The 144,179-nt window shown below is 34.6% G+C and overlaps 1 protein-coding gene across 1 annotated transcript; it reads right to left on the minus strand.

Moving 5' to 3' along the window:
* Positions 1 to 20,366: 20,366 nt before the first annotated feature.
* Positions 20,367 to 108,054, minus strand: LOC149926178 (calcitonin gene-related peptide type 1 receptor-like). Its single transcript, XM_090160748.1, has 17 exons — positions 107,962 to 108,054; positions 65,518 to 65,708; positions 64,892 to 65,014; positions 64,066 to 64,160; positions 58,627 to 58,877; positions 57,366 to 57,553; positions 53,701 to 53,829; positions 52,165 to 52,262; positions 50,196 to 50,287; positions 49,227 to 49,374; positions 46,661 to 46,811; positions 43,447 to 43,507; positions 34,715 to 34,781; positions 32,822 to 32,907; positions 29,919 to 30,057; positions 27,761 to 27,802; positions 20,367 to 21,006 (listed from the first exon to the last, which is right to left on the minus strand). The coding sequence occupies exons 2-17, from the start codon at positions 65,633 to 65,635 to the stop codon at positions 20,818 to 20,820; spliced, it is 1,977 nt and encodes a 658-aa protein (XP_090016874.1). The 5' UTR covers positions 65,636 to 65,708; positions 107,962 to 108,054; the 3' UTR covers positions 20,367 to 20,817.
* Between the last annotated feature and the right edge of the window lie 36,125 nt (positions 108,055 to 144,179).

Raw genomic sequence — 144,179 nt, forward strand, 5'->3', positions numbered from 1 at the left:
GTCAGACGAGCACTCTAGTAATTATCTCTGTTTAGATCAAGTTAATAAATTACAAGCTGGGCGTGAAAAGGCATATGCGTCATATTATCCAGACTTAATATTTGATATTAAATAAATGCTATGATTCGCTTACTTGATAATTTCTTCCAAGGGAGATTTGATTAGAAATTCAGCTCTAATCTATTAGCGGTTGGTTGGTTTCCTTATAAATAAAATAAAGATATCCTTGAGTTTATTTAACCCAAACCAGGTATGCACTCTAAATATCAGGAGTGTGTCGGTTTAGTGAAGGTGTTATTTTCTAACACACCATACTAACAACTTTTGAAATCTAGAGTGAGTATTTCTGTAGTGTTTAATACACCTATTTCAATTTTAGGTTACCATTAAGGGTGTTCAAAAATAGTGAAAACGTACTCGAAAATAAGGTTGCAAATGTTCTTTGGTACACATTTTTAGGGACGATGCATATAAAATCATTTTAAATTTACATATTTCAAAATCAATTTTTAGTACGGATTTGAAATTTTCAGGTGCAGGGGAACATTTGAAACAGAAAATTTCAGTGGCTTTGAACATTGTCTTCCAGGTCATTCAAAAATTATTTCAAGAACCGTTGAGTTTAGAAACTTGGTTACAATTAGAAATGGGTTTGACCTCATGCATGCGGTAATAGACATTTGACTATAATATACCATGGCGCACACGTTTCTAATTGGAAGCAAGTCTTTAAAGGGAATATAACCTCAGGTATTTGGTGTGGAACACCAACGTTTGCAGCTCTGGCCGCTCTTGCCTTTGACTTAAGAAATGTTTGGCGCCACTGTACAGGGAAATTTTAAAAATTGAAGGGGTCTTCCATAAAGATTGCTTTGCGGGTTATATTCCCTTTAAACTCAACGGTTCTCGATATAGTTTTTGAATGACCTTGAAGACATTGTTCAAGGTCATAGAATTTTTTTTGTCTACACGAGCTACGTTTTCTAATAATTTCAAATTCATACCTAAAATAGATTTTGACTAATTAACATGGGATCGGTTTTTTTTGTTTACACCCTGCATAGGCAAAGAGGGTGAAACCTGCCTACTGTTGGGAGTTCTTGATAAATTTCATCATTTTTATTTCGATTACTACTCGAAGGACTATTTGGTCCTAGTTTCATGTTTTAATTTTATGCTCGAGGGCCTTTTGGTCCGAGTTTCGTTTACGTTTTGTAATTTTTCGAAATGTATATATTTGTTACCTTATTTGCCCCGTTTTTTGATGGACTTATCGACTTTTTCCCTTTTTTTAAATTAATATATATCAAATGGAAAACTTTGACATATATGTTTAAAAGTAAGTGGGAAATAAACTACCCTTTGGGAACTCCAAAAAAACTTACTTGCTTGTGAGAATTTATCGTTAACTTTAGATAGACATTGCCTGTTAGCTAGGAAACTACTTAACAAATTTAGCTCTAAGCCTCTAATTCCTAACAGCTCAAGTTTCTGTAGGAGTCGGCTGAAATTTTTTCCGAAGTCAATGAATAAATCCAAGCAGTAAGCGGATTTATTTAAAGCGTTAATTATAGTTTTGTACTGCAGATTGTTAATTCCGTACCACTACCAGCCCTGAAACCTAACTAATTTTCTGAAAGTAGTTTAGAAAAAGGATTTGTCGTAAATCCTAGCGAAGATAGAGAGAACCGAAATCGGTCTATAACTGTTTGGAATATTTGAATCGCCTTTTTTTGAGAATTGGGGTGATCGAAGCTTTTTTTTTTATTCGGTCTGGCTAAATGACAGTCACGAAGGATACATTTATCAAAAACCGTAGTTATGTTAAAATGTAATAGACTATAAATTTGATTGGTTAAGAGTGGAATGGATCAATTCCTGGTTGATTGTGAAATTGTATTTATTATATTGTTAATTTCTGATTCAGTAACATCAAAGAGGGCGCAAGTTGGGTTTTTTTTTGATTTAATATAAATCATCGGAGAATCTAGTCTTCGGTTTGAATTAATTGTTGTCGTGAAGTGTTAATGCACAGGATATATATTTTTACTTCTACCAGCAACGTTGTTTATTATTTTCCATTTTACTTTATAAGAATGCACGTTTAAATTTTTTTAACAAGGAAATAATTCTAACATTTCTGATTTGGATACCAGAGTAGTTTCTGTATTTTGCGTATATTGAGTGATTTTCCGCCGTGAAGTTACGTTTGAATTTTTTGTACAGCTTAGTACAAGGCTGTATCTACAAAGACTCTTTTGTAATAATAATTTCCCTTATCGGTTTTATTTTTATTTTATGCTTCTGAAATAGAAACTTCAAAGTAATTACATGTATGATTGTTTGTAGTTGTAGAATCGATATTAACAGTCATTTATGTGATATTAGAAGCCAAGTTCTTCATCGCGGATTGTTGGTATCATGTACCCTTTCACTTGTATATATGTCATCATCTCCATTTCATCTTCATTGTATATTTCTGAAAATGAAATACGTTTTAGATGAAAAATCCATAGCTGAAGACCAAAAGTTTTAAGAACCATTTTCTCATCGATCCCTATCAGTGGGGTGGCGGAGTGGTTAGCACTTTCGCCTCGCAGCAAGAGGAGCCGGGATCGATCGCAACTTGTGCCACTGGGTGAAAACTCGGAACTACTCCTTCTGCGTTGAGTTTGCAAGTTCCGTCCCCACTGGTTTAAGGGGTTATCCCCCGCGCTCTTCGGTTTCCCCTTCCATAAAAACCTGTTGAGGTTAACGGTACTAGTGAGTGTAGGGAGCTGTTGGCTCGCGTGGCATAAAGGTCTTGCCACCACCCTCCTACGCATTGTAACCCGGCCACCTGAATTAATGGCTTTTAAAGTCGCTTGATGACTTAGGCCTAAGGTGGTGCCTTGGGAATTAGCCTAGCTGATTATTATTATTAGGATATAAGGCTGGTATCTTGGAAGATTGTTGGAGATTTGGCTGAGCATTCACTCACCGTGAATAGTATAAAATCCTTCATCTGATCAGGGGTAAACAGCAAAGAAATTTTCTTAATAATTTTCTTTGTGATTTAAAAAATTATTATTTGGTGTATATTACGATTAAACATTATTTTACAAGTTAAATCGCGATTTTGGCCAATAGGTTGATCTGACTTAAGCAACGTGGTCTGTTTAAATCTTATTATATTTTGGGATTAATTTGAGTAGAAAATAAAAAATTAATTGAGACACCAACCGCGTCTTTTTCCGAAGTTGATATCTCACATTTATGCTGAAGTTAATCCGCAAAGAATTTTAGAAAGTTATGTTTTCTTATCCATCACAAAATACTCCTTTCTCAGGGGAAACTAATCACAAAATTAAAAATCTATTTCAAGATTTATTTCCGATTTAAATGAGTGACTATAAAATAAAATAAAATAAAATAAAACTCTCTAAATTTTCTGATGGTTTTAATGCATATATGAAAAAATTCAACAAAGAAAACATGGTTTATTGTGCATCAAAACAAAACATTGGTATCAGGAATTGATACACGTAATTCAAGTATTTCAGCGATTGCACAAGTTTAGAATTTAAAGAAAATATACACATAATGTTTGCAAAAATCTAGATAAAATTATTAAGTATAAGCATTACTATTATTAACATATAGTTAATAATAATTTGCAGTTAAATATATCAATCAATTTGCTTAAAATATTGTAAGTTTTTTGTATCCCATCACCTTTTTTCTGGTGTTATAGTTTGGCATACATTTATTGTTTTCGAAAGAAAATTCAAAGATGGCAAGAATTTTTTTAAATATTTCAAACAATAATATGAGTTCTAATTTATCTCGTGATTTAGAAAGACTAGTTAAACCAATATCTCGAGAATACTTTGGTAATTATAACGACGATTTTGTTTAAGAAAATAATAGTATAGGTGATAAAAACCTTTTCACTGTATATTTTCAGTTTTGTATTCGCTACAAGCACCGCATGAGACCGCAACTGCTTCTGTTCCCGCGCAGTTCATGTCGAAATTTATGCAAAAGTTAAACCATAAATAACCTTATTTATGCTGCACAAAACACCTGTTTTTCAGTGGGAACCTTATCCCAGACTGAACAATCTATTTTTAGTGGATATAAAACATTAACTCGGAAAAGTTTATCTTACAAAGGAGACTACGTGAAGTGGCTATCACCAATTTTGTTGAAACTTTTCGTACTACCTTAAGGTCTACCTAACACCCGAGTTTCAATAAAATCGGTGATAACCACTCGGGTAGTTAGCACCATGTTGCAGTATAATGAGTTCAGTTACTCACCTAACGCAGGCATAAACGCAATAAATGTATCATATTAATTCCTGTATAAATATTATCAAAAGTAAATAGGGGGAGAAAGTCTGACACTTGGGTCCAACCGCACGACGTCTTATTTGAGGGGTAAAATTTTTGGGCTTCGGAAATGACTTCCCCCTCGCCTCTTTACAGGGACACAAAGGTATCGGTTGTACTCCGCCACGATGAAAAATAGTTCTCTATAAAATACGTGAATATTAAACTTTTGCTTTCGATAATTTGGTTAATTTAGTTCCTAAATAAAGTAGATATATGATAGAAACTAAAATGCGACATTTTAAAAATAATAACGCGACTTTTGAAAAGTAATAAACCGTAACTAGAATAACGCTCACTTAAATCGTGGAGAGCGTGGCGCCATCTAAGAAAGGAGATCGGGACTTATTTGATAAACCTACAATGTTAAGGCCTAACAATTTGCAAGTTTAACTGAAATAATAGCTATAGCTACGAGCTTTTTTTGTTTATTTTACAATTGATATAGTAATTATTAATTAAAATCAACGGTTATCGAAGGAAATAATGGTCAGCATTTGACAGAGAGACTTTTTGAAATCGCGAGGCGGTGACATGGTTGCCAGGGAATAAAATTCAAAATTTTCATCTTGAGCGCGGACCGGAATACCACAAATGCACTACTTCGCGCGTAATGCGCTATCCTTATTGGTTAGAAATATCTCGTGATCACTAGCTCTTCAAAAAGGGTGTAAACCATGGTGGAAGGTAAAATCTGAAGGCAGTGATAGACTTTCTCCCCCTATTTACTTTTGATATTATTGAAGTGATAAATTATTAATACTTTCTCAAGAAGTTTGCATTGACTCCCACCATATTGACAATTTTACCAATTTTACCTGCACCAAAAAAAGTTTTATATTAAATATCTAGAAAGGCTTGAGTTCAAGTGTTTTCAGGGTGTTTCTATTCCTACGAGAACAAAATAAAATATCGACAGCTTAGTGATTTTGTGGTCCTCTTTAGTTCATTTGCTAAAATACTTTAAAGCTTTTGTACGTTTCAATACACCTCAAAAATTGGTTTTAATAATGACACATTTTCGTTCTTCCACAAATGGTACTGGTGCAAATAAATTCACAAATAACATTCCCATTCAGTTTGATAAACTAGGTTTTTCTTTAATCATTACGGGTTTAGTACCTTATGCACTTCGTTTGTTTGACTACCGTGTTTTGTTAAAACATACTGGGAAATAGGAGACGATTGAGAAAGTGGGCCATTGAAATCTAATCTTCTTCTAACGTGTGCTTCCGAGTGACTCCAGGCAGGTTCTTTTCCTATCGCCCCTTGTCGGTCAAAACCTCTTATCCGTAAAAATACTCGAACGGTGATAGCCAATATGAAGGAGATTCTTAAAAGCTGTTTTGGGTTTTAATCTCTTTCTGACAGGAGGCGCGCCTGTTTCCAGTTCCAATTCCTTCCGGCCACCGTCTCAGTATTAGATACTTGAAGCGCGCGATCAAAATCAATACCTGTCCTTCTAGATTGAGTCCGAGTTGATCCGACAGGTGGCGCTATTCCACCGCGGTGCCGAGCTCGTATCGCCTGCTTTCAATAAAGGTGTCGAACGGAGAATGCTTAAACTAGGAACGAAAGACCTTTTTAAATTGCTGGCCAGATCCAGAATCGGGAATAATACTATGAAACATAAAATAAACTGAGCTTTTATTGACCAATTTTATTGTATATTTTGAATAACGTACGTACTATTTCGGATACATTTTACGAGTCTTAAAACACTTGGAGTAACGATAACATATTTTCTTTAACATATGGCGACCCCCCCCCCCCCCCGTGATTACATAATACCAAAAGTACATAATATATCTCTTATGAGTGAAGTATTCATCTCTCTATAGGGTGTATTCTCGTGACGTCATCGTCGCTGTAGTGGAGGGCTAGTGTCATCCCCCTTTCCCTATCTACCTTAGAGCAATGGCCGCCATCTTTTCGTGAATACCCCCTATTCTGCTTATGTTATTCGCTTGAAACAGTTATACTGAGAGAAAAAAATGTTGTTTTTACGGGAGTCATAAGAGTTAAATTTCTGGTAATAATTAATTAACAGGATTTCCCCGTGGTATTTACAACCTTCTTTTATTTAATTTTAACACGTGTAACAGTATATTTAAGTTTACGATTTGCAACTGTAATTTTTAGATTTTTAGAAAATAATTGGTAGTTTTTGCAGAATATATCTAGTTTCTTTTACAAGAGTGTTGTTTTTACGTAAATACTTCATAAGGCCTTTAAAAATTTCAGTTTAATATTTATTTTACATGAATTTTCTAAAGATAAATTTAGGGAACAATCTGGTAAGTTCTGCAGACGGATGCACTTTTTTAAATGAGACCATCAGTAACTCCTAAATAACGTTTTAAAACTGTATTTTAACTGTATACCCCTGTGGTATCTACAACCTCATTTTACTTATTTAACACGTGAAACAGTAAATTTAAGTTTACGATTCGCAAATGTAATTTTAAGAAAATAGTTCGTAGTTTTTGCATAATATATGTAAAATTAAAAGTTGTTTAAAATATAAGTTTTCTGAAGCATGTTATGTTTTAAACGAAAGCCGCAAAGTAATTTATTGCTTATTGCTTATAATTTGAAGATAGAAATCGTATTACGACAAAGGTAAAATTAAAATTGGGATAAAATATAAAATTTTAAAGCGTTGTTCTAAAATTCAATGATAATTGACGACAAAGCCAAAACTGAAAACACATTTTCCTTTCTCTTCATGAAAACTCTCTACTCGCACTATAAAAATTACCCTTTAAATCTCGTTCCAATAAATATTTATAAATTTATAGATCAGCTAAGTGTTTCCAGTAGCGGCGCTAAGGTTTTTTCACAGGTGGGCTAATTATTTGTGGCCCCTAAGAATAAATGTCCCTTATAATGGATACATATTTCAAAATTAGAAAATTTAACTCGAAGTATAAATTGCTCTTTTCTCTTTTTTTTAAGAACCAACAAAGGATTTAGTACGAGTAAAAGAGGGTAGCTCAGCGGCCACATTCGTCCCAACTTGCAATGTGGTCTACAAATTCCATTTTGGTTCCTACTTTGAGGATCCGATGAGTCCACAGCGATGTGGCGTGGACAACATAGTTTGAGGGAGTAGGCAAAGGGGTCAAAAGCGACCGTAGCCCCGAAATTTGCGTTCAAAGAATTGGATTGGGTTGTTCCCGATGGTAAATATCACGCTGAGTCGAATGCAACCATCCACAGGTCCATCTGACGAACCGTTGTCGAGTTATGACTGATTTTGTACTGAATGACGTGTTTTTTAGATTCACGTACACACTCAGAAGTTACTGTTGAAAAAACAGCAAATACGGTTTATAATTTACAGCAATGTGCAGTTGAAGTGGGTTAACAGCAGTTTGTCGTAAAATTTACAGCTTTCTGCTGTATTTTGAAGAAAACAGTAGCGACTGTAAAAATTTATATTCGTACTGTTTTTAAAATGACAGTTATATTAAATTTAACAATATGAAACCGTGGTTGACGTTTTACTTCAAAAATTCGCAAAATTTACCACACGTTGCTGTTTTTTCTGTTATAAACGGCAAGCGCTAGTATATAAAACAACTAATTATTATTTAGTTGTCAAGACATTTTTTAAAATCGCACAAGTTTCATTTTAGTTTTAAATATAATAATATCCGATAAAAATATTTTTATATACTCTTTTGTAGAATCCCACGCAAAATGCTATATTAATTACAACCCTTGTTCATCGTGTGCTTAATAATTTGAAACCAAGTTAATAGTTTACTTTAATTTGGTTTTCCCTATAACTCTAAAGTACAAAGGTCAAAAGCTCGAGTTAATCATGATCGACTTCAGTTGTAGTTAATTAAGTTATTTTCGATAAAAATTTTCTATTGGATTATGAAAATATTTTGTCAAAGTTTTTGTTATAATAATTGATGAAGTTTTGTTATATATTTCTATCATGAATAGATAAATATAATATTTGAAATTTTTTAATTCAACCAATATGATAATGGTTTGATCCGTAAAATTTTTGATGAAATTTTAAGGTTGTGAATTGGTTCTGTACTAAATACGTTTGATAACTAAAACTACGGCAAACACTGGAATTTTACAAACATTGGATTTTACTGTAAAAACTGCATGCATTTACCGTATAAAATACGTATGGAATGAAGGTTAAATAAACAGCCATACTCTGTAAATATAATTTTATTTTGCTGTATTTTTAAACAGCAGAGTGTCCAGTAAATTTAACAGGAAGCATGACAATAAAAAAACAGAGTTGGTTGTGAAATTAACAGCATTCTGCTGGCATCTATGCTGACCCCAGCTTACTGCAAAATGTACAATAATATCTTTCTGTGTGTACAGTGTAGTCGATGCCGCCGTGTCTCGCGTATCTCTTCAACAGTTAGGGCTAGAAAAGTCAATGATATCTTTTTCGAATGAACATACTTCGGCATCGATAGCCTTTCATAAAGTTTTGAAATTGGAGCCCTAGAAGTTGGGCATTTGCCCAATTTACTATTTTCGGTGGTTTCGCTTAATGTGGTAGATATTTTATTTAAAATTAAGTCCGATAACGTTAAAAGAATATTATTGGATAGGTTAGAATTCAGCGGACCTACACCTTCGGTTATATCAGTAAATAATAATTTTAAGTATAGTTTTCAGGGTAATTTACGGGACCCCAATTTTTGTGGTTTTATATTTTCGCCTAAAAATCTACATACAGTTCCTTAATTTAAGTCCGATTTTCATGAAAGTTATAATTTTGAATAGCTGTGGTTGCAAATACGTTCCTTAATTTTAATTCTAAGTAAGGTTTTTTGGGCAGCGTAGACGGACCCCCGCAATTTCAAACATTTTAAATCCGCGTGTTTATAGTGGTCTACGTGCCCGTTTCCCTCTAGCATTTTTCAAGGCCGTTCAGAGTGCGCCGCGCTTTCAACGTATGCCCAGAAGTAACAATTAAGTATGACACTGATAGACCTAGTCTTCGGCGTATGACCAGAAGAAATAAGTGTGACACTCAACGTAGCAAATAAGTGTGATCAGATGTAACAATTAGGTGTGATCAGAAGTAACAATTAAGTATTAACTGATCGAACTGGTCTTTCGGATGATAAAATTAGCGAATAAGTAGATTAGTCCATTATGAAAAGGGATACTAAAGCTAAACCCTAAACAAATTTGATGAAATTTAAATACTTAATAATAGCTCGTACCGATGGGTCTTCGAGCAAACAAAAAGACACGAAACTCGGACCAAATAGACGAGTGAAAAATTAAATAAAATAAAATAGCCAGAAATTCCAACGGTAGACCGGTTTCGTCCTACTTGGGACGCGTAAGTACCGTGCGGGAAATCTGGCTTGCGACTATAAAACCGAAAAGAGATACTAAGCCTATCTCCACCACTCTCCCCCTATTCGGCTTTCCGTTGCTATGCAACTCATTTTGAAATTTTTATTATTTAGGCTTAGTTTCTTTATTCGTTGGGTTGTCGTCATGAGCCCACGCAGTTTTTATTAGTGCTTGCACTTATATAGTTTTGGTTTTTGCTTTAACTTTTGATTTCCATATAAATTTGATTGTTTAAGACCTATAATACAATGGGTTGGTTTTTGTCTAGAAAATAGTTTATCGCACGTAAATATTTTACGTTTCGTGAGCGGTCTATTAATTTTAAATTTGATATTTTCTATTTATCATTTTGTTGCTATGTTAATTTAAACGCTTTGGGTCTAAAGTTGTTTTTTGTTCTATTGATATTGGAAATTTGTTTAATTATATTCTACTGGTTGGGATAGAACGAGGATTGGGTTTTTTTGGAGGATGCTTTGATTAAGGCGAAATATCGTTGAGTGCCGTGTCCAGTAGTTAATACGCCCAAGGGCCAATTCTTCCGAGGAGAGGTATATTTTGGCAAGCTTGCCAGCTTGTTTGAAAATACAAACAAGCGTGTAAAATTTCATAAAGATCGTCCGACCCCTGGTGGCATGCCTCGGTGAATCCATATGGAATAGCCCTTCTAGACTTTCTTATATTATTCGGACGACATAGCTGCTTTTCAATTTAAAACTACGTTTCTATTTAGGTAAGGTGAATATTAACAATTAAATTTGCTGAAACAACGTTACTCTATACTTCATTCAATGCGAATATTACGGTCAAATTAATATTTTTGAACCCGTGTTGTATTTTAGTCATTGGACTTAAGCGGAAACGGGCAGTTGTTTATGAAAGACGGACCCAGAGATAAACTTATGAGTCACTCCATAAATCAGCCCTTTTAAAATACATGTATATCCAGTGGTTAAAAGGACCGTTATTTAAGTTTCTAGAATTATTTATGAACAAACTAGCTTTAATACCCGGCTTCGCCTGGGGTCTTAGTTTTAATGAATTAGATCTGATTTGTACGTAAGAAAGGTAAACGCTGTAGCAAAAACGTAACACGCGTAGCAAAAACGTAACACACGTAACACGCGTAGCAAAAACGTTACACACGTAACACGCGTAGCAAAAACGTAACACACGTAACACGCGTAGCAAAAACGTAACACACGTAACACGCGTAGCAAAAACGTAACACACGTAACACGCGTAGCAAAAACGTAACACACGTAACACGCGTAGCAAAAAGTAACACACGTAACACGCGTAGCAAAAACGTAACACACGTAACACGCGTAGCAAAAACGTAACACACGTAACACGCGTAGCAAAAACGTAACACACGTAACACGCGTAGCAAAAACGTAACACACGTAACACGCGTAGCAAAAACGTAACACACGTAACACGCGTAGCAAAAACGTAACACACGTAACACGCGTAGCAAAAACGTAACACACGTAACACGCGTAGCAAAAACGTAACACACGTAACACGCGTAGCAAAAACGTAACACACGTAACACGCGTAGCAAAAACGTAACACACGTAACACGCGTAGCAAAAACGTAACACACGTAACACGCGTAGCAAAAACGTAACACACGTAACACGCGTAGCAAAAACGTAACACACGTAACACGCGTAGCAAAAACGTAACACACGTAACACGCGTAGCAAAAACGTAACACACGTAACACGCGTAGCAAAAACGTAACACACGTAACACGCGTAGCAAAAACGTAACACACGTAACACGCGTAGCAAAAACGTAACACACGTAACACGCGTAGCAAAAAAGTCCTGAACTACTTAAAAATTCCAGCTAAACCTCCCCTTCTACACGGTCCCTTTCTACGAATTTCACGCTAACCCGTTAAAAAAATTTAAAGGTCGAGACGGGCGCAAAAGGACCTCAATTTCGGAGATAAGGGAAGCAAAGGATAAAAAATTGAAAGCCGAGACCAGCCGGAAAATAGATAAGGGAAGCAAGGAGGCGAAAGTGCAAAGTCGAGTAAAATAAAATTGAATTATGAGTAAAATTGAATTAGATTAATAACCATGTCAGGTATTTGGAATTTGGCGCGTTTAATTGGAAATCAGGCCCTGAACATTGAGTTAAAATTTTAAAGCTCTAGAGCTAACCGTTCTCGAGTTTTAAGGAGCATGACATACAAATAAATAAAAGGACAAACTTTAAGACTTATAGTTATAGATATATGCGCTAAAGTAGGCCTCACGATTAAGGATGCATTATTGTAGACTAGACTAAACCGAATTACTATAAAATGAATATGGCTCATATATAACGTTTAAGTTTTGCCAATCATTTATCTTGTAACGATTTTTCTATGAGCTTAGTCCACGGCCGAACGAATTGCTCGCCGTCTATGGTAGTCACCGTTGACATTATTCTACCACTACTACCAGATGTTATGAAATGCTTGAAATGGGGAATTAATTTTAATTATTTAATTATTGTTATTTGTGGAAAATATCGGATTCGCTGTTCCAAGCGCTGCTATTTAAATTAAGGTTAAAGGGATAGAAATAAACTATCGGAGCTACCATGCCAAGGATCATCTTTATTGGAATGATAACAGTGGGCTAATAAATTAAAAAACTACTAAAATCAAAGTCAAACAATCAAATATACTAAAACTATAAATAACAACTACAAATTATTTAACTAATCGCAATTACGCAGTTAATTCAAAAACAACAATGGTAATAAAAGTTCTCCGAAACTACAAATTATCAACCAACCCTATAAAGCAAGTCAATTGGGGCTCTGCGTTCGGATAAGGAATTTTCCATTCATTTCTTTCATATCCATATCCGAAAATTATCCGAATAAAAACTAATTTGTTGCATATTAAATCGTATAATAGTCGCGAATAGTATCCATACATAAACAGTTAATCGAATTTTATGTTTTATTGAAATTTTGGGGGTTAATTTATCCGTTTCCCCGAGCTATAAAATCAATTTAACCCTACAAGTTATAATAAAATCAACCCCCAACAAAAACCAAACAATAAAAATTACCATTACAATCATCCCCCCCCCCCCCACCTTTTATATTACACTACAACCCTACATTTTATATTTGAGAAGATGAGAAGATGCCAACTATACTATACTATTCTAAACTGTTTTTCACATTAAGTGTCTACGCAATGACTAGCTATAAAGTATACCATCTACGGTTGCATCATGTTAATTCGGTCTTGGCGCGCGCAAGATTAACCACACGAAATTATATGCACGTTTTTTAATACCATGGACTACGAGATTCCGTATAACACGACATAGCGGAAACCGAACCAGCGTCACCCCCAGAAGATGCGTTAAGTGCTTGAGACGACAAGTCTACTATCGTTCTCTCCTCTTCCTCCATCCTGACACCGAGTTTTTAACACGACGACAACGTGGCCCCAACATCTTGGTCACTATCTTTTTTTTAAAGAATTGCCTGTTTATAATGGGTATCAGCCAATCAAATGCTAGCAGGTCCTTAGCGCTACAACCTGATAAGCTACTGCCTGGGTAGCTAGACGTGGGCAGCTACACCCAAACAGCTAGAGAGTAATTAACTGCTACTGGCTCAAACTGCTGCAAGCGCGGATAGTTGCGGCAAAAATAAGCATGAACGCCTTTCAACCTTAAATCAACTTTATTAATTTATTATTATTAATTAATTATTAGTTTGCAAATGGCGTTAACACATTCTATTCTAAATATGAAACGAAATGTTTAAGGCAATACCAGTCAAATAGTCCATTCATTCGTTTTTTGTTAAACTGTAGCTGTTCTGGTGCAGCTATTCAGGCTGTAGCGCTTAGAACATGGAAGGTAATCAAATACCATACAACAACTGACAATTTCAAGAATGTTCAAGGTTACTATCGGCAGTTGATAAACTAACAAGTAGACTAGACTACCCGAGGTGGTTATCTCCGATTTGGTTCAAACTCGGGTGGTGAGTAGACCTTCATGTAGCTTGAAAATCCCTAAAAGGGTGGACATGAATGGGCTTTCGTTTTGCCATGGCAACCAAAAATGTTTTTCACAACTTAAAAACTGATTACTCGTATTTACCCAATATATGTTTATTTACTCATATTTACCAAAATTGACGTATATTGGTCCAAATGTACCAGATTTAGCCATGATCTGAATTATGTATCTAATTGATGAACCTTTTTTAATTTTTTGAAAAATATTGGTAGGGGGACCCTTAAAATCTTCGATTTTCCCATGTTAATTTTCATAGAGAAAATCAGTTTTTAAGTTGCGAAAAACATTTTTGATTGCCATGGTAAAATTGAAAGCCCATTCTTGTCCACCCTTTTATTGATTTTCAAGCTACAAGAAGTTCTACTTACCACCCGAGTTTGAACCAAATCGGAGATAAACACCTCCGGTAGTCTCCTTGTAATTAAGTGGTCTACGTGACCCATAGTTAGTTTACACAATAAATTAAATGTATGACCACTATGGTCGGCACCTTCTAAAATATAACATCTTACTCTTGATGGCATCTCTCCTCTCCCTCCAATGAGAATGGTTGGGGTGGTGACTTAACCAAAATAATTTGACCTTAAAGGCCGACTACATAAAGCTTCGGTTTACTCTGTCTTGCACAGGAAGTAGGCTTACTGCAATACACGAGTGCCATGACGTCAGCCTACTTCCAGTGAAAGACAGAGTAAACCGAAGATTTATGTAGTCGGCCTTTAAAGAGTAAGCTGCAAATAGATTTTTGGAATAGAAACTAAACTACTTTATATTTTTCTTGTTCATTTGATGATGGGCTTTCCGAAAATGTAACTTACTTGGAGAACTAAAGTCGTTAAGTTTATTTAATATAAAAATGAAATTTACGCGCAGCACCCCACGGCGGATTTTATTTTGATCGATAATTTTATCGTGCCTAGTTTGTAACGTCATTGACTACGATTTTCTCTGAATTTTTCCCACTGCATCCAGTAGATAATATAGTTTCCACTATCCTACCAAGATTATACTGTAATATCCTTGGTAGATATGGCAATGTCAATTTAGCAAGCGCTAGTAGTTAAAACCATGTAACTCTATGTTGGGGATAGCGAACAATGAGAAATAACGTGTAGTCATTGATGTCAATCACCTCGCTAAAAGTCAAATTGGTTTGGCATCCTACTAACTATTTATAATTAACTACGAAACGGGAAACAACGAAAATTTATATTTGGGTATTTTAAACGTAAGCGCTTCGTTTAAAAACCAAATTAAGGCGGTAATGAATAATTTGCAACTTACTCTTTAAAAAAGAAACCCTATGTGAATTGGTGGGAAAAGACTGAAATTTAAACACAGTTGTGGTTCTATAAGCTTTATATGCGTTTAAAATGAGCATTTGAGCCTTTTGAAGATTTCAACAGACCAAAAAGTTGGAGGGGGCAATAACATTAGTTGCCCCTCCCAGAAAAATTCTAGGGAGGGGCATTGCCCCCCCCCCTGCCCCCCCTGGTTCCTACGCCCCTGGTGCCTTTAGTACCAACACTGGACGGGTGAAAAAGAAGAAATCAGGCGATAGTATCGGCACCTGGTAGAGATAAATTGAAGCTTCTTCCTCCCCCCTTTCTCTCTCTACGTACTTCTCTCTTACCAAAGCAGCTGGCATCATGCATTGCGGGACGCGTTACTTTTCTCTTTTCCGCCACCGGGTGGATTTAGCGCCGTACTTCCGCCAGTCGTTTGCTTGAACCAACACTGCCTTTCGATTCAAACTTAGGGGTGATTGACTTATGATAGAACTATTATCCCTTAGGCGTATAGCACTTCGTGAGAAAGATGCTTGACTACAACAATTGATATATTTATAATCATACTGGGTTTTTTTAAAGTTAACCAAAAAAAACGTTGCAATCCATGTGAGTCACCGATGCTTTTTTCTATGCAGCGCTATTGCGTGCATCATATTTTAAAGTGCTGTTTACTGTTCTTCAAATATAACCTACGATAATAAAAAAACAACGATTGAAATCTGGATATTTAAAATTAAATTAGAAATATCTAAGTACAATAAAATTAAAAAGTTAAGGTTTAAAGTTTTCATACAAAAATTAGCGAAGTAGCACACGATAAATAGCGGGAATATATCCGCAAAGCTGCCAGATCATATTTTGAAGGGCGTGACTAACGCCATCTAGCGAGCGAGGCATTTATTATCCGAAATTGTGACTATGTCACTTTGCTCCTGTAAAGTAAGTTTTCCCCGCAAAATAAATTTATTTCATTTTCTACAGTCATACTACGTATGCTAAATACTTATTCACTAAAAGGTTTCCAAATTTTATTTTTTCACCTTTATCGAATATTTTTCATATCATTGGTAAATAATAGAATTTTGGAGAATAATGATAAAAAGCGGTAAATATTAAGAAAAATTTTATCTATCACCTAGTGGTGAAAAAAGAAAAAAAAAATTATTAAGCCTTTTTCTTAACGAATTGATGAAAGCTACAAATTTAATTTATCCCTACATTTTAAGAACACACCAGATATCATTTCTTACATACATATCGTACTGCACCCTTTATAACCACAGTATCTACGTGAGGTGTACGCAAGCAATTAATTACATTCAGAGACGCATTTAATCGTTTACTCCACGGAAGGTTTTACGGTTACGCAGTCTAAACAGTGAAGAAAACTATTTGATTTTCTAAAGAAAAGTGTAAAAACTATTGATTATCGTTTATAGAGGTAATAAATATTAATATTTTAAATTATTTCTGAAGAAGAATTAAATCATCATTATTAAAATCATTTAAATATTCAAAATAATTAAATTTCGTGAAATATAATTTTGACCTAAGCATTGGTCGATAGCCAAGTATCAAACGCTTACAGCCAAAAAATCTGTTGGAGATTCGATAAAAACGAAAACCAACTTAAAGGGATTATGAATTTCCATCTTTATGGTGGATCAACATATGGAATATTTCTGCTCGTTTCTTTAAAACTTAGTCACAAACGATATTTCTTATTCCTTTTAAGACACTTCCGGTGTGACCATCTGAAACGAATTAAATACAAGAGAGTCCTATTTCCCAAGGAAATTCAATTGTCCAATAAGAAAGGAATTGAATATCTGTTGAAATAAAGAAGTTTATAAGTCCAAAACTGTTACCTTCGATTTTTGAGAATGCAAATGGAATTTTCGCTGCCAACTACAATTTTTGCTACAGAAGAAAACCAATGGCTATTTTTTTCGCTTCTGACCAGCATAATTTTGCTATTTTTTAAGAATTTTGATAAATTTCTTGGCCTTAATGTACCCACGGTTGGATTTAATAGAACTTTACTAGTTGGGGGTGACGGAGTGGTTAGAACATTCTCCTCGTATCAAGAGGAGCCGGTTTCGATCCCAGCTGGGGCACTGAGTGAAAACTCGAAGCTGCGTTGAGGTTGCAAGCTATCTCATGAAGGAACCCGACCTCCTTAATTAATGACTTTAAAATTAGCTAGATGGCTTGGGCCTAAGATGGTATCTTTCGTCTTGGCGTAGCTGATTATTATTAATAGTTCGACAACGTGTATAGGGAAGTCGTCAAATTGGAATTGGCTTATTCAAATGATGAGAATTGTCATGATGAACAATATTTTATGGAAAATTGGCAGGAAGGATACAGACATTTTTTTTAAACTTTTTCATTAACACGTTTTAATTATAACATTGACATTTAGTCATAGTCTTATGAATTACCGCTCCTAGTCAAACCGCACAAATCAAAGAATCTTTGAACCAACCTTTCTCGAAAATTACAAACTTATTAAATTTTCAATTCGGAATTTTCTCATCGGATAATTAATTTATCCCTGAAGTTATTGTCATACATAACATTTATTCCGTAATTTAAAATCCGAGGCTAAGGTTTTTCATCAGGTTAGCCGATTTAAATCAAGTTATTTTTTTAAATATTATTTATCCAAATCACATTATGAACTAAAATGGAAGAATAAAAATAATATTAATTAATTCCCACACATTTCCAGTAAAAAAAAAACTGAGCCAATTAAAATTTTAAATATTAATTAAATATAATACAGATTTTGTTGAGTTTTAGGTTATATAAACTATCAATCAAATAGACTGAAAGAAAAGAATTATTTTTCAAAATATTATATATTCAATTCAAAAAATCAACACTGGTTTTTAAAAAAAACGTAAATTAGGAGCAAAAAACACGAAAACGATTTGGGGGAAAATGTACATTATTAGAGAAAACAAAGTCTATGGTCTAATAAAACAAGGACCAGGAATATAAGGGGACCCACTGTTCCCAGTTCAATTCACAAGGTAAGCGTGGCCTAAATCGTAAAGCTTGGTGCTGTATGTTCTCCTCTTCATCTCAAATCAAGAAGCGTTTTGAAAATTGCTTTGACTGCAATTAGGGCTCGGTTTTCAGATAAAAAATTTTCCTTTCATTTCTTTTATATCCATATCCGAAAATTATCTGAATAAAAACTTATTTGTTGCATATTAAATCGTATACTTGTTGCAAATAATATCCATAAATAAACAGTTAATCGAATTTTATGATTAATGGACGCTTCAATAAAAGAAGCCAAAAAGTCATATTTAAGCGTCTCAATTGGAGACGCGTTTTTGCCCTCATGAGAATTTTGCGTCAGATAAGAAACGCGTCGGCTCACGTTTATAAGGAACATGTTAAGGCTTAGCAAAGAACCGATGTTATGTTCGAGAAAAGTTTCCAGCTTTCTAATATTTCAACAAGCACTATATAAATAGTAACTTATGAGTCCTGGCTATCGGAAATATTACTTCTTGGCAATTTCTGGGAAGATGTTTTATTTAAGCGCCTATTGAAACTTTAGCGATTAAATCATCCGTTTCCCCGAGCTCTAGTTGCAATTTCCCAAATACCAATTCCTCTTTAGAGCAGTGAGAGCCATTAGATTCTTCATTTCAAGAATAAGCATGTAACTAAGATTTATTTTTTAATGATTTTACCACGATGACTCATTATTCTGATAGTTATACAGGTTATATATCTGTTTGCTTGATCAGGGCATTTCTCGTGTAAACTATGAAACATAGCATGGTATTAAATCTACACTTGAAATAAATGCTTTATGTTAGCACTACCAAAGGCAGGGATTTTTCAGCTTCAAGGAAATAATAGGATATATTTACGACTTAAAAGAATGTCATTTTAAAGGTCCAGATTGCTATTAACTGGAAATGGCGAAAAAAATTAAAAGGCGAGTAGCATCGATAAGCCCTTTTTGTGGAGAAGCTATAGCACCCAAATACAAAATAACTGATTGTTTACTTCCTGCAAAATGTATATCATAACCAAAAGTAACTTTCATACTTTGAAGAATAAGAACTGAAAACTGCAATATAAATCGAACATAAAATGGTTTAAAGGAAACGCGATCTAGAGCGGGTGATTTATCGATTTAGCTTATATTTTCTTTAATAACAATAGTCAAATCTTCACTCACTTGAACAAAAGGGAAAACTATTATATTAGCACCCTTATTCAAATCCCAGCGACTCCACTGCGAAAGGCTGGTAAATAAATTTATTACCTGAATAAATATATTTTCGAATTGGAATTTCAATAAAATAATTTTGTAACCCAAGATTATTGGTTTGTCATATAACGTATTTTTTTTCTAGGTTAATTTTTAAAAATATTTTTTTCTTTAAAACGTTTACTAAATAAGCTGTTTCTTTATATCGGTAGCTTTCCGTTAACTATGAAGTGGCAGTTCTTTTCAAATTATTAATTTTTCTTTGATGTGCTTGGGGGATAATTAGCAGGCTGTGAGTTCTTGGACAAAAACAATTGGGCTGGAATTTTGTTCAGGCTTTTGCTGAAAATTCTACCCATTTTTAATAATAATAAATAATAATAATCAGCTAGGCTAATACCCAAGGCTCACCTTAGGCCTAAGTCATCAAGTGACTTTTGAAGCCATTAATTCAGGTGGCCGGGTTACAATGCGTAGGAGGGTGATGATAAGCCCGGCATGCCACGCGATCGAGCCAACAGCTCCCTACACTAACTATTACCGTTAACCTCAACACGTTTTTATGGAAGGGGAAACCGAAGAGCTCGGGCGAGAACCCCTTAAACCAGTGGGGAGATAACTTGCAAACTCCCATTGAATGCTTTTTCTATTTTTAATATAAAAGTCCAAAGGTTTTTTCAAGAACCCTCACTCATTTATTTTTAAGCGTTTCAAAGAAATTATTGCACGAAATGACTGAACGATATCTCAATGCTTTGTTTATATTCTTTTTATAATATTTTCATATTTTCAGAAATATACTTTACACAAAATATCGACCCGCTAACCGGTGAGTTTAAAATACCAAAATAAATGGTACCTTTCTTACAATTTCGTCTATACCGCATACTTATAAACAACCATGATATCAATTTTGCCGGACATGGTGTGAACAAACCATTTTTAAATACAAAAATTGACCTGGCTAGTAATATAGCAATTAACAAAATAAAGAAAACAATGGTAATTTTCGTGCTGCAACTAGATGCGAAGGAAAAAACAGCCTACTAACAAAAAAGTTGAGCACAGTCATGGGTTGTTCAAAATGGCGGCGCCCACATTTTGGCTCAAAAATGCTCACAATGAATCAAAAACACTGATACGACTTACGCCCTCTATTGACCAGTTAATGGATAAAATTAGATTACATTAATTTCGAGTGTAGCGACGAAACCAGCCTTTTCAAATAATTTTACTATGAAACTTTGCCCATCACTTTTGATATTATCTAGTTCATCATTAAATGCCCGGATCCAGTTAACAATGACACCCGCTATATACGTACAGTAATGAGCTAATAACGAATTTACGTCTCGTGTTTCGAAAAGATCTAGGAAGACGATACAAATACAAATACCAATGTTAATATGTGTGAATTCATTTTTCGAGGTATGTCGACACGTGTACCGAGCGTAACGGAACTTGTGGCGTAACGATAATTTTGGTTCGGAGTTAATTTATACTTGTCCGGTGTGTTTGATAGAGTGCTGTCTGTGCTGGGTCGGAAACGTCCTTAATTCGGTGACTGAGGACATGTGCGTGTTGGACATGGACATTTGTCCCGTGGCCATGCTGTTGCTGAAGTTTCTCCCGAAGCTTCGACGTAACCTGAAACGTTGGTACGATCTACGAACCAAGTACAGAACCTGAAAAGAAAATGGGACATTCGAGATTATGGTTTTTCTAAATGAAAAGTAATAGGTTAATCGCGACCGAAGCTTACTTATCACCGATTTGATTTTGAAATTGGCATTACTTTGGTAAGCTAAGTAAAAATTGTAAGACTTCAATTAAATTTTGAACGTAAGGAGAGCTATCTCTGTACTAGGTAGGTTGTGACGGAGCCAGAATATTAAAATTAAATCTACGATCTAAGGTAATTGAGGTTAACTTTCAACTAGTAACGTTAATGCGAACTTACATGATTTACATCCATGTGAAATATATTTTAGTTATAAATCGATCTCAATGAAATTTGGATCGAAACAAAAGCTCTTCGTAAAATCTTAGTTTTTAAATCAATGACCAGCTATATTTAAGGTCAAAGTTCATCATGTCTTTGGGAATGTATACGTTGATCTAAAAAATAATAATATTTTACCAAAGATCTCTTACCAAATTAATTTTGCCTATGCGCAATTTCCAGTTCTTTTAGGACGAACTTTATTTAATGTCATCCCAACCATGAAAATGGTGAACTCGACTTTCATTATTAACACTATTCAATTAATTGGGCCACTTAACTGTATCAAAGAAATTTGTATAATGTGAACAGAAAAAGTGGGGACAAATGTTACAATTTTTCTGTTCACACTAGTATACAATTTTCTTATTCCTTTTTTGGGGGTTGACAGGACATATTGAACTCTTTATAAGTTTTTTCAGGGTATACGAAAATTGGTTGCAAACTTTTTCAATGTACGAAAAATAGTTGTAGTATTTTGGGTGCACGATTTTCCGTTGTATTGATCATTTGACCGCACGACAAATAGTTGTATGCGTTAAATGACTGTACGCGTCTTTTCAATTTACGAAACTTCGATGTACGTTAATTAGGTGTATGCGATATTTGGCCGAACGACTTATGGGTGTCTGCGTAAAATTGGTGTACGCGTCTTTCCGTTGTACGAAAATTTGTTGTACGTAAATTTAAAGTACGCTTCAATTGGTTGAACGATTTTTGGGGGTATACGTTAAAGGGGTGTACGCGTGTTTCCGGTGTAAGAAAATTAGGTGTACGACGATAAGGGGTTCGCGAAAATTAGTCGAACGACTTCCAGATGTAAGCGGAAAATGGTTGTACGCGTCTTCTCAGTATACGAAAAATAGGTTTACGCCAATTCAGGGTGTATACGCTAATTACGGAAAGCGACAAACCGGTGTACGGTTTTTCGAAGAACCAACGACATTTTTGGTGTCGCCAAAAACTTGGGTCTTTTCTTGGTTACGATGCTTAATTAAAATAATATTTTTAACCCTGTTAATGTTCTGTTTTGTTTATCAAAACATGTTTCGAAATGAAACCGTTATTTGAAATATGTTTAGAAATACATAATTATATGTATTGAAAACAAGGCAATTGTTTTAATTTGCACGGGAAATAAGTCTAAATAGATACGTTGACTTTTCTTCATAAAAATAGCAGAATACTCGTATTGTATATAAACAAAAACATTGCAAATGACAAACAGATTACGATAAGTTATGGGCAATACCTCTTAAATAAATTATAGGGGCGTTATTTGCAAATTGCCTCACGATATTTTTAATACGGTCGTCTATATCCTGATATTTTTTTCTTTTGCGCAAGTTCTTGGCCAGCCAGTAGTTGTTGAACTCTTCTTGTGAAATACGCTTCTTCATTTACCAAGTTCTTAATTAGGTTCCATATAGTTGGGTGGTCGCGGGACACGCAAGAATTGAATCGTCGATGCCAGCCTTCTACCGAGCTGTTCGATCTAGGCAGGTTGTTTGATACTCTATCGTAGTTATTCCACATTTCAATGGGGAACGTAGCTTGCCTTCGCCCTTGTCTGTTGTTGCGCCCTCGAACGTAGTTGTCTTCAAAATAATTAGCAACAAGGATGGCTTCCGGTGAAAGAATCTCTACTAGCGCATCGAAATATTCCTGGACCCGATTCGGCGGCACGAATGACAACGCGGGAAGCATTTGAATTTGTAAAGCGAATTCGGCGTCATTCGCGTAACGCTGTTGGTGGCCTTCAGTTTGGACTCTGCGATAAACATTTGAAATAGGTGGAAGAAACAACCATGAACTGATATCTGGGGGAAACATTGACGAAAGGCATTATTAGCGGCAAGTTCAAAGTCACACAAGACGCTGTCAGGTTGGAAATTATGAAACCCCTTGATTATATTAATTAGTCTTACATATGTTTCTTGGCGCTTGTTCGGAAGCATCGCGTATACCAGCGGAATGCATTGCCCCCTTACAAAGGAGTGTATTGTGTAGAGTTGGTAAGACAGCCTTGGCACGACTCTGAATGTTTCGTCGGCGAACCAATTCGGGGAATTTTGTAGTAGTTGGATGTTTTCGTTCGTCGTGAAGACTAGAATTCGGTCATCACCAGGTCCGGTGTCATGTTTCAGGAACTCTTCGCCCCCTTTTGTTCTTTTCAATTCATTGGGAATCTCGAGTAGAGTAAGGTCAGCTGGCTGCGGGGGAGCGTTTCCTTGGCGATACTTCTGAATTACTCTCTTTAAGTTCGATACTTGTGGTAATCGAGGTGCGGCGGCGGCACTGACGTTGCTGACGACATTATTCACTATAGCTAGGGTAGATTCTTGCGTAGTCATTGCCAGAACTTTGGTTTGATTTACGGCGTTGAGCACTTCTCTCCTCGTCGCATCTGGTAGATGGCACGTATGTTCCGATTTCACATCAACTCTGACTCCTGGCTGCGGGTTGATGACTGAGTGCGCTCTTGTCTTGCAGGTAGCTCTATTCTCACATACCCAGTAAGTTTTTTCTGACGAGTCACGTTCGCGAATATAGCCGAAACCCTCGAAAACTAATTTTCGTTTCCCTTGTTGGGAATAGTAAAACTGTGCCATCTTATTAACGCGTATTTACGTTTTTAAATCAAATCAAACCTTCAAATAAACTTATCTTCGAATCAAGACGCTATATTTATATGAACATGTCTGTCCTTAAAAAACAATTTTGGCTGCAAATTCATTATTCAGAATACTACTCCCCCACCCGAGATAAAGTTGTAAAGAATAAAATAGGCTAGGCTTTACGCAGAAAACCCTCCGCGTGGTCGCTGGGAAAATATGGTAGGGTAGGGTCAAAAGGCGGGGATTTACATTTCGGCCAAATGGCAACGAATGGTTTTAAAGTCGCGAATGCAACGTCAAATCGGCATAAACTGAATTAAAAATGTAGTTTTTTAAATAACTATCACAGAAAACATGAATTTATGCTTATCGTTCCCAAAAATGTCGTTTGTTCTTCGAAAAACCGTACACCCGTTTGTCGCGTTCCCTAATTAGCGTATACACCATGAATTGGCGTAAACCTATTTTTTGTATATTGAGAAGACGCGTACAACCATTTTCCGCTGACATCCGGAAGTCGTTCGACTAATTTTCGCGAACCCCTTATCGACGTACACCTAATTTTCTTACACCGGAAACACGCGTACACCCCTTTAACGTATACCCCCAAAAATCGTTCAACCAATTGAAGCGTACTTTAAATTTACGTACAACAAATTTTCGTACAACGGAAAGACGCCTACACCAATTTTACGCAGACACCCATAAGTCGTTCGGCCAAATATCGCATACACCTAATTAACGTACATCGAAGTTTCGTACATTGAAAAGACGCGTACAGTCATTTAACGCATACAACTATTTGTCGTGCGGTCAAATGATCAATACAACGGAAAATCGTGCACCCAAAATACTACAACTATTTTTCGTACATTGAAAAAGTTTGCAACCAATTTTCGTATACCCGTTTTTTCAGTATCAGAGCTACAATTTCTGCCCCTTCACTGGATGATATCATAGCTACAATTTTGGCCCCGTCACTGCATGATGTCCTAGGTACAATTGCTGCCCTGTTACTGGATGATGTCACAGCTACAATCTCTGCCCATTCTCTGGATGATGTCATAGCTACCATATTTGCCCCCTCACTGGATGATATCATAGCTACAATTTGTACCCTGTCACTGGATGATGTCATAGTTACAATTTTTGTCCCGTCATTGGATGATATCAGAGCTACAATATCTGTCCCGTCATTGGATGATATCAGAGCTACAATATCTTTCCCGTCATTGGATGATATCAGAGCTACAATATCTGCCCATTTACTAGATGATATCAGAGCTACAATATCTGCCCCGCCACTGGATGATATTGATTGATTGATTGATTGAATTAATTTATTGATGCTTTTATAATATACATTGATAACATTTTATAAGGTGCATCGTCCCGATTCCACATAAGCAATATTGCTTGTGTGTGGGCGGTACCTCTTAAATTGTATATTATAGGTACAATTTCTGCCCCGTCACTTGACGATGGCATATGTATAATTGTTGCCCATTCACTGGATGATATCATAGCTACAATTTTGGCCCCGTCACTGGATGATGTCATAGCTACAATTTTGGCCCCGTCACTGGATGATGTCATAGGTACAATTTCTGCCCTGCTACTGGATGATATCATAGCTACAATTTTGTCCCGCCACTGTATGATATCATAGGTACAATTTCTGCCCCGTCACTGGATGATGTCACAGCTACAATCTCAGCCCCGTCACTTGATGATGTCATAGCTACAATTTCTGCCCCACCCCATGCTGACGTCATCCCCGAAGGACTGTGTTTTGGTGGTAGACACACGCAGGGTATATTAAAATACGTAGCTAAGATGGTGGCGTACATTTGAAGAAGGTGGTAAAGCTTCGAGAAGTGGACAGTAACTGTGGCCTTAGACTTTTTTCATGATAATCTCAATGCGAGTGGAACGCCGCCTTTCGGTGGAAACCGCCGCTAAAGATTGTTGCAAATGATACTTCTCGACGGAACGCATTAGCAGCTTTTGAATCTGTTCGAAGAAAATTAGCAACTTTATGAGTTCCAATCGAGTCACCGACTCTTTCCTTCATCCTTCAGGAATCCTAAACTGTAAAAGGTGCCTTCTTTTTCTCGGTCGAGCCAGTTTCTCAAAGACCGTAAAATTTAAATTTCTGTACAATTTCGCATTATAACCTAAGGAGAATTAACCAAATCAGCTTCAGGGGAATGTAACATATTTTGTAAATATATTTATGGCGAGGGTCACTTAAATATTTCTTATCAAATTATAATTTAAAACCAATAACTAAATTATGAACTATTCTAAAGTAAAATCGCAATGAAATATTTTTATCATTTATAATAAAACTATTAGCTTAATTAGAAGTTTCATTTAAATCAAGGAATACCTCTGCGTATTGTTCCATACCAGAGTGACTGAGAAAAATCATATCACCTCGGGTAGGAATCGATCCTACGACCTTTGGGTTACCGTCCCAACGCCACAACCATTGGACTACCGAGGCCACGAATGATCAGGCCTCGGACATCCAATTTAATTAGCTTGTTTGGGAGAACAGACTTCAGGTTTTGTCTAACTCAACGGAAGCAACGTAAGAGTAAGAGAAACCAGAAGGCAGTACGCACTTTAAGTTTTTCGTCGACTTACGGAATCTTTTAAAATTTGAAAATTACATTCTAGGCGTCTACAGTTTTTGAGAAACTTGCCCCGATTGAGTTTATTTAATTGATATACCCTTGTAAGTGCCCAGAAACAAATCGTTTCTTTTTCAACATAGAAAATTATCTTTGTCGTTAGAAAATATTAGCTTGATGCGATGACAAGTAAACTTAACTGGATAGAATAACCACGGTTAGTATAGCTCATTTTCACTTGAAGTTACCTTTCAAAATGAACCGAGCAATTGATATGTTTTTTACAATGTAGACCAAGAAATCATTAGGGAGACTAGCTCATGGTACATATTTCGTTCAACGTGGAGGCGCTACAGTAGCGTTACTCCATTTTTATCAAAATGCACAGTGACCTACTGCCTGCCACGTTTCTAATATAATATGAGTAGTTTGTTCCTTCATAGAAAATTCGAGGAACATAAATAATACGTAAGACTCGTCGTTTGAAATATAATTAACCGGACGTTTCTTACTCAAATGCAACGGCTTTCAAACGTTGAGATAGTTTTAACCCCTCTTGGAAGTTACAGATTCTATTCCAGTTCTATATTTTATTTATTTTCTGTAAAGAATTCTTGGCCCATGTTTATTTTCAAAAGAAATCACTTTGCAAGAAAAACTTTTAAAAATGAGAATTAATAGACTTCGCTTCACGCCAAAACGTGCTGGCCGCCATTTATTGAAACATTCTTCGGCAATTCTACCGATGTTTGGTGATTAGGTTGATTTATAGAATTTACTACATGACGTAAGTATATTCCCAAATTAATATTTTAATTGGAATATTTACTCTGTCCTTCATATTTCGAAATTTATTTGTTATGCTTAGGTTTATTTAAAAACAATTCACATAAAAATTCAGAAATAATTACAAAAATAAATATACAAATTTATAATGATAGTCGAGATAATACGAGATGTATTTCTTTCGCATAACTAGGCGCAAATTAAATACACTGCTTAATTACAAACTATCCTGATAAAGTGTTGCCGCAGTGTTTGGTTTAATATGGTGGGGTCCACGTTTTGGCTAGTTTTTCAGTTCGAAATTTAAATAATCGACTTGTTTTTTCACAATGAGCTCCGACTCGCTTATGAAACTAGCAAAGTGATTCCTCGTTTAAAAGATAAATGCACCTACCTCTCCGTTCAAATAGCAGAAGGCCAAAGATACGAAAAATCCCTAAACAAAATAAAAAATTAGTTAAAGCAACAATTTTTTGATAATGATATAAGAAAAATATAACAATCATAATTACAATAATAGGGTTTATTATTTATTACGAAGGGTCGGACATTAACCAAAAATGTATGCGGGATTTTGAAGTCCGGGATTTCACGCTGGATTTCAAGATTTCTGAACTTTTGTCCCGGGCTTTGGGATTTCTCATCGCATTTCTCCAGTGCCGAATTTAGGATTAGGCCTACTAGGCACAGGCCTATAAGCCGCCACCAAATGAAGGCCCCCCACCAAAGGCTAAAAATATTTGTTTACTGAAAAATCAGTGGACCTTTACTGTTTCACTGGTTTGGCAGTTAAAATTTCACTCACTGATGAAATCAATGGATTTTTCACTGATTCGGTTTAAGAGTAAAACATATCAGGCTTGTTGCTTTATTATTTGAAAAATCATTATTCTGGTGACATAAGCTCAGCTTCGGGACTTGGGAGATTTGCGTTTTCATGCTTTCCTTACATAGACCCCCACCAACTTAGGGCCTCGAGCCCCACCTTCAGTAAATGCGGCACTGAAATTCTCGATTTCTCGCTGGATTTCAAGATTTCGCGTGAGATTTTGGGATTTCTTTCCGGATTTCAAGATTTCGTGTAAGATTTCTGGATTTCTTCAAAATCCAGGCTGGATTTCGGATTTTTAGAAAGTGTACGGGATTTCTTTGTATGTCCAACCCCTCAATTTTATATTCCACCATTTCTACACAGTGAGGGCTGAATAGTGCTATCGATCTTTTGTTTATCATTGGAGAAAAAGGCTTATTTAACAATTGTGCATGAAAATTCAATAGTTCGTGATTGCAAATCCATGCAGCCAGCTCGAAAATTTACATATCCCAGTATATTAATAGACTGTTAAAGAGGTTTTCCATCGAGCATTTCAATTACCCCTTTTAATAATAGGTTTTTGAAATATTTTAAAAGTTAGTGTAATGAAGCCAATGGTTATCTGTGGCTGGAACCATCACAGCCCCAAACAGTTTAAATTGCCCTATTTTTTTGTTGAAATAGTGTCATTTCTGTGCCAAAGCCGCTTATAAAATTCCACTTTTATATTACTACATTTTTGATTAAAATCGGCCTTCTAAATTTGTAATCACAATCTGACTTGGAAATATTAGTTCAAAAATAAATAAATTAATATAAACACTAATGTATTTAAGTTAATTAAATTGAATTAATTAATTTAAATACTAATATATTTAATTAAATACATTAATTAATTAATTTAATGAGATTAAATTATAAAAAAGGCTTCGAGCCTGGAAATAAAGCGCCATCTGCCTTAATATCCGTCAACTAAATATGTGAAGAAATGGCAGACGACTCTTGAATTTCTATGTTTTTCGGTTTATCTTTCAGCTGTTGTGCAGAGATAATATGGAACGAGCAGACAGCTTTCATAAATTCAATTTAAAATTTGGTCGGTAGGCGGCGATACTTATGCCAATTTTAATTTATTTAATATATTAAATTCAATTTCAAAATATTCAAAATTGAAAAATATTGTCTAACATGATCAAAGATGTAAAATTGATCATTACTATTTTGCCATACGCCCCATACCTTGACTAATATTATTGATCAAACGTTAAACAAAATAATAATAATAATCAGCTAGGTTAATACCCAAGGCATTGAGCGACTTTTAATACCTTAAACAAGTGGCCGGGTTACAATGTGTAGGAGGGTGGTGGCATGGTAAAAATGCTGAGGAACAATTTTGCTTCTTCGATCATATATATATTTTTTAATTTAAAAGCAATTTCAATTTGAAAAGAATATATTTCAATTTGAAAACACTATATTTCAATTTGAAAACACTATATTTCAATTTGAAAATACTATATTTCAATTTGAAAAGAATATATTTCTATTTGAAAACCATATTTTTCTATTTGAAACCATATTTTTCAATTTGAAAACAATCTGACGAAAGCCGCATTTCACGTAGATAAAGTGCGATTGTTCTTTAATCAAAGAAATAAATTAATATAGGTAATATATTTGACTGGACGATTAAATTGCATTATTGCAGTGGATCCCCTAATATCCAAATATTCACCTGCAGTCCATCCAGCATGTGAGCAAAGTAGACGTAGCCCTCGATCAACCCGCACGAGCCCGAACGAGGCCGGTAGATGACGAGCAGGAAATGAAGTCCAAACAATGGCACTAATACTACCGTGGCTCGAACAGCTTTCCTGCAAAAAAGACAGCCAAAATCCAAGTCAAATCTGACATTTTTACTTTTCATTTTAATAGCCTTTTGAGTTTTTTGGGGGTATTTTCAATCATCATCGCTATATCGCAAGGCCCTTGTCCACAACTCTTTGAGCCGTTATGCCCTGACTTAGAGCCGTGTCCTACATATTTCCTACCTTTCTCACGAATACCAAATATTTGTATAGCGGGTGTTAAAAAATATTTGGGGTAGTAGATAAAGTTCCATAAAATACAATCAGTATAACAGGTTCCAATGTCCTAATGCGATTTTTTATGGTAGTCTGTTACGCCAATGAAAATAAATAATAATGGTGATTAAAAACTTAAAAATTTCCGTGGGTTGTTAAATATCTTTCAACCAAATTGATCTTCTAGTTAAAATCGACATTTTATTTATTTTCGAAGACCTTATGGTCCGAGTTATCCGGAAGTTTTCTAATTTCTTTAAATTATTTTAGGGTTTAGCTTATTTTGCCCCCTTACATAATGGACATTTCTACATTTTCGCGTATTTTACTATTCTTTGCATTGTAGTTCATAGGTGGCTCTTATTGACTTAACTTTTTTTTATTCTCCACCACTATCAGGGTTGTTCAAAATGCATTTTGAGTTAGAAAAAGTATTTTGCATTTTACATTTTGCGTTTCTAGGAAACTATTTTGCATTTTGTGGGTTTGATATGTCAGCGCCCCCACTCAAATCTTTATATTATTATATTTAAAAAATATAGGACATTATAGGATTATTTTTCAAATTATAGGATTTTATAGGACTAAATATTCTATTTCATTTACTATCTTTATGCATTTAAAAAACAAAATCTATATTTAGTGAAATAAATCTTTGATTTTTAGTAGAAAAATAGAAACTATTGAACCATTTCATCACAAAAATATACTAGTAGCTAACCATGTTAACAATAACAAAAGTTTTGACTAGAGTGACTTTGTATAGGAATTTATCCTATAGTTAAATCTAGCAATTTAAGAGAGTGGCGGGATTTGAAATCGGCCAAACATAAAAAATATAGGATTTTATAGGACTTTTTAGGGATTTTGCTAAAAACATATTATGTTATAGGACATTTTTGAAAATATAGGAATTATAGGACCTCTGGGAGCCCTGATATGTGGAAAAACATTTTCAAAACGCTTTTTTGAAAGGTTTTTACTCTGGTACCATAATCGGAACTCTTGTAGAGAAAGTTCGTCTGCTATTTACTCCCAAATAATCATAGATGGCGATACTCAGTTACTCACTTACTCCGACCCCGAATAGGGCGAATCCGGTATTTCGTTGCAAATTCTGGCTATTTTAATTCCATTTAAATTTGTTTTTGACTAGAATACCTATTTGGTCCAAGTTTCTCAATCAAATTTATATGGAAAACAAAAGTTAAAGCGAAAACCAAAACTATAAGTGCAAGCACTAATAAAAACGAATAGAGAAACTAAGGCTAAATAATAAAAAGCCGAATAGGGGGATAGTGGTGGAGATAGGCTTAGTTTCTCTATTCGGTTTTATAGTCGCAAGAAAGATTTCCCACACGGTACTTACGCGTCCCAAATAGAACGAAACCGGTCTACCGTTTTAATTTCTGGCTATTTTATTTTATTTAATTTTTCACTCGAAGATCTATTTATTCCGAGTTTCGCGTCTTTTTGTTTGCTCGAAGACCTATCGGTACGAGCTATTAGTAAGTTTTTTTATTTCTTCAAATTTTATTAAGGTTTAGCTTTTTTTGCCGCCTTTTCATTATTGAATTTTCTACCTTTTCGCGTGTTTTACCATTCTACCTATCGGTTTACAATGAATTCAAATACGTTTCGCCTTTAAGGTATCTGTTTTGGATTTTCACCAAAATCAACTGGTCTGATAATATGTGAACGTTAATGCAGATAATGTGTTATCTAATTTCTCAAATCTTTTGGTTGGGTCAGATAAAGTATATGAGAATCGATTGGCCGTAGATATTACGAGTTTCCTGTTCCAAACCTTCCATACTTGTATTATTATGTTGTTTGTGGTAATAGCCCTTAATTAAAGTGATTTAACATAGATCAATTAATTGGTATTCAAAATTGATTAGTGATCTATTTATGTACGTTTTTCTCCCCTTAAGCTCTTTTTCAAATAGTAACGTACCTGGGTCACATTAACTATATGATATACTAGCTGGGAAGCCCGTCCTTCGGCCGGGCCCCAGCTAGAACTAAAATCTCGTGAAGACTGAGTCATAAACAAAACCCTATCCCCCCCCCCGCGCAGCAACTAAATTGACTGAGGCAGAAAAATATTGGTTGTATAGGTGTATGTAGGTTGCAGGATTCAAGGCACCTTTCCAGGGGCAAAAATATATAGATTTCGACTCGCTTTTTAACATTATTTAATTAATTAACTTAACCCAAATTGGAAATCGATGAAAATAGCGCGACTCGCTGCCTTTGAGCCATAAGAATAGCTGTGATAAATTTGGCGGTCCTAGGTTTAACGGCTCGGCAGCCTATAGAGAAACAGACGTAAGACAGACAGACAGAAGACACTTAGGAATATAGTATAAAGATATAAATATTTTATGGTCGCAAAAAGCAGAAAGGAAGGCAGGTTTTAAAGAAAAAGTAATAAAGTTAAGCAATACCTGATGTCTTGTCATATTGACAAACTCAAAAGACCAAAGGCAATCGACTAGCAAAAACTTTAAAACTATTACCTTCGTATTTACTAATTAAACGTAAAACGTACCTAAATTGGTTTGGTTCGTTGGCGTTTGTCGCTCTAAGTTTCGTTAAAAGTACTCTGATGATGTTTAATAGAAAAACGAGGTTTGACTGAAAAAATAAACATATTGAAATTTTTATTTTTAATAATTTTATTTTTCACTTAAACTGAAACAAATGTTTACGTTAATGATATAATTGACGTTTCAGAACTTGATAGAGACACACAAATCGTGTTAGTAAAAAGATTTCACTGTATTCTCGAACCAGTTCAGAAATGTAAATTTAAATTTAAACATAATTTTGAAAAACACGTGATTTTAATTAAACTGCCAACTTTGTATCGCAAAGAGGGTCCCCCACAATGTACCAAATAATCTGATCCTACCCTGTCATGGCAACCAGCGAGTGCTAGCCTTAGATTAATTGCTAAGCTTTAAAATATCAAAGCTTGAGGGGTTCTGTGAAATGTGAACTACGAAATGGTTGTTTAGCATTGGCGATACTGTAATTACAAAATTTCGTTGCTATAACAAGAATTTATAGCTCTTTTTTTCTAGCCTAGACAAAGGGATAAAATCAAATAAGCTTATTAAATTTAATGAAAATTTAATTTTTACCATGGGGTTCTATGGGGCGCCAAACCGGAAAAAGGGGTCATAACCGCTAACATAGAGTATATACATAAAAGTAGGATATCGCATGGCGGAGTGGTTAGCACTTTCGCCTCGAAGCAAGAGGAGCCGGGTTCGATCCCAGCTTGAGTTTTTAAGTTATCTCCCCACTGGTTAAAGGGGTGTATCCGCGAGATCTTCAGTTTAACCTTCCATAAAAATTTGTTGAGGTTAAAGGTAATAGTTAGTGAAGGGAGCTGTTGGCTCGCGTGGCGTGAAGGGCTTGCCACCACCCTCCTACGCATTGTATCCCGGCCACCTGAATTAATGGCTTTAAAATCGCTCGATGACTTAAGCCTAAAGTGGTACCTTGGGTATTAGCCTAGTTGATTATTATTATTATTATTAGGTTATGAACTTTCAATAATATGAAAACTTCACTTAAATAGACTCTGGAAACTTCACTCATATAGACTATGAAAACTTCACTCATATAGACTATGAAAACTTCACTCATATAGACTATGAAAACTTCACTCATATAGACTATGAAAACTTCACTCATATAGACTATGAAAACTTCACTCATATAGACTATGAAAACTTCACTCGAATAGACTATGAAAACTTCACTCATATAGACTATGGAAACTTCACTCATATAGACTATGAAAACTTCACTCATATAGACTATGAAAACTTCACTCATATAGACTCTGGAAACTTCACTCATATAGACTATGGAAACTTCACTCATATAGACTATGAAAACTTCACTCATATAGACTATGAAAACTTCACTCATATAGACTATGAAAACTTCACTCATATAGACTATGAAACCTTCACTCGAATAGACTATGAAAACCTCACTCATATAGACTATGAAAATTTCACTTATATAGACTATTAAAACTTCGCTTATTTAGACTATTAAAACTTCACTTATATAGACTTTTAAAACTACACTTATATATACTATGAATAGACTGTCGATTTTCAAAAATACAAACTATTTATGAGTTAATTAGTGCATTATATCACTTCGAGCGCACTTTAAGGTTGTCATTTGTTTTACAGCGTAGTCTACATTATTGAAAAATCATAGATTCCATATTCTTCCTTTTTCCGGTTTATTAATAATAATAATAATAATTATAATCAGCCAGGCTTATACCCAAGGCACCACCTTAGACCTAAGTCACCAAGCGACTTCTAAAGCCATTAATTCAGGTAGCCCATACTCTGTTTTTTGTTGTTTATTTTCCGAAAAATATCTTAGAAGATAAAACTGTAAAACTTACAATTAGACTGAGTAAGCTGGGTCCGTTGAGAATCCATTCGAATTCATCCGCCGGCATGACCCAGCATCTAAAATGATGAAGATTTAATGAGATTAAGAACAATGAACTAATCAAGCCACAAAAATGTACCTCCAAAATTAATCAAACCACTAATAATTAATTTGGCCGTCACGAACTAAGTAATTAAGCCTCGGGGTTATCATTAAACTACGCCAGAAAATAAATAGGATCAAATTAAGCGGGAAAAAGCAAACTTTTTTAGAGTAAACGCGGTACTTCAGCCGATAACCCATTTAGAAGAAACAAACACCAATTGCTTTCACCTCAAAGGCCTATCGCCCGAAGTATGTGATAAAGTTTAATGGTTTCTCACCCGAAGTGGATCTTTTTCATTTATTTCTCTTATTAATCTCTTCTGGTAGACGTACAAACCGTTTGTTTTTACTCTGGTATATTTGGAAACGCCGCGCCGTTCACTAAACTGCCGAATGCCAAAACGAGAAATTTGAGAATTTAAAGTTATTACACCAATGACGCTTTATCTCTCAAACGTGTTGTCAGAATGTTAGGATTCTAAAATATGTTTATTATGTATATATAAATAGTACTTGTATAATCCGCGTGATGGCGCTATAAACACAAATTGTTCAAGACTTAGCTACAAGCGTGGGGAACAAGCACTTCTCCTGAGTGGTTTATGTTGGACAGATATAGTTTTGGTTAAACAATATTAAAGCATTATTATAGTAAAACATGAGTAATTAATTATCAAGTATATGGAACCCAAAGTTGGTAAGAACAAACCCCAACAACTGGCGACGGAGATGATTTTTTTTTTCCACCACAATCAAGAAATTTAAAGTATACTAGTAACAGCCATTAAGCCTCAGGAGATAGTCAAAACACGTCCTAACCAAAACTAAAACAAAGATGCCGTTATTCAAACAGCAAAGGCACAAGACGAACAATGAAAGGCAACAAAAGAAACAAGGTTAAACAAAGGCCAGAAAAATTTCTCAAGAAAAGCTCAAGTCAAGTAAGACATTTAAACTTTATCAAGAATATCAAGTTATCAAGCACATCAAGTTATATAAAAAGAAAGAAATAGCAAGTTATCAAGAATATCAAGTTAAATGAAACTACTCAAGGATATTACGTTATTAAATATATCAAGTCATTAAAGAATCAAACAAGACTTTCAAGTAACAAAACTAAACATCAACATTAACACTGCCATGGCTACAACATTTTTTGGAAATTTTCCACCATTTGATTTGGAAAATGACAAATGGGTTATATACATTGAACGATTAAATCAATATTTCATTGCCGCAGATATTATTGAACCTCCAGTTACAGTATCTAATGATCCCACAGTTATTGCCCGAAATCAAGCAGCTATTAATGCAATTCGAGTGAAGAAAAGAGCTCAATTATTAACATTTATGGGAACACCCATGTACACCTTATTACGAAGTTTAGTTGCACCTGATAAACCTGAAGACAAAACGTATCAAGAAATAGTTGACATTCTTAATTCCCATTTGGAACCTGAACCTCATGAAGTCGTGGAGCGTGACAAGTTTTATAAAAGAAATAGAGAACAAGGTGAATCTATTGCATCGTATGTGGCAACACTAAGAAAACTCGCTGAATTTTGCAATTTCGGAAATACCTTGGATACAATGTTACGGGACCGCCTATTAAGTGGAGTTAACAATGACGCAATAAAAAGAAAGTTATTGGCTGAAAGACAATTGGATTTTCAGAAAGCTTTGGACATTGCAATTTCAGTAGAGCAAATTGCTAAAGAATCTCGTGACATTAATAATAGCAAAACAGATGATCAGCATATTAACAAGATCTCTCTCTACAAACGTAACCAACAACGACAAAACTCAACACCGAAAAATGTTAACACTTATCAGCCCAGAGGTCATAGAGGACAAGGAAGATTTCAACCAAATGGTCATACATCAAGATATCACACCTTATCAAGGGGAACTTTTCAAAATCAATATTTTACTCCCAAACACACTCAAGATCATTTTTCCAACATTTCATGTATTCGCTGCGATTCTAATCAACACCCAGAATGGGAATGTTTTTACAAAGAGGCAACATGTTTTTTTTGTAACACCAAAGGACATATTGCTAAAGCATGTCGTAAAAAAAGAAACAATCACGGACGAAATGGATATTCAAATAGTCAATCTCGAGGACATTCCAGAGGACAAATGCAATTTACTCGGGGACGGAATAAATATAACAATAACAATTCAACGAACTATGTAGATCTCACTGACAAACAATTATCAACTGATGATGACAATCAAGAATATGATCTATATCATATTGAAGACTCAAATGAATCAATACTCTCCATTGAAGAAAATGATCACGATCATACATTATCTCATATTAATGATTCACATGAAATAATACCTCCAATTAAACTTGCATGTGAAGTAAATGGAAATCGGATAATATTTGAAATGGACACCGGATCTGCCTACACTTTAATATCAGATGTTCAACGACAAAGTATCAACCTACAAGAACAACTACATCCTAGTTCCTTAAGACTAAAATCTTTTTCCGGTCATAATGTAATACTTAAAGGAATAATGTCTGTCAACGTCAAATACAATAACAAAACATTAGAGTTACCACTTTTGGTATATGAAGGCTCTGGAAGGAATTTAATAGGCAGAAACTGGATCTTTTCCCAATTCAACATTTTACAGAGGCCTGATAGTCAAGTTTTGTACCTCCAGTCATCACAAGATCGTTTGAATGGAATTCTTGAAAGACACAAAGCAGTATTCCAACCAGCAAAAGGACATATTAAAGGAGTTACAGTTAAACTTCATATTCGCAAGGATGCTCCTACTCCAAAATTTTGGAAAGCTCGATCGCTACCCTATCATCTTAAAGCAAAAGTAGAAAATACATTACAGCAAATGCAAAATGATAATATTATTTCTCCAGTTCCATTTGCTGATTATGCAGCCCCAATAGTTCCGGTTCTCAAACCAGATGGCACTGTACGTGTATGTGGAGATTTTAAGGTGACAACAAACCAAATTTTAGACACTGAAAAGTATCCTTTACCCAAGGTGGACGATATATTTTCAAAACTTCATGGATGCACAGTATTTAGTAGACTTGATTTAAAAAATGCATACAATCAGCTTGCGTTAGATGAGGAGTCGCGAAAGCACGTTATTATTAATACTACTAAAGGATTATTTGAACATACAAGTCTACCATTTGGCATTGCTTCAGCCGCAGCTATATTTCAACGATATATTGAATCTTTATTGACGAATCACAATACTGCCTCCCCTTTCCAAGACGATATTATTATCGGTGGAAAGTCTATTAATGATCATTTGGATAAATTGGAATCCTTATTCAAAGAATTGGATGACCATAATGTAAAGTTAAATAGGGCGAAATGTGAATTTTTAAAGGATTCTATAGAATTTTTGGGTTATCGTTTAGATAAAGATGGTATTCATCCACAGTTATCCAAAGTTCAAGCTATTCAAGACGCACCAATACCACAGAATGTTGAACAATTGAGATCATTTTTAGGGCTTATTAATTATTACTCTAGATTCATTCCAAATTCTTCAACCTTATTGGCACCTTTTAATAATCTTCTTCATTCTAATGTAAAATATATTTGGACACCTCAACATCAAGAACTTTTTGACAGAGCAAAGCAAATGATCCAATCTTCACGAATTTTAATTCATTTTGATCCCGCAAAAGATGTAATTTTAGCCTGTGATGCCTCACCAATAGGTGTAGGTGCGGTTATTTCGCACAAAATAAATGGTCAAGAACGACCAATAGCTTTTGCTTCTCGTACGCTAACTCCTACTGAACAAAAATATCCTCAAATCGAAAAAGAGGCCCTTTCCATCATATTTGGTGTTCAACGTTTTAGAGATTACCTTTTAGGAAAACGATTTACGTTAATAACTGATCATAAACCTTTACTTGTCATTTTTGGACATCACAAACCAATACCATCTACAACAGCTTCAAGACTTCAACGATGGCAACTTATTTTATCGGGTTTTGATTACAACATTGTTTATAGGACTGGTATTGAAAATGCAAATGCAGATGCTATGAGCCGTCTTCCTTTACAAACACCAAGTTTTAAAGTTCCTGTACCACCAGAACTTGTTTTATTACTCAGCCCACTTTCTGATTTTTCGATCAATGTACCCTTAATGGCTGAGGCTACAGATCACGACCCTGTGTTATCTCAAGTCAAGAAATTCACACTGGAAGGTTGGCCGTTGAAAAGTAATAAAATTTCACCCGAACTAAAATTGTATCATCAACGTTCAACTGATATTACCTTAATAGACAACGTTTTGATCATCGCCAACAAAGTTATCGTTCCTAAATCCTTACAAGAAAGTATATTATCTGAACTTCATAGCACACATCAAGGTGTTCGCTCAATGAAAGAGTTGGCAAGGTCAAAAGTGTGGTGGCCAACACTTAATACAGAAATCGAAAGAACATCTCAAGACTGCCAAATTTGTAGAGCACTCGCTCCTATGCCACACAAACAATTTTCAAATTGGCAACCTGAAAATGCTCCATGGAAAAGGGTCCACGTGGATTTTGCTGGCCCTATTAACAATCAATATTTATTAATCACTGTAGATTCTTTTTCCAAATGGATGGAAATTGATATAACAAAATCTACTACTACATCTGAAGTAATTCAATGCTTACATTCCCACATGGCAAGATTTGGCATAATACCAAGTTTAGTTACGGATAATGCAACTTGTTTCACAAGTATGGAATTTAAGAATTTTACAGCTCAAAATGGGATAAAACACGTCACCATAGCGCCTTACAATCCAGCTTCCAATGGACAGGCTGAGCGTTCGGTTCGCACTGTTAAGACAACTCTCAAAAAGCTAAATGGTGAAACCACTCCTGAAATTGACTTCATACATACTGGATTCAACAAATTCAAAACAGGTTCTCTTCAGCAACGCATCAACCGAATTTTGATTAACTATCGTCGAACTCCTGTGAATAATGGACTTTCACCAGCTGAGAAAATGCTAAATAGACCTATTTTGACTCGTTTAGATCTTTTTAATCCTACCGCTAATCCCAAGCGATTTTGCAACGCTTCTTACTCAAATAAAGAGTTACCAACCATATCTTCAAAAGTGTACATTCGAGATTATAGTACCAATGCCAACAGAACTGTTATTAAATGGATACCTGGCACCATCATACGCCAGATAGGCAACATCATGTATGAAATACAGACTTCAAATGGACTACAACGTCGACATAGGAACCAAATACGATTTCATCGGGACTATCCATCCAAGCTTCATTCAACTGATCGTAATCGCCACTCAGTTTCAGTTCATAAGCCATATCAACAACCTCAATCCCAACATTCAGTCATATTTTTTAGACCGCAACAAGTTCCTCCTCCTGCTTGTTCATCTCCTTTACAACAATCTCCCTCACGATTCAATTCCAACAGACCTCCACATTCCACTATTCAACATCGCATGGACTTTTTACCACAATCACCACCTACTCCGAGACGATTTCTCCAACCACACAACACTGCAAACAATGCTGTACCACCACGACGTTCTACCAGACTCAAGAAACCCCGTACCCTAATGGACATTTAACTACAAACATCCTTCCTTTAAAAAAAAAAAGAAAGGTGATGTTAGGATTCTAAAATATGTTTATTATGTATATATAAATAGTACTTGTATAATCCGCGTGATGGCGCTATAAACACAAATTGTTCAAGACTTAGCTACAAGCGTGGGGAACAAGCACTTCTCCTGAGTGGTTTATGTTGGACAGATATAGTTTTGGTTAAACAATATTAAAGCATTATTATAGTAAAACATGAGTAATTAATTATCAAGTATATGGAACCCAAAGTTGGTAAGAACAAATTCCAACACAGAATTTCCGGTTTCAGGTATCATTTGATTTAATAAATTAAAAATATAATTGTGATAAATGGTCCATATCTGCCACTAGAAGCACTTTGATAGCTTTTAAATTAATTTTCTGCCGTTTTACAAATAATATACGTTTGTGATACCTCGTTTAAAAGCGATCTTTTGACCTTTACAATAGTGACTTGGCAAAATGACGTTGATAATACGTCACCCATTCTTTTTCTAATTAGAAAAAAGACCATACCATAATAGTAGCCATAGCCAAATATTTATCCTTAAACATTGTAAAGTACCAATATTTGCCAATGAGGTTGTCTATGATAATCTTTAACTAAATAGAGATAGTTTTTACAAACAAAATTGTTTTACCTCTGTATGTAGAATATCAATAAAGTTATTTAAACTTTATTTATCAAATGCCTAGAAATAAAACATGATGAAATATTTATTCTTCTTCGTCTATTGTTTTCGAAAATGCTGGCAACGCTGAATATAATTACCATGTCTATTATCGGCGCCATCACATTTGCAAACGACGTACATAATATCCTAACGAATCTTTTCATACTGGCCAGATGAAAAGCCCAACACGAAAGAAATGGTAGCTTAGAGAAATCCAAAGTATTGATCTAATTCACGAGTGAGATTTTAGGGGTTTTAAGAAGATCCAGTAGCGAATTCCAGTTAAGTCTTACAAAAAAGGAGGCCATGAGAATAACTGTACCTCAAACCAAGATGAGCTCGCAATTGAGACTAGAATATAAGAGACAGCACCGTATTTGGTTTGTGTTCGATCGAATTTATATGCAGGGTGGAAGCGTCAGCCGTGGTCCAGCCTCGGTACTTCTCCTAGTACACCAGAGTGCTGCGGGTGGAACACTTCTACAGGCGCTGCTTCGGCCATTTAATCCATTATTTAATTATCGGTTAACTAATTTCTACAAATTCTAGCTGGATTTGCATTTTTGGTTTTAAATCGTCGTCTGCTATCGCGGAAATCAAGTTCGTAACTTTGTTCTTACCAAAATTAGTTAACCGATAATTAAATAACGGATTTAATGGCCGAAGCAGTGCCTGTAGGAGTGTTCCACCCGCAGCACTCGGGTGTACTAGGAGAATAACCGAGGCTGAACCACGGCTGAGGCTTCCACCCTGTATTTCTAACTTTGAAGTACTCGAGTGTTTAAAGCCTAGAGCTCTGTTAGCCTGAAAAACAACTCTCGAGATATAAACCTTCAAAGAAAGTGGACCAGTTACAGTATCATAAAAGTTGTTGAGCCCTGGTGAACACCTGAGGTGACCGTGTACCAATTGGACTCCGAATCTGGCAGAGCCACGTGGCTTTTCAGATAGGAGTATATCCAGAACTGACAATTGTGAATAGTACTACATGTACGTACACCGGACCTTCGTAGCTTAGCCAGGAAAAGTTGATGAGGTACTGTGTCGAACGTCTTTCTAAAATCTAGGAAGATAGTGTCATTTTTCTGAGCCCTCTCCAGATCAGCGGGCCAAGCGTTGACACTAGAAATAAACTGGGTTTCCATGCTTAAGCCAAATCAGAAAGCATGTTGAGTCAGAGCTAGAGCGTTGTGACGCTCTCAAGGATATGAAAGTGCTTGACCTGGCTACTTATTGTACCGAGGGGTCGGACACTTGCCATTATTTTGTACTGGATTTCGGTATTTTGTAGAGATTTTGGCGATTTTATCATTATTTTTTGAAGTGATTTTGTGATTTCAATGTTAATTTGCCATAGCGAAAGTTAAAAGATTTTGCGATTTTAGAAAAAGTGTACGAGATTTTGGTAAATGTCCGACCCCTCGGATTGTACGGTAAAAGGAGCGTTTATTGTCTTCGAAGTTGAAGCTATATCGCGCTCTTTCGTACATGAAAAAGAAGGCATTACGTTTTTGAATATTTAAAACTGGTCACAAGTTTTAATTTTCGTTTTTAAAGTTAAAATGATACTATGAAATGATAAAATACTAAATTGAATTAAAAAAATTCTTGAGAAAAAAACACTACGTCAAAACAAGATGAAAACCAATCGGCAAAGAGCCTATGTAGATATGAATTTAAACTTTTAACAGTGCACCCTAGGGACCGGTATTGTGAACTTATTAAATGTGTAGTATTTTATAAAGATAAATATCATGAAATTCTTTTTAACAAAATATTACAATTCAAAAGTTCATAAAAACCACAGATGAATATTTGGACTTCATGTTATCACAGCGCTCGCGAATACCAAATAAGACGTGTTTAGTATTCGTCATCACCTGCAATATTAATTTACAGCTATGCGTTTGAGAAATACACTGTTATTAGTGTTAGGATACTGGCGGCCATCTTGATGACGTCATAACTTTAAATTATAAAATTTATTGATCTGCATGGCATTGGTAGATTCATGTTCAACGGCCGAAAATGCGTCAAAATGGTCCTCAATCTTGGCTTTAATCATAAGTAACATGATAAAAATAATTATAAATATGCCAATTAACGAAAATTAACATCGAATTGATTTTAAGAATTATTGCGCCCCCTAGGGTCCAAAAACGACATATACTACTGCCAAGGAGTTCGTTTGCAAGCCCAAGACAGAGCTAGGCGTGAGTGTCAGTGTTAAGAAAATGGTCGATAAGAAAATTAGTCTTAAAACAATAGGCACTGCCATATTTATCGTTATTAGGTTACTTACACTTTGACCCTTACACTACAGAAACATCAACTTACTTTTCATTGTAATGCAAAATCCTGAATATTAAATAGATGATTACGGGTATTAATGGAAAACCTTAAAAATAATTATACGTATTAGCATAAGTATCATGACAGTCTCTACCCATAAAATTGAAACAAGTACAATAGCAGGCTAGAGACAGTTTTCAAAGGGCGGAAAACTACCGCGCATTACGTCTAAAAATTTACCGTGTCTATTTCAAAGCCTGACGTTGTAAAATATCAAAATTACATAGCCAATGGATATTTAATAATACATAAACTAGATTGTATATATGGTATAAAATGTATATATATATATATATATATATATATATACACGTCTCAATATAATCATTATCCCTAAGCATAAATAAATACATTCTATAAGTCACGTATTTTAAAAATTAAAAAAATTAAAACATTTTCCGCAGTCAAACGCGTCTTCAAAAAAACAATCTTAGAAAATAAATAAGATAACTTAAATACGGATAAGAGTTCTAACATGAGTTTTTATTCTTTGGTTAATTCTTTAATTCTAACTTTGTTAACTTTTTTATGTTATTATCATAAAGGGTTTAAATTGTATTAATTGTTAAAAGCGGGCTATAAGAAGACTTGGCCCTCTGTAATTTTCAATGTAAACCTAGAGCTCGAGGAAACGGATAAATTAACGGCCAAAATTTCAAATAGCCATATAAAATTCGATTGCGATTTAATATGCAACAAATAAGTTTTTATTCGTATAATTTTCGGATATGGATATAAAAGAAATTTACGGAAAATTTCTTCTCCGAACGTCGAGCCCTATGTAAACCCAACGAAATAAGCAATCTTTTTGAATTAGGAATTTGATTTGATAATTTCGCTTAGCAATTTTTTTTGCAAAACGTTGTTTGAAACAGCAACTGGAACCCTTGAAAGTACGTTTTAACCGAATAATAATAATAATAATCAGCTAGGCTAATACCCAAGGCACCACCCAAGTCATCTAGCGACTTATAATGCCTCTAAACAGGTCGCCGGGTTACAACGCGTAGGAGAGTGGTGGCGAGCCCTTCATGCCACGCGAGCCAACAGCTCCCTTCACTTACTATTACCGTTAACCTCGACAAGTGTTTATGGGAAGGGGAAACCTAAGAACTTGGGGGAAAACGCCTTTAACCAGTGGGGAGAGAACTTGCAAACTCAACGCAGAAGGAGTAGTTCTGAGTTTACACCCGGTGCCACAAATTTGGATTTAACCCGGCTCCTTTAGCTGAAAAGCGAAAGCGCTAACCAATCCACCACGCCAAGCAGTATGTAGAGGAGTCAAAAAATTATTTTTTTTATTCTGATATTAGCCAGTATACAGGGTGTTACGGATAAGAGTACCGAAACTTTCTATATGCATTCTATGGGTCTCTATGAGTAAAAAATGTCAAATAAACATGGGTCCTAAAGTGCTTCGTTTCAGAGATATCGGCTCCCAAAAAACTACCCCAAAAAACCGGACACAGCCTTAATTCTGGCAAACAATATTCTTCCTTGAACGAAATTGTTTTCATTAAACTATCAATTGTTTTTTATCCGTGAGGCGAGACCCTTTAATAACAAGTGGCAAAAGTTCTTTAATGTCCTTTTAGAAGTAAAATGAGTTTGAAGACAAAGCCATTTTAATTTTATTGCCACGGTTCCAAATAAAATAAAAACATTTTGTCGTTACGAACGATTTTAATTATCAAAATTAAAGATAAAATGTCATAAGATTTCTAAAAGAATGCTTTTAAGTTTGTCTAATTCGTTCTGTGGTTAATATGGCCCGTCCGAGAACGCTTATTGGGTTAGAAGTTCAAAGATTCAATAGGTCGTCTATTTGGAAAAACCAGTCGAAATATTATTATTATTACCTCTCTCCAGGTTACATGCCAATCACAAAAAAACAATGTTTAAACTTTGTGTCGATCTGACACCAGTCTTTTAGGAATCTACTGCTGGTTGAATCTTTGAGCTTCTAACCCATTTTTCTTGAGCCCGTCCGTGCAATAAGCGTTCCTAGACCAATGTGCCATATTAGCTACAAAACGAATTAGACAATTTTAAAACCATTCCTCTAGAATTTTTATGACATTTGTATCTTTAAATTTAATAATTAAAATCGTATCACTAAATTAAAATGGCTTTGTCTTCAAACTCATTTTACTTCTAAAAGGACATTAATGAACTTTTGCCACTTGTTATTAAAGTTTCTCGCCTCACGGATAAAAAACAATTGATAGTTTAATGAAAACAATTTGGTTCAAGGAAGAATATTGTTTGCCAGATTTAAGGCTGCGACCGGTTTTTGGGGTAGTTTTTTGGGAGCCCATATCTCTGAAACGAAGCACTTTAGGACCCATGTTTATTAGACATTTTTTACTCATAGAGACCCATAGAATGCATATAGAAAGTTTCGGTTCTCTTATCCGTAACACCCTATATACCTTGTAAACAAAAATAATCGAACGCAACAACTGGTTTTTCCTCAACTATTTGAACTATATATGAATAAAGCTATAACGATCTGGCATTTTATGAACTTTGCTTTTAAGCTTGCAAAGAAAAATAAACCAAATAAATCGTTTTCCATCAAACAGATTATGGCATTTTTTACATTAAAAATAACGTTAGTTTAGATAGTTAATGTCACCTTGTTACTTTAAATTTCAATAGTGGGCATAGAGAGCGGTAATGGCGACCGACGCCCACGTTTGCGAGATGGTTTTTGTCGTACCACCATCTATTGGCAATAAACATAATTATTATGACGTTACTTCTCAAAACAAAGTGGAAGCCTAAGGTATGAGTTTAAAGTAACCTCCTCATTTACTTTTTCAGTTAAGTTAAAATGCTCCAAACATTATTGCAAGCTTGAAAGTCTGAATTGTTTTGCTACTGCAATAGTATGTCGGGGATGCTATAGCTGACGACATATTATTTAATAGACGCTTAAATAAAACCTGTTCAGCGATTTTCCTAGAAGAAGTAATACAGAGCCAGGACATACTTGTAAAAGCGTTATATTTTATTATAGAAGGGCTCGTTCAATTTCACACTCTATCAACTTTTCGTTAATAATAATAATAAACATCAGCTAGGCTAATATCCAAGGCCTAACCTTGAGAGTCCTGTCCGACCACACAGACGTTCCATTTGAAACTTCTACGCTACTGAACTTAACCTATATCTCAAATAATAATGATGTACTTACCCCATCCAATGGAGTAATACAAAAGGAGGGATTTTTGTTCGGCGAAGGCGGCAGCGATTAGTTTGTGCAGGTAGAAGCCCTCGGAGAACATCCACATGTAATTGCTCATTCGAAAATATTTGGTCAGCATGAACAGGAATCTGCACCACAACTATAATAAGAATTAAGATTTCACACTGTCAATTATTACATTTTGAGTTTTTCATTACGAAACAATTCGGAATGTATGGATACAGGGTGCCAAATTGGATTGATTGGGAAATCTTTCTGAAAAACTGTAAAGGTGGATTTTTTTTAATTTCTTGGAAAATGGAAGATAAATGTTTAATTTAAAAATTCAGCCAATATTGGGAAAAATAATCAAATTTTAAAAAAAAAAATATTCTTTTGCCGCTAAAACAAATCGTAATTTTTATTACCGTTTCCTCAAAAACACAATCGGAAAATAGATACTTCACTTAGTGTCGAAAAAATGCTATGAAATTATTATTGATCCTAATTTAAATGCCTCGATCGAGAACAATTTGGACACCCTGTATAAATCTAAATTACCCTTGTATTTATTATAATTGTAAACTATTAGCTAAAATAAAAGTTTTTATCTCTCAAAGTTTAGTTTCTAAGTTGATTTAGTCTTTATTTTCTTCAAGCTACCCAAATTCTTGGTAGCTTACTTTTAGAAAGCTGGTTCTCATTTCGCCAAAATTGCACCGATGGCGAGGTTCAACTTAAAATACTCCGTTGGGTTCAATGAAGCATTTTGTAGTTGATCCATTTTTTCCCAAGTGGAAACCGGACATTAATTAAGACTTTAATTAAATACGGGAAAGATAGGAGCCTTGAACGAGACGTTAGTTGGTCGAGGAAGTTACCAGAGGTCTGGGAATATCCGGGACTTACTTTGCCTTCTTGTTTCGACGATGTGAATGAACAAGTCGGCCAAGGCCGTAATAATAGTTCCACATCAAGCATGTAGATATTAGGGCAAATTGAAATTAAACATACCGTTGTAAAAATGAAACGGAATTTAAAAGTCAATCGGTTCCAAAATTATAAGACTGCGTAGTTTTTAAAAAAGTGTTTAAACGGGGTCGGATGAAAGGGGCTGACAAATCGCCGCTAAATACTTTTAATCAGCGGACCTTACTTTAGCGGGTAGAGGAAACCCTAATTAATATATCTTAAAAAAATGGTCTTGATATGTTTACTGGATAAAAAGATATGGAAAGTGTTGCAAATGTGGACGCCAACAACGCCAACAACGCCAACAACAACACTTCACAACTATCTGACGAAAACAATAGATCCACTCTATATATATATATGTGGGACTAAAAATGGAGATAAAACAGTGTGTCACGCAGCTGGTAAATAAGGGACATTTTCCCTCAGACTATGCTGAAGATGGAGCTATATAAGGCTGAAGGGATTTAGTAATCGGAATAAATTATTTTCTCAAAAAATTACCCGCTGTTATTTAGCTACTCTTTTTGTGATATTTTGTCCTTGCTGTCACAAAGCGAAATTAACACTTTGGCACAACGTGGCGTTTTCTGTCTTATTGTTCTCCTATCTTCACATATTATTTAAAGACAGTGTCGCCATGCAATTTTAATCGTGGGCCAATGACCACGGTCTTATTAGATACTGTACACTTGGTTTCCTTATATTGGCAATCTGTTGCCGAAAAATTATAGTCTTCGGTAAATCTAACTGGCAATATTGCTTTCGAGCACAGAGATCTAATAACTTCGGTTCCTTCCATGGAGAGAGATTTATTTGGAGAAGCAGACATTATTTTATATTTAACAAAGACAATAATTTATTAAATTTATCAATAGAAATTTATTATATTAATTATATAGAAAAATTAATTGTTTTGGGTTCTAATTTTAGCTAATTTCATGGTTTTTCGTAAGATATTATTGCAAAACAAGCCTTGGTTTCCATACATATTTGATAAATAATTTAAACAAAAAATTACTTTTAAAAACCTTATGAAAATGACTAGTCCCATGTCCACATTTGCATAAAATTGGCATAAAGACCATAATTTGCTAATGCCTTGCGTTTCGATAAATATTGATGGTGGACTCCCTATCAAAAGAATAAATCATATGCTGATATACGGTCACTAACGGTGCTACACCCAAGGGCCAGGCGATTGTTAATTTCCACAGGCAGTGGATAGGAAACTGCGCGACCATTATTTATGTTAGGACGTCGAAACGGCCGTAGCTGCTTTTAACTAAATAAAACGCTTTTAAATTGTACAATAGTTCTTATTTTAATTTAGTTTTAAATACTTTACGTCGAAGTTATAATAGTAAGTAAGTATTGATTTATTTTAATCTGAGTCCAGCCAACCTTTAATTTCGGCTAATTTCGCTTGGTTAATTAATATTTTGAACATGGGTGAATGTTTTTATTGCAACTAAATATTCCAAATATATTTAAATCTAAGCAGCGAGACATCGACACCGAAACCACGTTACCCCTATTCACTAATAAACGTAGTTCATATTCTTAATAAATTAAAAAAAAAACTTTTGACCAAAAAACTCACATTGTTTTGCTCCAAGATGGTTTTTCCTGGGGGTCCATCCAGCTCGTCCAACATGACCGTGCTTTTGAGGATGATTGAGCAAATGCCGTTGAGAATTAATGAGCTGAAGAAATTCTTGTGCATCGAAATACGATACACCTGAAGTTGTCTGACATAAAACAGGAAGATCAAATACACTGTACATTTGCCATGATTTAAAGTAACTTTTAAGTTATTGTTTTTCGTCTCGTGGTAACAAAAGAACCGTTTTATTCTGGTATAGGAGTTACGTATAACATTACTTTAATTAAATAATAGATGGCTTTTAAAATTTATTTTGCGCGTGAAAATACATGTACATGTTATGGTCAAAAAAGCAAGTAAAAAAGGCTGTTTGCCCAAGACATGTAGTGGCACTGTCGCGCGCAAAAACGTAATTTCAAATTCGGTCAATTATTTGAGAAATAACCATTTGGTGTTGCGCAATATGCCTTCACTAGATGAACTTGAAAGTTAACTTGGTGCCTTACCTAAACATTTTACCAATTAAATATTCGCAAGAGCGCAACATTTTTGCCAAACAATTGTTGCCAACACCGTCACCGAGTCTTTTAACAAACGAATGACGGACCCCAGGGTTCAAAACCAAGGTTGGGCTAAAATGTTGGCTCTTGTGAAGAGGCCTTAAAGTCAAGGCAGTTTTTAAGGTTTTCCTGATATTGCGTTGACAAAGAAAATAACTCTTATTATTATATATAAAAATTGTAATACTATAAATTTAATAAATTAATTATTTATATAAAGTAATTCCTTTTGTTTCATTAAGCATGGAATTTTCTGACTTAAACATTTCGACCTATTCAGATAGCTATGGTTACACTGTAATGGTTTGGATCTGTACTAAATATCTAAAGAGCTACTTTTGAACTGATTGGTTTTTCTATAAGTTTGGGACAACGCGCTGTATAGTTGGCCAAAAATGGGACTCACTTGTAAATGAAGAAAATGACTAGTGCTGGAATGAGAAACACAACGGAGATTGTGTACATTGCCAAGTGAAATATTAACTTCTGACGTAGGTCCTGCCAAAATTAAAGAATAACGTGATTACATTGCATTTCATCGAAGCATATACGTAATGCTTTCGAGTCACGAATTAACACAGAAAAGGTTTACACTACCGTGGAACCATCTCATTGCCAAGCGTTATATTCAATGAACTCATTTATCCACTACAGATTTTACAACAACATTATGTTATCTTTATAAATATTTTCTATTATGGCCATGGTTGACTTAATTAATAATTATTAAAACAAAAGATCTGCTACTTCTTGGTTTATTTTAATTAAAATCACTCGGGAGCTTTCGGATCAATTGTAAGACGCGGCTGAAGAAGGACCTCGGTCCGAAAGCTCCCGAGTGATTTTAATTAAAATAAACCATGAAGTAGCGGATCTTTTGTTTTTAATAATTATTAATTATGTTATCTTATTAGTAAGTAACTAAAATATTTTGGGAAAGGTTTCTATTTTAGGTTAAATGAAGCTTTCAAGAATAACATTTATTCACATAAAAGGTTTTAAAACGTTCATTTTCTGTTCTGAAAATTGTGATACGACACATATTAACTTTTATTTTTATCTGTACATATATGAATAAAAAAAGGTTGATTTTGATAAGTTGAAAATGTTTTAGTGTTATCAGACCATATAACATATAAAATATCTCGATTATAAGCACTACTCCGGTTAACAGATATGAATCCATAACAATAACCTCTGTTTTTATGATTCCTTACACGGACAGATAGATAATGAATAACTGAAATACTTTATGAAGTACATACTGCCTGTCTTAATAAGGTTGTATTAAACGCACAGTCTACCAATCAGTCGTCAAAAGACATCGTTATCTTTTGTATCTGTTTTCTGTTCTCTAATCTTTTACATAAATTTCATAAAAAGTACTTAAATCTAAAATCTTAAATATAGATTTCTTAAAGATAGTTCTCGAGTACTTCCCCTAGCTTGACCCGGAGAAAGGGAAAATATTACACCTTGGATAAATAATATGAGCTTCGCTTACTGGATATCGAACTCCTTTTTTTGGTGGTTTTCAAATTGCTGATAAGCATTTAGCGCCATCTACCGGTTTTAGCGATTTGGTGGGACAAACATTTACACGTGAGAAGCGCGAGATAGCGTGTTTACGTTCTTTTTACAAATTAAGGCTGATAAAAATTTCTTATTTTGGAGAAAGTAAGTACCAACGTATGTAAATATTTATTACTACATTATTATTATTCATATATTTCCCCCAATAAAATGTTTAGAGCATAAATACGATTCTTTGGTAAAATTAGGTCTTACCTCCCGCAACCATTTTAACAACTTATAAGTCGGAAAAGTTTCATTCCATGATTAGTCTAATATATTGTTTGCAAATTTAAATAAAATGACATTTTCGCCAAATGTTTTCGAATCTTAAAGTAAAACTGAACCTCTAGACTAGTTTAAACTGATAAATAATATAACACTATTAATGTTTTGTAGTGTGTTTACTGATATTAGACATTTTATATCGATAAAAAGTTAAAAACATTAAAAAACCCTTAAAAAGTAATTTATGTTTTATTTTTCTGATTTGCGGAAAATTTAACGGAACAAGTTCTGGTAATTTTTCCGCACAAACCGTTATTATTTTGAAGACTAGTATCGGCTCCCAACCTCTGCTGCTACGCTGCGCTCACAACTAAAAAAAAGCTTGTCCCACCATTCTCCAAAAAAGGTCACCCCGCCCGCTAAGTTGCCCCCGACTTTTCAGCATTTTGTGTGCCGATTTGTAATGCATTGGAGTGCGGTATCCAGTAATCCAGAAACCACGAGGTGAGCAAGGCGCTGCCCACAAATGATTGCACTTGCATGATAAAATGATAGGAAAGATATTTGTAACTGACGTTTAGTCTTCCACACGAAGCGTAGGATGTCCACTCTTTTCTCCTTCTTTTGTCGAAATACCAATGACCAGAATCCGTACAGAGCTTCTCAGCATATTCTGAAATTGGATGAGACGCTCGTTTTTACATGACCTAGCGTAAAATTTATTTCATTTTCGACTATATTCTTCACTGAAAATAATTTTCTATTCGCTACCGGTGAAAAAAAAAATTAACAAAATTTAAAAAATATACATATTAAAACGTATCCGCTACCTAATACGTACGCCCTGAAAATTTCACTATTCTAGGTTAAATTATTTTTAAGAAAAATGAATGTCAGTGTAATTAAAGACACCCTTTTAAAATAAGTAAGGTGAGCCGCAAAATAAGTCCAGAAATATACTAAATGTTGGACAGTAGTGACTTTAGGAATTTTTAATGGTAAGCTACAAATTGTATACCCCGCACACTCTGTAATAATCTCATTCGTCTTTCATATTAGATTTCATATTTGAATTAATTTTACGGAAGTTATAGGTGGGGAAATGGGTCCTATTTATCTTATTTCCAGAGCTATGAATACACTTATAAATCTATGAAGATTTTCCCTTTTAGATTAAGTGTGAATTTTGCCCACTCTATTGCCCACGTCGTGAGTTAATCTTAAATCAACTGTCAGCTCTATCATTGCCACCTGCATTATGATATGACCCTTGTTATTAGAAATGGCAATGAATCTATCCGACTTTACTGGAGGGCGTGGTGCCATCTATTATTGGCATAGGAAGCTAACATACAAAATAACGAATCAGTATCCTCGTCAGAGAACCATGTATAATAATTATAATTAGACCACTTATACTCTACTTAATTGTTAGTGGACTTTAACCTAAATTATATATCACATAAATATATTGTTAAAAATTAATATAATTTAAGTTATTGCCATATTTACAAACGAGCCAATCAACGGTAGGGGTACTTTTATGTCCCGCTTTTTGGGTCAAAATGTAACTTAAGTATCTTGTTTTGATTTCGACGTTAGCGACATCTGTTGAAAAAAGAGTTACTTCACGTCAAGCCGACACTTACTATAAATGCTAATTTTCTGATGGTATGTTCATCGAGTGTACACTATTATGTGAAATTAAATTTGGGGAACCCATTGAAATTTCAAGAAAATTGTGGGTCTTTGGAATTTCTAGGTAGGCTTTATTCTGCTTCAACTTAATCTTAAATTTGTTAGTTATTGCATCGGGCAACTTTAGTTTCGTTCTATTTCTTGGTAGTGTGAAGAGGGTTGTATAAAAGATCATGCTGTTATAGAGATATGCAACTCCCAATACCCTCAGCAACCCTCAATTTTTGCCGACGTTGGCTCCCCTCGACGTCTGGAAGAAAGCTAATGAGATGCCATAAACGAAACATGGGTTTTCCCCGGTCGAGCGGCGGCACTGATGCTTGAATTTTTCTTGACGCGTTTTCGTGAGAGTTTCCTATCTCTATAAGCGCAGCGACTAGCAAGATCTCTGGTTGTATAGACTTTGTGCTTACTTTGGCAGGATGGCTTTTCGGTTTTAAAGTAAACGTGGTCGGCGCATGGCACTCTGGACAAAGATCCACTCGGCGTTTCCGGGAAGCACTGCCATCCGTCCCACGTTCCAGGACAGAAGTCGCTCGTCTCTGCGAAATAACACAACCGTGAAAGCTGGCAATCTTGGTTGCATTTGACCCCTATTACGTAATTGTAGAAGTTGATGATCTCTCTCTTAAGCCACGGTCACACTAGAGAGCTGAAAACCCAGCTTAGGTCAGTTTGGACAACCGACGATAACTCCTGGTTCACACGTGCGAAATTGCTTCACCCCGGTTCGCTTTGAGCCCAGGTGCAGTGGCGTAGCCAGAAATTCGTCAAAGGGGGGGGGTGTCAAAGTATGTGAATGTTAAGAGGGGGTCGAGAAGGGGGGAAATTTAGTACAGTCAAATTTAGGCCCAAGGGGGAGTGTCTGGACCCGGAAACCCCCTCTTGTCTACGCCACTGCCAATGCGGTCATTTCCAATTATGACCAGAATTTTGAAAATACTAAATCGTATCCAAAACAAATAGTTAATCATGTTTACTATACATAAAGTAATATTATTTGTCATTTGACATTATTTAGAATTTTATTCCCATTATTTTTGAAAATACGAGCAATTTTACCTCCCCAGTCCCACCATGTCGTTTTGAAAGCGATTCTAAACGAACCGACTTGGACGAGTTGCTTCCCAAACCAACACGAAGCGATTTCTCACTCTGGTTTGGAAAACTAGTTATCTAAAATGAAGCAATTTTAGGGGTAAATGTGAACCTGGCTTTAGAAGAAAGTGTCCTTCTAAAGCCTGATTCCCACTTAGCGCGAAATTTAGTTTTCGTGAGACTAATTGATGGTCACGAATAAAATTTTCTATAGAGCAAAGCTACGGCGAAAATTAAATTCGTCGCGAAAATATCGAAAAGTCGTTAAGTGGGAACTAGGCTTTAAGCAGGAAAGACCGATACCACCGTTCGACTGGAGAGATAACTATATGAAAATGCGACGACGTAAAAAAAACAACTTTTGGGGTGAAACTAATCTTTATTAGAGAATAAATCTTGATTCCCCCTGAAACGATGTTTTTTATATCGTCGCATTTACGTGAAAGAATTACCGCGTTTTTTCCCCCAAAAAGTCGCTCCTTTTTTATTCGTCTCATTTCTATGTCAACTAATCATTCTTAGTTTCCCAAAAACGTTGATAATCTTACGTCGTCGCGTTTTTATATAGTTCATCTAACTTAAGGAAGGGCTCCTTTTTATCAATAAATCTTATTTTACCCAGAATCTTTTTTTTACTTCGTTGCGTTTTTATGGAAACTAATCTTTTTTTAGGGAACGGCTCCTTTTTATCACTAAATCCTATTTTACCCAGAAATGTTTTTTACTTCGTCTCGTTTTAAGATAATTTATCTTCTTACACTGCTTGACCGTCGTATTAAAGTCATTTAAAATCGCTAGATGGCTTGGGCTTAAGGTGGTGCCTTGGGTGTTATCCTAGCTGATTATGATATGTTTTGTATTTATCTTTAGAAGCTCCCGTTGATATTTCAAAAATTGTTTTAAAAACTGGCGTCTAAAAACCACAGTGTCACTGTATACAATGCGTACTGCTTATTGGCTGACAGTGAACGTTTGATATATTCAATTTCCTTTTCCGTGACAAAGATCATGGGCCAAATAATGATAAATCCAGGACATGACTCTATGCGAAAAACCCGTCCAACAGCGCTAACACCCGAAGCACTATTGCCTCCTATAGAGAAGTTTCAGTTCGTAGCTTTGGCTATGGCCGCCATTTTGTGCGGGATTTTTTCTCTATGGGAAAAAGCATAGGTGACGTCATGTCACGTGATACTGAAATCCCTGTATTGGGAAAAATGCGATATCGCGGACTTACGTCATTTTGGGGCAAATTTTTTAGGGACAGTTTTTAAAACTCATACTCGTAGTCGCCGTAGTAAATATCCTGGAATATATACTCACATTTATCACATATAGTGTGGTTAGTAAGTACTTATTTTTATACGTAGTTAGTTCATAATTAGTATAATATATATAATTAAATAATATTAAACATATAATTTCCTAGAATCTTTAACATTAATTTAAAAATTAGGGGCCGAATAAGGCAGGATTTTAGAATTACAACCGCCACGTATTTCCGAATTCCGACTTAGTCAACAAAAGATGGCGTTCGGGAAACCGGAAATTTTTGCTTGATTTTGCTCCCAATTTTTTCATTTGCTCCTTTTCCCCCATCTACTGAAATGGCCGCCTGTATCTTTTGGTAGGCCTCCGGTGGTATGGTCTCTGTTACTATAGGTACACCGGGCTATAAATTCTGACACACTGTATCTTTTGGTGGACGACCAATATAGTACGTGTGAAGGTACCAGAGTCATGTCCTGGATTTATCATTATTTGGCCCATGCATAGAGTAAGTTGTAAATTATTCGTTACCGCCTCAATTTTGTTATTAAGCGAAGCTCGTACGTTTAAAATACTCAAATATTAAGTTTCGTTGCTTTCCGTTTCGTAGTTAATTAGAAGTAATTAGTAGAACAGCCAAACAATTTGAATTTTAGCGTGGTGATTGACGTCATTGACTACACGTTATTTCTCATTGGCCGCTATCCTCAACAAAATGTAGATGCTAATGATTCCGTGGCCGAACTAAAAAAATCTACTATAGAACCATGAGATTCTACTACGCGAGTGCTTAATTCTATTTTTAAAAACCCGCACGTGCTAAATTGACATCGGTATATCGACCAAGGATATTGAAAGAATGATCTTGGTTGGATAGTGTAATTTACCAGATTCAATGGAAAATATTCTGAAAAAAAAAAGCCGAAGGTAATGTTGTCACCATAGACGAAATACTGAAGGACACTACTCGGGCTGCCTTCTACCACGCTATCTCCAAAGTTTGACTTCTGTATCCTGGCAGATTTATGTCACTGGGGAAGACACGTGTTCGAGGGGTAAAAACCGACTTTTCAGGGTCAAGAGAAGTGATCACTCGCGAAACACTATTGCCCTCTATTGGTGAATTTCGGAACTATTATAAATGAAATACTGTCTGATCTCTCAAGAAATATTCAAACATTGTATTTTACGTTTTTAATAAAGGCATAAAGTGTTTTTTTAATTACTTACCGATGGTTAAATCACCAATAGACCTTTAAATAATCGCACGCTGGCTTGATTTAAATACACGTGGAGATTCGGTGGTCACCTGACGTTTTATTTGACCCTGAAGTCGAAGCCAGCGCGCCTTTATGAGAGAATCGCGAATTAACTCCATCTATAGTTGTTACGGAACGTAAGCGGGAAATGAAAAGCAGCCCGAGATGTGTCCTTCAGAAATTCGTCCATGACGTCACAAACTAGACGCTATATAATTATCGTTCAAAATAAAAGCCACATCTGGGCGCTACACGTAAATTTCATTTTAATATTAAACTTAACGACGGTATTCCATGAACTGAGATAATATGACTTATACACCGAATAATATCCTCAGGAAGTGGATTATTTTCTTCGGAATAATACTAGCTAATAATAATAATAATACTTTAGCCGTTTTAGGTATCTCACTGATATACGTGTAATAATTTTATTAGTTTGGTACTCGTACCCGTGTAAACTGAAGACGCCACGCCTTTGACGCAGCATTCGAGAGCTTCTTCGCAACAGGATGTCCATTTGACGATGGCCGTCACCGACGAGAAGGTGGCGTGGATCGGATGACTCAGATTGGTCCATATCGCGGGGTACGATTCGTTCGTCAAAGGGTTGACCAATGACGCCCTTCGCCTGTCGTATCTGCAATTAAAGTTATAAAAGAAAAAAATGTCACAACGCGTTTTTGGAGTGCGTTTCTAGGTGGAAGCACCGGACGGGAATCCTAATAAAAAAGGGACTCGTCAGTAAAGTAAGTGGAAAAGTTTTATATTTCACAAAAAAAGGTCAAATGTCAATGTAATGTTACGTTAATATCACATTTACAAAAAGCCAATCATCAACGCTAGCACAGTAGCAATTGTAGCTTGGTCAAATTTGTTCCAAACTTGTTTGTGGCAAAAAGGCTTTAAGAGATAATAAGCTATTTCTAAGATCAAATGGTTTTTTCTTTTACGAACAGCGACTGAGTTTAAGACGTTGATTCCGAATGTTACCATGACAACAGCAGTTCGAGCTCGCACACATTCCTACAGGCCTCTAACGTATGCTGTAGTATCTTGCAATCATCGTAACGCGTCTTATCAAAGACGTTGTTATACTATCATAACAACAACTTTGCAACCTGTTTTGATTTCCTGTTAGGTTAAGAACGATTATCTACCGCATTTTATAGATTGACTTTTAAACATGTTAGGTTAGTTAAATATATTCATGTTTTATTGCGCAGGAATTAATACATTTAAAGAAGTTTTTTTTATTCCAGGAATACTTCTGCGCATGTTTTCATACGTTCATTTCTGAGAAAAATCATATCACCTCGAGCAGAATTCGAACCTACAACCTTTTGGTTATGACTACAGGGTACAGGCAATCAAAGACCTGTTACAATTAGTTGACTTTGAAATGCTACGGCAAGGTTAACAACGGGTCATTCATAAATTGGATGTCTGCGTCTTGTTTACTCGTGATCTCGGTATTTCAATGGTAGTGGCGTTGGGATGGTAACCCAAAGATTGTAGGTTCGATTCGTGCCCGAGGTGATATGATTTTTCACAGTCACTTTGGTATGGAAACATACCCGGAAGAATTCCTCGATTAAAAAGAAACTTCTATAAATAAGTTAAATATGTTTCAAATTTGCATTTTAAAATGCGCAGTTGAAAACGGAAAAATAAAAATTAAAAATAGATAGAATCCAAGATGAAGTAACTCACAAAAATCTTCTGTCAGTGAAGAGACCCTTTGGCATGTAATTGTAACACCGAGCGCATGTGTCGAGCAAGTAGATTTCGAAGGGCAGCGTGACCCTGCGCTCCGTCCTGCAACACAAGGCTTTCGTGTTCGCGATCAAGGCTCCTTCCCAGCTAGTATCATTATTTTTTCCCGGCGAAAAGCTATATCTTTCGCTTATCGATTGGAGAAACACTTTCAAGCCTTCTCCTTTTTGGCTCCAGTATTTTTCAATCTAAACAAAAATAATAATGTCGGTAATAGAAAACAGACCAGATGTTACGCTGTTGTTTTCCAACGATTGGAAGAAATATTGAATCGACCTCGTGCAAATACAGGGTGTAGGAATGTCTGATCTACATAAATTGGATTTAAATCCCATATTCAAATCAAATGATTTTATAAACTTTTTGATTTAAATCCTATATTCAAATCAAATGATTTTATAAACTTTTTTATTTAAATCCCATATTCAAATCAATTGATTTTATAAACTTTTTGGTTTAAATCCTATATCCAAATTAAATGATTTTATAAACTTTTTTGATTTAAATCCCATATTCAAATCAAATGATTTTATTAACTTTTTTATTTAAATCCCATGTTCAAATCCAATGATTTTATTAACTTTTTTATTTAAATCCCATGTTCAAATCCAATGATTTTATAAACTTTTTTTATTCAAATCCCATGTTCAAATCCAATGATTTTATAATATTTTTTGATATTACAATGCATTTATGAATAAATTTGCCAAAGGAAATAGGTTTAAAATGTTTAAAACTCTATTTCAATAGAAAAAAATCAATACAAAATTTGATTTCAATCAATTAAATCAGATTTAAACAAAAAACAACAATTCCAACAAGGTAAATTTAATTTTTTTTATGTTACATTAAGAATGAAGGTTAGAATTTAATTATTGTGTTAGACAGTTTTTATTTTCTATTTCTATTTATTTATGTGTAGATGAAAAAAAGTTATTTAACTCAAGTAGGTGCCGGAATCACATTCTTATAAACGGAAAAAGTCGATAAATATCGTTTCCGTTGAGAAAATAGCCAAAGCTAGAGACCGTAGAGCGGTGCTTAGATAGCTACAAACTAGCTCAAAGGGGATAGCGAGATTTAATATGTTTGTTCAAGGAATATGTAATTAGAATTAAAATCAAATTAATAATTTAGATAATAATATATTATATTATATTAAATTAAAATAAAATAAATTAATATTAATACTTATTGAATTGAAATAAAATAAATTAATAATAATAATTTACATAATAATATATATAATTAAAATAAATTAATATTAATTAAAGGGGGCGTCGGGGCACTGGACATTGGACTAACTATCTTTGGTTCCGGAGTGCGACCTAGTGGGGCGAATCTTTTCTATTCTCTCATTTACAGAAATATACTTAGTAGCCATGCCTTGCAACAATTGGTAAATTTATATATATAAATATATATATATATATATATATATATATATATATATATATATCATAAGTGGATAATAATCATAAGTGGGACAGTATATAACGTACCATAGAAAATGCTCAATGAATGCTTTGTTTCAATACAGAGCACACAAAAACGGATATTCCCGAATTGTATTCTTAGTTGATGGTTGCTATTAATACTTGTAATTACGATGCTCTTTCTATTAGTTCACGTGACTTCTAGCAATGGTATTGTCCCTTATGAAAGTAGTATTGAAAATAATTTTTTTTGTTATTGTGGCGACTGACTAAATCGGCGGAATTTATCGTATTGAATTTAAAAAATGATTAGTTTACTAAAATAATAAAAGCAAATCAAAGACGGCTTTAAAATCGATTCCGAGGAATTTAAAAATGAAGCTTCCAAATAAATGTGCGCGCGTAGAAATATGAAAAAGTAGCCCGGTTCCAGAGTGACGAATATCCGTTTCCGGTTTGGGATTGCGAAATTGCTCTGCGACAAGCTTTCATTGAGGAATTCTCCCAATATCCAACCATGGATTAAACACTAAAGGATGTTCCACGAGCTAAGATTTCAATGCCGAGTTCGCGTTGGCTCGGTCGTAACGTGTTTCCTCCCCCCGCGCTTAACTCCCCTAGGGGCACCGGATATGATTTTATAGCGCCATCTCGTATTTTCTTTAAATAATTTCGCGGGTTTTTGGAATTAAGTGATTTTCGTCTGCTCTTTTAGTTGATGATTATAAGCACATGGATCAAAACACGCTTCTTTTATCAATCTTCAATTTCGTTTAAAATAACAAATAGTAAATAGTGAAAAGGTTGAATGTGCAAAGCTTCAAATCCTAAAATAAAGATCTTTGGTATGTATGTAAACGAAGTATCATTGTTTCCTTAATGTCCATTTAACATGGAATTGCACGCCCGTTTGTTTGCCCCTGGATAGAAAACAATTTCCGGTTTCTGGGCTCGTGCCGCTAGGTGGCAAGGTTACAGAGAATTGTTTCATTTTATCCACTTATGACATTATTAATAATAAAAGAGTATTTTACAGTTTGACTCTCGTACATGGTTTAAACATAAGCCAACCATTTCCATAATAAAACTCTCAGGACTTTCTCGAGTCGCCCTTTTTAAGCCTGACACGTTGAAGTCGTTCTGTCATCCCAGCTACAAATGTTCCGTCTTCGTCTTTCTCACGCCTGGCAATTTTTGTCAGCTTATATTATCGGAAATTTCTGACCAGAAGCACTCTAACGTCCCACCTCCGAAAAATCCATCTTCGCCTTTCGACCCCTCGCAAAAAGTTTGACACATTATACGGTCAGAGTTGGTTGACCAGAGTCACCAGATTTTGCATTCTATCTATCTCTCACGAAAATGGAATTACCCTTTCCAACCCTCGAAATTTCCCTTTTTGGACTAAAATTTTCCTAGTTTTCCAAAACACTTAAAACCATGATATTTGGCTTTATTTGCGTAAAACAATTACTTAGGACGTTGAAGAACCAAATAACAAATGTCCTGAAGAAAATAATACTTTTATTTTCATCTCACAATCAATAAAAACTAGGAACAATTTTGACTGTTTAAAAATCACAGTTTGTACTAGCTAGGAGCAACAAACACAGCACCCCACAGAAGGAGAACGCAACCCGTCAAAAGTCGTGCATTTTCTTGGGTACATTTTTCATTGGTTAGACGCTTTAGCTCCTGCTGCCGTCGGAAGGAGAAAATTCGGAAATTGTCTTCCCCTCACCCGAAAATCGTTCAGCGAAAAGGCTCGTCCAATGAAATTTGTACACAACACGGCGTTCTCCTTGTGTTTGTTGCTCCTAGGTACTAGGGTTAGAGCGGGCTCGTTCCTGTAGGCCAGTTATTTAGCAGACGACTTATCAAATGCAGGGGTGCCGGCTAAAGCGAATCCTACAAAATTCTTATGTTTCTATTAATAGACTCTTTCATTATAAGTCAATTTATTTATATGTTAGCTTTTCAATAAAATAATTTCCCCCCTCGTATTTCCTTAGATATAGCTAATTTTTGTTCGAATTTCCCGTTTTACCGTTTTTAGAGGTCGAATTTTCCCTAGATGTGGGAAATTTCCCTCAATCTGGCATCACTGATAACCACTCGCATCGCCAAAGGTTCCTTCTCTATCGTTATAATAGCAGCCCAAAATTATCACGCTATATTGACTAAAGTTTTTATTATCTCCCGGTTGGCGCGATCCGGTCTCCAAGTTCGCGGTGTTAACTATATTGAGGGGATTATATCTACTCTCCGCTTTGAGCACCCTCTGTGGTGTGTTCCCTATTCAAAGGTAATCTCGGGCTAACACTGAAACTAAAACCACTTTTATTACTGTTGCGAAAACTAGATAATAGTCACTTAGAATTCAGTCGAAGAAATTTAGGAAAAGAACGATTAAGATGGGGACGACCACAGAAAATATGGCTGAGATTTGCATTTGGAGAGTCATGACGATTTCAAGTCGAGTGGGTTGCTGGTGGAGGCTTTCAGTGCTTGAAACGCGTGTTGCTATGATTTTGAACTAACAAAATCGAAGCAATGATATACCGTTGCCGTTAAAACAAATCCACATCAAAATTTACATATTTAGATTCTACACACCAATTTACGTAACATTAAAACATTAATAGGTTGCAATTGGATTTATTTTTTTAAATCGAGAAAACATTTAAACGTACCTTTGATATTCACAACTTATTTCGCGCAAAAGTACGTATCTTGCTTATTTTTAGCTCCTATCTCACTTCATGACGAAAAACCACGTAACTCTAAAAATTCCCCTTTAGCAAAAAACATTTTAAAATTAAAATCCTCAAAGAGTCAATATTGAAACGAAATTATTTAATTATAAAATTAACTCGCGTGTAAAAACCTAACACGCGATTTCACAAGTCGCTGCAAAATTAAAAAATCAATTTTTCTCAAAAAGGCCACCGAAAAGATACGTGGTTTTGTTTTAACGGCGACGATACTTGATTTAGCTAACAAGGCCTATATTTGCCAACAATTTAAAACTAAATTTGACAGCTCTATAACTCTTCAGGTGGAGAGGGTCATTGTGTGGGGAGGGGTTCCTTTGCACTCCTGCACTCCAAAACTAAAAGGAATGATTTGCTACATTTTACTAACTATGTCTTAATTTTAGCACTCTATTAAATCTCACCGGTAAGTATCGTCTGCTTTAGGTACCTGGCATTTTCCGGAGTGACGTTAGCTACGTAACTAAAAGTGAATATTTTCGAATCTGTGGCATAAATTTCCCTATCGTTTTTACATCGTTCTTCTCATTTCATTTTCAATCACATTTAATTTACAAAGAAAGTTCATAAAATTTTTAAGATTTTGTTACACTAATTATAACCACTAGCTGGGGCCGGGCTTCCAAGCTTTTTTAATATATAATTGCGATAGTTTGCTTGTTTGTCAGTCGGTCTCTCTCGCTATAGGCTCCCGCACACCTCGTGTTAGAGCGACCAATTTTTCCACATTTACTCTCATGGCGAAAAGTCAGCGAATGGCGCTATTTGCACAACTCAAACTTTGGATCTGCGGCCAACTAAGTTTTGAAAGTTTTCTATATTATTGATCTTTGTGTTTCAAACATCTTTTTCGCGTTTTTTTGGGGAAAGGCTGTTATTGATTTCAGAACTGAATGTTTAAGTGATGGGCCACTGTACGTTTCTGTCTCGAGGTAGGATGTGGTAAACATTTATTAGTTCTAAATGAATGTGGAATAACTACAAACATTGTGTATTCTCAAGTTTTAGCAAATTATGCCTATAATTTAATGTGTGTGTCCAAACTAAATTTATAATAAACACATTTTTGGATTTTAACCAATTCATATCTGCATGCCATAAATCCTAAATCAACTTTCTGAATTGTACTAATACTATATAACATTGTTATGGCCAAGAGCTCTCACCTCAAGTGACTTACAGGCTGAATGGTCGGTCTCCGTAGTCAGATACGAAGGAGATTCGATCCCTGTTGTTCTCGGACAGAACCGTTTAGAATAGCCTGTTTACGAACAACATAAATTACATTAATAATTAAGCCTCGAGAACATAGACAGTCTGATTTAAATCGTAATATTAATCAAATTATTTTTAAATGATAATCTATTTATTTATGAGAATGTGTAGAAGTAGGTTATGGTGCAATACCAATTCAGAGGAAACTAATTTGAAATAAGAAGAAAATAGGCTTTAATTGTTTAAAAATCCATAAAATGAAAATAAACATTATCAAATAAATAATGTTTTTGGTTTTGTTTTTAAACAACTTCTCCAGGTCGAGGTTGGCAATTTCACCTCGCAGCAAAACGGACTTGTTTCGATACCTGCTTGTGGCACTGGGTTGAAAATTATCTCCCCGTAGGTTAAAGGGGTTTACCACGAGTTGCCTGGTTTCTCGTTGAAATTAAAACTTGTTGTAAGAGTGGCATGAAGGGCTTGCCACCACCCTCCTACGCATTGTAACCCGGTCACCTGAATAAAATGCAATAAAAGTCACTTAATGTCTTGGGCCTAAGGTGGTGCCTTGAGTCTAATTGATTGATTATTATATTGCTATAGGTGAAACAGTGAGCTTGCCACTGTGGCAGTTTATAACTGGTTGCATTTTGTCTTGAACTGATCTTACGATGTTAGTAGTGCTTTGAGCTTTTCCATGAATCTTTGTTGTTGTATAGTTTGCGATGTGCAAAAAATATTCATCTACTTAATATTGAGCAATATATTTTAATTTACCTGGGCAAGATGGATAGTGGTCTTCCATATACGTAAATGTAGGGCATAGCAGCGTCGAACTGGTCCCTGGTTTTATTCTGGGCCAACATTGAACACCGTCCCATTCTGCTGGGCATGATCCATCTTTTATAACAAAAATAGGGAATCAACTTATATTTACCCTAGGAGTACGAAATGCATATCACGCTTCAGTATCGCTTTCTGACTGCAACAATCTTAATAAGAAAAAATTTTGATTGAATCATGCCAATATGCTGAGTAAAGTGGAGGATTATTTGTTGTTAAGTAAAGTATTTTACTCGCTAGACGCGCTATTAGCGGGGGCCCCAACGGGAGTCTAGTTTGTGCAGAAAAAAAATGGATGATTAAAGGTTAAAGGGAGAAACTGAAAATGAAGACACCCAGCAATATGTCGCGTAAAACAGTTCATTTCGGGCACTCCTTTAAGCCGAAGAGGCTAAATTGCTTTTATTTAAGTGCCTTATGGTCAGGATGAGTAAAACACAACATAATATTTGTACATACATACCGACTCACTTTCTTCCTATGTGTTTTAGTGTACGTGCTTAGGCAATTTATTTAGAAAGCCTTCAGCAAAAATAAAATAATCTGAAAAGTATATTTACCCTCGCTGTAGCTAGCCAGTCCAGTCAATTCCAAGGAGTTGTTGCAACACGAACGCGCCGCCGAACAGCAACTGATCCATTTGTGGTACGATTTATCGGAGTGAAACGTCTCGGTCATTGCTTTGATATTCCAATGCTCGTACGTTGCCCTAGTTAAAGGGTCGTTTATGGCAACCAAAGTTTGATTCAAACTGCCAAAGATTCAAAATTCGGATGTAATTTAGAGACTGGCATATGCGGATAGTGTTCAAGTTAAAAATTATGGTGTTGTCAACTATGTTATTTGACAATAGATGAAAATTAATCCTTGGATATGGTGCCCACTGCTAAAGCAGTAGCCATGACGTCACGCGATTTAAGCATAAGCGTATAAAAGATAAAAAGTTCACTGTATGGTGAAAACTGTGTTCATAACATATTAAACGGTTCTTTTAATGTATTTTTAAGCTACTTAAAACTTTCTTGCACATTTATAATTGAGGGTAATGACTATATATTAAGACGATTTTAAGCATAGCTTCTAATCGCCCACTAAACAAATAAAGCCAGCCCGATAATCAATAGGCGCTATCATAAATTATTTATGCCTCGTTCAACTTGTTAAAAAGTTAGACGCGCTCCTTAATATTTTAGCGTAAAAAGCTTGCGCATTTGTTTTTATTTTATGGAGTACGCACGGAATCACTCGAGCCCGTTTATTCTAAAATATCAAGACGCGCGTGAAATTTTAAACAAGTTGAACGAGACGTAAATATAATTTATGCTATCATAACAATGGTTCCCTAAAACGCTTTCCCAAGCGAATGAAACACACGCCTTCCCACCACTCGTTTCAACATTTTCCCTAAGTATAAATAAATACATTAAAGAGATAGTGTCAGCTAAGGAAAAAAATTAATTTTTTAATTTAGTGTTCTTCAGAAGATAGCGTTTTAGGTCCTGATTCCGAAAATATATATGTTATAGGACTTTAAAAAATTATTTAAGTATGCAAATTTAATTTAAATAAATAAATGTTATGTTGGCTTCCTTGAAACTCTACGCAGTCTCTACGTCATACTTTCACGAGAATTTAAGCCGGCTAAAGGGTCCTACTCGCGCGTGAGCTGAGAAAAAAGATTTCAAAACCCATTTGTGACGTCAGAGAAAGCCTACCCATCCATTTAAGAAATGATATATAATAGTGAATGCGTAATGTTTAATTAAAATCGTTATTTCCACAATTATTATTAACGCATATTCATATATTTTATGTAAAAATTAAATATGGGCAAAAAATTATGTCACTTTCTCTTTAAATAGTCTCGACTGTAGCCATGACGACTCGGAATCCGCGATTAGTCGCTCGTGCTAGCGTCTGTCTGTCAGGCCTGCGAATGCGTTCGCATTTTCGGGGCAAAGCGTAATCACTGCGTACCCAGTTTCTTAGAATCAGGGAAAAGGTTTTTCCAAAAGCGCCCTCTTTTTGTCATTGGGTGTAGTATAATTTTTTAATCGGCCGGGATTCGAACCCGAGCCCTCTTGAACGACAGGTGAGCGTTCTACCGCAGAAACACGGATACAGTTACGCTTCACCGAAAATTAAAAACTCTTTTGAGGAGAGGTATATTTTGGCTTGCCAACTTTTTATGCTTCTTTTTACACTGTATTAATGATAAATGTTACACAAATCAAACTTTATATTTTTATGCTTCTATGAAAGTGAACTTCGAAAGGACTATGATTATTGCCAATCGATTTATATACTTCGAGCGATTGACGCGCAGCGCCTCTAGGGGCGAGCAAGCATAACTTGGTTTAAAATAAACTATAATTCCCGTTGACGCTAATGTAAATGTAGCGACGATTTAAAGTAAATTAATAAAGCGTTTTTTACAAAAAGTGTTTGATTAACATTTTTCTTTATTAAATTAGTTTCAAAGAAACCCAAAAAAAGCTTTTAAGATATATTTTATCGTTTTATTTTTGAAATAGGCGAGCTCAAAGTTCCTGCGTATGCCTAGATAGACATCTAGGGGGAAAGCTTTGATTCGAAATACTTCTATCTTGTACAACCTAGAGTAATTTTTTATAGAAATTATATGACCATTAACTAAAATTATTGACATTCATTGTAATATCGTAGATCTTTTTAGTCACCCAAGAATCTCGTATGCATTGCCCTTGAACTACTGAGCTGTCTTCGTTAACTGTTTCCCTAAGTAGATGATTGCCTACCAAAAGTGCTTGACATTTTCTATACGTAGATTCTCTAAACTACGTTCTAAGTCCATTTAACGCCAAAAATCCCACTTCTTTCTAAAATTTCATTTGCATTCTAATACGCGCGTTGACAACGCAAACTTTACCTAGACGAGCAGCTGTTCGATTACCTACATGGCGCGGGAATAATTGTTTTTTTAATGTTATAAAGCGATAAACGATTTTTCAAGACGATTTTATACTATATTTAAATTCATATAAACGGGAAAATTGTCAGTGGAATATTTCTTATATAATTTGAATGGGGTGGAAAAAAACGTTTAAACCAAATTACGCGCGTCATTTTCGTTTGAAACCGAAAAAGCCTATTTAAAAAGTTAATGAAAAAACAGACAAGTGACTAGTCTGAACTACGCCTGCCATCTATTGGTGAAAATGGCAACCAAAATACGGAATATCATAATTACCACGGTTCCAGAAAACCGTTGACAAGTATAATTATTAGACAAACTATACCAAGATGCATTTAGGAAAGAGAGAAAAACCATGCCCCTCAACCTTCGTGTAATAATTCCCCTTTTATCCCGGTAGGAGGAGATGACGCTCTCCAAGAATCAATCAAACAGAGGCTTTATTATCTGCTAAACTGAATACGTTATTGACTACACTAAGAAGGAGACGACCCGTGGTGTAACGCACCGATTTAGTTCAAAATCGGGGGTTTGGTAGAACTTGATGTAACTTGAAAAACTCTAAAGGGAAATGTCTCCGTAGGCAACCGTTTGGCCATGGCAACCAAAAATGTTTTGACAACACCAAATGGAAATTTTCCCATTGAATATAACATGGGAATCTGACCAATTTTAATCAATTTCATTATTTTTTATTTATATTTGGTATTCGATATCAGTAGAAATTAGAGCTTGAGTAGCTTTTATCCAAGTCTGCTATAGCATTTCGGATGCGAGCGACACTTACTTTGAAACATTAGACCTCCAACTGCAAATGGAAAAGACGATATGATTTATCAGGAAGCTATTAAATTATTCAATAACTTTGTCTCTTTGAGAAATATTTTACTGAGAGCTTTTTACAAATAGACATCATTAAAGATTGAAAATTTATTTCTATATGAACAGCTCTCATTTAAAATATTGCATGTGAAAAATAGTCGGAATACTAACTTGCAGCGCCACCACTTGAAAATAATTTCGTTGTGTCGCTAGATCGCGACTTATAGTATGCGACTTGTCAATTGGATTTTAATATTATATTATACTTATTATGAAACAAATTATATAATATAATTACTATAAAATAATTATATGATAATTATGAAACATATTTCACGTTCCGTTGATTAGTTGGTGGTTTAGACAAAAAATCCAGATGGAGCTTTATAACAGCGTAACACTACGTCATAAGCTTAAGTGTCAAGTTCTTCTTTGCGTAATTTAGTTCTTGACCTAACTATGTCAAGTAAACATAAACGCAAAATTTAACCATGGTTAATTTAAACTAGTAAATAGTAAGTAATATACTATAGAGACAGATACTTAATGGTTTAAAATAAACTTTTATTAAAAAGAATATTGGGGAAGCTTTTCGAGCCCACTCGCTCTTTTTCAACCCAGATATAAATGGCGAAAAATCCAAATACAAACAGATAGCAAAATCAGCGTACAGTTATTTTTGTTGAACGAGCTCTTCCGTTTTTATGGCCTAATTGGGGCAGTTTTAAAAGGTTTTTAGGCCATAAAAACGGAAGAGCGCGTTCAACAAAAATAACTGTACGCTGATTTTGCTATCTGTTTGTATTTGGATTTTTCGCCATTTCTATCTGGGTTGAAAAGGAGCGAGTGGGCTCGAAAAGCTTCCCCAATATTCTTTTTAATAAAAGTTTATTTTAAACCATTAAGTATCTGTCTCTATAGTATATTACTTACTATTTACTAATGTCAAGTAAAGTTAAAATGTGCGGGTCATTCTAGAAATGGAAGATTGATAATTGACACCCTTATGGCAAACGTATTTATAAACTTATCTCGATAACTCCGTCTAACAAAAATTTTTTTCCCAAATTAAAGAAAAAATATTTCTGGTCTACGAAATAATTTATGCATTATAATATTAGTAGTTCGTCGACATTCAATTAAAGTTTTCTCCAAGTTTTACGAATTTATCTATTAAGGCTAAAATTTAACGTTGCTAACTGCCTACGTAGCCATTTTCCCTTCGAAGCTCCAAAGAACGTTTTAGCCAAATTGCTTTTGCTTTACAAAGAATTCTTCCTGACAAATATAAATGTAAATTTTCTATTGTGTGGTTCTTTTTATTTGAACACTCGCTGTTCCCTCCTTCAGACCTGAGATCGTGTACAGGGTGTCTATGTTTGCTTGATCAGAGCCAAGAATTTCATGGTGTATTTAAAGTGAAAACGAAAATTGAATTTTTAAAGTTCAACAATTTAATAAAAACAACTCTTGGCTCTATTGCGAAAAGCAGAATTTTATTAGCAAGCTAACTTTCTAATTTTCTCATTTAACATGGGAAAAGTTTTAATGTTTAAAATGATTTTAAAAATATCAACATTAAGAAAACAAATATTTGATTATATAAAATAAAAAGTGGTCTTGCCCAACTTGTTAAAATGTTGCTCTTACGTCACAAGACGCCGCTTTATTAGTGTATTCTTCGCACGAGCGATTTGCACGCGCGCTAGAAAAACCTATATTCCTCGCGACTGTAGACTTGTAAAAGTATGAGAGTGGTACACAAGAGCAACATTTAAACAATAAGGCCACAATTGAAATTTCAGAAACATTTTGAGTAACCATGGCAAATCTAAATATTGCGGTATTTTCTTAGCCCTATTCCCAGAGCTCGCTTGGGAAACTCGTAAAATTCTTGCGCAATAATTAAAAACTATGCGAAATTTCGAAGAAAATTACATCTTTTCCAAAATTTATTCTACGGAACAGTTAGTTAAAATTGGTGAAAACTGCACGTGAATTTTCCCTCTTGACATTTAAATTACCACGCCACCTTTTATAATTTTCGTGTAAGTGGGAATCCCGCATCAAACAAACTCGTACACCCTGTATTACATTTTCCTAGTGTACGAGTGAAATCGGTGGCCAGCCTTTGAAGGTAGATTCGCAGTGAATGCGACGCCCTTGTTCGCGGGAATTGGATGATGGAATGAGCGGAAAAAACCTTTCGACGTTTTAAATCGAACTTTCTGTCGAAATCCAAGTTCTTTTATTAGAAAGATTAAGCTCGTCACAATAAAACGTGTAGCTAGAACGCCTGCCTTCATTTCGTTTTCAATGTGAAATCTCAAATAAGGGGCCGTTCACAAAAATACAAAGCTGAGTGGTTATCACTCGCAGCGAGAGAAGCCCGGTTCGATCCCAGCATCTTGTGGAACAAGATTGCAAGTTCTTTGAACACCGGTGAAAAGGATTTTCCATAATAACTTGTTAATAATAACACTAATGAAGTTATTATATTTTGGCCCAATTTAGAGAACATCAGGAATAATTTGCCTAAATGATTTAAAGACTTTATGAACATTCGGGTTTTGTTGGAAGCAACACATTCCATGACCGAGTAGCATTGTAGCAGCCTACCGTCATTACAAAGGAACCAACACAATAAAACCTTTAAGTGAACAGGAAATCACCATTGCAAACAACGTTTTAAACCAATGCGAACTGTTTTAAGATGGAATAATGGCCGATTTTGGTAAGTGTATTGTGGAATATAATTTAAGTAAAATCTTAAAAATTCACCATTTTATAATAAACCTTTATAGGATTCCTTATCAAAGGTGAATGTTTTGTTAATGGTATTGTTCTATATAAACTACCATTTTTGAGAATAAAATCTCAGTTAACTAAAGAAGAAAGTGTGAAAAATGAAAAATATCATCTGCTCCGAGTTCACGTGGAAAGAACCATACAACGAGTTAAGTTATACAAAATTTTAAACGATAAATTTGACCTTGATTTAGTTCCATACTCTGAAGAAATTGTTACTGTCATATGCGAATTAGTAAATTTACTGAAACCAATACTAGCAGATGACTAATTTAACAACTAAATTCCAAAGATTTACTAATTCGGGTTTAATTTAAGATAGTCCCAGAGGCGTACACCAAAAAATTACACGTTACAAGGGCTCATTTCCCCATCTAGTATTAAGGCCAAATTTTCGTAGCTATGCCACTCTGATGGTTTGTTTATGGGTTCTGATTAATAAAATTTTGGGCTTTTGCAGCTGATCCCAATATGATACAAAAAAAACCTTTGATTTACATAACACTGTTTGTAAATTCAATTGTTTTTATTTTTAATATTTATTAGCATATAGTAACATTTAATTGATATTTTATAAACTTTATAATTTAAATTCTAATTATTAGTTGTTTCTACAATTAATTTAAATCGTTTTAACTTACAAATAATTCAATACTACATTTGATTTTGCCTTTTTTTTACATTTTTGACTTTGAATAAAAAAAATTATAACATTAATGGTCAGTTCATTAGTAGATAATACTAATTGGCAACAATTGAAAATAGGAACTCATTTTCCAAATGAAAAATATCACTTTCCCTTGACTAGAATTGTTACTTTATATATCACTTTCCCGTGACTAGAATTGTTACTTTATATATCACTCACCCTTGACTATAGAAGTGGTAAGTAAAATCTAAAATTTAAATAACGTAATTTAACAATAATGTCCTTCAAAAACTCTTCGTCTCTCTCTATATAATTTAAAAATTAGCATGTTTTCAGGTTTAATATGTAAAGGCCTAGCTGAATTGGTGTGTAGTAACCTCTACAGTCGTTAGCTGGTAATTAAAAACCTTCCTTTAAAAATGCTGAGTTTAGTTTGTGCCACTGCCTCTTCATTTGATATTTTCTTGGCTTCAAATGGACTGTTGATCTCCAGTAATTTGGTCTCTCTGTTCTCCACAAATGTTCCATCGGTACTAAAAGCTAGAAAGGGATTTTTCGGACTAACAATGAGACCAAATTCAAGTACGTCCACTTTTTTAAGCCAGGCAAATTAAGCCCTCGAAACTCTCTCTCTATTTTAATACCGTACTTAACCGAACGAACAGTTAGTTGTTTTCCTGAGCTTGAAGCGGTATTTCCTTTTTTTAGATGAAACTATTTTCTGAACAGCGGTGTCAGTTAACCTCACTTTAATCTATTCTTTCCATTCGTCTGTTTTTTGATCTAATATTGGGCTGTGATTTTCGCTCTTTCCAAATCTACTTGAACAAATTCCTTCCTGTAGACGTCTTAGGAAACGGATTTTCATATTCATCTGCCACATTGAGGGTTTCTACCAAAATACCATCAATGAAATAATTCGAGAACAAATCAGAAGAATCAATTTAACGTTGCTTACACGGATTTTCGATAGAGTAAGTTTCTTTACTTGGTTGGATTGATAAAACTGCTTGCAGATTTGGACTTCGTTTTGTTTCAAAAAAATATTGTTTTAAATTATCAGGAATATGCCTAGCACACAGTGGTTCATATGGAAGGCTAGAAAGAACTCTTTCTTCACATTTCTGTAGGCTTGTCAGGCAAAAAGTCAGTTTTCTGACTTTTCTTACGCAGTCTAAAGCTTAAATTTTCTTTGCCTGTTAGTGAGCTTTTTTTTAGTCACCTTCATTTTACCCCACTTCTGAGGCTTTGAAGTACAAGAGACTTAGTCAGAAAGTTGGGATAGCTCTCCGTATTTATTTATATAAAATAGACCTGCAACTGCATGTTTGCAAAAGACTGAGTTTCTAGAATAATAGTACAACTGGTTTCATTAAAGAATTGGGTTTCTATGAACAAAAAATTACCAGCTTTTGCATGAGCAGGGGACACTTTCAATGCTGGGTTTTCCCTCATTGCGTTAAATTTTAACATCAAAGAATGGGGCTCTCCATTTGCTTGAATCTATTGAATTACATATCCTTCAATATTAACATATCTATCTTCTTCGTTTGAAAGAAAAAAAAATTCAAAATCGTTTTGGATCGAGGCGTCTCTCCAATATGCCTAAAAATTCAAGCATGGAGAGATTCACTAATATATAAAATTAAATACATTTTACATCACATTTGGAAAATGCAGAAGCTACTAGTCTATGAAATTATAACAATCTTGGCTTCTTTTCATGAGTGGATAATAATAATTTAATTCCTGTATACCTATTTGAGACGTCATGTTCGATGAGATTCCAAAAATTCAATTAATTGAAAGTGTTAAAATTTTAAAATTCAGAACTGTTACTGATCCCGTGTATGAATTCTCCAAGATCCTATTGATAGGTCAAAATTAACAAATAAATGTTGTATATACACCTTTGTTAGACATAGCATTCGAACACACTTTCAAAAATAAGCTAAAATTTTCCGTAAAATGTTTTTATTGATGTTATAAAACGCGCGCATTTACGCTAAACGCTATTACCCGTATCACCAAAAGTGGCATAATTATCAAAAGTGTGACAATCCCTGTACTTTCGTATGCTAAAAGGTTTAATGAATGCTTGACTCGAGATCGACCACATAAAAGACTATTTATTATCGCCTTTTTGGATCTTTATTAGTCTATGGTTTTATATCGTAGGTAGATGGCGATAGCATCTACACAGAACGGCGAAAAATAGAGCAAACGAAAAAGAAGAATGAACTTACACCACGAACCAAACTTAAAAGGCAAAGTGTGCTTTCAAGATGTAGAATTAGTGTGCTAACCCAAAAATCAAGATCTAAGTGAATTTATGAAAGTCGACGTCATAGATTCAAACTCAGTAAGAAAGTAACGTAATTGGAAGAATTCAGCTCGAAACTTAGTCAAAAGCAACATTGCTAAATGCCAGACATTATTGCCAATATCAATGCTCAAGATGATAAAGAACTTCAAGAGGTTTTCCAAAAAGCTTGTGAAAAAATAAGATGTTAGGAATTGGCTTGAAAATGGGCTGGAATTTAGATACAGAGAGATACGCTTTCATAAAGGACCAAATGCTGAACGTAAAAGGGTCTAATGGAAATCGATGAAGTCCTTTAACGTACCACATTTCCTTGAGTGTATTTGCCCAGGCTCCTGAAGCTTATGAAGCATTGTCGTTTTTCGATATCTTGAAGCTACCCAGTGTCTATTCTCTAAGGAGAGAATTTAAAAAATCCATCAAAGCAAGATACTGACCTAATTTTTCTCCAAGGTAAAGCGGACTGATTTTCTGAATTAACTGAAAATTATCCTGGGAAGAATAAACCACCCAGTGAAGGGGCACTGTTGTTTCATGAGGTGAAAATTATTGGTAAACTTATGTGGAACTTTAGCAACAGTGAATTTTTTGGCTGTTGTCTTGATCCTGCGGAATATCAATTTATGGATGATTTGTAAAAGGAAAACACTGTATCGGAAACCTTAGAGGCTGATAAGTTTAACAATTTGTACGGAGGTATATTTTGGGTAAATTCAATATCATTGGTCCATATTTTATTCAGTTTAATTCAACTTCCAGATCATTCTTAATAACCATTATACAGGGTGTTTCAAAAGGTTATGCAAAAATGTTAAGGACTTGTATGGGGTGAGTTGATAAATATGCCTGTTTTTTCCCATTTTCTTATTATGAGTTAAAAGAGCGCCAGAGAGCTTCAAAGTGTGGCCTACTGTCTTGCCCCTGGAAGAAGGCTGCAACAAGCCGAAGCTACCCTAAGGTTGCTAAGCTACTTGTTCCGAACCGAATTGTGCGTGCTGGTTTTCTTCAAGCAAAAGTAGCATAATAATAATTATGAGCTATGGACGAGGCACCACCTTAGGCACAAATTAGCCAGCGATCTTTAATGCCTTTAATTTAAGATGCTGATCTATACCTCGTAGGATGTCCTTCATGGCACGCCAGTCAACAGCTCCCTACTCTTACTATTACCGTTAACGTTAAAAAGGTTTTATGGAAAGTGGAAACAAACGAACTTCATTGACGAGTGGGGCGATAACTTGAAAACGCATCGCAGAAGCAGCTTGTCATTCAGAAGTGTCAGTGCCACAAGCTGGCTCGCTTCTATTGTGCTGTGAGACGAAAGTGCTAACCACCCCGCCACTAGTCATAATTTTCATAAGTAAGGCACTAATTCCCCCAAATGCTAATTTTTCCGCTGATAGTCTGTTTCAAAGATTAATCATAATTTGAAGATCTTCTTCGTGACATGATAGGGAGGGTCGGAACAATTAAGCCCTTTCAAATATACCGTAGATGATCCATCCCCACTAACCCTAATTTATCGAGGAAAATTATTCTTAATCTTCCGGACACCTCGATATTTATTTAGTTACATGGTGTGTAGCCGAAAGGCTTTTCTGTAGCCATCACAAACAAGATAAATATAAATATATACAGTATATATATAATCACAAAGGAGAGGGGGAAAAAAGATGAGTTAAGTTCCACAAGTAGGTAAAGTTTTTATCCAGGAAGTAACAAGATCTCGGAACAATCTTGAAGATCTTAAATCAATTAGATCGGAAGGAAGATTGTTCAAGTCATTTATCACATGTACAGAAAAATGTTGTTGCTTGACAGACGATTTCACAATGGGTTTTCGCAATTTTGCATGATGCCCTCGTGTTAATGTGACAGACGAAGGCAAAAATAATTGTTTTAAAGTTGAGTCAATCCTCCCATGATAAATGTCGTGTAAAAAAACTAATCGTTGACACGGTGGCGATCAGACCATAGAAACTACCACAGGAATAGAAGGCCCTGCTTTTGTACGTGCTTTACTAAGATGCACGGGCAAAAGGTTCTCCCTTCATTTCCGGTTATCTCTGGTCCAATCAAAAAAAAAAGCTTTGGAAATGACGGCCAATTAGATTCAAGCGGAAATGAACGGAGAACCTTTTGCCCGTAACACTTTTCATCGACTCTTTCTATTGCTCTTGTAGTTTCTATGATCAGACGGAGCCAAAATTTTTAAGCTGGCATCGCGCTGGTGGGGAGCATTTTTTTGGAAGTTGCGCGTTAGTTTGGTAAACCGATTATGCGCCTTTGTAATGAGTGTCATTGGAGTGATAAGCGAAGGGGACCAGATAACGGAGCCATAGTCTATGATCGGTAAAGGAAGTGTAAATAGTTTTCATAAAGGCTTCACATTAAAGGCAAAAATTTCAGTCTACGTCCCAAAAATAAGCGATCTTTATTTGCCTGACGCACTTTCACTTTGAAACCAACTATATATCTCTAATGGTTCTCGAGATAAATTTTAAACAACCTTGAAAACATGGTGCAAGGTCATGGACATTTCCGTTGTCAATGTACCCCTTGTAAATTCTGTGTCCTGAACGTTTCAAATTCCTAGCTTTATTACATTTAGAATTATTGGCCTTGTATCGTTTTTTAGGAAACACCCTGAATGTTTGAGTTGCTGTATTATAATTAAAATTGGAAATAGTTTTGAATTACGTCTCATTGATTCGGTGCTGATATAAGCCTATCAAAAATCTAATTATTTCCCCCTTTTCCAAAGAAAGTCGCGTCGTTTTTTTAATTTTCTAGGCTCTTTCACAAATATGTTTCAAAGAGAAAGTGCGTCAGGCAATAAAGATGGTCTATTTTTGGGACGTAGACTGATACGGTTCTGTCGAACTCTCGCTAGTTCCCATTGTGTAGGCCACTGACATACCAATAAAGAACCCCTTCTTGTCCTTTCCGTATCTCTTTGGGTCTCGTCTCGGGTTCCTCTCTGAGTTTTCGGGGTTTGAAATGTAGGGGAAGCAAAATATATGTCAGTTGGTATCCACCTCACACCACCGAGGTTCATTTTCGGTCTGTAACGAAATCCTCGCCTAAAAACCTACCCTTAACCAATTTTTATCTGTCGGGCAATACCCGACAAAATTAAAGCGTGCGATCATTTTATCGATCCGCAAAAAGTTGACACTGATAATCCTTCGAATTATCGCCCTATATCATAATTATCATACATAGCAAAATTATTTGACAAGTCTTTTTGTAATAGAATGTCGTCTTTCGCTGATAAGCTACTTTCGGTCTATCAATTCGCCTTTCGTTCGGGAAATGGTACGCTTAAAGCCTTAGTAGAAACGTACAAATTAATGACGCAAATCTGGAAAAAATCGGTTTTTACCTGATGTTTGCTCGATGAGCGGTTGTCGCAGTGGCGTAGCCAGGGGGGGGGGGGCACACAAACGTATGGTTGTATGTTCAATTTTTTTATTTTTTGTTGTACTTTTTTTCGTTGTGTGCCCTCCCCGAAACCAAATCCTGGCTACGCTACTGGCTTGTCGTCATAGTGACGTAGGAAGTTAATGGACGGTGTTATTTCTAGTCAACGCTGGCGGTGATAAATGTTACGGTTATCATTCCCTGATATACTTAGCTATATATCAACGACGTTCTGGAAATTTTACGAAAGGAATAATACTTATATGCAGATGATACTCTTATATTAATTGGTGGTCGTTGTATAGATACAATGATTTCTAAAGTCAATCATTGTCTTACTGAGTTTCAGAAATGGCTAAATAACAACAGCCGCTCTCTTAACTTTGATCAATGTGAATATTTAATCTTCCGTAATCAAATTAAAACAATTAATTTCACATTATGTTTGTGTTACAATGTGTATTATTAGTATATCGTTGGCAAAGAAATAGACATGTATTAACAAAGAACTAATTTAATAAAAACCATATAAAGGAATTACATAATTAAGAACGAACTATAGCTAGCGAGATCTAAGAAGGGGCTGCCAGTCTATGGCTGTGACGACGCAATATTAAGAGACTGACTAGTTTACAGAAAATGGGCGGGAAATTCAAATGTCAAATATATGTAAACCGATTATTAACAGTTTGTATTGACTGTATAGTTCTTAACAAAGTTGAAATGTAGAAATATCTCGGAATCTGTTACGACTCTCATACATCGTGGAACGACCATGGATTTTATATCTAAAACACTTACACGCGTGTGCGGTCTGTTCCACATATCAGAAATGTAAAGTATTTACCGAAATGTATCACGCTTTGTTTCATTCTACACTCTCTTTTGGCATTACTATTTGGAGTCACACCTTTATTAAGGATTAATTCTTGAATAGCAAAATTCTGAATGTGTATCAAACTTTCCACTTCAATGTTCTACTGACTATTTTTAATGACCTTAAAACTGGCGGCTCTTTCTATCAATATAGATCAAGTGTAACTACAACTCCTTTTGTTGAATTACTTTTTGAGCCATTATGTAAAACATTTTTTTGCGGGGTTAAAAACTTCAACTTTCTGAATATAGATTAATAATCTACTCAACAACTTTCAAAACTTAAAGACTTAATTTAAAATGGTATACCCACTGATAAAATATCACTTGTGTAATTTGAAAATATGTTTAATGGGTTTTTGCATAGTTATGAATTAAGAAGCAGGGCTGTCTGTATTTAATTAGTTTTTTTAAATTTTTTACTTTTAGTTTTTAACCGTGTTTTAATAACGTTTTTTGCTCTTGTTGGTTTGGTTCCTTACAAGTTCCTAGATGACTTAGCCCTCGAATCGCAATGTACTTATACTTTGAAACTTGTAATTCGAAACTAAAATTAGATTAAATTAAATCTTATTTCATAAGTGACAATTTTGTAAAAATATAATAATAATAATAATCAGCTAGGCTAATTATACCCAAGGCACCACCTAAGGCCTAAGTCATCGAGCGACTTTTAAAGCCTTTAATTCAGGTGGCCGGGTTACAATGCGTAGGAGGGTGGTGGCAAGCCCTGCAATTGTAAGCAATTTATTAACAGTTTTTGGAATTCCGAAGAACCCTTACTTCCACCTCAATAAAAAAATATTTGTAACAGTCAAGGCCTATTATATATTAAAAAACTTTTAAAAGTAAAAAGTAAAAATAACGCTTGCTTTCACAAAATAATAATGAACAAATGAATCGGAAGCCGAAACTCGCTATGAGATAAATATATCAATCCATAAATATGGATCAACGTGAATGCCTGTTCTTAGATTATCGTGGCCTCTGAAGCAGTACATTAAAGCGATAGTATAGCTATAACGTTATAGAAGGAGACATGAGGACAAACCCGTTTTTTGACAGTTGAACATCAGATAAGCTGAATAGCTTACTTGTCAACGTTTTGTCCGGCGTTTAACCTTCTTCATCAAATTGATACTAAAGTGCTGAGGATACATTTTTCATAGACGTGCATTGCTATCCAACCGCCACTTGGTAAACAACAATTTTCAAAACTAAACTTCTAAGTCTTTCAAATGCTCGCGTTTGCAAATTTTACATATTCAGGGTTGCCACAAAATTTTCAGATTCATTTAACTGACTATTCCCTGTTTTCCCTGACCATTTTAAGAGATTTTACCTGACTTATTAAGGCCAAAATTTTTCTTTTATATTTTACTTTTATTAGAAGTTAATAAATTTAGATGGACTTATATTTCAGTAAAATAGTTATTGCAATGTTGAAAAAATTAGCCAAACATTCAAGGAAATAAATGATAATCGTGGAATTTGTCATAGAGCTAGGGTTATATTACCTTCAAAAAGTGCCAAGATAAAATTGAATTCCCCTGACTTTTCCCTGAATTTTTACCAATTCTTAAAATTCCCTTACATTTCCCTTACTTTTTAGGCCCATTTTTAAATTCCCTGCCTGTCCCCTGATTTCCCTGACGTATGGCAACCCTGATATTAGTTGCTTAGAATATCAAATATAAACAATCACTTCGTTCCAGGAGTTATTTATTTTCAAATTTGAACTTACCTGGCATACACTCAAGAATTTGTATGCCCCCGTACCGTAAATTTCGACTTGAATTCCTCAACAAATAGATAATATTATCGCTTGTCAGATGGGAGGGATAAATATCCTGTTCCGACAATCCGCCGTTCACTGATGGCCCTTAACGGGCCACGGTGTGCAATAACCGGTGGTATTAACGGGGAGTCAGGCTCCTCTTCTCGTAACTCGTAAGGGCGGTGGCGCACTGGGAGATTTTAGCCGTGATAGAATTTTCCTATCTCCACCTCCGACTTCGGTCAGGTAAAGGTCAGAATACGGGTTTCAGCTCAGGCTAACGGAGAGGGTCCTGGTATCCTGGCCGCCTCGGCGGTATTGGTAACCTGCTGCGGGGCGGTGGGTCACCGTATGAGACGCTGTGACCCTTTATCCTGGTGTAGTAGGCTGTATGATTCGCTCGAGATACTCTTGGAGCACCGGTACATACATTTCTTTCAAAATGCCAATCACTGATGGCCCTTGACTGGTCTAGGTCCTACTCTCGTAACCCATAAGGGTGGGGCGCACCGCGAGAATATCCCCGTTATCAAATTGTCCTATCTCTACCCCCGACTTCAGTCAGGTTCTAATACTAGTGTGGAAAACTTCAGTCATTTAACGGAAATATTCGTGCCTTGACTATGCCTTACTTCAAATATTTAAATCATTTTTTTTTTTAAATATCCGACAAAAAGGTAGGTGCTATTCAGGTTTCTATTTATTTTTCGTAATCTAAATGACGCCATATTTAAATCCAGCTTATGTATATGCATAAAAACACGAAGTATTATAATTAAATCACGAAGTATTCTAATTAAATCACTAAGTATTCTAATTAAAACAATAAATATTATAATCTTAAACTGAATAATTACAGAATTATGTCAAAGTTTAAATAATGCAGCACCCATTAATAATAATAATAATAATGAAATGAAATAAAATGAAAAAGTTTGTTTATTGTGAACATCAACAGTATAAACGTACCTACAAGTGTGTTCACGCCAGAGGGTGAAAATTTGTAATACAATAGTTATTTACATACATACAAGTCGATAGGTCGACGCAATGCACTAAATTATTTTAACCGCAGTATATCCAAGCGTATACAATTAAAAATGTCTAATTGACCAGTATATAGGTTGCAGGTATGTTGCATTCTTTGCAATAATAATAATAATAATAATAATCAATTGGCGTCTTCCTCTCGTCGAGTGTAGACGTCCGTTTTTCGCTCCGCGTTTCTATATAGTTTTCATCGGATAAGGCTTAGAGAGTGTAGCTTTCCGCCTTTCAGAGTTTTCGAAGCTGTATTAAGTTTGATGGCGTATCAAGCTGACCAGGAGATCCGCCTGATAAACCAGGCAACCAGCGACCGTGTCCTCCAGAGATGACAAGGGAACACGCGGTCATTTTTGACTCACAACCAGAAATTTCTTCCATCCAATACATCGTTGCTATAAACACCGTCATCGGTAAGTCCAATACCATTCATTGCGGACGTGTATTCAGAGGCAGAGTTTTAGCTTACGTAAGGACGCCGGAAATGGCCGAGGAGTTGGCCATAAATGGCATCGAGGTTAACAATGTCCTAATTAACGTGGAAAGGCTTAGGAGAAGTGCCGAAAAAATAATTTTGTCGAATGTTATGCCCGAAGTACCAGCCGATTATCTTAAAATATTATTAAGCAGATTTGGAAAGGTGACATCCGAAATCACAAAAACTTACATAAATCCCGACCCAGAGTATGCAGAAATAGTAGGAGGTCCTTACTACAATAATAAAAGACAAGTTTTTATTCTCCTCGAAAAAGACCTACCAGAAAGAATAACCTTCAAACACGGATACCAAAATAACGCCATTTTTCTAGAAAAGGCCACTAAGAAATATTGCAATTTTTGCGATCGTAAAGGACATAACATTGAAAATTGTTATAAGAAAACAAGTTGGCAAGCCAAAATATCCCTCTCCTCGGAAGAATTGTCCCTAGTGGTATTAATTTCTCGAGATAACCCTTAAAGATATATCTCCGCAATTTAGAGTTATTTGTTAAAAATATTAACCCATTTCTATCCCGCCCGGTATAAAATTTTTATTATAATTAAAATAATTGAGACGAAACGACCAATTTTAATTTATTCAGAATATCATAAGTTAAGTAGTTACAACAGTAAGTTAGACGTACTATAACAATGCACAATTGAATTAAACCCTTTTACAGAACAAGTTTATCAGTTAAATATAATACGAAGCAAATTTTAATGAAAGAAATATCTACAGAGGCTTTTTGGAATTACTCGCTTACGAAATACTTGCCGCATTTTTAACGCTCATTTTATTTCAACACTCGCCCTTGATGAAGATACCGTAGATATCTGGTAGTGGACGACTCGTTCACTTCCTGTTGACGTTGTGACGCATACCACATGAAAAAGACCAATGCCGTCCAATTTCCAATATCATATAATGACTCGCACACCCAAGAAATCATTGACTGCGTTAGAAATCGTAGATATCCAAATATCCACACCAAATGTATTTACAAGAAGCAAAAACCTTACCATCAACAAAGCAGAGAGAGCCACTTGACTAACTGCCACCTCTTAAAGCAATTAACGTTAAATTATCTCCTTTGAATTAACAGAACTATATATAGGTCGTTAAGAAAGTGGACCACCCACAGGGTCTACCCTTTAACCCTCTAATCTCGGCTGACTGCGCTAAAACAAGATTTAACCTTTAAAAAATACCAGATTAGGCCTTCATAAATTCATTAATAAAAAAAGACTTTATTACCTATTATGCTTACGATGCCTGTCTTAATTTCAGTGAATCTAAGCAGCTATCGGTGGTTCTGTGGTAGAGCGCTCGACTGCCAAGCCGAATGGTCTGGGTTCGAAACCTGGGTGGCGCATTTGTTTTTAATCAATAGAGAAACGCTAAATTAGAATTTCTTCGATGCAATAATTTCAATTTCAATTCTATTTCAATTAAACCAAAATTTCATACTCTATTAAATACGCTTCCGATAAAGCTGAAGGTCTAATTTTCAATAAGGCGTAACAAGTGTCGGTGGTTCTGTGGTAGAACGTCCGCCTGTCAATCAGGAGGTCTCGGGTTCAAATCCCGCCCGATGCGATCGCAAATTGATACTAAGACGAATACCGTGTACAACTGGTGGAAACCCTGCCATTGGACGTTGAGAGGTAGCATTACACTCAGCACTCGGTCCGTCCCAAAGTCATTAAGAAGAAGTTGGAGAGAAAACGCCCATATAAACACAACAGACTCAACATGCACAACCATCAGAACACAAACACAACAAATTCAACACTCACAACCTACGCATAAACATTACAAAAACGTAATACACCAAACCGTCACGACGGTGAGCGAAAAAACACCATCCAAACCAAACCGCAAATGCATCCGTTAACGCTCACCGTCACACGGTGGTTTTGCCAACCCTTTGAGAAACTGCGTACGCAGTGATTACACTTTGCACCGAAAATGCGAACGCGTTCGCAGTCCTGACAGACAGACAGACCCACCCACAGACCCACCCACAGACCCACAGACAGACACGGTCGTTGTATAACCCCTCCTAGGGGACTTTGTCCCCTCGGAGAGGTAAAAATCAAGATAGGCTTAATCTAGAAAAATTTAATCAAGATGAAGAATTTGTAGAATACGAAATTATATCGAAGGTAAACACAGCTGATAACGAACAACAAATAGCGGCAAATGAGAAAGAAGCAATAGAGTCAGATAAGGAAATTTTTATAGCCCTGTTGGTAGGTCATCACAAACATCAAAAGCCAATAAAACAAGCTGGGCAGATATCATATCATCTCCAAGCCTTAAATCCCAAGAAATAGTTTTTTCCCAACGTAACCAGGTAGATCTAATTTCAACCACAAAAAACAAAAGGTCCCTTGACAAAACAGCAGCAACTCCATAGTCTTGACGCTTCAGATGAAAATGTTGCGAAAAGGAAGAGGACACTATCTTTATATCTTGCAGAAAAAAACAAAACAACTGTAACTATTAACCAAAAACAATTATAACCCAAAAAAAATGAAAACCTTTCTAGAGGACGCCAGAGCACGAAAACAACCAAAAACTTGCGCTTTAAAATATACAAGTAACCTAATCGAGCTAGCTAAACAAATAGAGGAAGAAATACTGTCTAATGAAAAAGACCAAGCAGAAAAAATTAGACTGGTAACGCTCATAAAAAATCTTCGTAAACCCGAATCTTAATAAAAAAAACAAAAAAAAAACCAAACAAACACAAACTTTTATACTACTAATTAGAATAATGTTTTTAACCCACAACACTAGAGGATTAACAACCCCTATTGAATTCCTTAAAGAAATTAATATCATGGAGCAGAAGAAAGTAACCTTTGCTTGTTGGCAAGAGACCTTCATTAATAAACATCCGTCCAATATCAGAATCTCAATCCCGTACATAACCTCCCTTACTGGTTGTACCAACCATAGGGGTGGGGTTGGCTTCGTTTACAATAAGAATTTTTTATTTTAATAATGATACTAGGACGTCACAAAACCCCAAAGGGTATTTTTGACACAGACTTGAGCGGAGCGAGCGAGACGTGAAATAAGAGCATACCGTAGGAATAACGCCTGTTAAAACCGTAGGAGCAACGCCTGTTAAAACCGTTGGAGCAAAAACAAATCGTGCCTCGCCCCAAAACGTTGCTGCCAAAACAAATCCTACCTTCGGTACTCAATCGCCACAAACAACCCCTAACAAAAAATTAGTAGTTAATTACCTAAAAACTAATTAAATACCTAATTAAAATATATACAGAATTAATTAAATACCTAATTAAAATATATACAGAATTAATTAAATACCTAATTAAAATATATACAGAATTAATTAAATACCTAATTAAAATATATAAAGAACTAATTAAATACCTAATTAAAATATATGAAGAACTAACTAAAATAAATAATGAAATAACTTATCTACAAATGTAACGATCTACAAATAATTAATTATTTCCAAAGGAGAAACCTTTTGGAGGAGCCAGCGTTCGACAGCGACGATGAATTCACTAGAAACCCAGTGCTTATTAGAGTCCCAGATAAAATTTAAACATTTTTTCATTACCGGATCTGAATATTCCGTAGGGCGTTTTAAAATTGGAAGTTGGTAATAAAATTTTGAAAGTTCGATATTACATAGCTGAGTTCTAGCTTTATAGGATAGCCGTGGCTTAATGTCACTAGCAATGAGTAGCTTTTCATCCAATTGAACAATTTTTTGCTTGAAAAACGTATCTTGCCATGAGCCATCGACAGTGAAATCGACGCCCAGTGCACGAATACTAGAATTGCTCCACTTGATGCCTAACGGTGAATCAAAGCGATTCTGCCAGCCACCGAGCCAGAGCCCACTGCTTTTACTCAAATTAATTTTAGCATTGCTTACATTAGAATATTTAGCACATTCAATTTTTAAAATTGTCAAACCGGAATCAGAAGAAATAAAGTTATTTAAATCATCGGCGAAAGTACTAACTACCAAAGGTCGGGGAATAAACGGCAAACAAACACCATGAGCATATAGTTTATCTCGCAAGTGACATAGAAACGGCTCAATAGATAAAACAAATAAATAAGCCGAAAGGGGATCTCCCTGGCGGATTCCTTTCTTTATTGGAAATTTAGACGTTAGATTTTTATTCACTTTAACGCGTGCTTCGGCGCTTTGATAAATTACTTTTATAAAATTAATGATAGTGCCGCCAATGTGTATATGATTTAAAATAGAAAGTAAGTACTTGTGGGAGACGCGGTCAAAAGCTTTTGTTTGGTCTAAAGAAACGATGGCAAGTTTATCACTCGAGTTCTGACTATAATAGTGAATAATATCTCGCATAATATTTAAGTTCGAAAAGATAGTTCTATTTGGTACTCCGGACGTCTGGTCTTCGTTGACAACATATTCAATAACAGCGCGTATTCTATTAGCAATTATTTTGGCTATTATTTTGTAGTCCACATTGAGCAGGGAAATTGGACGCCAATTCCCCAAATCAAGTGGATCACCTTTCTTAAAAATTAACACTATTATCGCACTCGCAAAAGAGCTAGGAATTTTTGAGAGATTTAAAATATGATTAAAAACATTGTATAAAATATCGCCAATTAAAAACCAAAAAAATTTGTAAAATTCAGAAGTGAGACCATCAGCACCGGGAGATTTGCCAGATTTTAAACCGTTTATAACCTCTAACAGTTCCTTTTTCGTAATATCGCCTTCACACCCAGTTTTTTGTTCATCGCTAAGCTGAGGAAGAATTTCAATGTACGAAGTACAGTCCGTGACAGGTTCAACATCATAAAGGTGAGCGTAGTATTTTTTTATTTCCAGGTACAATTCGGGTTCAGAGGTAGTTTCTAGTCCATTACTTTTTTTCACAGACATCAACCGATTTATTCCTTTGGATTTTTCAATTTCCGCTAACTGGAAACAAGAATACTGTGCAGCTACAGAAAAATTAATGTTCGCTCGGACCATCATGGCCTCAGCTTTCTCGTTTTGCAGAACTTCGAGTCTTTTCGTAAGTACGATCTTATTGAGACCAGACAGATCTTCATTTTCGAGTTTTTTTTAACAAGTCGCCAATTTCGTCATTCTTTTTAGTTTTCGATTTGTACGTTTATTCTTTTGTTAGTGATTTTATCTTATATTTTATCGACTCCCACCATTTTAGTTTATCAGCTCCCATATCGGGGAAAGTTTTTATCCAGTAACTCCAATTATATTTAATTATTTTAATAAAGTGTTCATCTCTTAATAGTGCATTATTAAAGCACCAATTTTCCGACGTACTTCTACTCTCATTTACTGCTGGTAAATCTATTTCCATATACACACCAAAATGGTCAGATCTAGCGCCACCGAGTCTAGTTTGAATATTTTTGACGAAAGGATAAAGTCCTGGTGAAATGTAAAAACGGTTGAGCCGAGCTTGTTTGTTTGGGTCACCACTGTTCGCCCAAGTCATCATGTTACCATTTGGATTTCTTGTTCGGTACACGTCCTTCAAGTTGTGAGCATTTATTAGAGTTTGCAGACATTTTTTCTGGTTTCAAACTGGTGATAGCGTGCAGTTGAAATCCCCCATTAACATAATATTGTCGGGGTTAATATTCGAAATGTCTTTACTTATATCTTCTATTAGTTTAATTGCCTCCAAATTAACTTGCGAGACGTAACAATTGTAAATAGCAATTTGTAGGTTTAAAATTCTAAAATGTAATAAAATCCTTTGACAAAAACCAATTGTGATGTTACACACTTTTACACTAATTGAGCGAAGCGAGCGTAGCTCCCTTAGCAACGACTGCTATGGGGAAAAAATGCTGGTCCTGTGATTGTCCGAAGCCGTCAAAATAACCTATTCGAAGCGCGCGTAAAAGTCGAGAGAGTATAGACCGCCCGAAGCCTGGCGCCCGGTGAACACCCGGTGAACACCCGGTGAACACCCGGTGAACCTGGAAGCGCGCGCAAAAGGGGATCGCGTGTATAAAGGGGGAGAGAGAGAGAAGCCAGATAGCGCGCGTATAGAGGGAACCTGGCAGCACAGCGCGCGTAAAAGGCGAAAGAGAGTAGAAACCGTCCGAAGCCTGGGTCTAATAGTATCGCTAGATAGCATGTGTGTAAGGCGACTTTCGATAGACAACCTGACAGTGCACGTAAAGTGTGTGTAAGAGGGGAGGGGATTGAAAGGCTTTTTTATGCATTGCGGGAGAGAGGGAGATGAGATGAATGAAAGGCGGTTTTTTATGCATTTTTTATTTAATTCTGTCCAAAATGAAATTCATGGTTTCCACAACTTCAATTTCAATGACTCTACTGCCTAATTTTACAACTATTTCCCCAGACATTAAAGTGGCGGTCTGGGCCTTAAATCGTTAGATACACAATGGAGAGCCTTTAACCTGGAAAGGTTCAAAAAAATCTTGTCCAATGACGCGCATAGCATCGAAATTGCCTTTTTTGAGTTTTATATAACAAAAAGCAATGTATACAATATGAGTTTCCGCGTGTTTTCTTTAAAAAACATTGATTTTAAATTTGATTTTATCCCCCGTTTTTATTATGATTGTATACAATTTTTAAAATCCATGAACCTAAGTTCGGAAAAACCCAATTGTTTTCAACAATTTTTAAACTTAACCATACAAAATAATCCATTTCTAGAAAATTTACAATTTAATTATAATTGGTTTAAATTTAGAATTATTTTTATAGAACAGTTAATGAATTGTAACACTAGACAATTTTTAAATCCCTTTACAAACCCAGATTTCCAAATGTCGGTCCCAACTGTGAGAGCCCTTAAACGTGAATATGGCAATCTTTTCAAAGAAATTTTACTTATTTTTCCGCTAAACGAAATACACTTGTGGGAAGAATTGTTAAAAATTTAACAATTAAAATTGGTGAAAAATCCAAATTAGTAACAGATTGTACAAAAATGACTGGAGAAATGCTTTGAAAAAGGAAATTATAAATACGAGATCATTGGGAATCTTTAATATCAAGGAAACTGATGTAAAAATTAACTTTAAATGTATATGACGTACCCATTATACGGGGAGAGAGTCGAATATTTTGTATCGCCTACTTAAAGCCAACGTTATCACTCCAGAGGTTGCCTTCCATGTTTTTAATTTATCCAATTTGTGTCCTCTATGTAAGAAGACCAAAGGCACCCTAGAACATTTATTCTTTACTTGCGAAATTACTGAATGGTTTTTAAATCGGGTATCTGCAATGATTGCCCTTTTTATCCCCAATTTTATACTAAAAGACAATTTATTTTTATATTGGGTTAACGATAGTAGCGATTTTGAATATGGTAATTGTATAATACTAATTTTAAACATTTGTAAATTAATAATTTATTTTACTTACCAAAACGCAATGAATACCAATGAACCGAACGTCAAATTAAAAATGAAGTTGGCCTTCTCAATTAAGTTATTGAGATGTTGTACTCACCATTATGAATTGAAAAAAGAAATGAAATAAATATGATAAATGCCCTCATGAACGTAAAAATCGGTAAAGTAGACGACTCCGGGAAAGTCGTTCTAACTGTTAATATTTAATTTTTGTTATGTTGTTGGATGTTTTTGGCGATTTTGTTTTTGTATTTTTGTTCCGTATTTGAAAATTTGTAACATATGAAAAGAAATGTTCAATAAATGCTTACCTGCTTGACAGATAAAAAAAAAAAGAATAATAATAATAATAATAATAATAATAATAATAATAATAATAATAATCAGCTAGACTAATACCCAAGGCACCACCTTAGGCCTAAGTCATCAAGCGACTTTTGAAGCCAGTAATTCAGGTGGCCGGGTTATAATGCGTAGGAGGGTGGTGGCAAGCGGTCCCGGATTAAATATAATTTGAAAGATTATATGTAATGAAGTTTTTCCTTAGGTGCGCCACTAACATTGTAAGTTAAATGACTACATAACGGTTTAAATTTAAATGCGCTTAAGCCTTGTATCGGTAGGCTACTTAACACTATTTAAGTATCAATTAAAAATTTTGACCTGATTATGCTCGGGAAAGCGAAACTAATCGTACGTTTTAAAAAAACTAAAAAAATAAAAACTGTATAATACAAAAGTGGAATTCTTTTCTTAATTGACCTATATGTATAAGTGCCTTATCAACGTTTTATTTTTTACTATTTAAGTAAGTAGACTAAATTTCGTCTTTACCCAATTTATGAAATATTCTTCTTCCACTTAAAAATTCCTAATATTTCCCGTCTGTTACTATTTCTGCAACGTAGTTTGCTAAGGATACAAAGTAATAAAACAGTCTTTGTAAATTTCCAATCAGAGGAAATCTAAAATTTGGTAACGATGACCCATCCTTTCTGACATTTTAATAACATCCTGCTATCAGGATGTTTGGTAGGGTATGCCATAGATTCTCACTTTTCTCGCTCATGGCGCTAGTCTAGAACGATAGTAGAAACCCCAAATTCTTCTATTAGAGGAAGCGTGCCCGCCCTGAAGAGGTTTTCTCACTTGATACCTTTCTTGTTTCATATTTAGTGTTTATTTTTAAATACACCCTTAATTAACATATAAACAACAATATCAGGGCTATAAATTAATTATTTTCATTATAGTTTGGATATTTACTCAAATATAATTTCGTAATAATGAGGTACGTGGTTTTAGATTCACGAAAGGCGTTCTAGTAGATATGAGAAAAATTAAAGCACTACCAAAGCGGGGATACTTTTAGTGGTGTAATTCCTCAAAAACCACTGTATTTCACACTACGTATAACACGTGGTTAGAAAAATGAGGGGAGGGAATTATGTATTGCCCCAAATTCCTGAAAAGGTTATACTCTCTTTAACTTGTAGGTTATATTGGTACTTAGAATACATTAACACCACAATTGCTCTTCCAACCGATTCTCAGATAACAGCTGCGTTATTTGAACTGACGAACTAAAACTGATCTGACAAATCTGATTATCTACGCTCAGATATTAACAAATCGGTTGATATGGTTCAAATCTGAAACCGACAGATTAATCGTATGTAATTTGGAATCTCAAAGCGATTTCAGAAATCCGAAACTGATTTTGAGATTTCAGAGCCCAATATTCGTGTTGACCAGGCCGTTTTAACCTTTCCGTAGTCTTATTAAAAATCTCTCATTTACCGTCTTTTCGGACCTTCGTAGGCCCAAAAATATGGAACCGAAGGCCCTAATGTCTCCTAAAATTTTCGTAGGCCCTAGGCACTTTGCGTAGTCTACCTTATGGATAAGGCGGCCCTGCGTGTTGATTTCTTGTTTTTTAGACTGATTTTCGTCCTGATTTCAGAATTGTCAATTTGATTTCAAGATTTGTAAAATAATTTTTCTCTGGGGTGTAACGGATTTGTAGGAATTTCGGACCCCTGATTAAATTATTTTCGAAATTTTAATAGCTGTTCATTTTGATTTGATTTCGCAATAGTAGAATAATTGTCTACACGAGTGTTAGCTCTAAGTGCTAACGGGGTGTTCTTGTTTGATAATAAAACAGTCTAGCTCATTGTAACCCGGTAACCCGAATTAATGGCTTCAAAAGTCACTTGATGACTTAGGACTGAGGCGGTGCCTTGAGTATTAGCCTAGCTTATTATTATTATTATTATTAATATTATTATTAGAATATAAACAATTTAATCACTAAAAGTAATAACAATAATACACATCTTTGCGCGGCACAAACGCTAGCCGGCCTCATCATCGACCCAGAATCTAAGCGGACTCACTGTTCCCGATATTTTGACACGGTAGGCGTGGCCTAAGTCGGAAGGTTTACTGAGTTACACCAGCTGCTATGAAGAGCCCGAAGAATTCAGCTCAACTATCACTAACGAAAATCTTTATTGGGGCTTGGGCGACAGTACGTGCTAGAAAGTTGGGTTAGGATTAGTTCATTAAATTTTTTAAGTTTAGAAATGAAATGGATTCCAGTGAATTTGATTAAAAAACCGGATCCATACGCGGCTTACTGGTTATTTTTAATTAACTTAATAACCAGTACTTAAACTTTAAAAGAACCAATTTCTAAAATAAAAGGTCTAAGACTTACTAAGCCTAATTATATAATTGACAACAACGGGGCCATTAATGAATGCGAACGCTCCAGCTTCTCTACGAAATTACGTCGAAAATCGAAAAATTACCCGTGGTTTTATTATTCCCAGTATTAACGAGTACTTTTTTACCTCTCCGAGGGGACAAAGTCCCCTAGGAGGGGTTATACAATCACCGTGTCTGTGTGACTGTGTGTCTGTCCTGCGAACGCGTTCGCATTATCCGTGCAAAGGTTAATCATTGCGTACGCAGTTTCTCGAATGGTGAGCGTTTAATTTGCGATTGGGTTTGGTTTGGATGGTTTTTTACCTCTCCGAGGGGACAAAGTCCCCTAGGAGGGGTTATACAACGACCGTGTCTGTCTGTGGGTCTGTGGGTGGGTCTGTGGGTGGGTCTGTCTGTCTGTCAGGACTGCGAACGCGTTCGCATTTTCGGTGCAAAGTGTAATCACTGCGTACGCAGTTTCTCAAAGGGTTGGCAAAACCACCGTGTGACGGTGAGCGTTAACGGATGCATTTGCGGTTTGGTTTGGATGGTGTTTTTTCGCTCACCGCCGTGAAGGTTTGGTGTATTACGTTTTTGTAATGTTTATGCGTTGTGTTTGTGTTCTGATGGTTGTGCATGTTGAGTTTGTTGTGTTTATATGGGCGTTTTCTCTCCAACTTCTTCTTAATGACTTTGGGACGGACCGAGTGCTGAGTGTAATGCTACCTCTCAACGTCCAATGGCAGGGTTTCCACCAGTTGTACACGGTATTCGTCTTAGTATCAATTTGCGATCGCATCGGGCGGGATTTGAACCCGAGACCTCCTGATTGACAGGCGGACGTTCTACCACAGAACCACCGACACTTGTTAAACCTTATTGAAAATTAGACCTTCAGCTTTATCGGAAGCGTATTTAATAGAGTAGGAAATTTTGGTTTAATTGAAATAGAATTGAAATTGAAATTATTGCATCGAAGAAATTCTAATTTAGCGTTTCTCTATTGATTAAAAACAAATGCGCCACCCAGGTTTCGAAGCCAGACCATTCGGCTTGGCAGTCGAGCGCTCTACCACAGAACCACCGATAGCTGCTTAGATTCACTGAAATTAAGACAGGCATCGTAAGCATAATAGGTAATAAAGTCTTTTTTTATTAATGAATTTATGAAGGCCTAATCTGGTATTTTTTAAAGGTTAAATCTTGTTTTAGCGCAGTCAGCCGAGATTAGAGGGTTAAAGGGTAGACCCTGTGGGTGGTCCACTTTCTTAACGACCTATATATAGTTCTGTTAATTCAAAGGAGATAATTTAACGTTAATTGCTTTAAGAACTGGCGGTTAGTCAAGTGGCTCTCTGTGCTTTGTTGATGGTAAGGTTTTTGCTTCTTGTAAATACATTTGGTGTGGATATTTGGATATCTACGATTTCTAACGCAGTCAATGATTTCTTGGGTGTGCGAGTCATTATATGATATTGGAAATTGGACGGCATTGGTCTTTTTCATGTGGTATGCGTCACAACGTCAACAGGAAGTGAACGAGTCGTCCACTACCAGATATCTACGGTATCTTCATCAAGGGCGAGTGTTGAAATAAAATGAGCGTTAAAGATGCGGCAAGTATTTCGTAAGCGAGTAATTCCAAAAAGCCTCTCTAGATATTTCTTTCATTAAAATTTGCTTCGTATTATATTTAACTGATAAACTTGTTCTGTAAAAGGGTTTAATTCAATTGTGCATTGTTATAGTACGTCTAACTTACTGTTGTAACTACTTAACTTATGATATTCTGAATAAATTAAAATTGGTCGTTTCGTCTCAATTATTTTAATTATAATTAAAATTTTATACCGGGCGGGATAGAAATGGGTTAATATTTTTAACAAATAACTCTAACTCCACCAATTGTACACGGTATTCGTCTTAGTATCAATTTGCGATTTATTGGCGCCGACCGAGAATCGAACCCGGGTCTGCCTCGTGCAAGAGATGTACTCTAACCACTCAGCCTCCAACGCTTGTTAAGTTGCGGTGTTTTACTAAAAAACAGCTTTGGCGAATGTCCTTTACAAAGTTATAACGTTAGGTACTATAATTTATTCTACATCATTTTAAATATTTATAAATTATATTAATCTTATATTTAATTAAATATTTAAAAAATATATTAATCTTATATTTAATTAAATAGTTATAAATTATATTAATCTTATATTTAATTAAATATTTATAAATTATATTAATCTTATATTTAATTAAATATTTATAAATTATATTAATCTTTTATTTAATTAAGTATTTATAAATTATATTAATCTTTTATTTAATTAAATATTTATAAATTATATTAATCTTATATTTAATTAAATATTTTAGTATTTTAATGTAAAATTTGATCGTGATCAGGAATTGAACTCGGGTCGCATTGTTACAACGTGGATAGTTCACCGAGCCATAGACTTCCATAAGGAAATTTTAAAGTAAAGGAACCATTATGATAAGGCGGGTTTTTTTTTACTAAACGGAAGAATACAATATCTGTATATATTGTTTATTGAACTTTGTTTTTTAATTTTTGTGAACTAAATATTTTACGTTTGAAAATTTAAATGTCAAATCTTGTTTTAGCGCAGTCAGCAGATAAAAGGTTAAAGGGTATAACCCGTTAGTTTTTTGTAATTTATTTCGTTTTTTCAGTCTTTTTTTTATCTAGCGTATTAGTTTTCAAGGGTAATAGTTCGTTTATGAAGAAAATATCGAGTTGTTTACATAGTGGTCTGGGTTTTTAACTGGGTCGTCCGTCATTACTTCGTAATTTCTTTAAACGTTTTCTCGACTGATTAAGATGTTTAATGCAGTTCATCAATCGCGTTAGTTTGTTTTATTTATAAAGAGCCCTTACTATTCCGTATACGGTCATTTATTATTTAGTCAATGGGGCTTTCTGTGCTTTGTGAATGGTAAGTTTTTCGTTTCTTGTTAATTCATTTTTTATTGGTGTGGATATTTGGACATAATTGATTTCCTGGGTGTGCGAGTCATTATATGATATTGGAAATTGGACGGTTTTGGTCTTATTCATGCGGTATGTGTCACAACGTCAACAGGATGTTAACGAGTCGTCCACTACCAGATGACGAATATAGCTATTCTACGGTATATTCATCAAGTGCAAGTGTTGAATTAAAATGCGCGTTAAAGATGCGGCAAGTATGTCGTAAGCGATAAAAATACAAATACCCGTTGTATATATTTCTTTCATTAACATTTGCTTCGTATTATATTTAACTTATAATCTTGTTCTGTAAATAGGTTTAAATTCAATTGTGCATTGTTTTAGTACTTCTAACTCGCTGTTGTAACTACTTAATTTATATTATTCTGAATAAATTAAACGCGGTTGTTTCGTCTCAATTATTTTACAATTAAAATTTTATACCGGGCAGGATTGAACCTGGATTACGTTTTTAGCAAGAGAAAATAGGGGAGAGTGTAGCTCTTCGCGAAACGCGCGCGTCGCCTTGTTTGAGGGGTAAAAAATCCGTGAGCAAGAGCTGTCGGCCCCCCTCCCGCGAAAGCCGCTTCACAATTTTTATTAGTTTCGAAGTTTTTTGTCACTGCGCGCTCAAAAACATAGTACGGTTTTATTTTTAATTTAAAACCACGGAAATTGTTTTATATATATTAAAATTATATATTTTCGATAAGTAAAATACATGTGCTATATATATATATATTACGAAAAAATCAAAGTGACATTTCGTCATCATATGGTAAATAAGTGTTTGCTAGTCACTTGCTAATCTTTATAGTAGTCGGCTTGCAGCCTGCCTTGAGTAATTAAGTTGAGTTTTAAATTTTTTTGCCAAAATGGCAACGCGAGGAGACATGTTAAACCCCTTAATTTTGATAAATAATTTTGAAGATGATATTTTTTAGTTTGACGAAAGCGGAATTTACAAGAGAATAATAGAAAAAATGCAAATTAGTGGTGCCTTAGCTAAACTTTGTAACACTTTGTGCAATATATATAGTGAGTTAAAGGAACAATTCAAAAACAACACAAATGGTTATTCCAGTTTTTTATACGCATGGAGTGCCTCGGTACATAGAACCCTTTATTCTCCTAGTGATGAATCTAGTCAATCTACATGCATAAGCGACATTAAAAATGAAAATGAAAAAGAATTGCTCACACTCACTCACTGGATATCCTTCAGAATAATGGATGAATATGCTAAACTGAATCAGACGGAAGAGTCAGCGTCGAAAATAGTGAGAAAAGATCTAACGCCGCAAATTAAAAAAGTGCATAGAAACAAAAAGGGTGACCAACTATATTCCGCCATAAGACTCGGAGGAGGATGTCTAGGAGAAGTTTTTAGGCTCAACAAAAATTACTTAAATGAAAAATATAGAATACTTAAGGGGAAAAAAGTTGACAGAAAAGCAGCGAAAACAAGCTGAGGTTCTATTAGAATCAAGTTTAGCGATTAGAGACACAGATAAATCAAAAGAAAATGTACCTGCAGCACTAATCAATATTGATAAAGGTGGATTGTTATTTCCTCACCCACAACTTTTGCGCTATGTTAACATAGTCAGTGACATGGTGACCCAAGAGTATAAGAGGTGGTACTATAGCAATACACCTTTAGGAGCCATAATTAAATTTGACATAAAATTAACCGATTGAGAAATGTCAATGTTGATAATTTTTACTTGTATTTATCAGAAGAAGCTGTAGACAAAGTTACTAAAGATGATAACATTAAAAAGGCGTTTTACCATGCCATAAAAAAATACCCAAAGCTGAAAACCTACCAAGACCTAATTTAGAATGCCTTAGAAAAGTTTGGCAAAGGAAAATTATGCATGCCAAGTTGGCAGACTTAATTAGGGGTCAAGTAAACAAGCGTAATGAGAGAAAAGGAAAAAGAAGTAAAGGTGGGCAAAATTTAAGGTGCAAATTGTATAATTTGTCCAAAAAAAATAAAACTAACCCTGGAAAGCTACAGCTAGTCAAAAAATCCAAAAAAAAAGTGGCAAAAAAGTGTCTTGCTAGTGAAATACTTCTGAGCCCTCTTAAGCGGAATAGGAGAAATATATTAACCCGAAAAAATTTAACAAAATTGTGCTAATAATAGTTTATTATTAAGATGTGATATTTTTTATTGAGATAAGTATTTAAAATAAATGTTCACTGAAATTAATTGCATTTTCACTTGATTTTATCTTAAAAAATAAAATGGAATTTACATTAAAATATATTTTAGAAATTAAAAATAAAATCAGTTTTTAGTTAAATTATCCAGTCCAATTTTACGGTAACCAGCTTCTGAATTTTGTGCAGTTTTTGTGTACCCTTTAATATATAAGGCCCTTGTGCATGTAGAATAATTTACACTTGTTAATTTACCAGCCGCCACATATTTAAGTTGACTGAATATAGTTTCAACAGCTGAACCATTAATTCGCACTGGATATATATATTGACCAGGATGTCTGCCACAAAAGTCCTCAACTAAACCAATAAACCGATAAATTGCTATTCGAAGCAGTTCCCATGTCTGCCAAGCTAGAAATTTTTTGTTGTTTCCAATAGTTTCACCGGATTGTAGAATTTGTATCGCCCAATTTTCAAAAAACTTTAAGCCCTCTAGCATTGACTTAATAGGAGTTGAGGTAATTGAACTTGCAGGTTTTTTAGAGAGTAGCCCATTTTCGAAAATTTTATTACAGGCTTCTAAATAAGCATGGCAAGCTATAACCTTATTTCTGTCTTTCGGGACTTCACTTTCAAACTTTGGGTTGGCATAGTTATAGAGTTCACATAAAACCGGTTCTTGCTGCATTATTCTTGCGGGTGTTACGTTAAGCTTCGACCATGCGTCCCTGTCAATATGCGATTGTTCATAACATTCTCGACGGTCCTTTTCTCTTTCATACATATCAACCAACTGTTTCCTTCCAAAAGAAATTACCTCTCCATTTATAGTAATTGTGAAATCTCTTGTATCTTCATCTTGTGAATGATTTAATGCATTTATCATATTTTTAAGTTGGTGACTAGGGCACATAATCCAGTATATCCAACCATCTTTCACAAATGGGTTCTTAAACCTTGGTAAAATGGAAAAAATCGTTGCGCCATCTACATTTGATGTATGAGTGGGAATTTTATCAACGCCTAAACTTTGTCGCAATGAAGCTATATTGGACGAGCCACCATCACAAACCAAGCCTGTCACATGAAGACCCACACTTTCAAATGACCAAATACACCGTAAAACGGTATTTGTAATTGTGGAATTAGGGACTGCCTTCGGCATTATGAAATAGGGTCCAATGATGTTGAAATTTCCACCCACGCACCGCCAAAGATATTGTAAAACATATTCTCCTTCCAGTAATTCCGTAATATATATCTTTTAGTGAAGGATACTCACTAACACACAAAGAACTGCCAATAAATTTGTGAGCTCGAGAGTTCCATAATAGTTTTCCTATAACTTTGACTTCGTTAAACACTAGAACTCCTTCTTTTGGTGGTTTTAGTTCTTTTTCGTAGTGATTAATAAGCTCATCAAACCTAGCTGATTCACTTTTCAGGTGTTTTAACTCTATTCGCTTTAACAGTGTGTATACTCGGCAGCTTCATTACTTCAAATGAAGCCAAGGCTTCATATGCAGCTGGAGACCGAGAATACACAGCAAGTGCTATTCTACAAGTCAACGGACTATAGCGGTTTCCTTTGGACCCTTTAACAAATTTTGATTGGTCTTTCAAAAAGTCATTGCTAATTTGATTTGAATCTAATTCCCAAGACTTTTTTAGAGCTTCTCCCAGCGATTTTTTACAGGCAGTGGCTTCTTCGTAAATTTGATTTAAACTAGCTTGGCCTTTCTCATTTATTTCGGAAATAATCTTTGCCATTTACAAATTTTGCTTTTCGGATAACTCAACCCTAGCATCTGACAATTTCCGCTCTAGTTCATCTATTTATTTCTTCTGGTTATGACGGAGACGTCTGGACTGAAGTATTCGTTTTTTTTTTGGATTTTGGAGTGAGAGCACTAATTGGGCAGCTCGAGGAAGCAGCAAGTCTTTTAAGTTTCTTTCTAGGTGTAATTTGTTAAAGCTTTCTCAAACGATCACGTAAATACCTATATAAATTATTTTTAAAATTATTGATATTATGTTACTTATGGTTAAATTAATATTGCAGTAATTTCATACCAATTAAGAGATCTGCAATCAGGGCATTGGTAAACTTTATTCATTAGTTTTTCATTGGGCACATTTAAAGGTGGCAGGTACCAAGTAGGACAATTTTGCGATTGATACCATTCAAAAGGTCGAGTGAAACTTGATAGGTTTTTAGTAGCTTTAAAATTTTCGCAATCAGACTGTAAAAATATTTTTAACTTGAAAAATTGAGTCTATTCAAATTCTGTAACAAGAACTTTCACCTTTGGTATTCCTGGACCAAACACGTGGCGGTCAGAGAGAAGGCCCATGGAACTATTAATGACCTCATAATCCAGCATTTGAGTATCGCAATCAAAAAAATCTACGACGTATGCTTTTTGAAAAATGCATAAAGTTGTCAACTGGCCATTTTCAGAAAAAAAGTAACTTCAATGGTACATCACAGTATTCAGCTACTGATACAAGAGATTTTTTTTTGAAGATTTCAATCTGCTCAATTACCCCACTTCAATTTTTCTTTACTATTATTTCAATATCAACTGTGAAAATATAATATATATATATTAATACTTATGAACCCAAATGCAGTTTTAATTGTGTGATCACCTTTATCAAGACTCAAGATGTAATTATTTAAATGAAATAAAGTTGAATTCACTGGTATTTCTTCTGTAGCAAGACTACCATGACAGCTAGTTGAGGCTTCTACGCTATTAGAAAAATTATTAGGTTCCATGGTCCCTGGTTCCATATCCATAGTGATATTATTTGACGAGTTAGGCAGAAGTATTCTTGACCCATTGATGGAACCTTTGATTAGATGCAATTAGAATAGTGGTTTTTATTTTATGCCTTCTTTGTTATCATACCACATTCACTTTTCGACTCACCTGTTTTTAAAATATTAAGTTCTTTCCATTTCGAATCTGGTACTAAAGTTCCAATAATTTCAGTTTGACTAGGGGTTTCCAAAGAATTTATATTATCTGCCTGAGCGAAGGCTTGAATGCATTTTGAGACAGTTTGTTTTAAAAAGAAGTTACACTGAGTTTTTTGGTTTTTCACTTTTGGCTTTAGAATAGGTTGTTTGTCGTCTTTCAGATTGCGTGGTAGCATTTCGTTAAGTTCAAATTATTTCCCAGAATTACAGTAAAAAAACTATAAACATTTCCTAAAACCGCTGTCACCGACCAAGGGTTAAAAATCTATAATTTTACGCTTTTAGCGCGCTTGGCGTAGTAAATGAAAGCGGTAAAGGTATCCCAGACTACCTCGGTCAGCACTACATTCCCGAGAAGAATCACGTTAGGGTCCCGTGACTTAAGCGCGTCTTTATTGGCTACCGCTCGAGGGGGGAAGTTTAAAATATTTGAGCCCCTCAAATAAGGTAGCAAGCGAAGGGAAAGCTAACTTTTTTTGAAGAGCTACACTCTCCCCTATTTTCTCTTGGTTTTTAGTAAATAACTCTGAATTGCGGAGATATCTTTAAGGGACGTCTCGAGAATTTAATACCACTAGGGACAATGCTTCCGAGGAGAGGTATATTTTGGCTTGCCAACTTGTTAAGCCTTACATTCTTGGTCCATGGCCTCATCCGAAAGTTCTAGAGATTACTACCGCTGATAACACATTCTCGACGCATACGCCATCTAACGGACTATTTAATAACTAAGAGAGGCGCAATTTTAAAAAATTTTCGCTAGACCTATTACGAGGGCTAACGTTTTATAGTGCACCATTAAGATTAATTTTATTTTTTGGTTTAAGCTACAATTCTCTCTGCCATACCATTCTTATATAAAAGTAATGAAAAGCAATTAAGGTTTCGAAATTTGCAGATCAGAAACATACCGGCATAACCCAATTTCATTGGATGAATTTTAAATAGTTTGTGTAGATATCTAAAAAAATGGAACTTCCAAAAATCGGTCACCTACCCCAAAAACGTTTCATATTGGTCCCTCAAAAAAAGTCCCCAGCGTTTGCTATTCAAACTGCTTATTAATTTTATTAATTTGTTGGGCAAAATAATTGGCCTTTAAAATTTGGGCACTATAAAAAATAAGTCGACCATTTCAGAGTCAAGATAGCCATAGCGAAAAATATATCCGAAAATGTATTATTTCAGTAAAAATCCCGTAGTTAAATAATGTCATAATTTAACATTAAAAAATTTAAAAAAAATACTTTCCACGAAATATTTGAGGCAGTGCAGACTTTTCCCACACTTTGAAAAATGTCAGAACGCAATAAATATTGTTTATGGTTTGACTAATTGAATTACTTTATTAGTTATACCGTAATTTCAATAGAGCCAAGGCTTGGGAAATAATGTACATTCAATATTTATTTAATAATATTTAACTTTTATAGTATGATTGAAGGTTTTTAAATAAGGATTGATTGACCTCTCCCCATCCAATGATACTACATGGGTAGTCCTGGTGGTAAATCCTTCAAACTAAAAATTTAAGGTAGTCAAAGTGTGTAATCCTTTGTGGGATGACTACTAACCAACATGAAAACACACATTCACTTATCCCTACAACTACCTATCTACGAAAACACCTACCTACAAATAATCTTTCAATTCTTACAAATATACTTGTAAGCAGAGACACCTGCAAACACACAACTCTCCAGCATAAGTACCTACCTACCTATTTACGTAGGTAGGTAGGTAGGTAGGTAGGTACATATGCCTCTTGTTACTCATGTGATAAAAACGGTTTATAACTGCATACCTGTTATGGAATATAAACGATACGTATTATCTTTCAATGTCAACTACATCACACAACTTTATGTTACATAATGTTGCTTTGTGGTTTGAAATGATTTAGAATATAAAATTACTTCGTATTTAATAGATAAGTTGTGCTTAAAATATATAGCTTAATTCTTTGCCGTAGGGGTGTAACGGAAATAATGACCTGAAACAAAAACCGTGCACTCTCCTACTCCTATACACCAAAATCTTCGATCAAAACAAAATCAAAATAACTTAACCAATTTGAAAGTAATTAATGAAAAACCATTTTAAAATATCTAAAGCTTGGAGCTAAAAACAATTAATTGGTTTCTAATAAAAGGTCAGCGAAATGTTCATTTTGGCAACTGATCAAATTTTTTATTTGGGTGGGAAAGCTACCCCAAACTAAATTAGGGGAGTCCCTGTTTACAGAATCAATACCAAGTAGTAGATAATAAAATCGTTACAGAGTGGAATTTAATTAATTTAATTTATTTAATTTATTTAATATGGAAAGTGTACGCTGTGGCACACTTATTGCCATGTTACGCTTAAGATATTCTCAGTTAGTAACTCACGCTATATGTCGTTTAAATATAAAACCCCATAGCAACAATCGTTCTACTCACCACCAGTTTTTGTTCATTCTTTTATTAAAAATTGGTTGGTGAAAATATTTGTACTTTAACCTAACCGACCTAAAATTTGTAATGCCGTTAGTTTAATGAAGCGATTTTTCTTTAAAGATAACGCTATTTACAAACAGAAAATATTTAAGAAAACACTTATACCCTTAAAGGTAATTAAATCTAAGCTTACGATATTCGCCCTGATGTTTCACCACGTGTTTTAAGTTTCACAACAGAATGACTCTGATATTATCAAAGCGACATTGTTTGTACTGATATTATACGGAGATTGACTAGATATTCCATGATATGAGATACTGATATTAGATGGTTATGGCTCAAGTGAGGTAATGAAATTGATATTGAAAGTTTTGAAAACACCACCTACGCGTAGAAGTCAGCTGACCGAATCTGATGATATGAATTATAGCAGATCAGTTTTTTTGAGATTATGAATCAGAAACAATTTGAAATCAGATTGCTGGGTAAAGGGAATATATAAGATAAACCTGATCTGACTAATTGATGTCCTTCGGATATCTATCAGATTAAGATATGATTCCTAGCTACATCACAAATTCAGTTGCCCTTTAATCGTTACAAGTATTCAAAGAGATAGTACACGAAAACCAAATGTGGTTTTTAGACAATGCTCACAGCAATAAATAAGTGTGATTCAAACACGTGTTTCCCTGTCGGGTACTCTTTTTCAACGGAAGTGGTTGAATCATGAATGTTTTTCACCGATGAATATTTAACTAGAATTCTAAAGGTTCCTCTATCCCGAGGCGAAGGGGATAATGAAAACCCTATAAAAGCTATATTTGATTAAGTTCTTATTTCAAAAATTAGAACGAAAATTATATTCATACTTTTTAATCATCAAAATTTTAATAAAAAAATAATTCGAGAAAACTTGCCTTGACGATTTTAGATATTTTCCAGTGGCGTAAATAGCGGCGTGGGGGGGGGGGGCGAGAGCTAGGGGCCCCCAAACGTTTATGATTAAAATCGGTGCTATTTAAAAGGGCCCCGAGTTGTTTTTCGCGGGGGGGGGAGTTCCTAATTACGCCACTGATATTTTCAATATGATTTCAAACCAATTTTTGTGTGATAAAACAAAACACGAAACGCTCTGTACGTGGCTTAAAGGCAGCTTGCTTTCTTGTCAAGGGGGAGATCGAGGTTTGAGTCAAGGTTTATGTGTATACTTTTGTTTATAAAATATTTTAAAAAGCGGTACAACCGAAACATTTATTTCTTACAAAGCTAACAGCATTTGAAACTGACACAAAATTTTCTGGGAATCAACCCTCGGTCTCCAGCACCAAAGTAGGGGCGTTTAAGAACCTCAGGCCTTATAATAGAATTGTAGAAAAAGGTAAAAATATGGCACGGATTTTCAGCATTTAGTCGTCGCTAGATGCCGCGAATCTACGATAGAAAGTTTTAGAAATGACGTCATTAGGAAGCTGTTGACTTTGGATTTTGTTAAAATAAACATTGACTTGATTTAATTTTTTATGAATTTCTCTTCTCAATTTAAAATTAATAGATTAACTGTAAATAATTTCGTTACCACTCAATGGAATTGTTTTACAAAAGTTGATTAATTTATTCGAGTTTAGAATTTTAGGATGTATAAGCCTATGCAAATCAAAATAAATTGTAATATGTAAATTCAATAACTGTGAGCAATCTGAAATAAGCTCCCCTTTTGCTTAATCACTTCCATTAAGTAGTTTATGCTTTATATTTCGATCGACGAATATTTTTTATATTCTTTTAAATTGTATGTCGAGAAATTTAAGGGTTGGTAAAGACCATTTCTACTTTTGATTTGGTCGCTGAAGGAAGACCGAATGAAATCGCTTTCCTTCATGCTTAAACGACTTTTGTTCAACCGAAAACAAAGTTAGATGGACTGAAGTATTTATAAATATAAATTGATTTACGTGAATATAGGAAAAGAGACCATTCTTTAACGAAAACCAAAGAAAAAAACGAAGTAAGAAATGCCCATTTATTTGTGTCTGATTTAAAGTCCTGTTCACACTAGCAAATATCTTAGCCTAACCTCTTTGGTCAACGAAGTTGCTGAACAGAGTTGGTAGTTGCCACATTCCACGAAAATCTAATACTCAAAATTACGCACGTTAACCGCCTAAGAATAATACTCTAGTACTAGTTATCTTCATTCGCCAGTAGTTATTTAAGGTGAATGTGAATTGGTCTTCGTTCTGTTTTGTTTTGGGGCAACGTTTGAAATTTATCGGCTAAGTCATTACCGCGAATGTATCCTCACGGGTCAATACTATTCAAACCGTTTCCCGACGGTCGATCTTATTCCCTCGTCCCCCTTTGATTCCTTTAGCAGCATTGGTGCTCAATTACTAGTTGAGTAATGGCTGTTTTCGATGTAGTGACTTGCCTTTCAACCATGTTTTTAATGAAATTGCCGTTAATTACTACAAAAACCATAATACCGTCGCAGTTTAATTAAGCTTTCCTAATACAATTTCCAAAACATCCTTAAATATACTAAAGCAAGCAAACAAATAATATAAAAGACGTCTAATTAACAATGAATACGTAACGTTATTACATCTCTCGCGATTTACGTGTTTTCATCAAAGTTGCACTTTAAAAAAAAATAAGATTTGGATACAAATTATATGAAGACCAACCTGCAGATGGAGTCTAATTCTTATTCGGTCAAATCAGTTTGATCAAATCGGAATAAAGTTGAATTCCATACATCGTAATTGGATTAAGCATGAGAGATTGGATTGCAGTTTTAATCAAAGTTGAATTTTGATGTACCCAATTTTGGATACAATTTTGAAATTAAATTTGATACACCATTTTCGTAAGGGATCATTGATGCTCGTAAGTTAAAATTTTCATTCAATTTAATGTTTATAGTCCAATTATACAGGCGATATCACTTTTTTACCAAAGGGCAAAGGTATTGAGAAGTCTGCCAAATTTGGTGTTGGTTTTTACATGACTAAACACTTGACGCACGGCTCAGTCAAGCTCGCCAGACACATTTAAGCGTACACTACAAAAAATTGTATATTTACCATATATATTTTTATTGTTGTAAGATGTAAACTATATTTTTCTGGGACCAGAAGTAGTTTTTGTTTAATTCCTAAATATTAGTTAACCTTCTTATAAAGTTGACTTGTCGTTAGTCGAGGTCTCAAACTCAAATCTTTAAAACAGGAATCTTTGGGTCGAGTTTTTAAACAGTCTCCGAGGGAAGGGATATGAAAAATCTAGGATATCAACAGATGTAAATAAACCAAATATATCATACTGTTTTATTTATCATTGTGGAAATATTTTTCTTTAATTTCCGATTTCAAATGTCTCGGGGCAGCCGGAAGTCAAAACTTAACTTGTGGACAAAATAGACGTCAGCTTGAAAAAACGCGAGGGGTTACTCATAATGGAAACATTTGTACAGCTGATTACTTATTACTAAATGTTTCCATTATTTAATTTTTGACTAAATTTCTTTAATTATTTGATTTTATATGGAAATAGCAGTTAATACCGATGATTTTCTTTGATTTCATTTTGATTCACGGTATTTTATCTTTAATACCGGTGAACCAATGGTTACATCCGATTCCGAATTAGCTTATTAAAGCCATTGGTTAACATTTGATGGCTATTGAATACAAAATAGAAAACAATAGGCGAAACTATAAAGTAAATATTGTCTTAACCAACTTGTTAAAATGGGAATACAAAATCACGTGACTACCATATCACAGCCAACCTCGATTCGGTAACTCTTGTTCATAGTTGGCTGTGCGACGGTAAATTAAAAAATTAATCCTTCCAGTTACTGCAGACAGCTAATTAACTTACACCCTTCTATTACAAAATAATTTAAATAATAATAATAATTATATAATTTAGATGAATCGATCCAAATTTAAACTATTATTAGCAAAATAAAATGAATAATAGTTCGTATTTCTTAGGATAGATGGCGCTGCAGTTCTCCACAAAATCACGTGACTACCATCTTTTCAGCCCCCTGGACTCTATAGTTTCGCCTATTACCCACAAAACAAGTTATATTCGACTTCACGATCGTTTCTAAATCCGACTACTCGAGTAAACTATACGTAAAGGCATTACAGAAATACCGTGGAATAAATTGGACTCGATGTCACCTTAAATTTATCAAGCTTTCCAAGAGGATAATGTCAACACCTTCGGGGCTAATTACAATAGCTTTGATCTATTTACTGCTGGTTTGTTTTAATTACGTGTCTAGTTATTGAACAGCCTTTTCAATAGCTCAAGCGAAGACGGTCGCTTTTCCGGAAAGTGAGCAAAGGGAATGAATGAATATCCAGAGATCGAGCGTGCGGCCCATTGTGCCACGAGAACATTCATATTCAATTGGCGCTCGCGGAATCTCTCGACAAAAGGGACCAATTAGGAATATAAATCAATCTTGACGTCGCCATGCCCATTATCTATTCAAATATAATTCACCCCAAGCGGACAATTACAAACTTATTCTTGTACAGATTAACTCTTTAAATATAGATAAATTAACCATAGATTACACGCCTTTATTTGAATACGACCGGATCTTCCGCTTCGATCGATTGCGTCTCTATTTCGGATATTACATTATCGCGTAGCTCAAAGTTTGCGGTATTTAAAACTAAGCTGCTCAAGGTACACTTGATACTGAAATCGGCTAGATTTTCTGCTGATTTGCTCATTTAAATGTCGTGTTACCATACATTAAAATTACATTTGCCTTTCTGCGAAAATATAATAGAGGTTTAAGTTCACTTAGTATAGACATAAGTAACGTAATAACCATAAGTGTGACACTGCTAACTTTGTTTAAGAACCATTGGTTGTAGGTTATTTCGTCTTTGATATATTTACACTAGGTGAACTAGACCTTGATGGTGCAATAGCTCTGAAAATCAGTTCGGTGATATTTTTTACAAATTTTCATAATTATGTCTATTATGATAATTATTATATTATTATATTATTTCGGATATTCGGTATTTGCAACCGATAGATGGCCAACTAAAAGACGAATAACCTTAATTATTTCTTTTTGTTAGATCGCTTACCTGGCTTTGCGTCCGTTTCGAAAGGCGTTTTGAGGGAGACGAGCATAGCAGTCTGCGCAAGTGGCTCGATAGAAATCATCAACAGAGAGCAGCTCGTCTTTGTACCGGCACCACTGAGAATTTACACTCGAGTCGAGCACCAGAATCTGAAATTAAAAATATATATACAGTCGAATTTATTTATAATTCCACTACAGGATGGGCAAAAAAAAGGCTTTTTCTAAAAATGAAATAGCCAATGTGGTTTTAACCGGTAAAACCAGGATGAAAGCACCAGTAAAAAATCTGATATCAGGCTCTAAGATGTATTTTTCCTATACTCAGTTGCAGGTTAAGAAAAGCAAAATAACTACATTTGGCGGAAAGATTTTATCACCAATTACCGGTAAAAAGGAAAATGTCGCCTGTTTTCTGTCGAATTCCTAAAGGTTCCTACACGTGATATATTAATCAATTTTAGAAATGTCAATTGCGTAAATTTCAAAGTAATCAATAAATATTTAATGCTGATTTTCAGTTTTAATTTTTGAGAATTTTAAGTATTATGCTCCTAAGCAATCATCATCTCGCTCGTTATGTAGGTCAACGTGGCAATCCAGGCATTACATGTTCTATACTTACCCTGGACTCGCCAAATGGATTTTTTAGGTACTAGTAATATTTTATTACCACTGTTCTTAAATCTTACCTATGCTAATTAATTATCACTTTGAAATATAACTTTGAAATAACTATGTACCGCGCACGGGTATATTTAGAAATTTAACCATAAGCAGGCCAATTCGAAATTTCCAATGCCGATTTAACGGAAATTCGTGTTAGTATCGTTTTGCCAAATGTACTCGATATTTTGTCTTTCTTAACCGGCAACTGAGTACAGTGCTGATACTTTTAGCAGATGATTCAACTCAGAAAGTCTTAGTTTCGTACTTTCGTTATTGAATGCCTCTTGTTATTCATATTTAATTCGAAATGAAGATTATTTTCCTTGTTTTCACAGTTTTTGCCTTTTCACTTAAAAAACCGGTTTTAACCACGGATTTCTTTAATGGGTTAAAACCGGTCTGGCTGGGTCTTGCCAACCCTGTTCCAGTATATTCTTTATGTTTGTACATTCTCTTTATGAGTTATTCCTAGTATGAATATCGTAGGTGTTACTTTCTTTTATAGATTTATTAATTGTATGGATTGTTAAGTTGTACATTGTCTTACGGAAAATATTCTTTTACTTTCGAATAGCGGTTAGCAACGACCACAAATAACATAATATAAGTAGAATCCTTCCACTTCTCCTTAGGCGAGTTTTTAAATTGATAATCTGTTTCGCTAATGACCATAGAAATTTCTGTCGTTGGCGTTTTTGAAGGATCAGGCAACGCTAATTAAAAATCGAAACGCCTTCAACAGAAAAATTAATGTTTGCTTCCGGAAAATTTTGATAAATTATTGATTCTCAAATTAAAATTGACTATTATAAAGTAACGTTTTGGTTCTGAAGGTAATTATTTTCTAATTACGGCCGTTGTGTTATTTCTTTTCGGATGAATGAAATTTAAACGCTCCCTTGTATAGACTTTTTGTTTAGCGCCACAATGTGGGCGACGTCATTTTGTACAAGCCAAGATATAGGCCATATTCTATTGGATTGTTCATTCCGTGGCATATGGGAGCATCTTTTGAAGTGGGTGGAAGATAATCGCACGGAGCCTAAACTCTCTGTTGGGCCTTAGCCAAGATGAGTGGGACCCATAAATAATCGCGTCAGTGTTAATAACCTGACAAAAACTAAAACAAGGATGGGGAAAATATTATGTAATATGGATTATAACCCCTTTTAAATCTTTTTAATAATATCGTATGTTGTGCAAATATTTCAGTGAAATATTCAACTGATACTTTCGGAACGTTTAGCAATATTCAAAAAAATTGTAGTGTTTGTTTGAATTTTTTTTTAACCTGCTGCGCTCTGTTTTAAAAAAGTATACCTCTGTACAGCAAATAAAAATCTTTAAACCATGACTATCATGGTCGTTTATACGACTATATTAAGGGGCGTAAAAAAGCCGACCTACCCAGCAAAATTTGAATTTATATGAAAGATCAGTAAGAAACTGCTATTTCATTACAGCTCGTCTGAAACGCAGACGAATTAAAACCGAAAACACGAAACTACGCGAGACACGAAATTCGTCTCCATCTTTTAATGTAGGTCATCCATAATTTAGATTTTTTGTTTATAGTACGTCAACAGAGTATATCATCCAAATATAGTAATATTCTTAATGGAATATTAAACAAACGTTGGTATATCGGTATTTCATTGGGTATAAAAATTTGTCTGAAACAATTCACCGAAAATGATAAATTTGTCTATGCCTCTAAATATTACAACGTAAGAAGCACTCCATCTGAATCCTGTAGGACTGTAGGAACAATCTCCTTCAATCACCGCTAAGTGAGCGACAATCGTTGAAAATGGTGGCAGTAACGATTTCTATATGTTATGCCATAAGTTAATAACGCCTGTAAGTAACCAAATACGCCCTTTCAAGGTAGAATCGCGGTCTAGAAAATGTGATGTCAAAACGTGCATCTCTGATTCCTGAAATGAAATATTTAAAAAATATCGGAACTAGCGATAGGAATGCAGTCTAGAATGAAACTTAAATGGAGGCGGTGGCGCCTAATAAGGTGGATGAGTAAAAAAAAAATTTTTTGCTTCGGCGGGGGACTGAAATTTCCAGGGGAATACCGAAATAGACCATTCTATTAAATACTAATTATGTGTTTATTTACTTTTGTGTATAGAGAGTCAGAAGGCTTGGCCCGATTTTTCATGAACCAGATAGTCTCAAAAACGTATTCTCTAGCAAACCTGCCAACCTTGTTGACTGGATAAATAGTGCTTTTGTGATCAAAATCCTACTCATTTAACGGTTATAATTTTATAAAAAGCATTATAAATAGTGAATTAACCATATCTCATTGATTTTGTAAATAGTTCAGTTATGGACTTAATATATTTTGAAATATACTATCTTCACGTAGGTTACCTTAGCTATATTTTGAAATCGACTTTATGGATGACGCTTCTGAAAATACCAATTAAATAGGAATGAGCATAAGTATGATTTTTAAAACCAAAGTTTGCAAGTCCTACTGAAGTAGCGCTATGTTGTCTTTGTGAAAGTGTTTGGTCTGATTAGCTAGGAATTTATAGAAAGGTCTATTGATCTCTCTTTTCAAAGCTCAGGCTATCCCTGTCCCAAACGGAATTAGAGAAACGTCGGCTTCGGTAGTTCAAGTTTTTACGAAGGCTACGTTGATACCTACTGCCTAAAATGCATAGGTGGCATAGTTCCGGCATAGGTTGATTTCCTACCGTAAACGTTGCTACTATAGAAATTAAACCAAGGAGCGGAATCACTTTTTATAAGGCATTGTTGTTTTGAAACAGGCATAGCTCTTTTTGCCGAGATTCGTAGGGATAGAATACTTTCCACGCCCGACTTTACCTGGTGCGTAAGGCTTGGTGCTGTCCTCTAGGTTGCGTTATAGATGGCCCATAGAATTTTTTAGTATGGGGTTGGGGGGTGCCGCGTGCCCTCCGGCACTCGAGCGAAGTGAGTGCGCGTCGCCGTCAGGCGGCATTACTCGGCGAAGACTTCGATCCCCCTCGGAATCGCGCGCTAAGTCAGGCTAATCAAATTTTAACTCAATGCTCAGGACCTGATTTACAACTAAACGCGCCTAATTCCAAATACCTGACATGGCTATTAATCTAATTCAATTTTACTCATAATTCAATTTTATTTTATTCGTTGCTTCCCTTATCTATTTTTCCAGCTGGTCTCGGCGCCCCCAGTTTGTTTTCCTCTCTTGAGTTCCTTGCACCCGTCCCGACCTTTTAACCTTTTAACGGGTTAGTGTAAAATTAGTAGAAGGGGAGTTAGTGTGAAAGAAACTTTAAGAAAGGGACTTCATAGTCGGGGAGGTTTAGTTGGGATTTTTAAGTAGCTCAAGCCGTTTTGCTACGCGTGTTACGTTTTTGCTACAGCGTTTACCTTTCTTACGTACAAATCAGATCTCATTCTATAAACTAACACCTCGGGGAAGCCGGGTATAGAGACTTGGCACTCTGTAGCTTTGGCCATGGCCGCCATTGTGGTAAAATTTTTATCCCCACGATAAAAACTATTGAAAAAAAACTGTGACGTAGTACTGCCAAGTTCCTATTAAAGCGGTTCTTCGTATCGCCTTAAAGGGGATAGACAACGGGGGCCGAACCGTTCATAAGGAGGGATGAGAAGGGGGAGACAGAGAGCCGTGAGGGGGACAGAGCTAGTTACGGGCCAAACGCGAGGCCAAAGTTGGGATTTTCGTCATACGCAAAAACAATTAAAAGTTACAAGTCTCTGACTAAATTGGCAGAAACTAACGTTTGTACAAAGTTGCTAAATTAAAGTTTAGCTCATTGAGTTAGGAATATATAACTAGAGATACAATTACGGCTTCAGAAATCGGGGTTTCGCTGGACAAATTCTTCACTGACTGTAAACTTTATCATTTGGCGGTGGCGCCTTCTATCTTTTCCGTGCAAATATCGTCTGCTTTTTGCACGTGTTCACGTGTATGTTAGTGGTAATTTGAATTTAGGATATTTAAATTACTGGGAAGAAACTAAAAAAAACGTTTAATATTCTGATTATAATAAAAAGTAAAAATTGTATTATTCTAACAAAACTCCCAACATAACTTTTAACTTTTAGACAATATCAATTTAGTATTTTCCCAATGCAAATGCAATTCCTTTTCACCTTCTCATTAATATTCTTCGCTATTTTACCGAGTCTTAAGTCGGTTTAAAAGTTAATTACTTTAGGGACGGGGAAAATTAAATGATATAATTCAAACCAACCTCTTGGTCAAACATGTGAACATTTAAATCTGAGACACGTGTTTCATCATGGTCAAATATGATCATTGTTAAGGCACCTTCGAACCAGTAACTCAATTTTTAAGGTAAGGCGTTTATTTGAGGCCCCTTGATTTTCCAGTTTAATGCTTCTTATGCATTTTTTCTTTATTTGAAGAATTTTAACAACACTCAGATGGATAAATTAACCCTTCATGGTTCCGTAGGATTATTAGGCCTTTCGTTGTTAAGCAATAATCATGTTGGCGATATTTATCCCTTCTTCCTGCAACAGCTCAAGCAGGATTACCAATAACCAAAGTATATCCTTAAATATAAGCTTAATTTAGAAATTTTCCATTCAATTGTATTTTAATTTTTCCCAGGTTTTGTAATTTGGTTTATATTTCAATTAGGGATTCCTTTGCCCCGTGCTTTAAAATTTTATAAAATATACATGGCACTTTTTGTAGAAATTTTCATACAACATTATTTTTCTTTCAGTTTGATCTCATTTATGAATGTATGTTTCTTTTTGGTTTGTTTGTACACAAGCCGGGAACGTCTTAACATTAAATAAATAAAATTGCAAAGTTGGCACTGCATTTTACCTAAGAGTACTCTTATTTTCGCGTTGTCATGGTAAGCAGACTGATCAAAATGAACCCCGCAAATCGCGTCTTCCTGTTGTGGACCTGGTGTCGCATCCGTTTGTTTAATAGCCTCAAGCCATTTCTTTACTAAAGTCGGTCTTTTAATTGGGAATCTAAATATTAAAGCATTTCTCAGATAAATCCCTTCTATTCCTTATTTCTTATTAAACACTTACTTATGCATTTAACATTTTGGTTTCTACCGGTATAATCACAAACATTTAACTAAAACGTTTCGACCCATTATGGTGTTTATTAAACAATTACAATAGCCTATTAAAAATAATCTTTTACATTAATTTATATTTGTCTAATAAATCACTGTAACTTCGAGACGCGTTTAGTTTGCTAAGCCTAATTCTCCGTTTAAAATTTTGCGTCAATTTCGCGCGAAACAACGTCACCTGAAAGTAAAATCCACGTAACTAAATACACAAATCAGAATGATATACGTGGATTTTGCTTTCAGGCTTTAATGATTCCCACAGCTAGAGATAGATGGCAACATCGTCGAGTGATAATGTTTCAGATTTGAAGCATTTTTGTCCCGCGACTACCAGATTTCAATTGTTCCTGGTTTAGCCTCGGATTTTCATACCAAGTTTTGGCGGAAGGCAATTGAAGCTCATATCACAAGGTATTGTACTAAATACATAAAAAAGTTGTAGACAGTCTATTAAAATGATTTTGACTCTACCAAAATGTGTTTTCTCAAGACACCGAAACATCACGTCACGTTAAAAAAACTTATTTCGATAGATTTCATTCAACTGTTACTTATAACATTTCTATTTGACACGTAAATGTATCGTAGCCCCGTTTTGTTTTACAAAGGGGAAAATATTATACAAAAAACAATTCTTCGAACTGAAAAAACCGAGGGGCTAACCACTTCCCGTAATCGGTGTACACTCTAACTGGAATGATTACGTAATCTTCTGTAATCTTTTATACTCATTCGTAATCCCGTAATCATTTGTATTAGCGCGTAACCATCTGTAATCACGCGTATTCATTGGAATTATTCTCCCGTACTCATTAACTCATCTGTAACAATTTGAGAGTTTTGGGTTGCCTGTGCACTCATCGTATTCATTCTGTACTAATCGTAATAATTATGTACTCATCGTAATCATTCTGTACTCACCGTAATCATTCTGTACTCATAGTAATCATTATGTACTCATCGTAATCATTCTATACTCATCGTAATCATTCTGTACTCATCGTAATCATTCTGTATTCATCGTAATTATTCTATACTCATCGTAATTATTCTGTGCTCATCGTAATCATGTGTACTCATCGTAATCATCTGTACTTATTGCGTAATCATGTGTACTTATCTGTACTCATCAATGATAACGTAATCGGTGTACAGGCCAATTATTACTGGTTAGCCTCTCGGAAAAAACGATGTTTATTCTTTTAAATAGTACTGCTACCAAGCGACAGATATTCAAATTATTAGGCGAGACTTACTTTACAATGCAACTTTTTTTGATTATTTATCTGAGTATTTATGTTGCTAATAAATCAAAATTCCACATAAAAATCTTATTATTTAATTGCTTTGTAAAATAAGTCTCGCATAATAATTTTAATGAATTTGTGCTTATTAAAGTTATTTTCAACCAAGTTAATAGTGTCAATATTATTATCTCGTGTAACATTGATCTCTAGAATAGAATCATTAGTGAACCTCTTTCTACCAGAATACAAAATAGTATTCACATTGTTAGTTGGTATAAGTGCATTGAAATGCCCTGTTTTGAAGAATATCCTCGAAATTTGTTTGAAGGCAATCTTCAACTAAGCCGGATTAAGAAAAGTCTTATTGGGAAATGGCACTAGCTTCACTGTCACGTAAATAGTTGGAAATTTCAATATTTGCTTTTCTCTTAGCTGATATTTTTGCCGCTTGTCAGCCCCGACTTAACAGTGTCAGGTTTGCCATGAAATTTTAATCCGTAGAAAAAGAGAACGTTGGCTGACCTCACAACTCCGAACGCCAAAGGTAGCCGCGGTTTAAATCGTCGCCATTCTCGTCTGTATTTTATTCGGAGGGCTGGATCAAAATCAATACCAGTCATTGTATACCTTGCGAAGCCTGAGCGCAACCGACAAGTTACCCTGTTCGGTTGTAAAATCTAGTAAACGCCAATTTGGCAAAATTCTAGTAAGTAGTGATTTTAAGGTTTACTAACATAATAAAAGTACTGTAAATAATTTAATTTTCATTTATTTCCGTAAAATATTAGTTTAAATTTAAAAGACAAATAGGATCATAATTACTACAAAGGTTACAAAATTTCGGACTTATCTTTAAAAAATTTCTTGCGCCACTACTACTATAAATTTATAATTATATTTCATAAGTATGTCACTTTATTGGAATTTCTTCTAATACTTATGTGCCACGTATAATTGACGTGATGGTCATATCCAAAAATTAAAGCATCTCTTACGAGAAAAATAAACGACTTAAAGCATCTCTTACGAGAAAAATAAACGACTTAAAGCGCATCTTACGAGAAAAATAAACGACTTAATAAAAATTAAGCAAAGATGATGTATTAGGCCAACAGGACTGTAATGAGGTTGACCAAAAATGTGTGGTCATTCTAAAAATGTTTTTTTTTAGAAAAAAAATGAAGCGTTCAGCAAATATGGAACCGGCACCCTTTTGTAAAACAAGTGGTAGTATTTACAAGGGCCAATATATGAAATATAATAATTATTCATTTTAAAAACATTCTAAGACACTAAATTAAGTAAATTAATTACATAATAATAACAAGAATGCATTTAATTATACTCAGGGAGAATGAATACGTCGAGATTATTTTTAGCGTTTCTCCAATTCCACCCGTTGGGGTCCCCGGTATGCTCCTTCACTTTAATAAAATCAAATAATACTGCAATCTCATTGGTTCTTAAAAATTACGTTTTTCGACGCGATTAACGCTGCTGCGAGGACGCAAAAAATAAGACCGCCTCCTTTTCCCCTCCCCCCCTTAGCGTGACGGGGTTAGGGCCTCAACGTGTCCGTCGATAGTCTCGACATATTCATTCTCCCTGAGTATAAATAAATACATTCTTGATAATAATTAACAGAATTAAAGTTATTATTAAAATAATTATTATTAAAAAATAATAATTAATAAAATAATAATATTTAATCAAATAATATAAATTAATCAAATAATGATAATCATAATTAATCAAATAATAATAATAATAATTAATCAAATAATAATAATAATAATAATTAATCAAATAATAATAAGAAAAAGTAAAATTGTAAAGTTAAAAGTGCCAAACTCTTAATCTAAATGATACTAAAATGTAAATATGCTCCTCTCTAACTTAGAATACATGTAAACCCCCCAAATGTAAATAAAAGACGTCATAAAAAAATAATAATAATAATATTTAATCAAATAATAATAATAATAATTAATGAAATAATAATAGTGAGTTAATTAAATAAAAATTAATCAAATAATAATAATAATAATTAATTAATTAAATAATAATAATAAATCAAATAATAATAATTAATTAATTAATTACGCATTGTAACCCGGCCACCTGAATTAATGGCTTCAAAAATCGCTTGATGACTTAGGCCTAAGGTGGTGCCTTGGGTATAAGCCTAGCTGATAATCATTATTTTTATAATAATAATTAATCAAATAATAATAATAATAATAATAATAATAATAATAATAATAATTAATTAAATAATAAAAATTAATAATAACAATAATTAATTAAATAATAATAATAATTAATTAAATAATAATAATAATTAATTAAATAATAATAATTAATTAAGTAATAATAATTAATTAAATAATAATAATTAATTAATTAAGTAATAATAATTAATTAAATAATAATAATTAATTAATTAAGTAATAATAATTAATTAAATAATAATAATTATTCAAATAATAATTATTAGTCAAATAATAATAATGATTGAGAGCCGGCTTGCGTGACTAAAAAGAGCAGCGGTTATTTGATTAGTTTTTATAACTATTTAAACATTCAATTATTTCATTGCGGTAAAAAATCAGGAATCGTTGAAACAATGTAATTCGATATTCGAGTTAATATTTTCCCACTATTTACAATAAAACTGGAAAAAGTTATTATATGAATTTATCTATGTAAATCAAATTTATAATAGGCGTTTATTAACTACTTAAAATATAAAAAAAAATTAGCGCTATAGTGTTTTTATCCTTAATTAGCTGGAAAATTATTACTCGAACTATTTGCACGATAAACTAACCATAGAAATTCAAATTTTAAAAAAATTCACTTTTTGGCGTTTAGTAGGTTTTGGCACGGATCATACGTATAATTCCGCCGTCGAGTGTCGCTCGTGTCGCCTGACGTTTTTATGAGGTAGCGAGTTGGCGCCCACGTGTCTATCTTCCTTGGGCGGGTGGCGTGGGTGAAGAAACCGCGCTACTCCTGCAAACATTGTTATTCAGGAAACGTATCGTTCTTAATACATCCTGCCAAGTATTCTTTCCGACGTAAGAAAGTGTACTTTCCAACGCGTCGTAAATATAAAACTTTTCCTCTTCGAAGATGAAGAAAAAAATTCGAGGAATAGGGTAATCTCCGTCGCCTTTTTCTCGTTGAACTTTTGTAATCATTTTGTAATATTGAAACGAACAGCGAAAAGTATATCAAAGTAACTTTCCGAAATTTCAAAGCCTATCGCCAATCTCTTTCATACGGTGGTGGGCATTTTCACGAAATGTTGGCTCAACTCGTGAACGACTCCTTCTAACTTTATCGCGTTCTTCTCGTAAAGAAGTTCATATTGCACGTACGGCACTTAAATCACAACTAGGTTTTGAATGTCAATGGGTAATTTAATGAATTTTAGCATCGTTTTTTATTGTTTAATTATTACTCTGTTTTTTTAGATTAATTTATTAAAATAAGATCTTGAATGTTTCATCGTCCACAATAAACTCTTTTAATTAGCCTAGAAATCTACATTTCTGAAATTAATCTCGATTGCATTGAAATAATTTTTTGGATATGCCTTAAAAATTCTTTAAAAAAAACGTGAGTTTTTCAATATACGGGTTGAGTTACCAAAGTAATTTTATGAATAGACAGCGTGATTGATAAACCTTGCGTTTATTATTGAGATAACTCACGAGACATTAGAAAGAATCAATGTGGATATCCTAATTTTTGCTAAATCCGTTCTCGGAAATTTATGAGATTAATTTAATTTGACCTTAATTTCAGCATTAAAATCTGTGTACCTTGCGTAAATTCTTTTACTTTCATTGGAATGTAATGTTTGGTTATAGCTCTTTTGTAGTAGTTATTAACATTAAATTTGTTACATATTTAACTTTCAGGTATACTTATCACATCTTGTTCTTCTCTTATTTATTCACAGGTGGAAAATTTACATCTCATATCAGCGACTCTCAACGCTCAATAAATAACCAACCATCATGTTGTAAGAAATTGGGGTAAACTCTGTTATGTTGCTTTTGTCAGCAAGGTTTTCAAAGGTGGTTGAAAAGTCAAGCACTTCTTTATGCAAATTGTAATTCAAAATAATTAAATAAAATCACATTATTTAAACCTTGTAGAACTAGGATTCTGACATGTTTCAGTTCATTTGAGTATTTTTATTTTTATTTTTTTAGATATCATGTATGTGTATCTGTATAGGGTTGTTTTAAATTATTAAACGTCAATTTACTTCTAAATTCCTTTATGCAAAACGATAAATTTGACTCATTTAACTAGGGATAATAATAATCATAATTATAACATGGATTAAATAACCTTACAGGGATAGTTCTCTCGGGTACAATATTTGCTCCAGACGTACCCTGGTGGCCAGAATTGTCAAAGACCGGAAGTCTCCATTTTACCGATACACGGGAGAAAAATTGCAAAGGGGGTGCAATCGCGATTGATGAAATTATTATTTTGTAGGCCAAGGCCTATCTATTAAAAACTTGTTTACAGTTTGAAAGCCTATAAACAATTTACCGAAAAATTAGGTGATATACATTAATGGCTAAAAAACAATATGAAAAAGGTCGCTTACAGTACTTATTATTTCCCACATTTAACCAGGAAGCTCCAGAGCCACTAAGGTACTGACCACGATTGAATATTTCAATTTCAAATGTAATAAAACAAACCGTTGGAAAAATATTAAATTCGCCAAAAGTCAACGCGAGATGGCGACGTGTCAAGAAATCTTATGCCGTATTTGTATCGGTAAAGGGGGTAAAATTGAGGGGACGGCAAAAATATCTGGCAGCCTCGTTTGAAACAAACATCTTCAACTCGTAGTATAGTAAAATGAATTAGAGAGAACTATCCCTGTAAGGTTATTTAATCCATGATTATAATCAGCTAAGCTAATCATGGATAGTAGATTTGAGAGGATCGGTAAAAAGCCTGGTTTTTAGCCACCTTAAACCAATCACACTAAGGGAGTCGTCCAAGGTTATTTGAAAAAAAAACAAGTATCGCTAAGAGTGGACGATACTGTTCGAAAAAAGAAAAAAAGATAAACACGAAGTACATTTTTACACCAAAAGGTATTTTTTCACGTTTTTATAGATTAAATATGATATAGTAAATATCAGTTGATAGTTTTTATTGAATTAAAAAACCGAAATTAAAAATTACTAAAATATAATTCGTAAAAAATTACGTAACAATATCAACCGCAGTCTCGGAGTCTCTCGAGCTGATTGATACGCGGGGAGAAATAAAATGCACCGTGGAAGGGTATCGAAAACCTGTCCTCTTAATTTACTGTCCATGAGCTAATACCCAAATAACTTTAACCAGCTAGGCTAATACCCAAGGCACCACCCTAGGCCTAAGTCATCAAGCGACTTTTAAAGCCTTGAATTAAGGTGGCCGGGTTACACTGCGTATGAGGGTGGTGGCAAGCCCTGCATGCCACGCGATTGAGCCAACCAGTGGGAAGAGAGTCGCTAGTCGTTTGCGCAATTTAAAAAAATTAAGAACATCCACACAGCAACAACCATTTCACAACTTGTGGACTTGGCGTTTAAGTTCTGCTCTCGGAGATGACATTTTGGGCTTCCTATTTTTAATTTTGCTGGCTTTTCGGGATTCATACGAAGAATTCTAATTGAACGAGTAGTTTGCTTTCCTCAATTCGTCTCATTCTAAATCCCTCAAGTCATTCGAAAAGGAGTGGAGCGTGCCCACTACGAAACTAGTAAAACTACAGCGAAGAAAGCATTTTGACTTCATTTTTCTTTTGGAGAAAGTCAAAAGTAACGCCTTCCGTATCTGCCATTTATCTTCGCCTTTAAGCTAAGCCCGCTTCTATCATTAATAAAGGTTTCGCGGATGCAGCGGCTTTAAAGGCCACTTGCTCTTTGCCGTTTTTTTTATTTGATTGATTCCATATGCGGACGCTTTTAGCTTCGAAATTTCAAATGAGTATTGGAGTACAACTGGTTGGATAGCTCCGTCATTGAACCATAGCGCTTTTATGGTTGAGTTTGCAGCAATAGCCAAGTTCTACTTTTGATCACGCAACGCTAAGGTAGGGTGGCGGAGTGGTTAGCACTTTCGCCTCGCAGCAAGAGTAGCCGGGTTCGATTCCAGATTGTGGCACTGGGTGAAAACTCGGAACAACTCCTTCTGCGTTGAGTTTGCAAGTTCTCTCCCCACTGGTTTAAGGGGTTTTCCCCCGAGTTCTTCGGTTTCCAATTCCATATAAACTTGTCTAGCTTAACGGTAATAGTTAATGTAGGGAGCTGTTAGCTCGCGTGGCATGCAGGGCTTGCCACCACCCTCCTACGCATTGTAACCCGGCCACCTGAATTAAGGGCTTCAAAAGTCGCATGATGACTTAGGCCTAAGGTGGTGCCTTGGGTATTAGCCTAGCTGATTATTATACCCGCTTGTATGTTACAGTATCATTGGTAAGAATAAATTATCATACGCTTTACTGCTACTGGTATATTTCACGATGCAAGCATTCAGGTCCTACGAATTTGGATAGATCATTTCTCAAAAGGGATAATGGATACACCTAAATTGAGCCCTTATTCATGCGACCCATTCCTCATCCAGACTGTCCACCTCAAGAAGAATAAGACTTGCAATAAAATATTTAATGAATTATTGAACTCTCTGCGGTGCTCATTGACCCATTACGGAACTAATTTGTTGCATTACCCTTAAAATTGTTTGCGAATTTGTACCAGATTATCAGCGAACCAGACAGCAAGCTGTTGGTTCGCGTCGCATGAAAGGCTTGTCACCACCCTTCTATGCACTGTTACCGGCCACTCTTTATTGAGGTAACTTGGGTCTAAGGTGGTGCTTAGCTGATTAGTATAAAGTGGGATGGAGGAGTGGTTAGTACTTTAGCCTCGCAATAAGAGGAGCCCGGTTCGATCCCAACTCGGAACAACTACGTTTGCGTTGAGTTTGCAAGTTCTGTCTCCGGTGGTTATTGGGCTTTCTACCGAGCTCTTCAGTTTCCCCTTTCCATAAAAACTTCCTAAGATAAACGGTAATAGTAAGTGTAGGGAGCTGTTGGCTCTCATAGCATTAAGGACTTGCCACCTAGGAGCAACATACACAGCACCCCACACAAGGAGAACGCAACCCGTCAAAAGACGTGGATTTTCTTGTGTACGTTTTTCATTGGTTAGACGCTTTAGCGCCGGCTGCCGTCGGAAGGGGAAAATTAGGAAATTGTCTTCCCCCCGCTCGTAAAACGTTCAGTGTAAAGGCTCGTGACGCCCGTCCAATGAAATTCGTACATGACCCTTCGTTAGCGTGTTTAAAGGCAAGCTGCGTTCTCCTTGTGTTTGTTGCTCCTAGTTGCCACTACCCTCCTACGAAATTTAACCCGGCCACTAGTCTGTAGTTGCTGCGGTTCTTTGGGTTACTATTATAGTTAATCGAACCTTGACCAGGGTGTAAAAATCCTTGAACTGCGGGAGACGAACCAGATGAACGAAGTCGAGTACCCCAACTGTCAGTTGCAAGTTCGTGCCAAAACTCAAGTGGGAAATATAATAGTCTATTTTTAAGATTTCTACTCTTAAACGTGACGTGATCTTCCCCAATCCCCTCAAAAAAACGTGTAAATAATGTTGTTTTCGATAAACATGCAATGGTAAAATGAATCATAAAACATCATTTAAAATGCAACCCATTGTGATAATTTGAGTAAAATCTTTTTAAGAACAGCGCACCCAAAGTTTATCTAACTCGTTCTTAAAGTTTCAGTCTGGAAAACATCTATTCATAAAACGACTCATTGTAAATTTTGAAAAACTAACTATTTTATCAATACAATTTGTCCTATTAATTATTTATAATAATATACTAATAATTAATCAAACAATAAACTGTAATATAGCCTTTAGATTCAATAGTTGCACGTTGCAGCGTATGACCTTTATTCTTAACACGAAGAAATAATATTAGTTTACTAGAGTTTCTAAACGAATAAAGTAACGAATAAATAACTTATATTTTCTTGTGGGGCAAAACACATTGATGTTTGCCTACCCGAAGTAGTTTCAAATGATTAGGCACATGAATAAAATGATTCGGGAAATTTAATATTAACCGTAGATATTTTTTCAATATTATTTGCATTTGCTTCTACATTATGTATTCGAAATTAATAAATATTTAGGTACTTAGAAAACTATATTCAAATGCTGAAAGATTTATTTTTCGTGGCAAATACTCATTTTTTACATTTTCTAAATATTTTAATTCAAATATCCATTGAACAGTTTTGGCATACACATTTTGGGTTTCAATAGCATCACCAGTAAACGCAAGTGAAAATAAAAAGGCCCTTTATAAAGTGAATTTATATTAGCGTATGTGTTTCACCAAGTACTTTACAAGTGCCTAAAGTTAGTAATAATGTTTTCAGGATATATTTAAATCTTACATAATATTTTATTTAAAATAATGTCAAGTTTACCTAAATAACGTATAAAAATTATAAAATGAGGACAGCCTTGATTTAATAAACAACGTTATTCCCTGTTATGAGAGCTTAAAGTTAAATATACTATTCCATTTATAATATTTACAATTTTGAAAAATATTCTATTTTGGTATGTCACCTTAGCTATATAGAAAATATCGACCTTCTGACTGGCGATTGCCTTTAATGCTTTGTACAAAATGGTGGCGAAAATATCTGTCGGAAAAGATTTATAAGGTGTGTTTGTTACATGCCTTATAAAATACAAGATATAAACTAAGAAACGATACAAGGCCAATAAATCCAAAAGTAATTAAGCTAGGAATTTGAAACTTTCAGGACCCATAGAACGTGCACGGGGTCACTTGACAACTGAAATATCCATGACCTTGAACCATGTCATCAAGTTCATTTAAAATTTATCTCGAGAACCATTATATAGAGATACAAAGTCAGTTTCAATTAGAAAAGTGTTGTTCTTCATATTTTAGGTGTAAATAACTTTGAAACCTCCTAATTTGACCAATAACAAGTCTAGGGAATTTAGACAAAAAGGTTTTGATGAAAAAAATGTACCAGACACCAGGTTGAAGGGCTATTAACTCAAAAAGTACTCATGCTAGAGTAAAAAAATTTGCTAGACATACTCATCTAGTATGAAGTTTTTAGAATTTGCAAACTCGAATGACATTCTACTCATATTTCAAGGTCATTCTAAGTTTAAAAAACCTTCTAGTTGTATTTCTAACAACACGCCCAATGAGTACACAAAACGACAAAAAAAACTTATGGACAGTTTCACTTACAAGGAAGCCCTCCAACCGTCGCCTTAAACAAAAACCACCAGAATCGAAATCCTTATTCTCTTATCATACATATTCGGAAAGTGATAAATCTTTTTGGAAAGCCCTACGATTTAAAATATTATTTGTTTCTAAAAATTCCCACTTCAATGTTACGTGGTTTTTGCTTTCAGGCAATGTCCTATACGCGAAACAAACCTTACCCGTTACCAGTACCAAAGTATATATATTCATTGCTTTTTTGGTCTCAGGCAACATTGATTTTTAGTATAGATATCCATCTCAAATAATTAGTTGGACCATATCCGGTTTTTCGATCTCCGGAGATGACGAAACTGATCTTCCACAAATCTCCGGAAGCTCAACTACCCCCATAGCGATCTCCGAAGTAATAGAACCACAACCATCATATTTGGAATCATCTTCCGGATGTCTATTTCGATGAGCGATTCAGAGAGCAAAATATATTACCACAAGTCTTTAACAATATCCCAAGAATGTCTCTTTGAGAAATATTTTACTGAGAGCTATTCGCGTCAACTGAAGAAAAGGGCCCAAGTTAACGATAGTGAGTGCGGCCAGCTGTGTGTTCGCGTGGCATGAAGGGCTTGCCACTACTCTCTACGCATTGTAACACGGCCACCTGGAATAATGGCTTTAATCGTCGCTAGCTAACCCGGCCTACGTTTATTATTATTAAAATTATTTCTTCGTTAATCATTTGTTACTTTTATCGAAGAACTCAGGGAAATTGGGAAAACCCTTTTAACTCAATGTAGAAGGGATGTTGATTAGCTTGAACAATCATCTCACTGCTGATATTATTCGATTGACACCGGTACCTGAGCTACGTTCGGCTGCTTTATCAAAATTGGTTGAAAAATCGATAACGTTTTGGAAAAAAGATACTACGGGGCGCTTCTTCAGCTTAGCCTGAGGGGCTAAGCACTTCCCGTAATCGGTGTACACCCCAACTGTAATGATTACGTAATCTTCTGTAATCTTTTGTACTCATTCGTAATACCGTAATCATTTGTAATCTTCGTAATCATCTGTAATGAAATCACGCGTAATCATCTGTAATCACGCGCATTCATTGGAATTTTCCCGTACTCAATTACTCATCTGTAACAATTTCAGAGTTTTGGGTTGCCTGTGTACTCATCGTTATCATTCTGTACTCATCGTAATTATTCTGTACTCATCTCATCGTAATCATGTGTACTCATCGTAATCATGTGTACTCATCGTAATCATCTGTACTCATTTCATCGTAATCATGTGTACTCATCGTAATCATGTGTACTCATCGTAATCATGTGTACTCATCGTAATCATGTGTACTCATTGCGTAATCATGTGTACTCATCTGTACTCGTTAATGATTACGTAATCGCTGTACAGGCAAATTCTTACTGGTTAGTCCCTCGGCTTAGCCTATCTCTCCTGATAAGATACCATTCCTTATGTAGCGTCTGCTGTAGCCTTAAGTCCCTAGTTCTTCTACATCTAATAGCGTCTGCTTGTACGCCACCTCTCAATCCTTTAATTGTCACCGAAAGAGGGCGTAGTGATAGATTTTCGTTTTGATTTCGTCACCTGACAGCAAAATCGAAGTAAATTTATACACAAATCTGAAAAGGATAAGTGGATTTAGCATTGAAGCGACGATTAGTGATATCGGAAAATACGTTATTTTGGGTCCACGAGTTGTGCCACTTAGATTAACTAATTTCTGGTGTTTGGTCGATGTAAAAATTGACGTCATATGCAAATCGGTAAGCGCTTACACTGAAAAGATATGCGTTGATGGCTGGCGTGGCATGAAGGGCTTGCCACCACCCTCCTACGCAAATTAACCCAGCCACCGGTAATTGGTTTCACAAGTCTCTAGTTGACATAGGCCTGTGTGGTTCCATCGGTATTAGTTCAGCTGATTATTATTATTATTATTATTTTTCATATTTCTTAAGCCTTCCAAACAAGGGAAAATCATTTATTCACAATGAATTAAAACAAAAATACACAACTATACACACTATTTACAATTATTTACAACTATTTACAGACACTTATAAATTAATTTGACCGATTTATTTTTCCTGTTATCTTTAAAGAAATTTTTAAAAACCATTATTATAATTAATTGGGGTCAGTTAAAGTATACATTTGACACCTTATTATTTTAATATTATTAATGTGTGATTATTTATTTTTACCATGTACAAATTAAGCAGTGTAATTTTAAAATATTTTGGAATTAATACTCGTGGTATATTTTGTAAATGTACTTGCGAAAGTATATGCTTCACTTTTAAAGGTTACATAGATACTTTTCTCGTCATAGATATCTCATATACTTTTGACTTGAGGTTCTTTGGCAACCAAGACGTTTGTAGGGTGCCTATCCTCTGTATTATTCCCTTTGGGACTGTCATATAAAAAGAACCCTTAATATAAAAAAACACCTTCAACAATAGCGACATCTACCGTCATAAAAGAGCGCATTTTCTTCTCCTTTCGTATAAAAATACTACAGAATGTATTAAGGCTTTCAGAATTGGTAACAATGGTTGAAAGACTTTTGATATTTCGCTTTTACGTGACTCCTACTGTTTTCGGGGTTATATTATATATATAACAGCTCCGTAGACGCCTTGACGCGCGTTACCATCGTGAATTTGAAGCCCTTCGACCGTCAAACTTCGAAAAGAACCTTCGATATAGATCTCTCTATTTTATTTCTCTTTGAAAGGCCAGTAAAAACTCTAACTTTAATTTCCGCATCACGGCTTTTGTTGAAATCTGGTTCCTCGACCATTTCAAACATAAGCAACTTAAGAGACGTTAGTAACATTAATATCTTAAGTAGCCTAACACCATAAATAACTTAAAAATCACAAGGAACTTAATAGCCTTAAAAGACTTGATAGTCCTAACGGGCTGAATAGGCCTAACTGGCTGAATAGGTCCAACTGACTGAATAGTCCTAACTGGGTGAATAGTCCTAACTGGCTGAATAGTCCTAACTGGCTGAATAGTACTAACTGGGTGAATAGTCCTAACTGGCTGAATAGTCCTAACTGGCTGAATAGGCCTAACTGGCTGAATAGGCCTAACTGGCTTAAAAGTCTTTATAGTACAGGCAAAACAGCAAAAATTTGAGGCAAGCAACCGTGAACTGGATTGTATAGGTCGTGATCAGATGAGTTGAAAATGTTAAAAATCAGCCGCCAATTTGTCTTTTTAAAAATTGGTTTGACAATTAAACGAAATTGGTTGATGATACCTCTTTTGTAATACAGACCACGTTTGTAGATAACGTTATTTCCAATCAAAAGGTATCTAGCAGAAACCCCATTTGGTATTACTACGAATTTATACAGAAAACCGAAGCTCTGACAAATTGAATTTCCAATCGAATGGTATATATCTTGTTAAAATACGACAGCTCCACCTAACAAATTTTTAAACAAAATCCACATATTGGTAACCAACATTTATTGCGTAAATTTAATTGATTAGTTAGACCTTTCTTACTTCTTAGCAAATTTCCCATTTTTGTTTGTCCTACCTGAAACTTTTATCGCCATAAGCTTTAAATAAAAAAATAAAAATTTCATATATTTGAGCTTCTCTGTATTAGAAAGAATTCAACAGCTTCAGTATTTTAAAGCTGCTGTACCATTTGTAACAGACTACAATTGATATTTGAAACTACTGTTTTAAATTTATTTAGGTTTATCTTTTAAATGTATGGTGCACTCAATACCTCGAATAACTTGGAAATGTGATATACAAAGCGTTATGCCTCACTATTTTAAAGTTGCTATAGCTTAAATAAATACAAAATGGAATTATCCGCTAGATGGTGCAGTACTGCAGCCGCACGATTACATTATATATACCTTTGGATTAGAAATTAGATTTTCTACTTACAGCGTGGTCTGTATCATAAAAGTAGTATCACCAATGTCTTTAGAGTACTTAACCTTAAAATATATAAAATGGTGGCCATTTTTAAATCTAAGATTTTGTTTCATTAATTATGAACCTCATGGGCAACACATTCGCCCTTGGGAATTGCTTGTCCCAAAATATTTCCATGGTCATCCTTTTCATTTTTTTTACTTTAACATAAACAACTTTCAAATCATAAGTAACTTAATAATAAGCATATAAATGTCATATAAAACTTAATAAAAAGCAAATAAATGTCATATGTAACTTAATAATAAGCAAATAATTGTCATATGTAACTTAATAACTAGCAAATAAATGTCATATGTAACTTAATAACTAGCAAATAAATGTCATATGTAACTTAATAACTAGCAAATAAATATCATATGTAACTTAATAAAAAGCAAATAAATGGCATATGTAACTTAATAAAAAGCAAATAAATGGCATATGTAACTTAATAATAAGTAATTAAATGGTATATGTAACTTAATAAAAAGCAAATAAATGTCATATGTAACTTAATAACTAGCAAATAAATATCATATGTAACTTAATAACTAGCAAATAATTATCATATGTAACTTAATAAAAAGCAAATAAATGGCATATGTAACTTAAAAATAAGTAATTAAATGGTATATGTAACTTAATAAAAAGCAAATAAATGTCATATGTAACTTAATAACTAGCAAATAAATGTCATATGTAACTTAATAACTAGCAAATAAATATCATATGTAACTTAATAAAAAGCAAATAAATGGCATATGTAACTTAATAATAAGTAATTAAATGGTATATGTAACTTAATAACTAGCAAATAAATGTCATATGTAACTTAATAACTAGCAAATAAATATCATATATAACTTAATAAAAAGCAAATAAATGGCATATGTAATTTAATAATAAGTAATTAAATGGTATATGTAACTTAATAAAAAGCAAATAAATGTCATATGTAACTTAATAACTAGCAAATAAATGTCATATGTAACTTAATAACTAGCAAATAAATATCATATGTAACTTAATAAAAAGCAAATAAATGTCATATGTAACTTAATAACTAGCAAATAAATGTCATATGTAACTTAATAACTAGCAAATAAATATCATTAGTATCTTAATAAAAAGCAAATAAATGGCATATGTAACTTAATAATAAGTAATTAAATGGTATATGTAACTTAATAAAAAGCAAATAAATGTCATATGTAACTTAATAACTAGCAAATAAATATCATATGTAACTTAATAACTAGCAAATAAATATCATATGTAACTTAATATAAAGGAAATAAATGGCATATGTAACTTAAAAATAAGTAATTAAATGGTATATGTAACTTAATAAAAAGCAAATAAATGTCATATGTAACTTAATAACTAGCAAATAAATGTCATATGTAACTTAATAACTAGTAAATAAATATCATATGTAACTTAAAAAAAAGCAAAAAATGGCATATGTAACTTAATAATAAGTAATTAAATGGTATATGTAACTTAATAACTAGCAAATAAATGTCATATGTAACTTAATAACTAGCAAATAAATATCATATGTAACTTAATAAAAAGCAAATAAATGGCATATGTAATTTAATAATAAGTAATTAAATGGTATATGTAACTTAATAAAAAGCAAATAAATGTCATATGTAACTTAATAACTAGCAAATAAATGTCATATGTAACTTAATAACTAGCAAATAAATGTCATATGTAACTTAATAACTAGCAAATAAATATCATATGCAACTTAATAAAAAGCAAATAAATGTCATATGTAACTTAATAACTAGCAAATAAATGTCAGATGTAACTTAATAACTAGCAAATAAATGTCATATGTAACTTAATAACTAGCAAATAAATATCATATGTAACTTAATAAAAAACAAATAAATGTCATATGTAACTTAATAACTAGCAAATAAATATCATATGTAACTTAATAACTAGCAAATAAATATCATATGTAACTTAATATAAAGGAAATAAATGGCATATGTAACTTAATAACTAGTAAATAAATATCATATGTAACTTAAAAAAAAGCAAAAAATGGCATATGTAACTTAATAATAAGTAATTAAATGGTATATGTAACTTAATAACTAGCAAATAAATGTCATATGTAACTTAATAACTAGCAAATAAATATCATATGTAACTTAATAAAAAGCAAATAAATGGCATATGTAATTTAATAATAAGTAATTAAATGGTATATGTAACTTAATAAAAAGCAAATAAATGTCATATGTAACTTAATAACTAGCAAATAAATGTCATATGTAACTTAATAACTAGCAAATAAATGTCATATGTAACTTAATAACTAGCAAATAAATATCATATGCAACTTAATAAAAAGCAAATAAATGTCATATGTAACTTAATAACTAGCAAATAAATGTCAGATGTAACTTAATAACTAGCAAATAAATGTCATATGTAACTTAATAACTAGCAAATAAATATCATATGTAACTTAATAAAAAACAAATAAATGTCATATGTAACTTAATAACTAGCAAATAAATATCATATGTAACTTAATAACTAGCAAATAAATATCATATGTAACTTAATATAAAGGAAATAAATGGCATATGTAACTTAAAAATAAGTAATTAAATGGTATATGTAACTTAATAAAAAGCAAATAAATGTCATATGTAACTTAATAACTAGCCAATAAATGTCATATGTAACTTAATAACTAGTAAATAAATATCATATGTAACTTAAAAAAAAGCAAAAAATGGCATATGTAACTTAATAATAAGTAATTAAATGGTATATGTAACTTAATAACTAGCAAATAAATGTCATATGTAACTTAATAACTAGCAAATAAATATCATATGTAACTTAATAAAAAGCAAATAAATGGCATATGTAATTTAATAATAAGTAATTAAATGGTATATGTAACTTAATAAAAAGCAAATAAATGTCATATGTAACTTAATAACTAGCAAATAAATGTCATATGTAACTTAATAACTAGCAAATAAATGTCATATGCAACTTAATAACTAGCAAATAAATATCATATGCAACTTAATAAAAAGCAAATAAATGTCATATGTAACTTAATAACTAGCAAATAAATGTCAGATGTAACTTAATAACTAGCAAATAAATGTCATATGTAACTTAATAACTAGCAAATAAATATCATATGTAACTTAATAAAAAACAAATAAATGGCATATGTAACTTAATAATAAGCAATTAATTTAATTGTAGTAAGTAACTTCTGAAATATATATTGAAGAAAGAGTATAAGAGAGATTAAACTCCTTGAAAGAGCTTCGCCATCTTAGACCCCAGCACGCCGCTAACGGGTTTAATGGAATTTCCTGCGCTCACTCGAATTCTTTCCATTCAAAGCAAATAGGGCGATTTGCTCCTGAGAGAACAAGCTATTTACAGCGCCTAAGGACCCGGAAAATAATCTCCCGATACAATTTGCTCTTTCAAATGAACAGTTCACAAAGATAAACACAGTTATGATGAAGCCTTTTATTCTTTATTAGTTATTAACAGGTCTTCTTTGAGAAGTAAAACCTGAAGTAACCTAATACCAAAATTAGCATAAGACCCAAAAGTGTGTCAGAATGGTATAGTAGTTAATGAGAGTTTGTCGCAGTTTAAAAAAGGGAAACGAAGGGGGTCGGAAAATACGTCATCAAAATTGTGGTACTCCAGCGCCACCGAGTGAGGCGTTTTAGAACGTATGTTTACGGGCGAGTAAATCGAAGAGAGAAAATCACGCCAGACTATAGACTAAATATAATGTTGCTAGTACTATTTAAAAGTCGCTCGATGACTTAGGCCTAGGGTGGTGCCTTGGGTATTAGCCTAGCTGATTATTATTATTATTATTATTACAAGTAGGTTATGTAGTATATAGTGTGACTAGGTCTCACTAGAAATTTTAATGGGCGCGAAGGTACAGCTGACACACTTTCGGTCTTTTGCTACTTTTGCTAATACCAAAAGTGGATATAAAACAGAAATTGTTATGCTGGTAGCCTTGTTCCATCAAAAATGACGTTCCCCTCTTGTTTGTGCCTACCCCCTTTGGCGGAGCATCACAAAAGGCGCTTTACTCCCATGTTATAGCTACACTGCAAATCTTTCTGACATCTGAAGAGCGCCTAAAACATCGGTTGAACATATAAAATGCCTACATATGTCTTACAGATGTTCCTTACGTAAGACTTAGATGCTATTTACTTATTTACAAATGCAATACAGATGTTCAACGTGTACTCTAAGTGGTCTAATCCGTACTATTTATGTCCATAGGACATCTGTTGAACATGGAACATCTATGTTGCATCTAAAGGGTCGTTTAAGGAGCGCCTGTGTTACATATTAATACCAAATAACCTATGTCTTGCCCTCTTGTTGAGATAGCTGACAGCGTTTTTCAAAAAGTAACGGTTAGGTCGTGGTAATATCGGACTTTGCCAGAAATTGCCGTGCAGATAAAATTATCATCACAACAAATAAGTAAGTAGAATTTCATAATAATAAAGTAATACTTAAGTAAATAATGAAGTCATTAAAGATGAGTAAATATATGTATTGTATTTTTCATATAAACAAATGGCCTAGGCTTAACTAAATACAAGTTTAAAAAAATAGCACACCTATAATAGTATTTTCACCCTCACTTACCCAATACCGACTAATTATACTTAGAGCAATAATAAGGGTGGTTAAATAATTTTGGATTAAATAGTTTTATTTCTGTGGGAAATTGGCGTGCATTAAAGTAATCGCGTTGAACAGAGGTACAGTGTTTTCAAGTTGCTTTTAAATATAGTTGAAAATTGGCATTGTTTTCACTCGTTGATTATGGTAGAGGATGGACAATTTTCATTAAGGTAGATTTTTCAAATTTGAATTTGAAATTTTAATACCCTGCACCTGAAGTCTGAAACGCTTTGTAGGTTAAAAATAAAGTGGTTAAATTTTTTTGGGTTCAATATATGTATTTCTGGGTGAAACATTTGCATTTATTAAAGTTATCGTGTTGAACGGAGCTTCAGTGTTTTCAGAATTAAATGTAAGTGAAGTTGCCTTTAAATATAGTTTAAAATAGGCATTGTTAATCCTAGATTATGGTAGGATATAGAAAATTTTCATTTAGGCAATTTTTTTAAATTTGAGTTTTAAATTTTGATATTCTGCACAATATGTTATCATTTATTTAAAACTCATATTTGAAAAAGTGGTCTGAATGAAAATTTTCCATGTTTTACCATAACCAATTGGTGAACACAGTCTAACAATTCCTATGTTCAACTATATTTAAAGTCAACTTCACTTACGTTTAATTATCAAAACACTGAAGCTCCGTTCAACACGATACCTTTTAATAAATGCAAATTTTTAACTAGAAATACAACTATTGAAGCCAAAAATATTTAGCCACTTTATTTTTAACCTACACAGCCTGTCAGACTTGGAGAAGGTGGTTTTTAGTGAGGGTTCAATCACATTTGAAAAAAATTGCTTGAGCTTTAAATAAATGGTATAGGGTGCAGGATATTAAAATTTCAAACTCAAATTTAAAAAAACTACATAAATGAAAATTTCCCATCTCCTACCATTATCAATAAGTTAACACAGACCGATAATGATTATTTTTAAATATATTTAAAGCTAATTTACATTAGGTTTAATTCTCAAAACACTGAAGTTCCATTCAACACGATACCTTTTAATAAATGCAAATTTTTACCAAGAAATACAACTATTGAAGCCAAAAATATTAAGCCACTTTATTTTTAACCTGCACAGCCTGTCAGACTTGGGGAAGGTTGTTTTTAGTGAGGGTTCAATCACATTTGAAAAAAATTGCTTGAGCTTTAAATAAGTGATATAGGGTGCAGAGTATTAAAATCTCAACCAAGCTCAAGCTTTTTTTTTGCCAATTGTAATTGAACCCTCATTAAAAACAACCTTACCCAAGTCTGACTAGCTGTGTAGGTTAAAAAATAAAGCAGTAACATATTTTTGTTGAAAAATTTGCATTTAAGTTTTGTGTTGAACGCAGATTCAGTGTTTCCAGAATTAAATGTAAGGGAAGTTGCCTTTAAATGTAGTTGAAAATAGGCATTGTTATTATGTGTTCACTCATTGTTTATGGTAGGAGATGGAAAATTTTCATTGAAGCTTTCTTCTATGTGATAACCTTTATATATGCAAATTTTAACCCTGAATCGCAATTATTGAACCCAAAACATATTTAACCACTTTTTTTTAACCAACGCAACCATAAGCTTCAGTGTTTATAGCCTGCAATTAAAGGGAAATTGCCTTTAAATATAGTTCTTTATTAGTCTTTTATCACCTATTGTGTAAGGCACCATTTAAAAAAAATAATTAGGATTTTTTTATTTTGAAATTTTTGCAGTTATTTAAATCTTTTCTCTATTTTGTGCAATTGCATTTAATCATAACTGTTGGAAGACAAAAAACCCGCCTTAAACCCTAGTGCTTAAGGTTCATTTATTAAAATTATTTTATTGTTTAGCTGCAGTACACTCAAAGAAGACATTGAAGAGTTTCAATTATAAAACATTTTGGCAGTATTTATTATAATCGAGATTAAAAAATGTTAGTCTGGTAGAATTTATGTAATGTTATATGAACTACTTAATTTTAAATAGCCAGAAAAGTTAATTTTTTTTAAATTAAAAAAAAGTAAATGTGATTGTAATTTAGCCACTGTAAAAATTGTGAATCTATTTTTAGTAAATTTTGTTAACTTAAGCTGTTTAAATTCTATATAGCTGTATCACGTCCTTGAAATAAATTAGTTCATTGAATAATTTACTTTTATATATTTATATATTGTACAATTAACAACTTGCTTACTGTAATTAACACAGATTCAATGTTTACGATAAAAAACTTCTATGTTTGAATTTCTATAACCTTTACACCTTTTCTGTAAATTTTACAGAAGCAAAGCTTTTGGACAAACAAAGGTGTTGTAATATTTACCAACTTTTTCTGTAATTTTTACATAAGTTAATTTTTTAGATAGACAAAGGTGTGGTAATATTTAAATATTTTATCTGTAATTTTTACAAAAGCAAATCTGTTAAATGAACTAAGGTGTTGTAAAATTTACAACTTTGCAATGGTATTTTTAACAGATGTTGCTCTGCAGAAAAAAACAAAACGTTTGTAAAATTTACTACACATGTTCTGTGAAAAGCACTATTAGTTTTTACTGTAAAAAATACAACCCTTTTACTATTATCCTAAAAAAAACCGAAATAAATGGTAAAATTTACAGAAATATTCTGCCATGAAGTGCTTCCAGAAACTTTCTGTAATTTTAATAGAACCCTTTTCTCTGTGTATTTTTGTTTACTACTATCTGTGAGCCCTGTTTTGTCGTTAAATATCTGGACGACTATAGTGAAATTTTAGCAAGTGTTTTCTATTTGTTCATTTGATGTGTCTTCAATTTTTTCGGTCGATGCCAGATGTTATTTAGGCGTAACAGATGCTCTAATTTTGTTACGATCTCGTTCCATAGATGTTACAGTAGAACATCTGCAGAAGCACGTAAATTGCACTTCGAGTGCATGTGAAGTATATATATGTTACACATAATTGCATCTGCTGATCACTAAAAGTGCATATGTTCATGTGTTCAACACGTGTCAGGTGCTCTAATTTTGTTACGGTCTCGTTCTATAGATGTTACAATATGACACCGGCTAAGCACCTAAAATGCGTTTAGAGCACATCAGGAGGACATCTACCGTACACATAATTGCATCTGATGAACACTAAAAGTCCATATACGCAAGTGTTTAACATGTGTCAGGTGCTCTAATTTTGTTACGCTCTTTAGGTGTTTTTTAAACGTGCTGTAGGCGTCATAAAGATTTGCAGTGTAGTGTAAGGAGGCTAGAGGTGACAGGGTTAGCCTTAAGCCTTAAATCATGGGTATCGCTGTTAATAGGACCTCAAGCCTGTTGTAGTGATGCTTTAAACAAATCTTATTATTATAAGTTTAACACTTGCAGCCGTGTTTGTGCATTTTAGTACTACCACGTTTCTTACAAATAAACATAATGATTAGATTATGGCTTTATTTTATCCCATTGGTCATCAAAATTCAATTTAACTAAACCCGTATTTCTTAGAAAATGTAGTTGGATTCTGATAAACTACACTCAAAAGACGTTTGAACCTCAATTTCTCAAAAGTATAGTATTAAAGATGAAGCCATTTAACAAATAAAATATAACTATCGTTTTTTTGCGACGTACTTGTTGAATAAAGAGGTGAAGTATGTTTATAGATCACTTTGCAATTGGAGCTACAACAAGAGCAGTTTGGTTTGAGAATATAAGTAACGTTTTGAATTTGTCACAAGGAAGTCGCATTTTTTCAAATTACCTTAAATAATATTAAAATAGAAAAAATTAATATTGAATTTAACCACGTAATAATATTAAATTAATTATTTCCTTCGCTCACCGACTTGATCTCCCTGCATTAAAAATAATTTGAAGGCAAACTGTATTCGAACTTTCTTTATGTTGCCGAATAACGGGACTGATTGAGCAACGAGTGAAAATCATCGGTAATATTATATTCACATGAATATTCCAAATCCATGGTGGACGCCATTACGTACAGCCGAGCAAGCAAAAACAAAGAGTGATAAATACATCAAAGCTAACCCGTAAGGAAATCGATGAGAACATCAATCACAAACTACCTGAAAGTCGTCATAGATTACTTAAGCGATGACTTGATGGACCCCGAATCGCTAGAGGATGCACTGGCGATCTTAACCAGCCAAGGAGACGATCATCGCTTTGCAAAAAAAAAGAAAAGGATTTGACGGAAGAGGAGAAAGCGTTAGAAACCGAAGTGATCTCCAGAGAGTGTTACAAGGAAGATATATTAGCGAGCAACTTGAAACTCGGCCGATGAAGTAAAGCAGCTAGAGGTGCTTCAGCAAGTATGTCAGATATAATTTCTGAAGTTTTGGGTTCCGGTTTAAACGGACATAATAACCAAAGCAATAGCTATGCCAATGGTTCTTCAAGAAATCCTTCACTTAAATTGCCCTTTATTACAATGTCGATTCTTAAAATATGTTCTTTATTTTATTCTTTTTTTATCTATATAATTGTGTTGTATTGATTATTTGTATTTCTGCGCAGTTGTGGTTTCATTGAATAAATAAATAAATTACCAAAGTAGTGTGATCCAGAAATTCGACGGAGATATCAATAAATTTCACAGTTTTTGGAAACAATTCACTGTCGCCGTGGATGTGCAAGACCTAGACAAATTTTTTTATTTGGAAATATTTTTAGAAATGGAGGCAAGATCAGTAATTTCGGGAAATTACGCTTCGGATGAAAAATACGATGACGTTTCGGGCGAAGAGATTTCGTCATTCACACGCACATGAATAAGCTATTAAGTATTGAACCAGTGCGAAAGTCTAGGCTTAAGAAATTTATTTGACACTTTAGAAATCAATATTAGAAGCTAAAAGTAATTAGTACGGGTCTGATTAAGGCATTAAAAAGTCGCTAGATGACTTGGGAATAAGGTGGTACCTAGCTGACAATAAGTTATTCGTTTAGAAAATAGTATGGAGCGCGATACCGATCAAAACTGGGATGTCCATAATTTAATAGAATTTTTGAGGAAATATTTACAAACTAGGGAAGGATCTAGGCTGCCAAGCGTTCCTTTAAAAAACGAAAAAAAAAAGAGAAACCATAGGTTCAAAAGACAAAAGAATAAATATTTAAGCGATAACTTAAGATGAAGCGAGTGCTTAAGATTAGGGCATGGTATCAAGAATTGCCTAGCAAAAATTATAGCCAGTCGGGCGTGTGGCGTAAAACCGCAACTCCGCCATGTGTGAATTAAACGAGGCGAATAAAAAGGAAACGGAGGCCAAAGAATCGAATCCTCGGGAAAGGGTAGATGTGAACGCGACCGACTCTGCAAAAATCATTATAAGCGCTCGAGAAACTCTTCTACAAACAGCAATGATTAAAATTGAAAACCCCACAACTAGTGAAGTTTTGGAAGCTGAAGTACGAGGCCTTTTTGAGCTTCGTTAAGGAGGCATATTCTAGTAATTTGAAATTTCCCGTAGTTGAAGTATTAGGATTAGCCGTCAACAAATTTGGCCATGAATTTCAAAACAAAATTTATCCAGAATTGAAATATAGCTATGGAAGTACCCTTCCTCCGCAATTTGATGACTACTGAGCATTGCGGAAAAGTAGAACAGCTAATGAGCGAAAGAGGAAGCCCGGCCTATAGCTAATGAAAACATTCGGAATATTAGCGTATTAATCGGTGGAGATTATTATTGGAATGATGTGAGTGGTATAACTGGAAGATACGGTAAATTCCTCGCACTGGATACTATGTTTGGTTGCGTAATTCAGGGACCCCAAAGCTGTAAAAACTCCCACGTACAGAATTTTTCGGTTTCTGCTATGATTAGTGGTGTAAAAGAAATTAATAAGATAATTATGAGTTTTTCGGAGCTGATATCGTTAGGAATTACAAAAGAAGAACCAATCTTGTAGCCCACCAACGAAGAAATTATTAAAACATTTAACGAATAAATTGAATAGAAAGAAGGATGCTATTACATTAAATTCCCCTGGAAAATGGACCATTTTCGCTGGAGTAACAAAAATAATGAAAAGTGCAAAGATGAGATCCCGGAAGTGGGAAACAAATCCCGACCAGTTACGAGAGATTTGGGTAGATAAAAAACAATCAAGATAAAATACACTATTTGAAGGCGGAGCCAGCCACGAAAATTTAAAAGAATTGGGTTTGCGATGGAATGCAAAAACCGATCAATTACCATTCGATATCTCCAATTTGATTGAAATGAGGCCCGAAATGAAAAACACCAAAAGGCAAGTGTTAAGGATGCTCTCACCTATTATATTTATATTATATTTCAAATGCTGTGGGAGCGTAGGTTTAAAATGGGACGATGAACTACCGAAAGACGTAGGAGAACTATTTAAAAAATGGAGAAAGGAGCTACCGCAAATAATAATAATAATTAGCTAGGCTAATACCCAAGGCACCACCTTAAGCCCAAGTCATCTAACAACGTATAATGCCATTAAACAGGTGGCTGGGTTACAATGCGTAGGAGGGTGGTGGCAAGCCCTTCATGCCACGCGAGCCAAAAGCTCCCTACACTCACTATTACCGTTAACCTCTACAAGGTTTTATGGAAAAGGGAAACCAAAGAAAAATTAAACTGTCGCATTGTATTTTCACATAGCCTGATGACGAAATTGGTGAAATTGAGTTGCAAAGCTTTTCAGAGCAAGAACAAAGGCGTATACCGCAATTGTTTATATTCGCAACGTCACAAAGTCTGACAAAATTAGAGTATCTTTCGTCACTTTTAAGGCCAAGGCAGCCCCTATAAAATCCATTACACTGACAAGGCTGCATCATCGTAGGAAAATGGCGAAACACAGGCATACTTCTCAACTCACCCCCTCCTTAAAATATTTGCGTGACGTTTTGAAAACACCCTGTATATTGACTTAAAAATTAAATCTTGCAAAATTTTATGCATAGACCGACTTGAGAAGACCCCATCGGGAGACTTGGAGAGTTACGCGACTTGTATTCACGAGTCCCGCATTACTATATATTGGCTCGCTTTCGATCTCTGATAATTCCCCTTGACGGTTACACCTTGTGATTCGCTCATCCCAAATCTGTTTAATATTTCTTCCACGTACTTCGTCTGATTTATGGATAACGAGCCTATTTCTTCTCTTTCCGATTCTTATGGAAAGCATGTGATCTAGATTACGGTTCTCAAATGCCGTTTGCATATTCCTAATAAAGCGATCTCTCGTTGGTTTGTCCTTCACTATGGGTCTGTCGGCTACATAAACTCCCACGACAATGGCGTCTTCCAAATTGTACTAAATACAAGGATTCGTTTTTGATCTCGTTAATCAGGCTTGTTTTGAGAAAATTGTCAAAGTAATATTCCACTTCGTTTAAATAGAAAACCCAGTCTTCAATTATTTCTCATTGTAGCGTTCCATTTAGATTTACCGTTGTAACGTCTAGATCATGTCCATGAGAGTGGAACGGACTCTGTTCTGCTGAGGGGTTAACTGGCGTATAATGCCGTTCAGCACCATGTATTGGTCAAAGTGATTCCCCGTTGTCAGTTCGTAGAACTCCCATCTTAAATCGTAGAGTATTCCTTTGTTCCTGAAATTTTTCAAGGACTTGGCTCTTATACTTAATGAAAGACTGACGTATATGACGACTTAAATAATCAATTAAGGTAAGAACATAATTTGACGCTCCCTTTGACTGAGGTTTTATCTTGCCGACGACATCGGAATGCACCAGTTTTAAGGTCTTGTCGCTCTTTTGGTTTCTCCTTCTATAAAGGGCTTTCTTCGTAACATAACTAGCGTGCACATATTAGAAACAGACATAACATCGAGCTTAATAATAATCAGATGGGCCTTAGGTGGTTCCTTGGATATTAGCCTAATTCTACCCTGAACCTTCTCCTTTAATAATCCGTCTAAGGCATCGTCGTAAACGTTGCCTAATCGGTTAGGCCATATTCCTAAGTCAGCTTTCTTAACCAGTTTAACGAGAGGTGGTACAACTTCTAAGTATACCCGACTTACTCTTTCAGCTATGAGGATTACTTTGTCTTTCAACTTCATATGGGCCATTCCTTCTTTGAATTCAAAGCAATTTCCAAAATCTTCGATATGTCCGACAAACATTAACTTTCTGTCTAACTTGGGAACATACAGAACGTCTTCTAGCCTAATGGTACATCTGTCTCATTCCTTGGTGCCCTTTTTTCTACTAAAATCGAGTTAATGTTAGCTAGACTTAAACTCACCGAAATATGTCATCTTCGATTTCTGTGACGACATGCGATCTCTATCAAAAAGCTCTGAGACTTTTAATAGTGCTTGCCTTCTTTGCTACGTTTCTCTGTCGTTTTAATTCTTCTTTCTGTAGTTCTTCTTCACTTTATGAATGATTTTTCGACAACAGAAGTATATATATTATTTGACCGTATCTGGATCTCTTTCCTTCTTTAATTGTTCTTACTGACTCCATTGTTTTTTTTTATAAACTCCTTGTAACTGTTCGATTCTGTGTTGCTTTCGTTGTTATTGTCCTCTCCTATCACGTCTCTTTTCTTCGACCCTTAAAGGACCAAGAGGTGGAAAACTGGTGTCGAGGTCCAGTACTTAATACGCAAAAGGATGGCGGGGCACTGCGGAGGGGCCGACAACTAGGCTTTGGCTCAGACTAACGGGGATGTTCTTGCACTGCTCATGCTTTGACGAAAATGGTTTGAAGTGAACGTAGGCAGTAGGGCTTTCTTGCTGCCCATGGCAGTTGCTTACCTATTTGGGCTGTGGACGATACTTTAGGGAATTATGACGCGATTACCGTAGATAAAGGATGCTTGGACTCCGAAACGTGACTTGACAATTTGCACCGCCATGTTGTTACGGTCATGTTCCAAGGTCAGAATCAGAATTTCGAAGGATTCAGGTAATCTATTATTACGATTAACGCTTCTTCTTTGCCCGAGAAACGATTTCCGGACGATTCTAATTTTCTGTTGAAGTCCATAATTCTGCCCAATCAGGCTTGCATTCTTTTTCTAATTTTTAATATTTAATATTTAATAATTATATGTAATAAGTCCCATAAGAGCGCCAACGCAAGCACCAATCCATTTTCAGGTTCGTGTCTTCTAACGTATATCCGGCATCCTTGGCCCTTAAGTGACTTCCCATATCGTTAGCGCAATTATGTTCTACTACCAGTTTTTTCGTTTACTTTCCTTTCAGCGTCGGTTATAGCGGGTCCAAATATTGGATCGATGGTCTCTCAAACAGCTTCGCTTATCAATGGCGCTTTTGTCTCAATCGGCCATGCATGATTATTCCATTAATCCACTGATAGTCGCGTGATTCTGTATTCGTTATCTCTGTATACCTTCTGTATACGTTATTATAAAGGCCGTGCAAGGGTTATTTTTTCCATTCATTTCTGGCACTTTAATTCGGCAATCATTGTCAATAGGTTTCGCGAGTCTTATTTCTGGTTTAGAAACGCTTCAAGCTGACACGAACGAAAGAATTCTTACGAAATTGACACGCCTTAGTTGCCCAATTCATTAACGTACGTCAATTTCTGTTTAGAGTTAATACGCTGTGGTCCATCTTGAAGGATATTAAGGTTACTCATACACCCCTCAAATTCCAGCTCGTGCGAGAGCTCCCGGGCGGAAATCGCAATATAAATGTTCTGGAATAGTTTCCAAAGGGAACAGTTCAGGCATTCAAAGTTAATTAAAACGTTGAATACTGCGGGACAACTCAATATAATTTAGGACATACCTGTGACTCTTGTATAACTTGATTTTGATTGATTCTGTTCCAGCTTAACAAATTAGGATTTTCAGGAATTTAATATAATATTGTTATTTCACGATTTACGATTCGCTTCGGAAACCGAGTAAAGGTACACCAAAAGATTTTATCATGCAACTAGTCGGTCAACTTTGTCGTCGAATTTACCGCTTGTTTGAAAGCCAAGAAACGGTACTTTAACACGAAGCGATTTTATCGTGCAACTGGTCGCCCAACTTTGTCGTAAAAATTACTATTCGCTTTGGAAACCGAGTACAGGTACGTTTACACAAATCATTTTTTGTCGTGCAAAGTGTTGGCTAACTTTGTCTTACAATTTATCGCCTAGTGTGAATATACAAATGTGTCACTGATATTTCAGCAAGCACAATCCCAATGAGTATTGGAATATAATTAAGTAATTTCACATTTTGTAGTTATTTCTTCTTGTTAATTCGAATTGTTTTTAGATAAACCAAAGTATGACAATTAAATATTTTTGGTTGCTTTAGATATAAAATAGGAATCAACTAATAAAAAAAGAAAAGAAAGATCCATTTCATAACCTCGAAAAAAATGTATGAAAAATAGGAATTTTTCCATACCAGAAACTCTATTTCTACATTTTTCAGCATACTCTACAACTTTATCATTGAAACGTTTTGTCTAACGCCTACTGTTGGAAAAATATATGTTCAAAACTACGAAATGGTGCCCGATTTTGCTGAAATTTACAAAATAAAGAGTTTTGTAAATAATAATGAAATCCTGAAAATTTCAGAATTTTAGATTAAATAGTTCTTAAGAAAAATGGCCTAATCGAGCAATTTGAGTCACCCCGTAAACTTTGTTTCCAAACATGGACGTTGTCATTTTCCTCAAACCAAGACGATCAGAATAGTGATCAGTAATGGCAGCGATTTTAGCCGGGCGATATTAAAAATCCAGCCTCTAATATGAAGAGAAAACCTTCCATGTCAAAGTATACCACTCTATATGTCAATGAAAGAAAAATTTGTCTCTCTGCTTAAAGAAGACTTTTTTCGAGTTTTCTTCTACGAAAATGTCAAATTATATATAAAAAAAAAGTTCTTTACACCGGTTCTTCGTTTTAAATTTAGTCCGCAGCTGTTACTTTGGAGATAATCCTTCTTGACGTTGAGATAATGAAAAACTAATTTTGAGAAATATTGAATAATACTTTAATCATAAACATATAATGATTTGCATAAGTGTCTCAGTCAGTCGAAATACGTACAACGCTATATTAAAAAAAAATTCAGCGTCTCTAGTGGAAAAAATACAACACTTGGAAACCAATTATAACCTGCCGGCCCGGCTGCCTGTAAGCGC

The sequence above is a fragment of the Leiobunum rupestre genome, chromosome 10 (assembly GCF_980474605.1).
Source record: "Leiobunum rupestre chromosome 10, qqLeiRupe1.1.hap1, whole genome shotgun sequence".
Classification (NCBI taxonomy): Eukaryota; Metazoa; Arthropoda; class Arachnida; order Opiliones; family Sclerosomatidae; genus Leiobunum; species Leiobunum rupestre.

Bases quoted from the DNA above. Each gene is read 5' to 3' on its own strand.
- LOC149926178 (XM_090160748.1), bottom strand. From the start codon at position 65,635: ATGACCGAGACGTTTCACTCCGATAAATCGTACCACAAATGGATCAGT. The intron at 34,782-43,446 runs GTAAGTTGATGT...TCATCATTTTAG, and splicing joins ATTTTGCATTACAATGAAAA to ATGCTGGGTCATGCCGGCGG. The intron at 21,007-27,760 runs GTAGGTGCATTT...TTTTCTTTTCAG, and splicing joins TCTGCTATTTGAACGGAGAG to GTTCTGTACTTGGTTCGTAG.